This window comes from Leptonotus elevatus, chromosome 13 (genome assembly GCF_054856555.1).
Source record: "Leptonotus elevatus isolate MCC_2025b chromosome 13, RoL_Lele_1.0, whole genome shotgun sequence".
Classification (NCBI taxonomy): Eukaryota; Metazoa; Chordata; class Actinopteri; order Syngnathiformes; family Syngnathidae; genus Leptonotus; species Leptonotus elevatus.
This window is the reverse complement of record NC_141251.1, coordinates 15,437,174-15,581,352: the sequence shown is the minus strand read 5'-3', so window position 1 is coordinate 15,581,352 and position 144,179 is coordinate 15,437,174. Positions and strand designations below refer to the sequence as shown.

At 39.0% G+C, this 144,179-nt stretch overlaps 5 protein-coding genes across 11 annotated transcripts in view; 2 read left to right on the top strand and 3 right to left on the bottom strand.

Moving 5' to 3' along the window:
- thbs2a (thrombospondin 2a) overlaps positions 1-16,567 on the bottom strand; it is an 18,719-nt gene extending 2,152 nt beyond the window's left edge. For 3 of the 4 annotated variants that reach the window (XM_086093005.1, XM_086093008.1, XM_086093006.1), the window contains exons 1-21: positions 16,452-16,567; positions 16,270-16,332; positions 15,638-16,191; positions 14,390-14,474; positions 11,791-11,990; positions 10,784-10,924; positions 9,960-10,053; positions 9,591-9,761; positions 8,807-8,983; positions 7,446-7,619; positions 7,202-7,329; positions 6,947-7,099; positions 6,108-6,326; positions 5,517-5,624; positions 5,282-5,441; positions 5,078-5,196; positions 4,769-5,003; positions 2,313-2,540; positions 1,765-2,036; positions 690-787; positions 332-471 (exon numbers count right to left, since the gene is read on the bottom strand). In XM_086093005.1, coding sequence (XP_085949131.1) covers positions 332-471; positions 690-787; positions 1,765-2,036; positions 2,313-2,540; positions 4,769-5,003; positions 5,078-5,196; positions 5,282-5,441; positions 5,517-5,624; positions 6,108-6,326; positions 6,947-7,099; positions 7,202-7,329; positions 7,446-7,619; positions 8,807-8,983; positions 9,591-9,761; positions 9,960-10,053; positions 10,784-10,924; positions 11,791-11,990; positions 14,390-14,474; positions 15,638-16,191; positions 16,270-16,327 — 3,514 coding nt within the window. In that variant the 5' untranslated portion in view covers positions 16,328-16,332; positions 16,452-16,567. The remainder of the gene's footprint in view (positions 1-331; positions 472-689; positions 788-1,764; positions 2,037-2,312; positions 2,541-4,768; positions 5,004-5,077; positions 5,197-5,281; positions 5,442-5,516; positions 5,625-6,107; positions 6,327-6,946; positions 7,100-7,201; positions 7,330-7,445; positions 7,620-8,806; positions 8,984-9,590; positions 9,762-9,959; positions 10,054-10,783; positions 10,925-11,790; positions 11,991-14,389; positions 14,475-15,637; positions 16,192-16,269; positions 16,333-16,451) is intronic. The other variant, XM_086093007.1, reaches the window with a different exon arrangement.
- A 13,883-nt stretch (positions 16,568-30,450) lies between these two features.
- Positions 30,451-65,536, bottom strand: wdr27 (WD repeat domain 27). 2 transcript variants are annotated; one of them, XM_086092629.1, is made up of 24 exons: positions 65,183-65,536; positions 64,365-64,521; positions 64,024-64,148; positions 63,802-63,915; positions 63,691-63,742; positions 63,543-63,613; positions 63,360-63,447; positions 63,194-63,290; positions 62,226-62,317; positions 61,534-61,598; positions 60,101-60,213; positions 59,682-59,755; positions 57,524-57,593; positions 57,318-57,386; positions 57,122-57,225; positions 56,919-57,008; positions 56,198-56,319; positions 55,487-55,620; positions 55,196-55,293; positions 54,640-54,761; positions 50,349-50,446; positions 46,006-46,108; positions 43,048-43,146; positions 30,451-31,899 (listed from the first exon to the last, which is right to left on the bottom strand). In XM_086092629.1, the coding sequence occupies exons 1-24, from the start codon at positions 65,318-65,320 to the stop codon at positions 31,786-31,788; spliced, it is 2,409 nt and encodes an 802-aa protein (XP_085948755.1). In that variant the 5' UTR covers positions 65,321-65,536; the 3' UTR covers positions 30,451-31,785. The 2 variants fall into 2 exon arrangements, with proteins under 2 accessions (XP_085948755.1, XP_085948756.1); XM_086092630.1 differs by having other exon boundaries at positions 64,365-64,506.
- A 779-nt stretch (positions 65,537-66,315) lies between these two features.
- Positions 66,316-91,488, top strand: psme4a (proteasome activator subunit 4a). Of its 2 annotated transcripts, XM_086092627.1 has the most exons (48): positions 66,316-66,909; positions 67,788-67,928; positions 68,001-68,117; positions 70,817-70,873; positions 73,408-73,452; positions 74,574-74,723; positions 75,110-75,173; positions 75,260-75,334; positions 76,201-76,323; positions 76,408-76,500; positions 78,069-78,334; positions 78,485-78,671; positions 79,932-80,021; positions 80,120-80,184; positions 80,542-80,692; positions 80,781-80,879; positions 81,193-81,262; positions 81,369-81,436; positions 81,538-81,753; positions 82,303-82,460; positions 82,589-82,684; positions 82,904-82,962; positions 83,071-83,127; positions 83,211-83,266; positions 83,500-83,598; positions 83,704-83,766; positions 83,851-83,946; positions 84,078-84,209; positions 84,312-84,521; positions 84,629-84,765; positions 84,875-84,928; positions 85,005-85,134; positions 85,235-85,316; positions 85,405-85,561; positions 85,660-85,729; positions 85,805-85,930; positions 86,349-86,501; positions 86,599-86,703; positions 86,778-86,869; positions 86,964-87,095; positions 87,322-87,530; positions 87,595-87,680; positions 87,765-87,893; positions 89,067-89,222; positions 89,794-89,956; positions 90,090-90,223; positions 90,300-90,440; positions 90,554-91,488. In XM_086092627.1, exons 1-47 carry the CDS (start codon positions 66,713-66,715, stop codon positions 90,432-90,434), a joined length of 5,550 nt encoding a protein of 1,849 aa, XP_085948753.1. In that variant the 5' UTR covers positions 66,316-66,712; the 3' UTR covers positions 90,435-90,440; positions 90,554-91,488. The 2 variants fall into 2 exon arrangements, with proteins under 2 accessions (XP_085948753.1, XP_085948754.1); XM_086092628.1 differs by lacking the exons at positions 70,817-70,873; positions 90,554-91,488 and having other exon boundaries at positions 90,300-90,545.
- An 839-nt stretch (positions 91,489-92,327) lies between these two features.
- Positions 92,328-96,812, top strand: gpr75 (G protein-coupled receptor 75). The gene is made up of 2 exons (XM_086093898.1): positions 92,328-92,689; positions 92,849-96,812. The coding sequence occupies exon 2, from the start codon at positions 92,927-92,929 to the stop codon at positions 94,565-94,567; it is 1,641 nt and encodes a 546-aa protein (XP_085950024.1). The 5' UTR covers positions 92,328-92,689; positions 92,849-92,926; the 3' UTR covers positions 94,568-96,812.
- Positions 96,813-97,725: 913 nt separating this feature from the next.
- erlec1 (endoplasmic reticulum lectin 1) lies at positions 97,726-104,546 on the bottom strand. 2 transcript variants are annotated; one of them, XM_086093891.1, is made up of 14 exons: positions 104,227-104,546; positions 104,037-104,141; positions 102,926-103,006; positions 102,741-102,818; positions 102,592-102,655; positions 102,337-102,380; positions 102,034-102,257; positions 101,828-101,960; positions 99,515-99,673; positions 99,386-99,445; positions 99,192-99,316; positions 99,034-99,111; positions 98,878-98,953; positions 97,726-98,283 (listed from the first exon to the last, which is right to left on the bottom strand). In XM_086093891.1, the coding sequence occupies exons 1-14, from the start codon at positions 104,365-104,367 to the stop codon at positions 98,212-98,214; spliced, it is 1,440 nt and encodes a 479-aa protein (XP_085950017.1). In that variant the 5' UTR covers positions 104,368-104,546; the 3' UTR covers positions 97,726-98,211. The 2 variants fall into 2 exon arrangements, with proteins under 2 accessions (XP_085950017.1, XP_085950016.1); XM_086093890.1 differs by having other exon boundaries at positions 99,515-99,676; positions 104,227-104,545.
- Between the last annotated feature and the right edge of the window lie 39,633 nt (positions 104,547-144,179).

Below are 144,179 nucleotides of genomic sequence, written 5' to 3'. Positions count from 1 at the left end.
TAGATTTGTTTTAGAAGTTGCACAGCTATGACGGTGTCATTTAAATCAATGCTGCTCATTTCAAAGCTCAGAAACATTCTGTTAAAATGAAAAACAACTGCATTCCACACTCAAGACTTTCCCTGTAGTTATCAAGAAAGACACACAGTCCCCATTGCTCACACGCTCCCTCCCTTGAAATAAACACAATATATCCCAAAAGACCATGTTGGTATGGAGCCAGCCTGGGCTCTTTACAAACAGAAAGTGAATGCCTACAAGTTCGTGAAAATCACAAAAACATTTGTCCATTTGAGGATTAAATAAGATATTTCAAATAGTTTCAACTCACCTCTGCACTCATACTTGAGGTCCGAGAAGAAGACCAGCTCTTGTGAGAAGACAAACAATCCTAACCTTCCGCCAGCAAACGTCTTGTCATAAACTGGCCCCGAGTCAGCCATGATCTGTTTACCCTCGTACACAACAACCCTGGAAATTTGACAAACACATTATGTATATTCACAAATCTAATGACACACAATACAGAAGTTGCATCACAGAGGTATTAATTTAATGGCATGTTTAATGTTTACATTTTTTATTAATTTATTATTTACAAATTAATTCATCATTAGTTTTAATGTTTAACTTCTACTTGTATGTTTTTGTAAACATTACATATAAATAACTTGAAGTGAATATTCTACCTGATGAAACCAGTTTTTGGTCTGTGGATGAGGTGCCACCTGTAAGCTGTGTAGTCTTTCCAGCCAATATTTTTGGGGTCATGCCACAGAGTGCGTACCTATATGAAATACATAACATGAAAATCAACATCAAAGTTTTTAAAGTCAACTCACTATGTTCTATGCAGCCCCCCTAATCCATACACGGTATTCTAATTATTTTTGTTTGTGGAATATGAGTTAAGCAGCAAAATCCACCCGTTTTTATTCCATTTTAGGGGGGCAGCCATTTTGACACTTGTTGTCCACTTAAAATTGCATCACAGTTGCTCAGGGCTCTGCTAACGATCAATCACAGTTCACCCACTTTCTGAAACTGAGCCGTGATTGGTCATTGAGCAACTGTGATGTCATTTTCAGTTAAAAGATAGTGACAAAATGGCCGCCCTTTGAAATGGATAAAACCAGGTGGATTTTGCTGCTTAACAGAGATGGGGAAAAGTACTAAGATGTTTCTACTTGAGTAAAAGACAACTTTGGTAAAAGTACTCACTCAAATAATTAGAAAAGTAAAAAGTATTTACTACATCAGTTTGAGAGACATTAGCTAAAGGAGCAAAAATGGGTATACATCGGCCAATTGACTGACTTGCCCTGCGTCAAATCCACAGTGTTGAGTTGTTCTAATCTAGCCAATTGCACGTCATGTGATAGTATGTCATAGAGCCAATCACAAGCTGGGATGTAGGTGTGCAACACTTCATATGATTGGTGCAGCCAGGGGACATTGAGGTTAAGTATTTTGATTGTTTTTATGAATTTAAAAACAAAAGTAACGACCTTGTTTTTAAAATGTATCAAGTAAAACGTACAAATACTCATGTAAAAATGTAATGGATAAAAAATAAATACTCAGGAAAGTACAAAGTACTGAAAAAAACTACTCAAGTATTTGTACTTTGTTACTTCCCATCTCTGTTGTTTAACTCATATTAAGCAACCAATATTAATCAGAATGCTGTGTTTAGACTAGTGGGGGCACATACAACATATTATTGTAAAGAAAATATTTAGGTTGACTTAAAATGGCACCTACCTCTCCAGGAGTGTTGCCCGTGTGCCACAAAGCATTCCTAAGGTGTTCACCAGTGCCGGTGGTCGAGTTGACCACTTTGAGTGACACGCCAGAGATGCCGAAGGCCTTGGAGGGTTTGTCTTCCCAGTAGGTTTGTGTAATCTGCTTCCACATCACCACATAGAAGCGGGCACTCGACTGGTAGCCAAAAACAAAGCCTGCGTAGTCGTCGTCCCTGTCTGTGTTTACGTACATTGTGCCACTGAAGTCCACAGCGCTGAACTCATCGAAGCCTGCGGCACCAGACAAAAGATGACCTTCATTCATAATTCTGCTCATTGTAATTTGGAGAAGTGGCAAATCCAGGTCCAGAAAGTAAAAACGCTGCCACAGTTTGTCTTTAGCCCCTGATGCTAGCTAGCTAGATACCTAACAGGTAAACGAGCACCATGGGAGCTAGCTAGGGAGTAAGCTAGCTAGCGCCTGGGGCTAAAGCCAAACTATGGCAGGGCTTTTACTTTCTGGACCTGGATTTGCCGCCTCTGGCAGCTTTAACGAGTGATGCTCACCTACGGCAATGCCTGGGTCAGAGTTGGCAGTCTGTACGAGCTCTTTGCCCTGGTGCCTCACCACCCAGTTGGGGTCGATTTGAGTGGTTCCCTTCGGGTCCAAGTGGACCATCTGGAACTTCCTGAAGTCTGTGATGCTGATGGCGTTGTTTTCCGGACACACGTCGAGGATATCTGGAATACTGTCATTGTCAAAGTCGTCTTTGCAGGCATCACCTCTTCCATCACCTGGTAAAGAAAGACACAGAGAGACAGGCTCGATCTTATTTGCACTGGAAATTTGTATCATACTGCTAATATACAGATGGATACAAATCACATTCGTGAACGGTTCCTCGGCGCAGGTCTGTGTGCCAAAAATAAAAGGATAATTTTCTGAGTTGTACCTAATGAAGTGGGCAGTGAGAATAGTTAAGCACTTTTTCCAAATCACTGACGCTAAAGCAGCCATCTTTTGTCATGGCAGGATAACTATCACTGATGATATCCGACGTCCACTTGAGCCAGACAGCAGGCTTGGAGCTCCCTGTGGAAAGGTTGCCGTGAGTCATGAAGGCCGCCGCATGGAAGTAGCTCGCTGCTTTCTGTCATCATGTTTGTTATGGCACACGAGGCTACACTTCTGTCAAATAAACACTATCTGACAAGCTGTGAAGAGAGTGAACGCATCGGTGACCAGGGCCTTCCTCCGCAGCGGTCTGTTTCCAGTTACACACAGCTGTATAAACTCCAGGTAACCCTGCGCAATTTGGGCACGGCAAACTAATCAAGAGCAAAGCTAAAACAAATAAAAACTTAACAAGCTGGCGTGTGCCCTTTTGGGTTGCTTGCTGAAGTCATGTGGAATGACATCACTCATGCCAACGCCGCACTCACAATCTTTCCACTGTCGGATAATCATGCACGGCATCAGAAAAAGTTAACAAGGCAAACTTGAACACCAGATGAATGAGAGCGGCATCACATCACAGGTGCATTTGCTGCGTGCAGGCATATATGCACAATTATCAGAACTGACGTGTGTATTTACACCCAATGATACTTACATAGTCCTACCAACATCAATTTAATTGCTTTGGCAACCACTTTCTTTAACTGTTATTCTTAAGATGGATGTAAAAAAAACCTTTGAACACCCTAAATCACCTCAATAAACCTCAACTTGTGGTGACTGAACCTCAAGTGTGTTATTATTGAACACCCGACGACGCGAGCTTATAATTAGCTAGTGTCATGGTTAATGAACTGGAAATACAGTGGCCATGGACAATCAGATTGTATTCCACTTGTCAAATGTTGGAATGGATTTGTTAATTAGTATGGAAACTCTAGTTCCATGTCGATTTTTTCCTTCTGATGGCAACCAGTTTGTAATTCACTTTTAGCCACCTACGCTTGAGCTATCCCATTTGCTATTTGTTGTTGAACGCCAAAATGAAAGAGGAGATTTATGTTCCATGTCCCTCCTCTAGTCTCAACACAGTGTTCTGATTAATCTTGTTTTTGTGGAATATGAATTAAGCAACAAAGTCCACCTGCGTTTATCCATCTCAGGTGGCTGTCATTTTGCCACTTGCTCAGGTAACCAATCCCGGCTCATCTATTTTCAGAGTTTAGTCATGTGACAATCGCAAGCTGAGTGATTATTGGTTCGTTACCTAAGCCCAGAGCAACTGTGATGTCATTTTCAGTCAACAGCAAGTGTCAAAATGGCTGCCTCCTGAGATGGATAAAAACAGGTGGATTTTGCCGTTTCATTCATTTTCCACAAATGCAAGATTAAAGGGGACGTCAACCCCATGTTTTTCATTTTTATTAACAATAATTGTTCTATGCAGTCCCACTGGTCTAGATATGGTATTCTAGTTAATATTGCGTTAGTGGAAAATGAGTTAAGCAGCAAAATCCAGTCATTTTTATCCATCAACACCATACACCAACATCATGTCTCAGGTAACAACCAATCACAGTTCAGCTTCAGAAAACTAGTGAGCTGTGATTGGTCGTTGCCTGAGCCCTGAGCAACATTGATGTCTTCTTCAGTCGACAGCAAGTGGCAAAATGGCCGCCGTTGAGATGGCTGGATCTTGCTTCATAACTCTTATTCTACAAATGTAATGTTAATCAGAATGTCATGTTTAGACTAATGAGGTCACATATAACATATTATTGTCAAGAAATGTTGAAGGTTGACTTCCACTTTAATCAGAATACCATGTTTAGACTAGTAAGGTTGCATAAAATATATTACTGTTAAGACATTTTTTGGGTTGAATTCCCCTTTAAGAGCTAAAGTACAGCTCATTAGCTTGCTAACTATAATTGTGTTCTGAAAAAAAAGTATGGACAATACACTTTGATGTATTCCCTTCTGTATGATCAGTCATACTAAGCAATAAATCATCGACTATGTTGCAATTGCGTTGCGGATCGAAAGCGCAACTTCTGAACCTCACCGTCAGAGTCCAGCTGGTCTGCGTTGGGGGTCAGTCTGCAATTGTCCTTGTCATCAGGTATACCGTCATTATCATCATCAAAGTCACATGCGTCTCCTTTGCCGTCTTTGTCGTGGTCGGCCTGGTTGGCGTTGGCCATGTACGGACAGTTGTCCAGGTTGTTCTGATGGCCGTCTTCGTCAATATCCTGGCTGTTGTCACACTGGTCTCCCACCAAGTCGTTGTCTACGTCCATCTGTTGCGACAAGGCAAAGGGTGAGGAATATGGAGGCCTGCGCTAGCTTTGAGGTGCGGTGTGTTACACCGTACCTGCAGAGGATTGTGGAGCAGGGGACAATTATCACACTGGTCGCCAACTCCATCCATGTCTGTGTCCTTCTGGTCCGTATTATATACAAGAGGGCAGTTGTCATTCTCGTTCAGGATTTCTACAAAAAACAAAGGTGACTTCTGGTTTAAGAAGGGGACTACAGTGGCATGTCAATAATTATCACAGTTTGGGTGTTGTTTTACCATCTCCGTCAATGTCTACAGCACAGGCATCCCCTTCCCCGTTGTGGTCCGTGTCAATCTGGTTAGGATTGTGCTCATAAGGGCAATTATCACAACGGTCGCCTACTTCATCCTTGTCAAAGTCAGACTGGCGAGGGTTGAAAAGGAGGGCGCAATTGTCCTGAGGTTGAAAAAGCACACTGGTTAGAGGAAATCTGTGCAAACACTGTATGTAAAAAAACAAAACATCTCACACCCTTTCATCCAGGATTCCATCATTGTCGTCGTCTTTATCACAAGCGTCTCCTTGGCCATCTCTGTCAAAGTCTTCTTGTCCAGAGTTTGGCAGGCTGGGGCAGTTGTCCTGAAAAAGCGGAATTGGAGCTTGTAATTAACGACTCGTTGAAAAAAAAAGATGTATTAGAAGTAGGGCTGGGCATTAAATACAATTGATTTGATTAATTGCCATTTTAAATAAATATTGTCTTCTGGATTATTAAAAGCTGTTGTTCTTATGTTCTGTTACATCCAAATGTTATTGTGAGTTTTAATTTTGCACAAGTGGCAGAATGCTGGATGGCTGGTTTACAAGACATGTTTACAATAGTTAGAGCATTTTAAGCACAAACTATGAACGTTACGTTTATGTTAAAACTGATTTAGAATCAGTATACATTATTGTTGTCTGAACATTTTGCACAATAATTATTTTTGAATAAATGAAACCTTTAAATAAATGTTGGGTTTATTAAATTAAAATCGATAAAAATTGTAATCGTCCTGAATGACTGCATTTTTTTTTTTTTAGATTTGATTCAATTAATGACAATTAAATGACATAAGCTACCTTCTTGCAATGGTATGTAGCATTAGCTCCACACACAAGGTTCTGATTGGGCCAACCATCAAGGTCAGAGTCCTCCCCGCAGATATAGCCATCACCAGCGTAACCAGTGCGACACTCACACTTGTACATGGGATCACTGAAATGGCTGAGGTAAATACATTCAGCAGATCTATGACAGTTGTGTGTCTTGTCCTTGCACGGATTTTCTGGCTCGCACACCTGTGTGACCAAAAAAACAACAACAGAGTTCAATTTGGAATGGTCCGAGATTGTCGTCATCTGTCTGTCTGGAAAAAGCATTTCAAAATAACGTCCGCTCCAAATTGAGATGGTTAAGAAGACATTTTAGACAAAGTACTTGAGAGTGTTGCTGATTTGATAGAACCGCACTGAATGCATCCCACATCCCACTGTGGCTCACCACTGCCTCGTAAGGTACTCGCAGCTGCCACTCATTACCGGCGGACCAAAATAGGACTCTGCTTTGAAAGCCACTCCATGAGAGTGGCAATGAGAGCAAGCCTTTGATCACAAACCCTGAAATGGAATCATTCACTGCCAACGGTGAGACAATTCCAGTATCCCCAAATCAAATAACTGTGCAACTGGGGCATGGCGTTATAGACGAGCATCTGCAAAATCCAAAAGAGAGGCAAAAAGTAGCATAGCTAAAGGGTGCAGTGTATTATGTGTAGCTTTAGCTGTGGAAATTGTGAGCTTCAAAGATATTATTTTTCAAAGGCACCAATATATGTCATACATACTCAGATTTGCCGCTGATATAATGAAAAATAGCGGACAAGTGTTAAGTTTGGCCCGCAGAAAGCCCTATGCCTTACCTGCTTGTTCTTCTTAGCGGCCTCCACCCCCATCCCGAAAGGTTGGGTGCCCTTGTAGCGTTTAGGGCAGGGCAGACAGTGGAACCCTGGATCGGTGTTGACGCAGCGCTGCAGTCCACCCACGTTGAAGCAAATGTCAGACACCATGTCACACTGGAGGAGGAGGGAAAAAAATAAAAAAGCTGATCATGACATGGATCAGTCTTAAACATCCCTCTCGTTTACATTTGCCATAGGAGGAAAAAAAAACATTACCTCATTGATATCTTCACAGAGGGTACCGTTTCCACGGAAACCAGCTGGGCATGGCCCACAGTCCCAGGAGCCATCTGAAAAACTGCTGCAGTCCACTCCCGCAAAGCACGGGTTAGACAGACAACCATCTGTAAGGGATTCATACGGTAAGTTGGAAAAGTCATTTCAATAAATGGAATTTCAAATGTACATCAACAGAATCCTTATTTAAAAGGAGAATCTACAGTCTATAACCAGAGCTTACCAACAGGACAATCTTTTTTGTTGCAGCTGTCACTGTCGTTGACCTCTCCGATGCACTTCCTGCCGCCGTACTGAGGATGAGGACTGTTGCATTCACGTTTGCGACTTTTGATCCCACCGCCGCATGTTGCTGAGCAGGTTGCCCACGGAGACCAAGGCCCCCAACCTCCATCGACTGATAAAACAGACATTTTGCGTCAGCAGCACAGTAGTAAGCACTGTTTGCATGTTCTGACACATTACAAAATAATGCTAATAAAAACGGTTTATTTCAAGATATCAGGGGGGTCTAGTGTGTGCAAGCATATTTGCAAGTTGACCTCAAGACCCCAATTTTTTTGCAGTACCTGTCATGTAGAAAAGCGACAGGGGGAAATAGCTTGGAAAAGACCAGCTTTAATCGCTGCTGGAGAATTAAGTCAACATCTTGACACTAATACTAATAACTTTTCTGCAGTCAATTGTGTGTATTTGAGACTTGTATCTGAAGAGGACGTTTACATCGAAAAGAAACACATGCAATCAATCAATGACATCTTTGATTGGATCGCGAAATGAGACATTACAGCAAAAACAACCTCATTCATTCTGTGCTGCCTTAGTGTATACGTGTATACGTGAGTGCGAAAGCTAATCTCGCTCTCTCTCTCTCTTATTGTTGTTGTTGACTGGTAAAAAGTCAGAAATAAAAGAACTAGCTCCAATATGTGTGCTATTTAATTCTAACATCTCTTTAATTCAAAATGGCTTTCATGGACTACACTCGTTCATCCAATCACAGATGCAACCAGCAGGCAGGTGTGTTGTTTGAACTAACACGGAAATACAGATGTACTAAACTTTTTCCGAACGAGGATATGAGCTAAATTGCAGTCATACCGAATAAGAGTTGAGCTATTCTTGCGACGCAATTACTTAGAATGTCAACACAGTTTGTGTAGATAGGGGCTAATCCTGTGCAGATAAAAAGTGGACAATCAATGTAACACAACCAGCTTCCAATATAAGCCAAAAAGGAGCAGGCAGCAGGATCAGAATGTGGAGCCAGGAAGTTGGCGTAAGTGGTAAGTGTATGGTCTTATCGTTATTTTTTTAACTTGCTGATCGGCCCCAAAAATCCTGATTGTGTAAAGCTATTGTGTAGGCCTATATAACCTGAAAAATATGGACAAAAATGTAAAAAAAACAAAAAAAAACAAGGTCCAGTTTCTGAGTAGCCAGTGAGTCAGACGCCGGGGATTTAACACTACAATAAACATATTGAGATTTAGGTCAACATTTCCTGGTGGAGGCTGGTCCAAAACACATGTTGCCTGAGGCGAGCTGCGAGGCCCAAGGAAGTAGCGCTGCTGTGATACTCACTCGGACATGGCTCGGCAGTGCAGCGCTGGGTCTCTCGGCCGTTCCCTTCGCAGTCTTCCCCCCCCAGCTGAGGCATGGGGGCATTACAGTGTCGTATCCTGGTGATCTGGCCGTCTCCGCAGCTCACCGAGCAGGACGACCATGGTGACCACAAGCTCCATCCTCCATCCTGGCGAACTGAAACATCACGTGTCATGAGACGTGAGCAGCACAAATGCAAATGATCTTCCACTGAGTAAAACAGAAAAAAAGCAGTCTAATTCGCCAAGATTAAAAAAAAATGGCAACCACGTTTTCTACAAGTAAATATTATGTGATCCCTGGAGGCCATGGCTCACTTTCAAAGATGCTCCAAGGTTCTCTCGCCAGTGTTTACATCACGCTGTGTAAGCTATCATCCAGCGGTTGGACTGATTTAACCACTCACACAGATGCACTGTAATGTTAGCCTCAACCAATTACAGGACAACCTCTCAAGAAGCCAATATGTTCATTTCATCCAACAATATGTAACAAAAATCCCCAAACTCTTATATTTTACATTAAATGACCAGAGCCATTAACATTGCATGACAACCAAAAGTGAGTCACTGGTCTTTTTATTTGGAAATAACTTCTACTGGGCACACCCTGCAAACCGACCATGCAGTCCAACCTCATTCATATTCAACAACACTTTGGAATGTTGCACTGCAGCAGATCTCGTTGGTGGTCTTTGGAGGTGACATTTCTCCAAATGATTTTGAAAATAACAATAGATCATAAAGATGATTCATATTCTCACCGCGACTGTCACATTTTCTCGGGCTGCACTTGCGAGTCTGTATGGAAGGTCCTGTGCAGGGGTTGCTGGTTGCGTCACATGACCTTCCCCTCTGTTGAGTTCCCGTCCCGCAGGTGACTGTGCACTCTGTCCACTCGGACCACGGGGACCAGCCATGCTCACTGCCTTCTGCTAGACATATTAAAACCACAAATGTAATAAACAAAAGAGCAGCTTCAATTGACCTACATGAATTTATAAACATTTACTTGTTATACATTAATGAAAGATAAAATTTGCATATCAGCAAATCAAGTGGGATTGAATGCATATTACAATGCTGGTATGCTTGAGGAGTTTTCAGGCCAATGGTTACTGTCGAATACTTACGCAGACACACAGGACAACACTCGCCATCGACGAATGTAGGGCTGGCACAGGCCACTGCGGGGCAGGTAATTTGGTGACACACTACCTTGGATTCCTGTCATCAAGAAAAAATCAGTTTTAATCAGGGCAATTTATCAATCAATCTTGTTAGATTAGGCCTCTTAATAGTTCGATAGGTGATTTGAGCTAGGTTGTTGTGTCGCTGTCCTCCTGGCTCGGCATCTTCCTATGCACATAGGCAAGGCAGAGCCGCCTCCCATCCGGGTCACGGCACCAATTAATAGGTTCCGAGGGAATGCTACTGTTAGCAAAATTAAGCTAACAGTAATTACCAGAAGATTGTATATTCTCAGTTGAGCTCTTTAGTGAAATGCCAAAAAGATTGAGTAGGCTACACAGCTGTGGAGCCTTTTTCTCTTAAGGCGGAAGGTCTAAAATCCGTCTAAAATGGTTCCTTCTCTTATACTGTCTTGGCCGTCCACCCACAACATAGCTTAATGTCACAAAAATACCATGAGTCATCACCAAAATTCACATGCACTCATGTCAAATTCAACATCTGAAAATATCAAAACAATTGCTACAGTATCTTAAATTTTCTTACCATACATAACCCTCTATGCAATTTTTGTGTGAGAGTGTGGATTCAATATAATTAGCATATCAACGCGAAGGCCTTGTATGTATTGGACCTCACACAGGCAGCCATTCTCATGTTTCCAGAATAATAATCCATCTTCAGATCAATATCGTGTTTCATTTTTCGAATCACTATGGACTATTATTCTTGTGAAATGAATTTGTCCCATTCGAGTCAGCTCTACCTGGCAGGTACATTTGGTGCAACTGTCTACAACCCAGTCTTCCTTGTCGTCAAACAGGCGGCCATCCTGCCAACACATGTTCTTCTCCTTGGTGTTCTTCATCTTTCCAAGCGCCTCCTTCATGACGGTGTTCTCCATCGTCTGATGTACAACAAACACAGGTAAGTTTGAATTTAGAGATGTCACAAGCATGGTAAATGGCTTCCTGTGTTGCATTAAGGTAGGCGCCTATGCTAAGCATGGGATAATAATCACAAGTGGAAAAATATTAAGAGAGAAATTTATCGATCGCCGTCATAGGCTCAGACTAAATGCAAATAGATAACAAAAAGGAATGATTGATGAGAAAATGTGAATACTTGTAAATGTGGTTCGAATTAGTATAAATAGCAAACAGTGAAATAATTCCGAAATTTGCATTGTAACCTCCAACCCAATTGGAGAGCGGCAAGTCTGTGGCTGGACTCCTGCACACTTGGCAAGTGTCAGTCGATAAACTGCTGCCAACATTTTGTGTCTGTGTGCTGAAGAAGGGAGGCAGCAGTGTGTGCCGTTAGAATCTAAGACACCACTCGGTCTGGAAGAGCCTCAGGGACCCTTCTCATCGCAGCCATTTTTTTTCCAAACTTCGTGCCCAGACTCTCTTATTGCTGGGAGGCTCCCAGAGGAAACACACGGGCTGTTTAAACACAGCCAGACGTTAGATTGGACCCCAACGCTACCAGGGGAACACTTCCTATAGCCACATGTCGCATGTCATAAAAAGTGTCCGACAAACATCAAAGGAGTCATATGGGTTGAGTGACCTCAGGTAGCTATAAACAGCCTTGAGGCCACTCGCTGTTTGCTTTTAAACTAATTTTCTGCTACCACGTAACCACTAACCTAACATGGCAGGACTATGTCCTCTTTCTTTGTTTACTCAAAGATATCTTCCTGCTATAATACTCATCCATATATCATCCAGAACAGGATCTGGCTACGACATTCCAACCGTTGCTACTTACCACTTTTTGCAAGCCATCAATGAGGTTACTGACAACCACTCGGAGGCCTTTGAGCTCCTGAAACATGGTGGTCAGCTCGTCGCAGGAGCGGTCACACATCTCAGAGCCCACGTCATCTCTCTTCTGGCCAATGATGTTGGTGGTGATGGAAGGACTCACATCAATGATCTCAGTGCTCTCGCTCACTATATTGGCATCATCTGGAAGAGAAGAGACATCAGAGGGGTGGAAAATGATCAGGCAAGGCAGGGATTTCCCAGTTCTTCTAGGCCAAGCACGACAATGTGAGGATTATAGTGTTTATTGTGTTCCCAAAAACAGATGCTCCGTCAGCAGTGAAACAGACGGTTAATCTTACCATGGTTAGCTGAGGGAGAGCGGGGGATTGGGTGGGTGGGGGCGGGGGGGGGGGGGGGGGTACAAGGGAGTGGGCAGCAGTAGAGAAATGTGGGTGTTCTCCTCTGCGATGAGAAAACCGTGTTTGTCATAAATGTCTGTGACCCGTTGGATAAGTGGATACACACAATATGAACTGACCACACAGATGAATTTACGTATAGGCGGATTATTTTGAAGTTCCAGTGAGATCACAAAGCAATGAGAATACAACGATTGATCTGGATGAACACACAATAGAATCACTCTTCTTAAAGTGGAATTGGTGTGTTCTGGCCTTCAAAGGGAAGTCAATCTCATTTTTTTCTTTACAATAATATGTTATATGCATTTGTGGAATATGAATTAAGCATCAAAATCCACTCTCTCTCTCTTTTTTTTTTATCCATATGAGAGGGTGGCCATTTTGCCACTTCCTGTCAACTGAAAATGACATCAGAGTTGCTCAGGGCTCGTCACATGACCAAACTCAGAAAACAGGTGACCCGTGATTGGTCATTGCCTTGAGCAACTATGATGTCATTTTCAGTCGACAGCAAGTGGCAAAATGGCCGCCACCTGGGTGGGATCAAAACAAGTAGATTATTATATTCCCCAAACGTAATGTTAATCAAAATATGGTGTTTAGACTAGTTTGGCTGCATAGGGCTTATTATTGTTAAGAACATTCTTTGGTTGACTTCCTCTTTCAATCAAGCCACATTTACACCAAGCTGTAGAGTTCGGTAAACTCGGACTTAGCTTAAATAGCAAGTTAGCAATGTTACATCAAAGTGTAAAAATATTGCAAACTGCCAACAAAAGTCAACTGAACCGTACTTCTTGGATCCATCCATTCATCCAAAGAAATGAGCAACTGTTGCCAGTAGCTAGCTGTGATCTCAGTAGCACAAAGTAGAAAGACCACAGATGCCATACATGCGTATGACATCTTTACGGCGCAATGAACCACATGACATTTTAAGCTTTTGCTTCCACCCAGTTTAGGATTGTTTTTCTTCCTGAAGCCACAAAACGGGAGTTATGACAAGATGACTTAAGTGAATGCATGACAGATAAAGTAAATCTGCAAAAGTTTTGGATCAAGCGTTATAAATAGACCAAAATTTATGGCAGACCAGGGCACTCTAAATCAAGAAGTCACCCAAAATTGCACGACAATAAACCAGCTTGAGCTAAAAAAAAAGTGTTTTCTTTCCTGCTTTGTCTGCTGGATTCATTCAAACCTCTGGAGGGCTTCATGGTGCGTGCGCATGACGAGTATGAAAGGATTCACACTCACATAGAAACACACACTGCATTTTTTCTCTCTCAAAAAGCCACAAATAATGAGTTAAAACAAACACTGGAATTTCAACAATTCATGCAAAGCGCACTTCCTACTGTATCTAGATCAGGCAACCAGTGTGTAAGATGGTTAGATTAGATACATATTCAGTCCTTTTGGGCACAGCGGAGGATCAGCAGCTTTGATTTCTCATGAGAGCGTTGATTGAGTTGAGAAAAGCAACCTAATCAGCCAACAATGTGACTTAACAGTGTGTACTTGCGTGTATATGTGCAGCTGCATGTCGACGCTCACTCCGCAGTGTGCTATTCCCTTTCCCTTTCGTATTTTATTTCCCAGGGCTTCAATCGAGGTCCTGTGCAGTGAAAATAATAGTGTGTGCGCGTATTTTTGCGGTCCACACCACCTTCACATCCAACTGACTCCTTTTTTTTCCTTGGTGGTAATGCTTGGAAATCTTGCCACACATCTAATCTGCAATTTCTTTGACCCACTTTAGAAACAAAGTTAAAATTGTGAGTCAACTGAGTGCACGCATACATTCCAAAGACATGCATGGCAGGTTTATTAAACACTCTAAATCGTCCAAAGGTGTGATTGTGAGTGTGGACGGTTGTTTGTCTCTGTGTGCCCTGCAATTGGCTGGCAACCAGTTCAGGGTGTACCCCGCTCACTGCCTGAAGCCAGCGAGGATAGGCTTCAGCGCCCTCCGTGACCCTTGTGAGGACAAGTGGTTAAGAAAATGGATGGAAGGATGGATTGACAACCTTTGGCATCTGAGGTCCAACCAAATAGAAACCACTCTGATTGAACGCATCGGAGAACTGCTGTTTTAAGTACCAAAGGACATATACTGTACAGCAATTTAAAAGGGGTAAAAAAAACAAAAAGCAAAAAAGGTGAACTGCACTTTACCTTGTTTGGAAACTTCACAGTCTCTACTCAGCAGGATGTCCTCAATTGTGGTATCAAAGATGAAATGCACATTTTGCAGGAGACCCTGTTTGGTAACAAACACAAAATTATCATTATCTATCTATCTATCTATCTATCTATCTATCTATCTATCTATCTATCTATCTATCTATCTATCTATCTATCTATCTATCTATCTATCTATCTATCTATCTATCTATCTATCTATCTATCTATCTATCTATCTATCTATCTATCTATCTATCTATCTATCTATCTATCTATCTATCTATCTATCTAAATCAGTGATCAATAAGCTTCTACAGGGAAACTGGGGGTTTATGGATTTGAACATTTTATGAACTTGAAGGCCACTTTGTCTAAATTCAAAACTGTATTTACAATAACAAAATGAGAGCTGGATTCATTGTGCATAATCAAAACCTTAATTTTGAAAAATAAAGTTCAAGACTTCTTAAGGATTTAAGGACTGAACACGCTGTTCTATCAGACACTTAATCTGGAATTAAATGCTGGTATATAAACACATTACAATGATTTTATTTTTTTCTTTGATTGCTTGGCCATGCAGAATGGTAGATGTGGATTTTTGATATGCCGTAACAGTTTTTTCCTTGTATTGTTATAAAAAATTTTTTTATTATTATTATAATTTTTACATTTTAAGGTTTGGAAATTTACACCGCATCTGGTGAAACTGGGGTTTACACAATTTCATATTTCAATGCTTTTTTTTATATACAATTTTCAGTCCGCTGATTTTTTTTTTTCATTGCATGGTGAATGTAGTAATGAGTTACAACACCTTCAAATTCATACATACTTGCATGAGTGAGACATTGAGGGAGGGGACACCTCAAAGGTGAGATTTTTGTGGCTTTAACAATTCGCTTCAGGGCACTTCAACAGCGCGCTTCCAACCGCATGCATGAATTGAGCTACTGAGACTTCAAGTTCTGGGGAGGAGGCCACGAAAAATACAACAGGGATTGTTGAAATTTTTGATTTAGATTTAAGATTAAATTCTCACTCATGCTTGCAGATTCATTCTTGCACTTTCACTTTACACACACACATTTACTCATTGCTAGATGGAAAGTTGCAATTTAGAGTCTAAATGTGGAACAATGAGTTGCTGTGGAATGTACAAACTTTAACTTAACCCATAATTCAAAATGAAAACAGCAAACTTTTACCCAGCACTCGTTCATGGGAGTCCTGACTCACCCTAAAGTGGTTCTCCCGGATGGATCCTTTGGCCACATACATGCGGCTGCCCTCAGCCTGCAGGTGCTCATAGAAAGGCTCGTCCAGGATGACGCTGTCCACCAGGTTGCAGCCCACGTACAGGTTGGCGTTCTCTCCGTGGACCTGCAGCGTTAGGTTCTTCCACTGAGAGTCGGACAGGTCCACGTCCTCGAACGAAACGATATTCTGGGTTCCTTCCAGCCAGTAGACCAAGTCCAGAGAGTTCGCGCGTCCGTTGGACACGATCTCAAACTGGCGCTGGCCATCGGCATCCTCGAAGCCCAGCAGGGTTCCCCGAGAGCTGCGATCCTGGCGGATGCTGGCCACGAACACGAAGCCCTCGTTGTTTTGGATCTGCCGCAGTATTTGCCCGAGGATGGCGGGCCTCACCGGGGGCAGGTGGTCGAAACGGATGAAGCGGTACGCGGGGGCATCGGAGTTCTGTCCCCGGAACTGTTTGGCCCCCAGTGTCTTGCGGCTGATTTGACTAACTTCGAACAAGTCGAAGGAGGTTTCGTCCTCCTGCTCGCCATCTACAAATTGAACACATAATTACAATTAGAATGCCTGACTTTGAACGAGTTATTTAATTAAGAGCAAATTCTAATTACCTTGAGCGAGCGTGTGGAGGAAGAGGAATGATAATGGTAGCAAGTATCTCAGTATCATATTGCCTTCAAACACAACAAAAAATAGATGTATTAGTTTGCAGAATTAATTAAACTAGAATTCTTTTTTTTTAAGGAATGCAATAAAACAACCTCAATTATTTAGCAAAAGCCCCACGACTTACCTAAATTTTTTTAATCCAGCAATAAAGTTGAAAAATTTGGCAAAACAACTTTAGGCTATCTGAAAAAGCCGCACCTCCAGTACCGGAGCAGGAGAATCCCACTCCGAGTGACTACATCCACCGACTGGAGGATAGAGCCACTCCTCCCGCCTCTTATAGGGGGGCCCTCGGGGAGGGGGGGTGCTGTCAATCAAATGTAGCCACTGTGAACCGCTTCGCTTGTGATGGGCTGCTAGGAGTCACAGTTACATAATTACCTTCTGATGGCGTCATTTGCTTAACACGCGCGCGCGCGCACACAAAAACAGCCATGCTGGGCACGTGACATCATTTTTTTGTTTAGTATTGAACAAATATACAATTACAAACAAGGCATTTGACAAATCAAACCAAGTCAAACATCTCCATACACAGAGCCATGCAGCATTTACACGACAGAATAAAATTAAATGACAAAAAAATAAATAAATAATAAAGGGCATAAAACATAAGAGCATTAAAACAACTTCCATTTCTTCAGCAATGAAAGCAATTCCATGGCTTTCTTAGTCTTTACAAAAAATCAAAGATTCGTACCACAAGCGTAACGGAGCACGTGACATCGTTCCCATGCCAAATCTTCCCTTAATTGGCATTGACTCCCTCATTCATATGAATTTACTTTTACAGGGGAAAAGTGTTTGTATGGTGCACTTTATCATCTATGTTGAATTAAAAATATTGCTCCTGGGCCCTGTTGGAAAAAGGAAACCTGCTCTTATGTCAAAGTCGGCTCATTACTTTACATTACACTTGATTGACTAATTGATATTTTGAGGACTCAAAGAATAAAATAAAATAAAAAGCAAGGAAAAAAGCAACATGGAGGATTTTGAACCAGCGAGTATTAACGATAATGGCAAGATATTCATTTAAGCAAATTCTTTGATGGTTTCATGAGGAAGAACATGCATCTTGTATGAGAGTGCACTTGAAGATGTTTCAACTGAAAAGCTATTCAAAACCCATACATAAAAAAAGAATGCTTGCTATGTCTGCAATGTGAAACTGGACAAAAGAAAAAAAAATCAAATACAATAGATACTTTGGATGTTTCCACTTTACTTGCAAGCAGCATCTTGCGTCTGGAGCTCGTCAGGGTTTTGCCAAGGCTTCCCTCTGTGGTGTCAGAGAAAGAAAAGCTGATATTGCATCTCATTCTTGGAGCCCCGCAGAGGGGCCACGAGGGCTAGACATGGATCTGTGTGGTGGGTTTTACATCTCAAGAACGGTGAACGCCTCTGCCAATGGACATTCCATTTCAGGAACAAAAGAAAGCACGGACAGTTTCTTATTCGTCTTTGAACAAGTTGGATTGACTACAGTGACACAAATTCAAAGCAGTAGTGAATAATTAGATGTAGAAGAATGTAACTGGTCTCATGAATGATGAAAAAAAATTCACAACAAAGAGTGGGAAAACTTCAAAAAGGGATTTGAAATGAAAAGTAGTATCACAAATGTCAGTTATACTTTAAAACTCTGAACTCTTAGATGTATTAAATGCTTCATAACCGGTGGCTTGGTGGATTAGCGGTTGGCACTCAGTTTGCTTGTATTTTCCCATGTAGGCCTACTGTACATGAGCTTCCGCCTACACTCTAAACAGAGGTGGGCCTCGAGGGCCGGAGTCCTGCAGATTTTGCATGTTGCCCTTCTCCAACACAGCTGACATATGATCAGCTCATCAGCAAGCTCTGCATAAGCCTGATGACGATCCTGTTGATTGGAATCAGCTTGCGTTGGAAGTGAGAAACCTCCAAAACCTGCAGGACTCCGGCCCTTGAGGACCGGGATTGCCCACCTAAAACATGGGTGTCAAAATCCGGAGGTTTCCCTCTTCCAACACAAGCTGATTCCAATCAACAGAATCGTTATCAGGCTTACTATTATTATTATTATTATTATTATTTAACTGCTACCTGAACAGCTTTCTATATGGCAAATAGAGACACCAAGCATAAACCGATGGAAACAATTTTTGCTTGTAAAAATGAATTATCTTTATTCACCACAGTGAGAAATGTTGTTATTGGTTAAGTGAAAATAGTTCATTTGCATACATAGAAAAGCTCTACAGTTATATAAAACAAATTTATTAGCAGGAAATGTCACTTTTACTATAAGCCCGCTTAAGAATGTATGGCGGCCCAAAAATTGCCCCCGGGTCATAGTTTGGACACCATTGTCCTAATGAGGATGAGCGGCATAAAACATGGATGGATTCATAATAACAACAAGAATGCTTGACACTTGATTATACACTCGCAGGGCACTTAATTGGGTGTACTTGCACATTTAATAATTGACGTTCTGTTAAAGAATGCTCCATTTTGACCCTGTTCAATGTTCAGTCTATGTTCTTGTTGGTTGATTCTGTTCAGGGTCACAGCCTGGTGAGATAAGGTGAACCTATCCCAGCTAACTTGAAAGTGAGCCACCATCTTGGATAGATGCCTGTCAATCTCAGGGCACATATGATGGAAGTGAACCCCCACTGCCACAAGTCAGTGACACCACAGAAAGCATAGCACGAGAAATAAACACCAGTAAATTCATGAATAAAGCTGTCGAGAAAAGTGACAGATCTTTACAATTATTGTAAAGTAACCCTAAAACATATTTATGATTTCATAGAAAAGATGATCAAAAATGGCGTGTTAATCTTAAGTACTACTTAAAATAATTTCCATTACTATTCATCTCTGTTTCCATAAGACCGTTTAGCAAATGTTGAACGTGAACCACCAAGCAGAGATCAACAGACACACAAGCTCCAGAGATGCAGAGTGGTGTCACTTAGGTTGATAAACAACTGCAGATTCCGAGTGTCTTCTCCAAAGTGTGACCTCACCATTGAGGTTTTTAACATTTAAAACACACACACACACACACACACACACAGAACATTTCGGTACGACTAAAGAACACACGTCTGGCTCCTGAGAGATTTGAAATATTGCAAGCAGGTGAGAGACACACGCGTGTGATGTGAGAGGCTAAAATATAATCATTCGGGAAATGATGAGAATCACTTCTTTCATGAGGATTTACTTCAAACAGGCTTTGGATGAAGATCCTGCCAAATACTGAGCAATACCAATGAACCACATTTGGCTCAAAGGGCTGGCATTTTAAAATATTCTTGCACAATCTCCCAAGTGGATTTTCGGCTCTTGGTGCATTTGAAGTCAAATGTTAAATATGTAAACATGAATAAAAGCAGTCATCAATATGAAGGCTTCAGTCATGAAAGCTAAGAATAATTGCTCTTGAGGTCATGTGTGATCTAAACAACCATAATGTTATTGGGCCTTAAGCATTTATCTTGGTATGTAAATTCAAACAGATCTACATTATAATATTTTGTTAATGTAAGTTCACGTTTTTGTTTTATAAATAATTACATAATAATTTCTGATACCAATCGGTGAATATTTGTTAAACATACAAGTAAAAATTATTATTATTATTTCTAAAAGCATTCTCACCACTAAACTGTAATGGAGTGGCACACTGTGCTGCATGGCGCGCAGTCTAAATCTGCATGGAGGAGTGTTAGACTGGGTGTTGGTAATTTTGCAGATGTGCACAAATTAGTGCAAAAAATTGAGATTTTCACCGTAAACACAGCCAACTCCATTGGCCACAAAACAAAGCGGCTCCTTTTATCCCTTTTTAAATGTGCTCTCACATCTAGTATGAAGGCATCTCTGTGCGGAAAAGGTTGCAGCGACCCATCTGACCGGAGCATTGCCACTGCATTTTGCTGATGTGTCAACAGACAACGGAAGAATGGACCTTCATTAAATGCAGAACGAGCAACTATTATTCATGTTCATGGTCAGAAAAGATCTGCTGAAAAAAATCGAAATTATGCTAATCAAAAGTTGGTGTGGATGTACTGTAAAAGCCACAATAATAGATTATTTCTGTCCGAATATTGGGACACTGCTTTCTCTGGCCAAACATGCTTCAGATGTTGTTAGTTTTTGCTTCTTGCCTAACTTTTAAACACTTTGTGTGCTTCGGTTTATGTATTTATTTTCAGCAAACACTGGTCAGGATTTATCTTCCTCCTTTGTTCCCGCCTTTGACCTGATGTCACAGTTTATTGTTCATAGCCACACCAGCATGACTTGAAATCTTCAGAGACCAAGATAGTACACAACCAGCGAGTGCAAATTGTTCCAGTTTTCAAGACAAGCCACTGAATGTGTTTATCTTCTGGCACCATTCAAAACAAATTACATATGCACCAAACATCTTGGCTCTCTGGGGGGGGGGGGGGGGGGTGGGGGGGTGCTTGAATGTTCATCCCAAAACATCCTGGCAAAATAAGGGCCAATTTAGCACATCTAGAAAGTTGGGAGTTTACAACATTACAATATTTCCTTTAAAAAAATAGAATCATGGGTGAGCTGAAACATACACTGTATGTCCCTATAGCCTATGACATACATTATACACAAAGACTAACAAAATTGAAAAATGTTATTAAAACTTGCACTGTGAGAAATCATTATGTGCGGTATTAAAACCTCAACAACTGTCAGAACAATAATCACTGTAACTTTGAACTAATGTACTTTTTAGGGGAGGAAGCTAGTGTAAATCGATTCAAACCCAGAACCTTGCGACTATCAAATGAGCAGATTACAGGCATCACTGTACCACCTTGGATCGCAATCTTTATTGATACACTGCAATATCCTTCTCCAGACTTTGTTGTCGTCATAGTAACCTTGTAGTGCTGTCCATCAAATGCATGTTACTATGTAAAATGTGTGTGTGTGTGAGAGGGGGGGGGGGGGCAGGTTGACGCATGCGTACCTAAATTCAGGTTTACATACTGTATATGTTGGAGATTGCAGCCGAACAATCACCATTTCACTTCTTCTACTCACCCCCATCCCAAATGCATTTTCATTTGTGAGATGCAATCATCCCATAATGACTTCCAGACTTCACATTTCCCTGCTTGCGCTGATGGGCTGCGTGCGTTTACTGTAAGGCAGAGTAGTAAGATAAATTGTACGACGACTCATTCCATACATGAAAGCTGGAAAATAACTTTCAACAATTATTATTATTATTATTATTATTATTATTATTATTATTATTATTATTATTATTATTATTATTATTATTATTATTATTATTATTATTTGTGGATGAGAAGAGACTGGAACATTATGTGAGAGAGAAGAAAGTAAGAGTGGTGATCTCCTTATGCGGCAGAGGAAGAGGAGGTGGATGAAGAGGAGGAGGAGGAGCTTTGGCCTTGGGTCCCTGGGCACAGGAGGTGCTGCAGCCGAACCGACGCTCAGATGCTTCATAAAATCGTCATACTGTATGTGGTCACGGCATATGGAGGTGAATGGAGGTGAATGATAAAGCTGTGTGCACAATTATAACCATTACACACACACACACACACCCCCACACACACATATATACATATATATATATATATATATATATATATATATATATATATATATATGGGATAGATACTTTTTTCAGACCAATACCAGATCGAGTACTCAACTGTTGAGTAGTCAGCATTACCGACAACACTAGTACTTTTGATGCAAGGAAAACAAACCCCAGATACATTTAAAGAAATTTTTCCTTAAAATTGCATTAAATTAATGGCAATTTACCATGATCTTTTCCATTTCTTCATAAAATCCGCTTTTTGTAGAAAAATAAATATATATATTGAAAACATTTTTTGATTAATAATCCAGTGGCCAGAAAAAAAGTCCCAATCAAACGATGAGGTTGTACATCAGAATGGACATCTGTCAGATACAGTATGTATGAATTTAGTTATCGTAAAAAATTACAACAATAGGGCAAAGGATTATGAGAAACGATACCTTGAAATATGGCCTGGTATCGGCATGATAAGATGATTGATTGATTGTTTTTTATTTGGTGATGACAGAGAACACAATGAAACTTCCAATCACTCAGTCTGGTATCACCGAGGATAAAAACACAATAAAGGCAGAGGGCTTATTTCCATTGTGGTCCTTGACACAAAGCAGGACAAAAACAAAGACATAAAAGGGCAACTGGTACCTCTGGTATCGGTAGTCACCCATCCCAAATAGCGAGAAAAGTTATAGTCAAGCCAAAAATAGCACCTTTTGCAAATTTTCATCTCAGGTGTCTTCAAACGGTGAGCAGTTTTCTTTCATTTATATATACAAATGTTAAAATATTGAAATAACCACCTGTAAAGTTGACAAAGGAGACAGTTTGAGCCTAGCATGAACTTCAGCACATACATGAACATTATTGTTTACATCCTCGGGAAAACTGTGTTCAGTCATTGGCAGTATAATGATTTTCTTGCCTGACTTGTGAGCAGGCAGCTTGGATTCAGAGTGAATGTGTGAATTTAAATCAAGCTTAAACCAGCTATAGGAGCCAAAAATGATAAGAGCTGATAATATAATCAATATTGATAGAATAATCACATATCCCATCATACACTAATGTGAATTTTTTTTTTCCCATTGCAGTTTTAATTGCTCGTTTCCTACACACCACGAAGGTTCATTTAGGTTCAGTTAGGAGGAATCATACATTGAATACAGAATGTTCTGAGTGAAGAAATTCCTGCTTGTTATTGACTCCAGGTTTTGCTGTTGGCTTCTGCTGGTTCACTCAATGTTTTAAACATTCAAGGTAAATGAGTGTGTGAGTCACATTTGTCATTTGGAGAAATGAGCACAGTGGGAGCTGAAGAAGATTTTCCTTACTTAAGAATTGGAGCTAATTTGAAGGAATTTAAAAGCTGGCGCCAAAAAGAAATAGAGCATCGCCACAACCTTAACTTGTCAAGTAGGTGATAGTAACCACGCGACCTGAAAAGAGAAGTTCAAGTACGGAATGTGAGACTGAGAAATGCTACTCAATAAGATTAAATTACACCTTTGCTCTATGGCTTCTAGGTGGTCCGTCAATTAAATCAGAAGCGATTCTGTGTCCCAATTCTGGGGACGCGACCGTCAGAACCTGGAATTGAGACAAAGTGAGTCATAAAGTTGTTAAAAAGCCGTCCCATTTTACAGACTGGTGGAAGAGCTTCATCCTTCTTGGGCCAAAGTATCTTAACACAGGGTTTTTTTCTTCCCAAAAAGGAAATATATCAGTATTTTAAAGACGCAATCAAATACCAAAGGATAAGACTAATCAAAAACGTAACTTTTTTATTAATAGGCTTAGCCGTCTGATGCTAACCATCAATGGCTGTCAAGGTTTCCCAGTAGTTGTAAATACACACGCAGTTAATCCTTCCAAATACATGCTGATGAAGCGTTTGGCAAGAGCGAGAAGAAATAACTAATAGTCGGAGGAGCAAACGTTCATTGAGGGTCACCATCAGATTGACAGATGGGAAGAAAGGAAAGCAAGATCAGGAAGAAGGGAGAACTTTTAAAAACGGGGTTGTGTAGACTATTTAATTCTCCATCGTCATTAATTGTGATTAAATTGAAAAAATCTTGTAGTTTGCGTGAGTCTTTCCCTCATGTTCCAACAACATCCACGTTAGCCTAATTCAATCAAGCTAACATGCATGTTAGTCTAATTGAAGAATATTGTGAAAAATGTCTCTCTTTAAAGTTCAAATTTTAGAACCTCATCAAATGACCAACTCCTTCGGTGTTATGTTTGAGATTGTCACTCATTGATATGAAGAATGGGTGTTTCATTGTTTTTAAGTTTTATTCAAAGTTGTTAAAACTTATGTCTTCACTCATATGACAGATACGATCACCAACATTTTACTGTAGAGTTATAGGATGCGTTCATGATTTGTTAGCCTAATGCTGCAAATCATCACAAACTTTAATCTTAAATGTTGTACTAAATGTCATTCTTAACTCATTCACTGCCATTGACGGCTATAGACGTCAAAAATTCATTTGAACTATTTCTATTAGTTTAACATTTTTTTTTCCCACTTTTGTTAACAAGAGTATGAAAACCTAGAAACAAATAATAATAATCGCCTGATACCCCTAATTTTTAATAATCTTTTCTTTTTGTCAAATCGCGCCAGGCGATTCAAATCTTTAATTGTAATTAATCGCATGATTTCAATAGTTAAATCACGATTAATCACAAATTTTATATCTGTTCTAAATGTACAATAAAAAAAATTCTAGGTTTTCATACTCTTGTTAACAAAAGTGGAAAAAATGTTAAACTAATAGAAATAGTTAAAATGACGTTTTGACGTCTATAACCGTCAATGGCAGTGAATGAGTTAAAGATATACAGGGTTCTCCAACTCAGCAGTCAGTCACTTGTTGTAAAAAAAAGTTTCGCTTCCATGAAGGTGTTCTACTAATTTATGTAACTGTTCCTTACTTGTATGCTCGTGTGTCCACATTACAGGACACCATCTGCTACTAATCTTGTGTTTCTCTCGACTCTCGAGAAGTCCAAAACTCTTAAAAATGTACGTTACAAAGGATGATTTCACCTTTACAAATGTTCCAATCCATGCTCTTCCTTGTTGAGTAGTAGTAATGCTCAATTATAATTCTGTCCATTCAAAATGTTGACCAGTGGCAAAGCATTCAACTCATAGTTACTTCCTTATGACTCCATAATAATAAATCCAGCATTGATAGAGGCTTATGTTTTTACTATTTTATCAAGTATTTTTGTCAAACAGGCCAATTCCATTCAATATAAATAAAGACATGCTCTCTGTATTACAGAAACTCAACATACAGTACTAAAGGTGCTTATTCACTAGCAAAAAGGATAAATGTTTAGTACGTGCGGAGGGAAAGAGAATACTGCACATAAAAATAATGCAGTATCAAATGTATTAGGGTTCCACTATTCGTGGGGCATATAGCGTGACCCCTGCCACAATAGTTAAAATCTGCCAGTGACATTTCAAAAAGGTTTGTAGTCGCTTATTGATGCCAGAAGATGATGGCAAAACATTAGTCATTGCTAAGGCCGGACTCAATTTAGTTCCTTCCCTCACCACAACACATTTCCTTGGCACCAAAATGCCACAAGATGGAATCAAAGAAATCCAAAAAAACGTTTCACATTTCATATTCTCTATATGTTGTGGGTATCGGCAGCAGAAGTTGAAGCTCATTAAGTCCAGCCAGGTAAAAGCGAACCCCTTGCTGGCTTGGGGAGTTACTTCATATCATAGGATGGTTTTGATGGCTGTGAGTGTGATCAAAAACAATCTGCGGGTTCAGTGGCAAGTCAGCGACATGACATACAACCAGAGGAGATGAGATTCCTCGGTGTCTACGCTTCAGAGCTGAGGTCACAAATGGACCCGCTCTCATTTTAAGATGGAAGCTTCGAACAAAGCGAAGACTCCCAAGAAACGTGACATGTTTTATGGTAGGACAATGTGACACATCCCAAGTGAATAAACATGCAGTCAAAAGTGATACTTGTTAATTGTATTCATCCATTAGGCTAAATGACAATTGGAAAGCTTTGTGTGAGAACAGAATGAGTCACAGTTGTATGACACTGTGTTGCAAATATTCTCCCACCCTTCATTTGGACTTTTAGTCCAAACACTTGAAATGTGAACAATCTGAGTTTGAAGGGTGACAATAATCACTTCACAGGCCTCTACGCTGATTTTCTACTCATGGGATGAAAGAAAAGTAGAACCCCAAAATAAGTTAACTGAACTGCACCTATTGCTGTACAAACTTCTAATTTGACAACCATTATGTAAAAACTTGCACAAAAACCTTACAAGAGCTCAAGACTGACTGACGTGTTCTGTCTCAAATTAAAATCAGTGAGACTCCAGCGTCACATTGTTGCATTTTATTAGGTTAGGTCCAGTGTTTTACCTTTAACAATAGTTTGCTTCTTTTTTAAACTTGTGTGACAATTACAGGGGAAATCAACAGCAACATTTTCTTTACAATTTCTTGTATGCACCCCCACTGGTCTTAACATGGCATTTTGATTAATATTACATTTGTGATATATGAATTAGGCAGCAAAATCCACCAGTTTTTCACCATCTCGGTGGGCGGCCATTTTATCACTTGCTGTCAACTGAAAATGACATCACAGTTGCTCAGTATCGACCAATCATGGCTCCACTTGCAAACGTCACATGATCAAAACAGGTGGATTTTGCTGATTTATTCATATTCCATAAAAGCAATCGTAATCAGAATACCGTGTTTAGACGAGCAAAAACCTAATAAAAATATTTTCGTCATTTTTCACATTTTTCACATGACAAAAACTTGACTATACAAGACTAAAAACCCCATTAATAAACAATAATTGGGACTGAATCAGTACACATTTCCGTCGACTAATAAAGACGAGACGAAATAGCTCACTTAATAAAGACATGGGCATTTGTATTACTATTTTAGTTCATGAGACGAAAATTATGATTTTGTAAAATCCTGTCTCTGCTAATTTGTCACTTAGCACACAGTGACACACCCCCTTTCATAACTGCAGCTAGCGAATGTAATGTAATATTAACTCATTTGCTCCCAAAAACTTATAAATACGTTCTATTTTAAATATTACCATTCTCCCAAAGATATATTTATGTTTTTTTTTAATGTAAAAAAAAAATGCTATAGCATACAGAAGGCTTTGATGCAGCCTCTGAACTGAAGAGAATGCTTGAAGCAATGGTAGTTATTACAAAAAACGGCCAGCAGGCGGCAGCAGATTATAAGAGATCAACCAGGGCCATGTTGCAAAAAGCTCTTTCCCCCATTGTTTTAAACTGATTTGTGAATAATGATGAAACTAAGCTATATTCTAATGCTAATTGCTGCAAAACGGAAACAGATAGAAATATACTTTTTTCCTGATGAAAGAAGAGACTTTAATCTTTATTTTGGTAGGTTCCCCGTTTTTATAGCAATAGAACACAATATTCTGTAGGCCTTACAAAATCCGTCAAAATCCAGTAAAACAGACGCGAGTGAAGGGGGTTGCTTCAGTGAAAATGGCTGGGATGGAAGGAGTTAATCCTATAGCTATAACGTTCAAACAATGTCAATCCCGCTAACTAATGCTAGTTAACTTACTATCTTGTAGCATGGAGTCACAATAGTCACTTGTTGATATACTGTAATTGAGTGTGAAGTTATTTTAAATCAAAAAGATGAGAGAACATTTTATGTGAAGTAGTTTTAGATTAGATGGAAATGTTCAAAATTATCTGCTGACAAAAAAAACATGTAAAAGGGTAAAATGATTGACTAAAACTAGACTAAAATGTTGACAGTTGCGGTTGGTTAAAATTAGATGAAAAAATTAATGTTTTATTGGACTAAAACAAAGGCTAAAAAGCTCGACTTATAGTCGACTATAAGTTGACTATAAAAATGGGATGAGGATGTCCAACTATGATAAAAACTAACGAGTGTGATTGAAGTTGGACTAAAACCGAGACTAAATTTTAAAATGGCTGATAAAATTAACACTACTAGCGAGACTGCATAGAAAAGAAGAAAACAAGTATTTGTATTATTTCCTAAGAAAAACGCTGCTTCGCTGAGTCGCACAGTGGATTGAGTTCAACATTGGAGGTGTATTACTGGGATGCAAGACTACAAACCAGAGTGGTAGTAAACAACCCAAAAGCATCACCACATTGCATTGATTGTTTATGTCTCCAAATGTGACCGCCCCATTTTCTATATCTGTCATAGAGCATATCTGTAGGTCCTATTATTTAGAAAATTGGAGGCAAACAAGAATTGTCATTTCAATGAAAAGATCGATGTCGGAGATCACACTTTGGACCAGATGTTAGGATGTTCGGGTGTGGCGGAAGGATAAACACATAATTCTTTTCTGATGACATCAATGGAGAGTTCACCCACAATGACCTCAAACAGACAAGGAATGCTCTCGTGCACGCTAATGCAACGTAAATATCAGCACGAGCGTACTGAATCGCCACGTACCATGTTAATTCCTCCAGAAGAAAATGGTGACTAACACATGCACATTCCAGCACAATGAAACGGAGAAAAGACCTTGCCACATAAATGGAGTCCAAAGACAATTTATGAGTGTTTGTCTCGGCAGAAAGCTGCTGCTGCTGTATGCAGGAACACTAAAGCTCACTATGACAGGGCAAAGTCAACTTTGCCAGATCATCTAGTGGCATAAACACACATACACATTTGCGCACACACATACATTAGACAAACCAACCGACCTCCTCACCCAATAAATCTAAGTCCTACTCTCTTATTTTGGTCACTCGCTCAAATAGCATAACATCTGCATGCCTTGCTATTAATTATGCACTTATCACTGGATAAGGCAGACGGGAGCAGTTTTCTCAAAAAGAGAGACAAGTAAATGACTTATCACTGTGTAATTAGATTCAAGATCAGATAACGAGCCAAATCAAATAGAGTATGTCTAATTTATGGACAGTGGATAAGTGCTGCTTGATTTTTGGTTGATGAGCCTTTAGCGCTGCTCCTATTTAGCGTCTATAAATAGTTTGCTGTTATGGCTGGGGATTAGTGTGGTAAGACACCATTTAATCTTGCTTAAAATACAATTGTAAAATGAACTGGTTGTCATTAAAACGAGTATTAATTATTGACATTTTTCTTTTTGTGCTTTAGTATTTGTTAAAAGTAGGTCATTGTCACAGACAAAGCGACATTATGGAAAATTGGGATTGTTAGAGCCCTGACCAGACTGGGTTGCATTTGACTACGCTATATTGTGTTTTATTTTCCTAGTCGCGTGTTGAGTGTGGATGGGCGGAGCCTCTTGCACACACCTGTATTCAGTAACAGTCAGCCAGCTTGTTAAGTGCAGAAAGGAAGACACCGGGCTATTATTTACTTGCTACCATTGCCTGTTGTTGTTTGCTCCGACTAGTCCAAATTCTGGCTCGGAACTTTCTGAATGTATTTACGTCTTGTTTCCCAGTGTATGTGTTTACGTGTAGTTATTATCATTATTACTTAAAGATTTCATTGACAAATTCATGAAAATGTCTGTTACCATTTAGCACATGCCTGACACTTTGTGCAACAAAGGCGTGTTGTATCGGCGTATGTGACCTATAACGTCAATATAACGTGCGTGACGTGAGCTGAGGACCCTCAAAAGGAAACAGGGTGCTGGGCTGCCACTTAAGTTTCGGCGTCTAATAAAGGTGCCAGTCGGAGATCTCAATGTTCATATGCACACATAAATATGCTGTACAAGGAGAGAACTGACATTTCTTTTGTATGTTAAATTAGAAGAAAAATGTGAGGCTATTGTTTTATTATTGACATTCTTACACTGAAAATAAATATTTTGTTAAAGCTGGATTTTCTACAGAAGGTTATTATTAAGAACGGGAGCGCCCAGTCGATCGCAGCCTGCTCCCAAGTCGATCGTGTGGGTTTTTGTTTTTATTGAAGTTGGTGTATTGTTATATATTAAAAAAGTATTTTAGTCACCTATTTTAGTAACTTCCTGAGCATTCAAATATTGTGTTGATTATCAGCTGTCCAGAGGTTTAGCTCACTGGAAGTGCTCTGCACTCCCAAACAGGAGATGTGGTGAGGGTTTCAATCCCGAGTTAACCAGACCTGATTTAGCACATGGCATTGTCATTATTTGTTCATTTGTCAAATAAGACTTCAAAAGAGTCATGTTTTTTGTTTTATTTTCTATCATAGTAGCATACGTTAAAATAGATATACAGTAATACCAATTCTACTTTTGACATGTCATTGTCAGTCAAAATGAATTCACAGGCTTGTTGCTTGGCAATTAAAAACAATAGTTCATAAACGGATCCGACACAAATCTGATGTAGTCCCAAGATGAAAAAAAACAAACACATTTGTAGCATGGTGAATTTTGTTTAGTTGTGAAGTTGAAAGTCATAGCAAGAACTGTAAAATATTCGAGGGAAAAAAAGGAATCATCATCAGGCAATGTTTTATTTGTATCCATCCGAAACCATAGCAACACGCAGCATGTTAACTCAACATTGTGGACCCTTGCAGGCAGGTGCGACATTTTAGTTTGGCCTGAGAGAATTTTTTTTTAGCCCAAAGTGACGAGCAGTAGTAGCAGCATCTGCAGGGCCTGGCAGCCTTGCAGGTTGCACCCAGTTGACGTCATGGACCTCGTGTGCTAAGTGGTGATCACAGCCAACCATGCACTACTACATCTGTTCTACATCATTTTGATCCTTGACCTGCCCCGATGCTCTGCGTGGGTAAACGGATGGGAGCAACTTGATGGGATTGTTTTGGGCTAATGTAGCTATAATTACCTCTAATTGAGGAAATATTATATCAAGACATCAGAGGCTGGTGAAAGCCACAAATAGTCAATCAAAGTGTAGATTTAAAAAAAATACAAATTGGGGCAATTTTAGTGGGTATTTTTTTGACAACCTTTCATATGCCATGTTTTTGTGACATAAAATACCAATTTAAATAATTTCAAAAGTTGTTGCACCATGAATGTGATCTATAACCTACACAACGCAAGAGGAAAAAAGAAAATGTTCAAGTGGCAGTGTTAAAAAGTCACACCAACTTAACACCTGCTACCATTCAAAGGGCCTTTGATTGGCCCTTGATGTTCAAGTAGGCTTTTCCTGACATTGTTTTGCTTTCTATAAGTAGCCTGTTCGTTTTGTGTTAACTAGCATTTGCAACTGTTCATAATTCCGTCCACCTTGACTAACATCCCAGTTCCAGTGGAAGGAAAATAGATCCAAAGCATGAGGCTTCCACCACCATGACTGTAGAGCACTGTTGTGTTTGCACCAAACAAAGTTCAACCTCGGTTTTAAACTTGTGCAAAAATGCACTTGAAATCTACCAACCACATGTGGGAAAATGTGTTATCGTCTGATGATAATTCCAAAAGGTCTGTTTGGTGCAATAAACAGTGCTCATCACCATCATCAAGCATAGCTGCAATGTGAAGGGAATTATGAACAGTTCTAAAGAGCAGTCTTCTACTAGATAGCAAAAAAAAAGTAAAAAAAAAAAGTTAAAACAAAAAGTTAAAACAAAAAGTAAAAAAATAAAAAAGCCTACTCGAACATCTAAAACGGAAAGGTCACATTTATAGCGAAACAATACATGACATTTTTTGTGTGGTGTCATTTGAACATGGGTGTTAAGATTATTTATATCCACTGTACAGGGGACCACATTAAAATGAACACAACAAGATATCATCATTCTTAAAAATGGCCAGGTTGGACTTCTACGGCCTCTGAAGAAGCATCTTCCGATTATAAGGCCATGTTGGAGATGTTATGTGCAGCAGAGTGGGTGTCGCAGGACAGACGAAGCCCGCTGCTGGGATCAAACAGGCTTATCTTCCCATCCAGAGTCCCGGTCAGCAGCTACAGAGAAAAATAACAAACAACAGAAAATGTCATTTCATTGATTTCGAGGTAGAATAGCAGGTTGCATATATGGCCTGAGACTACGAGCACTACAGAGGTAAAACGACATTTTGGCAATGCATCCTGCATGGAGAGTATTGACTTGATTTTACATAATTCAGCCTGTGCGTTGTATAATTTAGCAAAATTACTGGTTTATACCCTATAATAAGCCTCAAATATGCTCTGGATAGTTCTAATGCAACCATTTCAAGAACCCTTCAATGTACACAGTAAATTTGACTCTAAATAGATTTGGTCTTCCTCTAAACAGAAAATAATAATACTGTATAATATAATAACAACATAATATTATACTCTCTTCCAAGTGTAAGTTTTACTCTGTTTAGTGGGACCAAATAGACTCTGTTTATTGTACAAAATTGACTGTGTATGCTACATTATGAGCAAAAAGTAGTGGCACCGTAATGGAGGCTGACAGCACTAACAACTGCCTCATACCACTGTACTACAGGCACCGTATTCAAAATAGTGGCAATGCTATTTTAAATTTACATGGCAGAGAATGATTCAATGGTCAATAATTAAAATGGAGCAACAAACAAACAAGTGCTTTAGATGCAGAAAAAAATGAGGCTGTAACATTTTCCATTCAACAACTTGCAGTACATCGTCACAAGATACTAGTTGAAAATCTTCCGTTTTCCTAGAAGCTTGCACACGTGTAAACACACACACGCGCGAAGATGTGGATGCAGCGCAGCACACACACGCACACATAAGCACATGTTTATGCAATCACTGCTATATTTCTTCGTAAAAGGAAGCATTACCTCATCAGTCAGCAGAGCAGCTCTCATCTCAATCCTGAGTGAAAGCAGCACTTTGACATGAGCATTATATAGCCTACTGTTATTATATTTTCTATAGAACTTAATTATAGCAAGCCAGTAGGAAAAACAAATGCAAATAGCCTGTACTTATGTAATGTCCTAAAAAGGAATACGTTGGTATGAATATTATAGTGCACTCATTAACACATCCTGATAATCATTGCAGTCAATTATGATACTTATTTTCCAATTTTCATCACATTTCATCATAATTCCCTTCATATTTGAGACTTATGGGGCCATTATGAATACAAATATTGCTACCAAATATCATTATTTATCCAATTAACGGTTAAAGTCTCCATTTAGATAAATGTCAAGGTCTGCTGTGGAGCATCATTTTAAAACATACAAAGAGCAGGAATCTCGGGGGGGGGGGGGACTGCAGTATCTGCCAATTAGTGATACGAAACACATTTTGCTCAACAACAGACCACCATCATTCTCATGCACATTCTAATGCTTTTCGATGCACACAAATCTTCAGCGAGAAAAGCAGATGCTTTAGTCAGCAGCAATCTGAGGAGGGTTCAAACTTTTGACCCTTCTGTAATTCGGTGCTGACCACACAACCAGGTAGTAGTGGACCAGGTTGTGGACGCTAAGGATACAGTCAGGTGCATAAATATTGAGACACACTTATAATAGTTTGTATATATGCATCACATGTAAGGGACCAAAATTAATGGGATTAACTAACAATTAACTGTAATAAATAAAATTTGTGCGTTTATTTTGAGTTAATTTGAAGTTCCTTTAACGGCACTAATTTGCCTTACTGGGAAAGCCTGTACTGGGGGAATTCCATTTGCAGCGCAGCAGACACGTGTGTCCACGTCATAAATTGAATAATGCATATATTTGTGGAGACTGGGGTCAAGTTGTATTTTACAATTTTAAAAACGTGCAGAATTTCACAAGTTACTTCATGATAAAGATTAGATAGCTCTTAACTCATTCACTGCCATTGACGGCTATAGACGTAAAAAAATCATTTTAACTATTTCTATTAGTTTAACATTTTTCCCCACTTTTCTTAACAAGAGTATGAAAACCTAGATTTTTTTTATTGTAGTAGAACAGATATAAAATTTGTGATTAATCGTGACTTAACTAGTGAAGTCATGCGATTAATCGATTAATTACAATTAAAGATTGTAAGCGCCTGACGCCCCTAATTTTTAATAATCTTTTCTTAAATAAATAAAAAAAGATTATTAGAAATTAAAAAATATATATATTTATGTTTAAAAAAAAAGAAAAGATTATTAAAAATTAGGGGCGATTACAATTTGTAATCGTGATTAATCGCATGACTTCCCTAGTTAACTCACGATTAATCACAAATTTTATATCTGTTCTAAGTGTACAAAAAATAATTTCTAGGTTTTCATACTGTTGTTAACAAAAATGGAAAGAAAAAGTTAAACTAATAAAAATATTTCAAATTAAATTTTGACGTCTATAGCTGTCAATGGCAGTGAATGAGTTAATAAGAACCTGAACACAAATCAATATCACACTTGTTATTAATTTTATGAATTATTATGAAATTATTGTATCATTGACTAAAAGATGCAGCCATATTTCAATTAGTTTAACATTTGTTTCCACTTTTATGTTAACAAGAGTATGATTTTTTTTTTTTATTGTACATTTTATTGGACGTTTAGAACAGATAACTATTGAAGTCATGCACTTAATTACGATTAAAATCTTAATCGCCTGACACCCCTAATTAAAAACAACCTAATCAAGCTTAATGACATTTCACTCATTTTTCAGCCTTCTTTTCACCATGTTCATTGACCTTAAATCCAGAATTGCGTCTCTGCCCCTGGCTGCTGCAGTATGTGCTTAGGAGTTAAAAAGGTCAGCAAGCAACTTCATTACCGAGAACCGCAACAAGCTTGACATGCCTCTCATTGTGTTGAAGTACAAACTAAAGTGTTGGGATCATTTTACCATCATACACTAGAAGCAAGCATCTGTAATCCGGCGCATTCCACCTCAGCGACCTTCAACCTTTGTTCACTGAGGCTAGCTGAAGCGAAGCTGACGACGACGGGCTTTTAAGGGTCACAGATCAGAGACATTTTTAGCACTGTTTTAATGTAGATGTGGAGGTCATGTGGGGCTCCCAGCTGTGCGGCTTGCCTTCATTTTGAACTTCAAAAAACAACAACAACACTGTGAGCATAGGTTGCCGCTCGCATGAAAGTAATAAGAAATAAGTCAAGCCAGCGCTTGATCCAAAAGATTTTAAAGTTATGGTGTCTTATGAAATTTGTTTTTCCCATGAGAGCTTTACAAGACATGGTCTTTTATATTGTCAAGACATGGCCTCGTCCATGAGGGGAAGTTTCAACGTTTTTAATAGTTATGCTGAAGTCTCTCTCCAAGACATAAATCAAAGTAAAAAGCTGCATGACGTGTCATCTACATTACACAATCTAAGTTATTGTTGGGCTAACTTCCTGGTTACCACAGAAAAATTACAACATATGCATAGTTCAAAGTAGTAAAAAAAAAAAAAATGTGGGTTCAATTTTCTGATGGATTCTATCCAAATATTGCCAAATGTGTCAGCAAATACTATTCAATGCTGTCAATGTGAATCGTACACAGGGTCCGTCGAGTCAGGTTTTGACTAAAATGCAATGTTTATCGCACATGATTTAAATGATCACACAAAGAGCAAAGACTACGACCAAAATAACAGACGGAAAGTAACATGCACACGAGAGTTGGGAGATGGCACCTTAAGTCATCTATGAGACATGTGCTATAGCACAGAAAGACATGGGAAGTATTGTAGCATCTATGCATTATGTACATAGGTTAAGCAACGCCATTCGTTGAATGTGGGTATTTTAATGGTTAACCTTGAAATTGGCACAACGTCAGACTGAGTGTCACTTCAGACACATTGCATTCACATTAATAAAAGCCCCACATCGCTGGCATCGGGCCGAAACCTCTTAAGGCACAATTTGGCAAATTTCATATTTTTTTCATAAATCTATTTTTGGTCAGTCCACACTTGTGGGTGTCATTTTTATGAATTATTGACAAAAGTCTTGAAAATGGCTTGATGGCTTGACAAGGTTTTGGCCTGACGCAAGCTATATGTTTTTGTAATGTGAACAACTACATACTAAAAAAGATTGCATTTAACCAAAAATCCAAATTGGGCATTCACTGCCATTGACGGCTTTAGACGTCAAAAAATCATTTTAACTATTTCTATTGGTTTACCATATTTTTTCCACTTTTGTTAACACGAGTGTGAAAACCTAGATTTTTTTATTGTACATTTAGAACAGATATAACATTTGTGATGAATCTTGAGTTAACTAGTGAAGTCATGCGATTAATTACAATTTTAAAAAATTATCGCCTGATGCCCCTAATTTGTAATAATATATATATATTTTTAAAGGCGATTACAATTTTTTATTGTAATTTATCACATGACTTCAATAATTAATTCACAATTAATCACAAATTTTATATCTGTTCTAAATGTTAAATGTTGTAAAGGTTTTCATACTCTTAATAACAAAAGTGGAAAAAGTGGAAAACTAATAGAAATAGTTAAAATGATTTTTTGACGTCTATAGCCATCAATGGCAGTGAATGAGTTAATGTAGCCTTGGTAAATTATATGGATCAAGGTAGTAAAAAACAAAGAAACTGATTCTTTCTCCTGGAGCTAAATTCTTCATCTTACCAAGAAAATGTGGACAATTCTATTCGTATAACTTTATCGGTATCCTTTGGAAAATGATTATTTCTGTTGGGCAATGTCCATAAAAACATCCCTGGTTTGGAAGAACCTCAGGGAACCCAATCTCTCAACCCATTCAAACACCTTTGGGATGAACTAGGGGTGCGTCTGGGAATACAATTCGAACGTGCACTGGTCCACTCAGAAACTCTGAGCGTTTTTGGAATGTGCCGTTTGGTTATTCAGAGTAATAGAAAGTAGGAGTGCCAGAGCGTGCATGCTCTTGCCGCTCCGACTGGGGAAATTATTTGTGTACTGTGAATACAGATCAGGTTGATAGGTTATTAACCTTTTATGCACTTAGTAGCAGTTAAGCAGCACTAGTTCTCGAGCTTTTCTGAGGCTGGTGGTCGTTAAGAGATATTACTGAAAGAGCTGTAGCTAATATTTACAGTAGTCTTGCTAGCTACAAAAAAACACAGGTGCGTTCATTAATTCATGGAAGAGGAGCGCACTCTTTGCCTCTTGGAAATCTCCCACTGTCAGACTCGTGGTAGGGTGTCAGACTGAATTTCCTAACGCACCCGAGAACAAACAGTGAGCCCTCAATCTGGTCCATAATAAGTGACCTGCTACTGAACTCAATTTTCAGTTCCTGTAGATATCGCAATACTTTTACTCACATAGTTTATCTGCTTAGATAGACTCAGGGCTTCCTGTTTAATGCTGTTCCACATCTATTGAACATGTGCCTGCTGCTGCTTTCAGAGAGCTCCGTCTGAGTCTCACTTGAATGTGACATTTTGGAGCAGACGGCTCTGTGTTTGCTGTCTGGCCATCAAGTGTAGAGCTTCCTGGGGGCAGGAAAATGTTTTTTTTTTTTTTTTTTTTTTTTTTTAAATAAGGGCAAAGCAGAGTTTCAAATGCCAACCAGCCACAAATGAAATACAGTGAAGAAAGTCAAGTAGGACGCCAGCTGCATTTTTTTCCAGGCTGGAAAGAGCAAAGATGATACATGTGGACCCTTGGAGACAAGAGCCAATGGGATGATTCACTTGGTCTTCCAAGTTGGGGAGGTAGGGAAGGGGGGCTGACAGAACAGCTGCTGGTGTCAGTAAGCGGTCACAGCTCTGCAGTCCTGAAGCTAACTATGTGCAAATGAGGTCCCAAGTAATTGAAGCACAACAGGCCATAATATTTATTCTCTGAATAATTAAGTGTGAGTTTGCTATTTCATTTGAGCAATTTCATTAGTTCACTGTGAACTTTTTGAAAATTCCATTGTTCTGCTGTGATAAGACATACCGGTACGAAGCTCATGTGTGTGTGTGCATGTGTGCGTGCGTGCGTGTGAGTGTGTACTTATTAGTTCACCTAAAACCTATTAAAAATCCCATACCGTTCACCTAAACCGAATACTTCAGAATCCAGCTAGAGTCGTGAGGTTGTCAGGAGACCCGAGGAAGGATCAAAGAAAAGAAAGGAAAGTGAAATCCAGCACCGACCAGACATTACCTACTACCCACCGGGTTACCAACCAGAGTCTTTCACCAACCCCAGAAACATCAAAATTCCAACAAATTAGGGAGACCTCAAGAGACCAAAGGAGAGACTGAGGAAAGGAAGGAAGGACAGATGAAGCAGAGTGAGATCCACAGACATCAGCCTCCACCGATTCAACGACCAGAGGAAGAAGCAGATTGTGTTTGAATTTCGATAAGATGCTGGTGTGGTGGATCTGGCATGCATGAAAACCTCCACCAAAGAGGGGAGCACAACCCCCCAGGGCCCCCCAGGCCACGGTAGCGCAGGGGCTACCGGCCGGAGAGCAAACCCAGGAGCCAGGAGCGCCCCCCCAACACAGCCCACGCCCCCAACCCAACGCAGCAGGTTGGGGCACGGCAGGCCCGGCCAGGCACCCCACCGGCCCACCGCCCCCGCTCCCCCCACGCCTCCATCTGCATCATTGTTAAATTAGCAGGATTCAAATCCTCCTCCAACAAGTCCTCCAACAATAACGACCAAATTGGTCGTTTTACCATGCTCCAAAATACGACCAAGTGTTACATATTGTAGTTTAGCGACCTCTATCGGCCATGTCAAATAGCGAAAAAATACAAAACTGACACTTGAACCAGGATTGTCTGGTCGAAAGACTAATGTCTATTTTACTGAGGTAACAGTCCAGTAATGATCTTAGTTTTCATTTTTAGTGTTGACATGTACGTCAATTTGCTGCCACGGACTAACGGTTGTGGTTAGGATGAGGCTTTCGGTGAGGTTGTACAGTACCCGTTACGTCTTTACATGGGACACTAATGGTTGAGATTAGGAATAATGAGGTTGTAGACAGTTACAAAACATGTCGTCAACACTAAAACAATCACTGGACAAATAGGTCAGTCAGTCTTCCGACCAGACGGACCGGGTTCAAGACTCACTTTTGGATTTTGCGCTATTTAACATGGCCGATAGAGGTCACTAAAATATGTAACACTTGGTCGCAATATGGCACCTCTTCAAAACGACCTATGTGGTCGTCCAAAATGTAGCATCTTATAGTACACTCCAGAAACTATGGTCCATATCCCCATTGTTGTATTTTTTTGGGATGTATCTAATATCTGACTTGTAACCAAATGTAACCAATGCATCATCTAGCCTAGTCCTGGGAACTAGTATGTGTATGAGACATGTCTACTGAAGTCTGCCAATACGTAAAAACACACTTCATTTTGTATCGCTCATTTTTTACATTATGTAGCTAATATAAAAAACAGATTACCACATTGGCTCGTTGTGTGCATTTATTTCCCACCCTGATGTGTTAACCTTTTATTTAGCCAATTTTTTTTTTCTTAGTTGAATCTGGGAACATATCACAAAAGCTCTTTCCACTCGACCAAGGAGACAGCTGATTATTTAAGGAAATAAGTGTGTCATTTGACAAGAGTGTTCGCATGATTGAAAGCTTTGAGCTCGGACTAGCTCAGGCTTGTCCAGAATCATCCCTCAGTAATGCTGCTGTAGGCCTAAAATTTCTGATTTCCCACAATACACTATGCTCCTTTCTCCTGCTCTGTTCACATTCATATCTTATTATTCGATAGCTGCATCTTGCGAATGCAGACGTTTTTCTGCTTTATCCATCCCATAGAGCGGTATTTCAAAGTTTCCAAAGTTATGGACATTTATGCACGAGATGTACAAAATTTACTGTGCAATTTAGAGTATTTTTCTTTTCTTTTTTTATCACAATCTAAAGCACACATTTGCAGTCAATGGCAAAGAAAGAAAATTGGGACAAAGACGAATAAAAACAGACGGCAACGATTTTCACATTTTTACCGGCTTATGGTATAGATTTTTAATGTGATGAAGATGTTTTCCATCTCTGGTGTGGAATAACATGAGAGGAGCTATCAACGGCTTCAGATTAGAAAACACAGCTATCACGGTAACCCAAATAATGCACAGGCTCCCTGAGCCTATTTCCCTTGTTTGACCCACTAACCTGTTTCTCAGAGCTGGCTGTTCTAGCCTGGGGCTAGCTGGAACATTTCGCTTTGCCTTTATGTATGATACTGAAGCACGTAAATTCCATACGAGGGAGTGAATGCAGGAACAGCATTAAAATTGCATTGACTTTCAGGAAACTTGATAGATTGGAAAGCTGCCTCTCAAGCAACAAAACAAAACAAATGAGAAGCTAACAAAAATTTACAGTAGAATCAATTTACAGATGTATCATATGTCACCTGAAAATCCTTACATTGCGAAAGTAAACAAAGTGACAGCAACATTTTGGCATTCTAACAAGAGCGTTAAGCAGCAGGATAAACCTGGAGGAATGAACCACAGTCGCGCATCGGCCCGTCTTGAAGGTCTTTTAAATATTAGGGTGGAAAACATTAGCGGTAAATGAGTGGAAAATATGCATTGCATTATCTGTCTGGGACTTGCGGTGGAGAGTTCTCACAGCAGTAAATATGGACAACATCTGGCCTAGAGATATGGCCTTAAAAAAAAACCAAGATGAGCACAATGTTTTGATGTTGTTGTGTTTCCGTGTACAAAAGTACCATTAAGTTACCTGAGACAATTCTCAGGACTGAGTCATAAAATAACATTAATTGTCAGGTATTGTATGTTACTCGTAGGCTTATTTATCAAGGAACTACTTCATTATCGTAAAACAAACTTCCCTGGTATGATGCAACACCACTGGATACCACTACAATATAATGTTAAATGTATTTTCATTCACTGCCATTGACGGCTATAAGCGTCAAAAATTCATTTTAACTATTACTATTAGTTTACATTTTTTTAAATTTTTGTTAACAAGAATAAGAAAACCTAGAATTTGTTTATTGCACATTTAGAACAGATACAAAAATTTGTGATTAATCGCGAGTTAACTAGTGAAGTCATGCGATTAATTACAATTTAAAAAATGTATCGCCTCTTGCCCCTCATTTTTAATAATCTTTATTTTATTTTATTTTTTAATGAATTTATGGCAGTGAATGAGTTAATACTGTGTGAGCCCACCATCCCCTGGCCACTAAAAAATGTACTTACTTTTCTGGCGCAGGATTAAAATATAGTAAACAATGTAATTTTCCCCATTTCCTTGAAAATAACTAAATGCTGTATGTTAGTGAAACACATGTTCGAATTTTCTTTGAAGTGCAACAAGGTAAAAGGAAAAAAAAAGGCCTTCACCATCCATCATGTGCTGCTATTTCTTATAGTACATACATTAATGTATATGGAAAAAAAACATAGTGTATATGGGATGAAGTAACTGTCCCTCCAGGGTACTCACATAAATTACCTACTGTATACTGATTAGTATGAGAGATAGTAACAAGACATACTGTATGTTGACCAATTATAGAGTAAGCAAATCTAATAAAATAACTATGCAAGTGTAACATAAATAATGTCTGTCAATTCAAAGGAAGAAAAATGTACGGTATGCGTTGACAGGATTTTATGGAGATATGATATGTGTGTGTGTGTGTGTGTGCACGTGCGTACATCTCTATTTGTACTAGTTAGGCTGGTCTTGACTGAATAAATGTTGCAGTAATGTATGTTGAAATGAAAGACTTTAGCTGCCTGATGTAAATTTCAGTGAGCATTTTATTGCTTAAATACAGTCAAATTAAAAAGCTATTAAAAACACCAATACAGAAAACGCATTATAGCCTACATCTGTTGATTTTCTGCTAGTGCTGCAAAATAAAAAATGCAGGCGCTCTGACAAAGAGCGAGCAAGCACTGATTGATGAAGTGCGTCTCCCAACTGTGCAGATTTCTGTAATTCAGCCAGCCAGTCGCCATGGATCAAACTTTCCACTTGGGAATTTGAATGAAGCATTGTGTTGCAAAAGTAGCATTATACACAATGACTTGTAGATTTAAAATAGGCGACCTTGATTCCATATGACAACACATCTCATGGAATAGCGAGAAGCATTCAAAGTAAATAAACGATTTGACTAGACCAGGGGTCTGCAACATGCGGCTCTGGCGCCACAAATTTAGTCTCTGTGGATCTCTAAAAAAAATGTTTGTATGTTTGCAGATTTATTTTTATTTTTTAGATAAAATATTCTTCAAATGAATAAATAAATAAAATAAATTAAGTATTCAAAAACGGAGTTAAAATTTTTAACTTGTCAGACAGAGAAACGAATGGTATATGAAAACGTTTTTTTTTTTTTTTTATGAGACAGTCCTCCAATAAATACGACCTATAGGTTGTTTTGAAAAGGTGCCATATTACGACCAAGTGTTACATATTTCAGTTTAGCAACCTCTATCGGCCAAGCGCAAAAATACAAAAGTGAGTCTCGAACCAGGTCCGTCGGGTCGGAAGACGAATGTTTATCTGACTGAGCTATTTGTCCAATGATTGTTTTAGTGTTGACTACATATTTTCGGTCTCCAATCTCAGTGTGCGTTTTCCTAATCTCAACCATTAGTGTCCCATGTAAAGACGTAACGTGTACTGTGCAACTTCAAAAATGTATCTTAAAGTATTGGTTGCTGCATATTTTCTATTATGGTGCAGCTCTAATTAGCTCTTGGGCTCTCTGCAGTCAGCACATTAGACTAACACTAACACATTGTTTCGTTCATCACAATATTCAAATGTTTTGCGGCTCCAGACCGATTTTTGGTTATTTATTTGGCCTATAATGGCTCTTTTGACAGTAAAGTTTGCCGACTCCTAGACTTGACAGCAAAACCTTGCTCAAGTTCCCCTGCAATAAATCTGAATTATGCCATTCATTTTGACACTATGGTTGCCAAGATAACGATACTGATTAGCTTCAACCACCATTTACCTTCCATAATTTGTGCTAGTGAATACGCAATTCCCTTCCTTTTTACATGGTCAATGTAACTCGCAATACATCATGATTTACAGTATCTCATTTGGCACTCTTCAAATGTTTGATGCTGTGTATGTGCCACATGGCTAGTCAACTCATCACCTCATCTTACCTGTGGCGTAGCAGGGTTGAAGGCCACACTGAGCACCGTCTCAGAGTGTCTCTGGAGCTTGTGAAGGTAGCAGCTGCTTCGTATGTCATATACATAAGCCTGAAAGGAAGATGGACTAAATGAACACACATAACTGAAGCCTTTTATTGATCACAGAATATGAAGAAGAGAATATGAATTTGCATAACATTTTTGAAAACCTGCTACGAACCTGCTCGGCCCAGCATCTGCACATAATTCAACATCACATGTTCTATTGTCAGCATGTTTAAACTGTAGCCGAGATTGCATCGTAACAACAGTAAAGCTGATTTTACTTTTTTTCCAAAGGTCGTGCTTTATAGCCTATAAGTTATAGGAGGCTGACATGTTTTGCCGCCATCTTTCTGCTACAGGTACCCGAAGCAGAAGAACTTTACGAACGTAGTAATTAGTGGTAGGTTTGTGAAGTGTGGTCTCTCTGAGGCAATCGTGCATTTTGAAGCACACGCTTCGAACTTAGCTCATTGCATTCTATTAGTTCACCACTAGATGGCACTAAATTCTACACACTGTCTTGCTAAGATTTTGAGATAAGCACTGATATTTAAAGTAGAATCAATAGTGAAAATAGACTGCTTGATTCATGTTAACTGTAATGATTTAAATGAATCGGTTTTGTTATTTATCATAAATGTATATGTCTATATTATCGTCAGACACCACACATTTAAATGCATTTACATCCTTGGGGAGGAGCTACGTTTCTAATTTGAGTTGTGAGATCTTAATCTTAAGAGACGACGACCATGATGTTCCCCTATTGTTCCAGTGTAAAATTAGAATACAAAATGCCCTTAAGGTCGAGTACAGCTCATTAGGAACTCTTACATTGACTATGCGATGATGACTCTCAAGAGACGTGAATGTGTGTTATCAGTTGCCCAACTTTTTTTCCCCCTGGCTGCAATCATCAAATTTTAAGAGCCATTTGTTTGCTTGAGTGCCACAAGCAGATAAAACCAGATGTGGATATAGATGTTCGTTACCAGACGACGACTCATCAGATTTCTACAGCTGTTTTGTATTGGGATTTTCTGAAAAAGGCACAAGGAAAACCATCCATGGGTAGAGTGTTTCCGTTCCAAGGCATGTGATGCGTGCGGTGTCTAACAGGGCAGTTCTTGGCTGGGGGGACATTTTGTCAATTCAATGAAGAAAAGCAGCAATTCAGCTTTGGCGTATTTATTATTTACCTTACTATTGTTGACTTTTGGGCGCCAGCCTGACATTCTAATTATTACTTTTAAAAATGTAAATGTGTAAATTCTGCTTAGCTTAGTTTTAGTCTAAAGATAATTAAGCGCCTAATGGGAGAAAAACACTATTTCACCATTGTATATTCCTCCCAGCAATGCACATTTGGCTACAGTGTTCTCAAATCTTTGCGCATTGTCCAAATAAATGTTAATAAGGACATATTTCCTTCCACTGCTTTTTACTCATACAAACCGTGTAAGGAGAAACTGGACATTTTCCAAGACACTTTGAAGGCAAGTAAAAGTCACTGTCTGGAAAAGCAATTTAAAAACACTATTTCAACATGATGTAGAGTTGGACTTTGGAAAAAGGTCTGAGTCCGATTAAAAGTGTCTGAGTCAAGTGCAAACAAATAAAATAAAAAAATGCTTGGTGTTAAAATAGACCCCTGAGCACCTCACTGTGAAGGGGTTGAATCTCATGATTTTTCTCAGCCAATCAGTGAAGAAAAATTAAAACATGGGAAAAAATCTATTGTGAGATATAACTAGTGGTACATTAATATCACTATATAAATAAATTGGGACAAAAGTAAAAAACAACTTTTGCAATGTATGTATTGTAATTAGGGTTTAGAGCAGTGGTGGGCAAACTCGTTCCTCAAGGGTTGGAGTCCTGCAGGTTTTGGAGGTTTCCCCTGCTGCAACGCAGATGATTATAATCAATAGGATCGTTACCAGGCTTATGCAGACCTTGCTGATGAGCTGATCATATATCAGCTGTGTTGGAGAAGGGAAACATCCAAAACCTGCAGGACCGAGTGTGCCCACCCCTGGTTTAGAGTTTCCAAATATTTCAAGGATTAAGTATCGTACATGTAAAGGATTCGTGTTTTTTGCTCGAAACAAATCCTGAATTTACTTTAACTATAACTATATACAGTGGAATCTCGGAGTTTGAACGTCTCTTGAACAACGCATGCAAGGACGGTGAAGGACCCCTTAGTAGTCTAACAATATGCCCAATGTAAAATACACCAACTCGGCACTGAACTAAAGCAAGCATTAACATAGCATTTTTAATCCACTGATGCCATCACACCACAACACAAAAGGTAAGGTATTTTTTACTGTTTAAATATTGTACAGGTTGTAAATGTAAAATAGAAATTAAACTAGGAATTTTCAGTTTTTGGAGCTTGGAAACGGATTAATTGTAGATACATTATTTCCTATGGGGATAAATGTTTCGGAGGTTGAACAATTCGGACTTTGAACACTTCGTAGGAACGAATTATGTTCAAACTCAGAGGTACCACTGTACATCCATCCATCCATTTTTTTTTAACCGCTTATCCTCACAAGAGTCGCGGGGGGCGCTGGAGCCAATCCCAGCTGGCTTCGGGCAGTAGGCGGTATACACCCTGAGCTGGTTGCCAGCCAATCAAAAGAATAATGTCCTAAATACAGTCACATACCTCGAATTTATTTGGTCTTAATCTTTTGGTCATGATTCTGATCTAATTATGCATTAAATTACATGTTGTAAAAATCATAACCACACACTGATGACACAGGTCTTAATCGTCCAGTAAATCAACTTGTTCATCCAGAAGCTACAATGACATCATCGCCCCTGCCTACTTTGCTTTGTTAGCTTATTTTCATGCACAATTCATTTGTCACTTACGAGTTCGCAGTTCATGTATCTACAACTTACACATTTGTCCTCTGAGCCGCACGCTATGAATCGACCACACGGCGAAATGGCGGAAGAGCAGGAATGGCATCGGTTCACATGGTTGTCGTAGCGGCGTACACACCTGAGGAAATGCGTACAATGGTGAGGAATTCGGGAGAATTATACAAAGACTAAAGATACTAAATGTTTGCCTGAAAATAATATTGTTGCGTCGAGAATCAAGTAACAAAAATGTCGAAAATCAACTGGTTTGAAATGTGAAAAGTGAAAAGTGGAAGAAAATGTTAAACTAATAGAAATAGCTCACATTAATGTTTGACGTCTATAGTCGTCAATGGCAGTGAATAAGTTAAGTTAAAGTCTGTTAACATATTTAATATGTTGTGTGTTTCATTTAAAATAATTTTTCAAAAACAAGTCCAAGGTCCATTTTTGTTAATTCTCACTATAAACTGTGGGGAGCTGGTTTACTCTAGAAACATGCATAATGTCAATGCGTATGTTGAGGAGCTTTTGTATCAAAAAGAGTATCCTTCCCAAGAAATTAGGGTTGGGATATGTTTATATTTTAAAGTCCTTTTCTCCTTTGCATAACTTTTATTAGATTTGGTTTACTCACTGACTTACCGTGCAATTTTTGGAGCGGGAAGTAACCCAAACCACAACAAGCTAACAATGGCAGTGCACTACAGAAATCTGCTACCCGTGCCAATATTTTCTTTACTTTTCACAAAAATCGTGTTGGCGGTGGCTAAAACAAAACAGGAAAGAGGAGGTAGCGGATGACAAATGGCTGCCTCTCGCCACATACTGGGCTGCACATTTGCTTTGCAACAGCATGAAATGTCTTTAAAATGCCACTGACAGCTCGCTGAGCAAAGGTCTCGCTATATGCACTGAAATGTTGGCGGACCTAAACCTCAACCGGATCTGGTGAGAACATGCCTTTGACATTCATGTTGCAGTAATGGAGCTGAAAGTAGGTCAAAGACATATGCTACTGTATTTACAGTCAGAAATTGGGGGCACTGCATACTTTTTAAGAGACTAATGCAAACTCTTTGAAGATCATAGTGGGTAGGGTGACCATATTCCCATTTCCAAAAATAAGAGGAGACTTGCCCCGGCCTTGAAATTGTATTACCAGTCGCAGTTACACAGTGTACTTCACCTCCTATTAGTGATGCAATGTCAACCGGACATTTTCATGAATTTATAAAACCCATGGACGCCCAAACAGGACGTAAGAAAATAGTCTGTTCTCCTAAATGTTCTCCCAAAAGAGGACATTTGGTCACCCTAATAGTGGGGAAATGTTCTAGAAAGCTAGTGTTAACATTATTAAACATTGTTTTACTGTCACTAGCTAGCTAGCTAGCTCGTTCCCTAGCACAGTGGTCCTCAACCCTGGTCCTCGGGGACCGGTATCCAGCCTGTTTTCCATGTCTCCTACAGCCAACACAGGTGGGAATCGTTATCAGGCTTCTCCAGAGCTTGCTAATTAGCTGATGATATGAATCACTTGTGTTGGCTGCGAGAGACATGGAAAACAGGTTGGATACCGGTCCCCGAGGACCAGGGTTGAGGACCACTGCCCTAGCAGATAAACGAGCACCATGGGAGCTAGCTAGGGAGCTAGCTAGCTAGCACCTGGGGCTAAAGCTAAACTGTGGCAGAGTTTTTTACTTTCTGGACCTGGATTTGCTACCTCTGCCACCAAGTAATCACTATTAGCCATAAATGGGTTGAGAATTGAGACATGTGACCCATGAGTACCCGGTAATCTACGGATGTGACAAATGAAGTTATAATTAGAGTTTTAGACTCATTGCTTCATGCATATCATTTCTAGTTAACCTCTTTATGACAACAAAGTATATTTTGGCCCCAAGGTGTTCCCCATCTCTTGCTCAAAGTCCTTAGGGATAGGCTGCAGCTCATCCATAACCTTAAACATGATATATGGTTGAGATGCATGGATGAATGGATGGATGGACAGACACTTGTCAGCCAGTTTCACGTAATTGTATAAACACATTATGTGGAACTAGTTGATGGCTGAAAGAAAAAAAAAGAAAGAAAAAAAGGTTAACTGAAAAAACATCACTTTAGGGATCTCCCTAGGAACATCAAATACCACCGTCAACTTTGCTGGCATTAGGTCAAGCCCAGTTAGACAAAGGTATTTCCCAACACTGCGACCCAGTTAAACACAGTAAATGGAGAAAACAGACACTTCAAAGTAAAAATGGGAAGTACAGTGACATACTATAGCGGTGACAACATGTCAAGTAATTGGCAGCTAGTAAAACTTGGTGATATGGGGAAAACAGGAAGAGACTAAAACTATTGGGAGTAAAATCAAAATTGTGAAGTCTTTGACCTCACTGAATAGCTTTCCCATTTGGTCACATAACTAACATTTGCTAACGTTTATTCTTCACATATCCAATGTCAAATGTGACCCAGCTCTTTTTAATATTATTTATAATATTAATATTGGACTGTTGAATGGATAACATGTGTAGATGTGGTGAAAAGTGCTGACACAAGCTGCCAACATAAGATTGACAATAAGCAGTGTAACCAGTTCGAGTAGAAACACTTATTTAGGTCAGAATCAGTAAGAGGTGTTCTATTGGGGCTAGGGGCTATAGGCTCGCAAAATAAATTAAAATACATATGAATATAAATATATTGGCAAATAAGCCCCCCCCCCCCCCACGCACACACAAACACATGGACAAAGACAAAGTGTTGCATGCGTGATGACTGTTCACTGTTTGAGTGATGACTAGCAGACTGCACTGGCAGGCCTGATCCTCTTTGCGTGGTAACCCTCAGGGTACTTTCATGCACCTGAGTATTCAGTGTCAGGCATCTAGGTAATGTGTACTTCTGCCATTTAAATACTGAACATAGTGATTTAAGTAGATTGGTCACTATCCATTATTTTTTAAATCGATTAATCTATTGATTATTCAATCGACTAATTGGTTTCGTTTTAATTTTGCAATAAAGTGTATTACAAAAGCATTTTTTTTCCCCAATTACTGTTTATTAACCAGTGATTGGTGTTTATTTTGTACTTTGCATTCATATAGTGATTAAAAAAAAAAAAAGCGGGATTGATGTTGTACTATGTTACCGGTTCGGTCATTGTTTTCCAAACAGAAATCAGCAAATAATTACTGTTGATATGCTGAAATCAGAGGATTTGGGCTATTTTAAATTTTAAAAAAGATGGCTCCAAACGATTACTCGATTATTAAAATAGTTGTCTATTAATTTGATCCTCGATTAATTGATTAATTTTGACAGCTCTAGATTTAAGATAGCTTTTAAGTCATCACCTAAGCAAATACTGTGGGTAAGAGCTTTCCATTGGATAATTATTGCAGTGATTGATATGTTTGAACTTGTAACATGTTATTTAACCCAAACTGATGCAGCGCGTAGCTTTTCATTTCCTAAACAACCATGTCAAAAACAACTAAGAAGATTGCTGAAACTTCTAAAATTGGGTTAGAAATGTCAAATGAATTATTCAACAGTGGTGAACCATAATTTTCTGGGAAGATGTGTGGTTGGAAAATAATCTTAACAGATCATTTCGATGTTTGGTGAGATCAGATGGTACAAAACTCAAAAGTTATGTTTAATAGAGAAAGTAAGTGCATAATGCAAAGAGAACTTGAGGGTTTTTGTGCAAAAATGCTGTGTAGCCCTAAAAAACGGATGCAAATGGGTGAAATTGTGTAAGGTGCTCTAGTGAGGAAAAAGATTTCACTTTAATGGAAAAGTTACGTGGTCTATTAAGTTTTGACCTTATTGGTGATAGTGATGGGCATATAAAGTGATGCAGCCATCAACTGCTTACAGTGCAAACTTGCTAGAACTGATATCAAACTTTTAAATAGAACACCACCACAATGCATGTCCTTGCCTCTGTTACAAAAGGGCAAGGAGCGCTGGAGATCAGGTTGCAGAAAAAATACCATCAAAATGAGTTGTGGGATATTTCAAAATGTACGTACTGACGTTTTTGTTTTTTCTCAGTTAACCAGTTTTATCTGCATGATGTCATATCATTTTTCAGGAAATTCTTCTGAACATTCAGATGAATAATAAAACCGGGTATACTGTACACTTACTGCTCCCATTTGCTGTATGCAACATAACATCATTTACACATTTAGGTCACTGTAGCGCAGTAAAACATGATTTAAAATAATTTAGCAATTCACTATTAGTTTCAGCTTCATCTCTATGTATTGAATTGTGTTGCTACTGAGATATTCCGTATAAAAATCTGTATGTTTAACTGTAATTGTTTCAACAGCAAAGAATCATATACTAACCTAAGTGTGCGAAGGTCCCACAACTTCAAGCCATCCGTGACTGCACTGGTGAGGAAAAGGTTATAGTATTCTGGTGCCTGTGTGCTGAACATTGAGCCCTGCATGTGAAATATACACAAAAATGCCTCGTCAGGACACGCATGACTCAAATAGTTTGCGACTTAGCTTCTTAGAAGTGCTGGAAAATACTTTTGCAATATAGCCTGTATAAGCAAACGGCTTCCAAATATTTCCTTCCACTTCGCACAACAGTGTGCGGGGAGGTCGAATTAAAGCCAATGGTAGTGAAACTGGAATGTGAGATGTTTTCTTTTCAACAATTTGTTTTCCCTCCGTGATCCACCACAGTGAGATAGCACTCAGTTATACATACACTTTCCACAGCACACATACACCAATTCCATGTGACATCCCGACCAACTCATCAGACGATGCATAAAAGTGTGTGTGAAATAGGGGGAGGTTTTTGGGTTATGAGCATGAGAACGGGAGTCTGAGAGGGCATTTCCAGTTCAGTTTTCCGAGAAGTCCTTCTGCTGTGATGAGTTCCAGGTGAGTTTTTACTGAAGCGGCAATGGAAATTTCAACTGGGAAACGTTGCTTTCCCTGCTGCAGTTCCTCAGATTGGCCAACTTTGAGACTAGAAATCAAGGCAAAAGATAAGCGACTATATGAGTCCAGGCTGAGGCGGTCCCTGCGATCCGCTCTGGTATTATCCCGCCCGCACTCCTCAGGCCCTCGGGCACCCATTGACGCAATAGCTCAGCTGAAACAACACAGTCAACATTGATGGCGCACAATAGCTGACGTGACAGTAGAGAGGCGCCTGTGAGAGCGAGGCATGAAGTCAACTGTGTGCATCACACTTGAATGCGTGCATTTGATCCATGCCACTAGCTGCTGTTTATCCAGCTAAGTAGACACAACAGCATGGGGTCACTACACTGTAAAAAATGTTTTAAATAAAACTGTAATATAACAGAATTTGACTTTTTATTTGACTTTTTTGTTTTTTATATCATTTAATTTACAAAAAAAACTTATTTTTACATGTCAAATGAAATTATTTGTGAATTTATAAAAAAAATTTAAGTGAAAATACCTACAATTTTTGCAATGTCCTCGAAACTAGGACATTCATTGTAATAACAATAATTAATTGTATTAACATTTATTATGAAAGGACATCTAATGAGATATCGCAAAAGGGGAATAATACGCAAAGCAAAGAATTGGATTTACGGACGCTGCCTCTGCTGAGGCATCCACACTACCAAGTATACATTTCATGAGATCTAAAATCTAGTCGTCTGGTATGTCAGAGGTTGTGGGTTTGATCCCCTTGGTGAACATGTTGAAGTATCCTTGAGCAAAATGCTGAACTCCTAATGCTGTGTCATCAGAAGGTGAATGACTAGTCAAATTGTAAAGCGGATTGAGAGCCTTGTAAGGTGGAAAAATGCTGTATAAATAAATGACCCAAACAGTAAACTGTTGCAGTTTTAAACACAATATCTACTTTTTCAACAGTTATTGGCAATGTTTTGAAAGATTAATCACATCATTTTTTGCCATATACTGTTATATTACATGTTTTGTTAAAAATACAGTTCAAAACTGTACTTTAATAATGGAAACTACGGAAGCGTATTGCATTCACTTGAAAAAAAAGACTAATTTTGGGGGGGAGCTTTGGTTTTTTTTGAGTATTTTTTTCTGTTTTATTGAATACTTTTTTCCCTGTTTTTTTGAGTAATTTCTTTTCTGTTTACATTTTTTTTCCTGTTTTCTGAGTATGTTTCCCCTGTTTTCTAAAATATTTTTTTTCCTGTTTTTCTAAATATTTTTTTTCTGTTTTTCTGATTATTTTTTAAAGGGGCTTTCCCTCAGAGATTAGAGAACAAACCACAATACAGTATACACATTCATTCCTTTATTGAGAGCCAGTAAGTAAACATGACCATCTTATGGCATATGGAGGTATGCCTAAGTCTACAACAAGTCACTTGGAGTTCAGAGGTTAAAAAAAAATGACTCAGAAAAACAGAACAGCAGCTCTGTTTTTTGGAAGATTTTTTTTTCTGTTTTTTTTGAGTAATTTTTCCTTCTGTTTTTCTGAATAATTTTTTTCAGCCAGTTTTTTCTGAATAATTTTTGACAGAAGAAATATATATATATTCAGAAAAACAGAAATTTAAAAAAAAATACTCAAAAAAACTAAACTCCCTCAAAGAATTTGTCAGAAAAACAGGAGTTGTTGTTGTTTTTTTCAAGTGAATGCAATACGCTTCCGTAGGAAACAAACTGTTTTTACGAGAAATAAATGATTTGTTATTTCACAGTATTTTCTCTGGCGCCCCAGCTGACAGAAAATTACAGTTTTTTAAATGATTTTTTTTTTTACAGTGTAGGTACTCAAGTTCACATATGATCTTTCGTCAAAATCTTGAGAAATATGAGATTAAATGTCACACCTTTACTTGACAAGGTAGAGCACTCATTGTAAAATGTAAAACTCTTGCTTCGTCGAGTGTAAATCATCAGCAGACATGGCCAGTTGAAATTCATCACTAATATTTACAGTTTTCATTAATTCATGATTCACAATACTATTCTTCAGAGCACAATAATGGGCTATGGATGCAGGCCCAAACTGTCTACTTGTTAGACAACAGCAAATTAGGCCTGCACTGGTCCAAGACAGTAATGTGGGAGTTAGGCTGCAAAAACCAAAATTGGATCATGGAACAGTGTCGTTCCAAGGCCATCATTTTGTGTGGAATCTCCTCTTGCCATCTCATATGGCACTTTTAATCCCTAAAAACCAGGGGTTCAATCATGCAGCTAGATGAATGATAATGACCGTGAGTTTTTAGCCACTGATTTGCTTCATTCACACCACAAGCTAACACGTTTGCTGCCTCACAGATAATGTGCTCCTTATGTAACCAGCCTAACACTCATAGACGTCTTACGCAACATCATAACATCTGCCAAATAGTCGATCCTTCACGATGAAGATGGAACTCGCGCTACCTTTTGATGCCAAAACAAATAAAATTTCCTTTGTGTGGGTCTGATCTAGACATTGGTTTGCTTTGTCTCTTTCCAATCACAAAGCTCTTTATCGACTGCATATCGCTATGCGTACAAGTGAGAAAACTGTGCTAAACATTGTATTGACAGTTGGATGACTTTTAAGGAATTTAAATGGTTTAGTTCTTTAAACAATGGAAACATGTGAGTATAAATTAGATAAAGGGGATTAAATGTGTCAAAGCAGATTATTTGATGATATTTCATAAAGCAAAGGTTACTCCTTTCCATATTAAATTCAGCGTGCTGTCTTGTAAAAACAAAAACACATTAAGTTAAAAATGTGTGTATGTCGCTATTATCGGTTATTATATTGTTATATTTTATTATTTGATTTTTTTTTAGGTCCGCGTTTGGTGTGTGCATCGACTCTTGCTGTGCTGCGGCTTCATGCTGATGGCCTGCAGCTGCGGCCTATGACCCCTTCCTGGATCCCCGTGGGCTACTGGACGTGAGCAGAGTTGGTTTCACATACAGCACTTTGAGTTGCATTTTTTAATGTAAAGTGCTATATAGCGTATAATCAAGATTGATTGATTAATATTGTTATCTTTCTTCATTTTATTTTGTATTCAGTGTATAATTTCAGTCATCTTGAATAGATTTGTATTCTCATATTTTTACTTGAATAAATACATTGCCATATTAGTATTAGTTTAGCTATTTTCTTATGCTCATTAGGGTCGCGGGTGTGCTGGAGCCTATCCCAATTGACTTAGTCTAAGAGGCGAGGTACACCCCTCTGGACTGGTCGCTAGCCAACTGCAGAGCACATACTGTACAAAGTAAAGAACTTGACACTAACACACATGCTTTTGGAATGTCGAAAGAATCCAGAGTACCCAGAGAAATGCAAAAATTCAATTTCTACATGGAAGCAAGATTCGAAACCTGAATGTCACAACTGTGAGGCAGATGTCCTCACCTGTCTAATACTGTTTGTCTAATACTGTATTAGTTGTATGATTTTACAATTATTTATATTTTTTTTTATGTATATTTTCAACGCATCTAACAGTGCTGCTAACTTCATTTTATTAGACTGCAATTGTATTGACATGACAATATTTTGTTCTGAATTGAAGTACTCTGAAATGGGTTCCTGGCAATGACACTAGATAACATAATGCAGAGCGGTTCAATCGACATGGCCCATTACTTTTAAATAAGGACTGTAAAGTTTTGAGATGAGTACCTTGTTTTGTGTGATACAGTGGACGGCTCTGCTGTGAGCATCAGGCACCTCTGCAGCGACAATACCTTTGTTCATGTCAAACACTTGAATGGAGCGATTGGAAACACTTGCCAGTACAATGTCTGAGCCAGGAAAGTTATGGGAACTATTGTGGAGTCCAAGACAAACATCGAATTAAGTTGAAATAAATAAAAGGTTGCAAGATTTTAAAAAAGAAAAAAAAAGAGTAAATGTTATTATCTGCATTTTACTTTGCCCGTCGTGCATGTTACAAAGAACCAAGAAGCTCAAGACAGGATATCACACCACCAATTTGATGGATTCATTTTACAATATTGTTCAATTGGCAAGAAATCAGAAGACAAACATTCCTGAAAAATTGAAAGACAAAATAATCACAAGTAAAGCCAGCAGTGGGAGCTTCGGCGGCAGCTGTTTACGTGGCTCAGATTCAAGGGACAAGCTAACAAGTTGAGCAGCTAGATTCAATTTGTCCACCAAAACACTTGAGTCTGCGCTTCCTGTCATAAGAACGATAAGAGAAATGAAAGGATACATGCGAAGAAATCATTGATAGTAGACAAGTCTGTAATATCAGCTCCTGAGGATGTTGAAAAGCAGCTTGACAATTTGACAAAACTCCGTTGCTGATATCTGAAGATAAAAATAAAACAAACAAACAAAAACTGTTACACAGTACAGTACTCATATTTTTCCCCCCAAATGCATATATCATACGTCAGTTGTTTTTTCAAACAGTCATTACAGCTTCAATAATAATCTAACCTAAAGGTTACTTTATGTCAATACTGTAAATCACAAACAAAAAAACATCAGCCCACAGTACCTTTTGATGTCATCATGTGTGACATCCACATTATACAAATACATGTGCAGTGAGTCTCCAGACCCGAGAAGCAAAAACTTGTCCAAGTAATAAAACTGGGCAGCTTTGATATGTTTAGAGAACATATTTTTCCCCTGAAAGAAAACAATATACAACAGATATTCACAATCTCAAAATCTACATGCACTCATAATGGAACATATTTCACAAAAGGATTTTAATAAATAGCTGGGAATTTTTACTCTGTTTTGTTTGTGATGGAAAGGATAGTGCTGTAAAATTAAATATTTTTTTATTTGCTCAGTTTCTTGTGCAAATGCAGTATCCAATATGTAGCGTAATATAATGAATCTTGAATGTTTGCTTAATTTAAACACATCTGCATTGAATCTCTTAATTTGAACATAACTACGCAAGATTTTGTTGAGCAAAACGGGCCATTTTGGAAAAAAAAGTTATTTATTAGTGGTTCCGTCAGTCTTTTACAACATGGCAATTATGGAAAGAGTCTATTCCACCAAAAAACAGAGTCAGGTTTCTGTTCATGTCTATCGTTGCTTCAATGTGAATGATGACTTGTCAGCACATGAGGCTTGTTTGCATTATGTGCTAAGAACATGTGAGCGGTCAGGTCTAAATGGAGGTGGCTATTGGAGAGAAATGACATAAAAGAACACAACTATCAGTGTAGGATGGAAATGAGACATTTACCATGATAACAGCAGGCTCTGGGATGTCATGAGTCCAAAGTCGCAGAGTCTGGTCATGTGATGCACTTAACCAACACTGCCTGTTGAGGCTCCAGCTCACACTGCTCACAGGCTTGTCGTGTCCTGCAAACAAAGACAATCTTTCATAACAACCTGGAAATGCCGTGTGTATTTGCAACATTTACTTTTATGGAACTCGTCTGAGACGTGGACAGAGTGATGATTACAGCATCACTTCGTCATCTGGTGTTGGTCATTGTATCTATGCTGCCCCCTTTTGGTGCTTTTGGTAGAGGATAAACATTGCAAAAAAAATCCCACTTAAGAAATAGCACTAAGCATCTCTAGTAAAAAAGAAAAAGAAAAAAAAAGTCTTTATCTAAAAGATTGACAGTTATAGTTGAGGCAGTAAATGTCTGTGAAGTGTTTCATCTCATGCCAAAGATCCATTTCAAAGTTATTACAGTAGCCCATATAAGGCTTTTCTCTTGCTTCTCTTTTTGTATCAAATCAAAATCTTCATTCTCTTCATCTCATAAAATGATTACAACTTAGAAAAAGTTGAACTACGCTGGAATGCGTGCACTCTCTTGAGTCCATTTGTGCAAAAGAAAACAAAAAAAGAACCCCAATCATTATTGCCTACCATGAGATAAAGCTTTTGTAAAACAGCAGAATTTGATTGGTGGTAATGTGGGGGTGATTGTCAAGGCACCGTGTACCTGTATAGACCGCCGGATGGCCAGTTAGGGAAGACTTGTACATTAACACAGAGTTGTCACCAAGACCACACAGGATTTGCTTCCCGTCACCTGCGGGAAATGCAAGACATAGGCCTACATGACGATCAATTATCATGGGAAGGTAAGAGTCCGATTTTATTTAAATGTGTACATCATTACATTTGACAGATTTTAATACTCACCTGAATACTGGATGCAATAGACTGGCTTGTTTGTAATACTTAGATGGGCACGAACAACTGAAGGTGCTGCAGTGTCTTCTGGGTAATCTTTGAGGAGTAAACCTCTAATTGAAATGTGAAGATTAGAAACAAATTAAAAACTACTGTAATTTCAATACTGTTTTTTTGAAAGGATAATGCTACACTTAGCACTTACTTCTTCTTATTTGTTTTCATTGAAGACTGACTTTTCTGAGCAGTTGTTTTTGGTGTAAATAGAAGCTTTCTAAAATAAAAGCAGAAATGTTGTTGCTGTAGAAGTAGCCCAATGAGGTGCCACAATAAACAGGTGGCATTGTGAAGTAACGCATTTTAAATTTACAAGCATACTTTTTTTCAAATTCATTATCTTTATTATGCTACCTTGGAGTGCTTGTGTATCCAGATGATTTCACTTTTGAGTGGAAGACAAGCGGCTGCTCCTTTATACCACCTATGGAAAAAAACAACCAAAAAAAGATATTAGAAAAGTGTGTCTGTATTTATGTGTGGTTTATGAGAATAGTCTACAAGCCAGTGATTTTTTTATTTTGTTTGTTTACATTGCGGTCTATACACAGAATACCACTCTCTCAACCAAACTGCAAACCGGATAATCACTTCCTCCATATTGTTTAAATGTCATAATTAGGTTTAAAACATGTTTTTTCCTCGAAAAAAATGAAAGCTCACAGATCTTTATCCTGATCTGCACCAATAAATTCATACTTTCCTGTGCCCGACCTCACCACAGAGTTTGGAGGAAATGTCTTACGCCAACAAAAAGGTCATGCTTAATTCTCACTGGACAGTAGAAGGGTGCCATTGATTATACAAAGTTACAGAAAGGAATAATTATGAGCCACAAATTGAGGGCTGGGGTATTTGAACCCTGTCAGCAACCGAAATATTTGATTAAAAGACAACTATAGACATTTTTGCAGATTAAATGGAAAAAAAAATTTGAGATGTAAAAAAAGGCCACAGCATTAGACTTTAAATTTACAAGGGTTGTAAAGAGGACTGGAATAGAAAATAAATAAATCTATCAGTGTTATTTCAAAGAAGGTTCTTTCCTGGAAAGCTCACTCAGTTACGCCAACAATCTACAGCATCTGTGGGACTAAATCATGAGTCATTAAACGCTTTGGATGCACAGACGGGGATTCTGGGATTTTGAAGAAGTGACCATGATTGATTTAACGGTGACTCTGGCTATCTCTGGAGACATTTTCTCAGCAAAGCCCAAGAGGAAAATTACATGGTGAAAGAAGTCCACACAAAATATAAAGATAATAATTCAGGCTTTTCAAAAAGTATACATTGCCTCTTCTCTATGTCCTAAAGTGACCATTGTTTACAAAAAGTAATGGGTGTAAATGTAACAGACTGACATTTTTGGATTATGGTATATAGATTACAGTAGGATTAAATTATGAAACGTTTTATTGTGTGATGAATACACAAGCTATTAAATGGAGAAATTCCCTTCGCTTGTCTGTTTGCCTGTGTTGACGCATCTCTCTTTTCGCTTCGCAATATGAAGCAACAGCCACCTACCCCCCATTTCTTAATTAATGAAAGGAAATTACATAATAGATCAAATGAATTGGAATTTAAAAAAATGCAAATACAAATACAAGTTTAACGTTCCTCCAATAAACCAACTATTTAAACAAAATGAAGAATTAATTTCAAATCATAACATCAGACTAAAGTTATGAGTCATCCTTAGCCATCAGGTTTACATCATAATGTTAAAGTAGGCTTTCGCATCCTTTCTCACGCAGCTCTTTAAAAAAAAAAGCTCCTGTAGACTCATTCCAGACTTACAATGGAATAATGTTTTATTTTCCAAGAGCCTGAGAGGTTTTTATAGTTTAACATGCTTAATTTCTGCACATACTGTCTACTTAATAACATAGCGTGATTAAGGCCGCATTAGTCAGTAAATGCTTGTGGCTTTGGGTCTGACATAGCAGTCATGCAGTACATCTCGACTACATCTCCACAGTGTGGCTTAGCAGCTCTCCTCCATGCAGCTGTGGGGAGTCAGGACTGGATAATGTTGCCCTTTTACACTGCTACCTCACTGTGAGAGCAACACGAAAACCACAAAGAACCCCTAGAAAACCGGATTAAACTGCCGCCAGAGCCTAATTATACACCGGGTCACAAATAGGCTTATTTGACCATGGAAGCCATGACTGCACAGAGCAACCCCACTTGGATAATTAACACGCATATATAGTAATGTGTTGGTGTCTGCTGTTATATATCAAGTACCTGTAAAAAGTACTCAAATGGAAGTGAGTTAAATAACTAATTAGCATCCCCTGCTGTGCGAAGACAGTAATGTTTTCCATTCTCTCATACACATATTTCTTCAGAGAATTTCCTATACACTTGTGAATTATAATTCACTTTTAAGGCAGTGCACCATAAAGTTGAGTTTGAAGCCCTGTTGCTTTAACAACAGGCAACCATTTTGTGACCATGAGGGAGGCAATAATTTTGGATTCATAAGATGACATATCATGACCTTTTTTCTTCAAATGATTGGGCTCCTTCTTCTTCAACTCAGCATTGAGAGGAGACTCCAGCATTGGGGGGGAACTGGAAACAAGGGAGGGGTGAGCCGGGGAAAAGAGTTACTGGAATTGAATGCTTATAAGCTTTTCCATTGCTAGATTATTAGTTCCTCTATCATGGCGTTGTTGACTCATCAAAAATCTAACTCTCTGTAATTTTCCATTATGTGAAAACGTCATAGGTTAAACATCAATCCATCCATTTTCTACATTTTAAACTATACATTTTTTATTCATTAGGGTTGCGGATGTGCCGTAGCCGATCTCAGCAGATTTCAGGTGAGAGGCGGCGTACACGTATGTCTGGTCTTCTATGTACAGTACATGTATGAAACGTAAAAGGACATTGCTTGGTTAATTTCAAGACTACCTTGGAAATATTGAAAAGCCTCGACTTCCAGCCTCGATTCTCACTGCGTCATCCAAAAAGAACTCCAAAAGGCCCACACATGGAGTAAACAAAGAGCTCACTAAAAACAGCATCTGTGCGGCAAGAATTCAACAATTGTCAAGGTAATGCTGATCATCTGTTATGTTAGAATGTGAAATTAGACAGATTTATTTTATGAGTTTAGACACATCATTACTTTCCTCTGGGCAGGAATAAAATGGAAAATCCCAAACAAAACTAACGTGCATCAGTGGATTGCAAACACATAACGCTGTACTTGTAAAGTTACTGAAATGCCATTTTTAAGTGGCCCATTAACACATTCAAATGTATCCGACAAAACTAAATAAAAAAACATCCCTCATTCAGTTTGACAGTCTTTAATTTGGAAAGCAGTAAAGCACACATTTAAAGTTTATACGAACGCTTTTATGTGATTGAAGCCACATTTTATTTTTTAGAAAAGGTCTAACTCAAACAATCTGTAGCGTGAGAAATCAAGGAAAATGCAGGGGACGTGTGCGGTGTGTTGTCTACACAATTACTGCAATAATGAGGACAAGTTTTAATAATACCACAATGTGGATATACGAATATGAACATGATCCAACCACATGAAGCCTTTTTGTTTTATCGTACATGGGCCAGTAATCTTGGCAAATTCATCTGAAAGTGGCAAGCGTCAGAATCCATTCATCCATCCATTCATCCATTCATCCATCCATCCATCCATCTTCTACCACTTATCCTCTTCAGTCATGACGTCTATCCGAGCTAACTTTGGGTGACAAGTTCAGAGTACAGATATATGCTGTGCTGTTTGTGAGTCAATCGCAGGGCACATATGGACAAACAATTCACGCTCACGTCAAATCACACATATGGATGATTTAGTGTGATCCCAGGATACATGCTTTGGAACGTGGAAAAAGCAAGCAAACACACAAACAAGTGAGTACCAAGAGAAACACCACAGAAGCTTGACTTGCAAACTCTTCACAGAAAAAAATATTTTAATACAAAATAATCGTTAAAGAAAAGAAATTTGGTTAAAGATGGACAAAAATATATATACTGTATTCTTATTTATCTTTGGGCTACCAATGGTATATTTCATATACTGTTAAAAAAAATCTGTAGGTTTCTTGCTTTGACAAATTAACTGATGGCTAAAGGCTGATAAATCGGTTCTACTTGCTTCACAAGGTAGCAAGGGATCAAAACCACAAGCTGAAAGTTGAGGGACCAATCTACTATGCAGGCATTCCACATCAAATCGAATCATAATTTGTCATATCACTTAGGAAATCAAATCTCAAAGGGTATTAACAAAGATGAGATACAAAAAAAAATGTGACTACAGTATATGGAAAAATGCAGCAATGTCTTTTGGTTGTTTAAAGTATACTCACAGACTTGATATGTTTGTCAGAGAAGACCCAAGACCCAGCCATTGCGACGCTCAAATCGGGGTTGTCTAGGATGAGTTGAAATACAGTTTGATTGGGCCAAATGCATCATAATCATTCATATTAATTTTAATATTTTTACAATGGTTTGACATAAAATAGCTGATGGTTGTTAACATGAGACATCAGAAGCAACGTTTCTTGTCCCATTTTTAACTCATTCACTGCCATTGACGGCTATAAACATCCCAAATTAATTTGAACTATTTATTTTGTTAACAAGAGTATGAAAACCTAGAAAAAGAATTGTTATTGTACATTTAGAACAGATATCAAATTTGTGATTAATCGTGAGTTAACTATTGAAGTCATGCGATTATTTACAATTACACAATTGTAATTGCCTGACGATGATTATTAAAAATTAGGGGCGTCAGGCGATTCAAATTTAAAATCGCATGACTTCAATAGTAAACTCATGATTAATCACAAATTTTATATCAGTTCTAAATGTACAATAAAAAATATCTAGATTTTCATACTCTTGTTAAGAAAAGTAGGAAAAAAATGTTAAACTAATAGAAATGGTTAAAATGATTTTTTGACGTTTATAATCCTCAATGGCAGTGAATGAGTTAATGTCATGTTTTCTACAAAATACTGAGTTGTTTTTTGGGTTTCTGGCAGTATAATACCTTTGAAATGTAGAACCGTTACCAGATCTGATGTAGCCAGATTGACTACATACAAACCATCAGTGCTTCCGACACATAACCAGCTCTCGTCCCTAGAAAGGTAGCAAACACGAGTGCATACGAGTGAGAGCGTGGCATCGTTGCATGAGATGTTATATGTTAGTGATATCATTACTATTACGCTGAGCACATTTTCTTCTATATACACGTGAAAAAAAGTAGACAGTTAAAAATGTAATTGTGTTTAACTCATTCACTGCCATAAATTTATTTAAAAAAAAGATTATTCAAAATTTGGGGCAAGAGACAATTACTTTTTTTAAATTGTAATTAATTGCATCACTTCACTAGTTAACTCACGATTAATCACAAATTTCATATCGGTTCTAAATGTACAATAAAAAAAATTAGGCTTTCATACTCTTGTTAACAGAAGTGGGGAAAAAATAGAAATAGTTAAGATAAATTTTTGACGTCAATGGCAGCGAATTATATATATATTTTTTTAAAGATTACAAATTTGGGGCGTCAGGCGATCAAATTTTTTTAGCGTAATTAATCGCATGACTTCACTAGTTAACTTGCGATGAATCACAAATTTCATATCTGTTCTAAATGTACAATAAAAACAATTTTTATTTTTCATACTCTTAACAAAAGTGGAAAAAATATTAAACTAATAGAAATAGTTCCAATGAATTTTTGACGTTTATAGCCGTCAATGGCAGTGAATGAGTTAATTATGTTATTTAATTATTATTTTTCAGAATAACGATAAGTCAAATGATGAGGTCTATTACTCATGCCATCTGGGAAAGGATGTTAACACTAAAACGGTCTAAAGATCAGTGTAATCGAAGAAATATGGCCCGACAATCACACAATAAATTTACACAATAATTTACATGGCCCACAAACATAAGTAAAGCATGACAGGTAAGGTGGAGATGATGGATTTTCCCACTTACCCTTTTTCTGCATCAGTGCTGTCATTACATGATTTGAAAGAAGCTATTTTGAGAACAGGTTTTGAAATATCCACTTCGGATGACTTTTCTGCCACTCCTAAAAAGTTCATGAATAGCAGCGTTAAAGTCTTATCAATCTACCTGTACTCCATGTCTAGGTTGTCACCTGCTTGATGTCTTTGTTCACTCTTGTGAAGGTCTATTTTGGTCACTAGCTGACAAGAAAAGTCAGCTTGGAGAGAAAAGCACCAAACCTAAAGCAGACAGAAAATAATTGTTTGCCCACGGCATGAAATTACTCATTCCTTTTTGTGAAGGTTTTGATGCTGTTCGGGCTGAATGTAGCAACCTGTCCATCTGCGGAGCCAGTGATTATGTGCCCATTTTCCTTCATGAAGAACACACTGAGCAGTGGAGAAGCTTAAAAATGAGAGTATCGTATTAAATACATTAAACAATTACAAAGCTCTGATCTTTTTAATTCTTCAATGTCATACCTGACATTACAAAAGAGTGGTAGAAAACTGATTCAGTTTGTAGATCCCATACCTGAAAGATAGTATATAGTTCTGGCAACAATCACAATCATCAGAATGTTAATTCAGTACCGTGAATGTTCGGTCCTCGGATGTGGTGACTAGAATGTGTTTATTCCACGTGCAAAACTCTGCTGATGTTACAGGTCCCAAATGGCCAGTTAATGTCGAGATTGTTTCCCGTTTCTGATGAGGAAAACAATCCTAATGACTTGCCATCTGTATTTCATGTACATTAACATTTGCACCTCCAGAGTTCAAATCCTCAAAATGCATTTGATGTTGTCAAAGTACCTGTGAGCTGAGAATATATGCAGTGGCTCCACAGCACGCAGCCACTCTCTCATCAGACGAACAGAAGGAAAGATGGACCACTGGACCCGGTAAAGTTCCAATAATTGTCCCAGCTGCAACCTGACCTTGGGTCAGATTCAGTTAGCTACATGAGACCATTAAGACGTGGTACTGTTGTACACCATTGCAAAGTAAAATCACAATAAATGCGGGCTATTGACAATATCAATCACAACTCAGCATTATTATCATTGTAGAGGCAAATTAATTCATTTCACCTGTCACTTGACTTGATGTCTAGTTTGTAAAGATTTGCACTAAGCAGATATCTCTTTCTGTACCTTCGCTCACTCTTCTCTGGCACACTTCCACATTCCAGATGATAACGTAATCAGCAGATGCAGAACAGAGAAGGACAGGTGAGTTCCTTTTCCCAAAAGTCATGGAGGTGATTTCACCATGATGCCCCGTGAGCTGCAAGGGCTGTGGAGACCAGGGCTGTGCAAAATTCAGAATTCCATTCAATTCAATGGATACAGTTGAATTTGAATTGCAGATATAGTGGGATTGTATTTGAATGCAATTCAGAGAAACTCGTTCTCGTCACATTACAGTGAGAATAAGACAGCGTATTTCACTACTGTGCTTCAACCAAAATGTCCAAAATGTTTAGGCAGCCATTTTAAAGACTTAGATAAAGCAATGTATTCTGGGAAGTGAAGTGCTGTTCTACCATCATATCAAACAATTTCCACGTTTTTTCATCTACTATTTAGCATAATTAAGTATTGAGTACATAGTCTTTATAAAAATGTTTGTATGTAATTCATGTTGTAAACAGGCTTACTGTAACTACTGTAGTGTAAAGCTTCATTGTTAAATACACTTCTTTGAATTTCATGATATTTAAACTTCTAAGCCCTAACCTTTATACCATAGTGTAGTCTTGCAACATCCTGACTGGAGTTTTAAATACAATATAAAAATGCATTATAATGCCATTACATTTGATATATAAACAGTTGTCAGCTGGCTTTCACATGAAAAAGTACCAAACATAATACACTATGAATTACTATATACACCCCATTTTCGACATAACATTACTCAAGTCAATAAATGATGTCACGTCACAAACTTGCAAAATGGGTTAACAAACCTTACGCTCAAGGTCCCCATTACTGTAAATGAGAATGTCCTTGCCACGAAGAGAGATGCCAGTGTAATCACAACAAGAAGCCAGCTGCTGGTACGATATAAGTCTGTCACAAGTCAATTTGAGTCTTTCAATGATCATTTTCTTCTCCCGACAAACCACAAACGCTGAGCTTTCGCTTGTTAACAAAACATGATAGCAACTCAAATAGTTGTCCGTTATTCCGTAGCTTTCATTAATCTAAAAACTAAGTTTTCTTAAAAATAATACGTTGGGTAAAACTTAATCAGTATTTTCCACATTACAACGCCTCGCGTGGACAAACGTTTTGCGGTTGCTAGGAGACCTGCGGATATGCTTGTCTGTTTCATTATGACGAAAGCGCTACTGAAATTCGTGTGAGTCGTCTTCTTGTTCGTATGTTCTAGAATGTATAGTTGTGTTGAATTGTGTTAATAAATGCATTTAAAAAAAAGTGAGTGGTCTTCTTTGCAATTTTTTTCAAAAAATAAATAAATAATAGATAGATAGATCTGATAGATGGTATTTTTTTGTATCTCTGGACATTCTTTGTTATGTACCACCAACTTTTTACCACCAGATGGCAGTCAATATTTAATTTCTGAAATGATTGCGGAAGCTACACAGTGTAGACGCTAATCATGAATCAAAAACATTTTTAGTAACAACAAAACAACATTTGTGATTGCCAAAACAAACAATTGAAAACGCATATAAAGGCAAACAGAAATAGCCAAATAAAATAATGAAATGTAAAAAAAAAAGGGCCTGGTAAAATACTCTGATTCAGATTATTAGTGCAACATAATTAGCAGATATGATAGTAGATATATTTAAAGAATTTAAATTGGAGATTAGCAGGCACATTTTCATTATTTGAATTAACACAGTTATGGAGGGGGGGGGGCGTAAAAAGGAAATGACTATACTGGGACACGTGTTGTTTAAAAAAGAAGAAGAAGAAGATTTCAAGTAATTACACATTTTTAAAAAATGGCACAAGTCTGCGAAAAGAATATCTGCCGATTGAAACCTTGGGAAATGTAGTCAATCAGAGACGACCGGATATGACGACAACCATGCGTCTGGTGGCAGGGTGTCGTCTGCCCTTGTGCTCGACTCTAGTTGGATGAATCAGTCGACGTTGAACGGTCTTTGGGAAATGACTGAGCTTTTGTAGTATAACGCTAACTTTAGCTAGGTTGCTAGCTGGTTGCCATAATTAAGGATTCCGTTTGCTGAAGAGAAGTGTTCGAGTGCCAACGTTTATACTGAAAAATATTTTTGTTTTCCCTGATTAGCCTAAACATTTAGGATCGTATCTTGCTAACGTTTACTGTGGAGAGAGGCTATCTTAACTTGGGATAAATGATTACCGAACGTGTCATCAACTTGTGACTCTCTATTTAGTCACAGAGTGGGCCAACAACGGGGCAAGGCAACACAGAAATTGTTATATTTATTGTTACTTTATACTACAACAACGAAGCCGAACGAAGTAAAATCGCACATATGAACGAGGCACCGTCGGATGGATTAGGATTCGTTCCTCAAAAAGACATCGTCTATAACAAACTCCTGCCTTATGCGGATAGACTCGATGAAGAATCCAATGATATTTTGAGTAAAATTAAGGGGAACTTGGCCCGGGCTGTTCAGTTCAGAGAAATATGGCCTGGTGTGCTGTTTTGGACGAGGAAACTTTCCACGTAAGTATATAAAAAAATAATGTATGTCAACGGCCTCCAATTTTGCATCCCCTTTCTTTATTTGTGAGACTGTATTCAAGTGAGCTAGAAACAGCTGCTAACCTGTTTTTCTTCTCATACGTCAACAAATGCAGTTACGAAAGTTATGCTAATACGTTGAGGTTCTTAGCCAAGGCTTGAGAATGTGTAAAACAAACATATCACATGAATGAATATGTGTCATTATGATCGTTTGGCTTGTGTGTTTGCAGTATCTGTATAATTTATGCAATTTTCTAATAAACGTTTTAGTGGATTTAATTAATAATAATTAGTGCCAAAAGTATCAAGCTACAGAAACCACAGCACATTTAATCAAAACGAACTAATCTTAACGTTAAGTAATGTAAATGTACATTTTCCCCTGACAATGTCATTAACCCAAGACGATTTGTGATTGTGTGTGTGTTTGTAATGGATGGTCTCCACTTTTTTTCACTTTGTGTTATTTGTTTACTTAGTGATGAATCACATGGTGGCATCTGTCAACATGACATTGGATTACTTAGTGCTGTTTCAATTTGTACTTTGTTGCTGGTCTGATTAATCCGTTTCTGTCCCCATGTTGGCACATTGCAGTGTCCCAGAGTGAGGCACTACCGGCTCAGAGAGATGGAAAGTTCACTATGGGGTTTGACCCAGATTTTGCTCACTGCTATTATGGCATACAAGTGGTGACACAACCCTTTCAAAACAGTCAATTTCACAGCTCCGCCGGCTCATGGGGCTAAAAGACAGATGGATGAAACATGGCTGTCTGTGAAATGTCATGATTTAATATAAGCCACTTGACACTGGAAGTGGCAAGAACAATACCTTAATGATTTTCTCTCTGATAGGTATTTACGTCTATATGGCCGGAAGTTCAGCAAAGAAGACCATGTGCTATTCATCAAGTTGCTGTACGAGCTAGTTACCATCCCTCATCTAGAGATCAGCATGATGCAAGGCCTGGCTCGCCTCCTCATCAACCTGCTCAAGTATGAGCCGCACGGTCTGAAGCAGCAAACCTGTTTACACATTAGCCTGACTCTTTGTCTTGTCCTTCTAAGGAAAAGAGAGCTTCTATCAAGGGAGGACCTGGAATTGCCTTGGAGGCCTCTTTATGAACTGTACGACAGGATACTTTTCTCCAAGACGGAGCACCTGGGCCTCAATTGGTTTCCCAAGTAGGCTTTTGTTATTGCTTATGCTGTGATGTAAACTAAAACACACACACTCCTGACTGATTTCACCTTCTTTTTTTACACACTTAAGGCTATCCCTCACCTGCCATCTAGTGCTTGAATGATACAGTGTAACCTCTAAACATGAACACTCTTTGACCTCTGATTTCGTTTGTGGTATATCCAAACAATTTTCATATGAGAAATAATGGCACTTGAATTAAGAGGGTCAAACTGTCACCATCAGTAAATCCTTATTAATCGTGCAGCCCATGTTTTGTCTTTTTTTTTAACATTACCATTTGTCATACAGATACATATAAAGACGTTAGCTCTTTTGTTAAAATAAGATAATAACTTACACATGAAAAGAATAAAAGTAGTGCATTGTCTTTGAGTCTCAAGAAACCTGCTTACCAACAAGCAGAGGGACTTTGCAGCATTTTCCTTGTATAATTATTGTATATATCATTATTATAGCCATAGTCTACTTAGCAGCCTGGACTGAGATGTACTGTATGTATAAAATGTGCCATGTGGCCAACCATGCGGCTCTGTTGCTTTACTGAGAGAAAACAAACTTGTGTGTCCACTCCAGAGAGCGTCCGTTTAAAAATAAGAAGAGCCGTTGCCTTATACATGACCGACAGCAGTCCTACAAGTATAGCTGTCATCACATTCTGTGTCTTTGCCATTCCGAGAAAATACTGCATACTCATAAAAGTTAACACAATTGTGAAGCTAAGCCTGTATCACTAGATTCACTGATGATGGTTTGACCTCCCATGTTTCTTTGTGACTTGGGCAGGATAATTTGAGTAAATACATTGGTTGTACGGTTCCAAATTGCACGACCTTTGTCTGTGGTGTTCATATTTGGAGGTGCCACTGTGTAATGTATGTCCTTTTTCTGTGTACCTCTGCCTACATTCCCCAGAAAACGTCTTGCTGTGTAGCCTACTCTAAATGACGCCATACAACTGCATAACTGTTGTTTTTAACTCGGCTGTATTCTTACCTGGCCTAATTTGTAAAAGTTTGCATGTGCAAAAATTAGCACAAACTTGATCGCTCACTCAGATGTAGAAGCTGCTCTACTAAAACGGGTCCAGGATTGCATCTGCCAAATGAACAGTATTGCCGGGCAGGACATTTTTCACAAATAGATTGATTTTGCACACACAGTGTGATTCATCAAACCTCTGACGAAATTCGCTGGACAGATTTTGCGTGATTAAATGTTGTAGGCAAAATGAGTGGCAGCAGGGAGAACTTTTACACTTGTTTAAACATTTTTGAATTGCCATAAACAAAAAATATCGAGCGAGCTTCTGAATGATTGAAGCCTCGGATTGAATTGAAGGGGTTAACTTGGAGGCGGTACTTTCAACTATGCATTTCTCTGTGTCATGGTCATTTCAGCGTCAGTCAGTTGGTGCGGGCCTCTTCCAGAGCATTAAAAAAAATTGTGCTGTCCCAAGTTTTAAATGCAATGTTACACAGCATGTTTAGATACATCCAATTAACTAGGGCTGTTTATCAATTCTAATTTCCTCAATCAATTTGATTTCGATTCATAAGGGTTCAGTTCGATTTGATTTAGATTTTTCTGTATTCGATTCGATCCGCTTCAATTCAATCGATATTGATTAATTATGGAACATCAATTCTTCTTAAAAATCAAAGGCATGATTAAAAAACCAATAAATAAATTCCAAACAACATTTTGCGGAGGAAATAACTGGTTAAATAATTTAATAATTGTAAATAAAGATTCTGAATAGTCTTAAAGTGCAATAAGTCAGGTCTTTTATTAATGTAATGTAATACAACATATATATATATATATATATATATATATATATATATATATAAGCAAAATTGATTCGATATAGATATTTAATTTTTTAAACCCAGCCTTACAATTTACATGTACGTGATTGAAAAAAACCACACAAAAAACATGGCTTTTATACAGTTGATGGCTTCCCCAAAAGTATTGGACTTGCACATTTATTTTTTGTAACTCAATGTTTTCTCTTCCGCTTCCACTTATCACTTCATTTTGTGCATTCAGAGGTCTCCCAAATGTTCCATGGTGATAAGACCAAGGACCCCAGTGGAAATAAATCAATGACTTTATTGAGCCATCCTTGACATGTGAACTGATATGTAGAATAAATGAAACTAAACCACCTTTGAAATTCAGTGGTCTACTACACTACTTTTAAACCCGTTTACAACAAACAGCGTGCGCAATCCGTGAACATGCGATTTAGCGCTAGTTATTTGGAATCTTATTAATTCAGGCCCATGAAGTCGTACATCATTAATTGTACTTGTTTTTATTGGACAAATGGACTTACTGTACCCAAGAATATTTTAACTCCTTTTAAAATGACATGCAACTTTTGAGAGGCATGAAATGTTGCTCACCCATTGTGTTCTTAAAGCAAGCAGTGCGAGGTGCTCTTGTATGGTGCTATGAGAACATTGTACGTTTCTGATGCTTAATAAGCATATCTGTGATATTACCGCCAATATAAACAAGCTGCTTTGGCTGACAGCCAGCTCACCTTTTTCCAAACAACATAAATGCGCTTTAAAGCACAGTATCTGTCATATGTTCATATTCTGCTTGATTGACACTTTGCCTGGTGCTGAATGTGTTCTTTATGCCTTTGTCCCCCTTTCACATTCAGTTCTCCATGGCCCCGTTCATCCTCTAAACTCATTATGATAACAATGTTTCAGAGGTGGTAAGGACATCGTTCCTCTTTGTGTTTTCCTTATGAATTTATCTGTTGACACTTTTCTTTTGCCACATTGCATGTAAAAACATGGAGAGCTCATAGGCAGCTTGGGATCAAAAGATAAATCAATGTTAACATTTCACTCATACGTATTAGAGACTGTCGCACTGCAGCTAACATGTTTTCCCCTTTAACCAATCAGAGATTATTCTCGAAATGCCTATACCCATATACTGTAGGAATTAGGGGTGTTAAAAAAAATTGATTCGGCAATATATCGCAATCTTACAGTGCACAATTCTTGAATCAATTCTATATGCGGTCGAATAGATTTTTAAACATACATTTTTGGGTGGAAATATTCAACAAAATGTCTTACTTAGGGTTAGGGTTCACACTTTAAGCATGGGAAGAATGTTCTATTAATGGAACATTAAGCCTTAATATTTTATTTCAGGGCTGTTCAAACATGAAACAGACTGCAACCTGTTTGTTAAATACAGTAGCTCAGTTATAAGCCTACATTTTCAGATAAATACATTTTCATACAAATCTTACAGTGTACATGTACAAGTTTACTGATTAGTATTTTCCAAATTTGAGTGAAAAAAAGAAGAAAAAATCGCAATAATCAATTTTGAGATTTGTATCGGGATTAATCTGCATCGAATCGCGACCTATGAATCGTGATACGGATCGAATCGCCAGATACTACGCAATTCACACCCCTAGTAGGAACTATAATGAAGCTTTATATTAATGGCATATGGACTGCAATTTTTTGAAAAAAACAAGAACCATACAATTCTTCCACTAGTGTTAGAGCAACAGAAACTGCTGTCACGTTTCTTCCCGTTCTGGGATGTGTCTTTGATAACGTGAGGGTTCATTCCTAACCTATTTGGGAATCTTGATCACCCTCCTTGAGTGTCTGGGTCCGTTAAATGGGCCCCTTATTACTGGCTCTTGATTGACAGCTTTGCGACGCATGTGTCTCATTTATTTTGTGATCTGAGAGCGTTCTACATTGGCATTTTAAGTTGGCGAGTTTCACCTATGATTTGACATGGGAAAACTACTACAGTCCAAGTGTGTGAGCTCTAAAAAGCATTGAGCGACTGATCGACGTGGACATATGTTGTGCAGTTGCTGATTGAGTTTGGCGGGCCATTTCCAACAAGGCATGGCTTCAGCGTGCATGTAAGCACAGTTAGGTGGGATTGTGGGCAAGGCGCTCCAAAGCTGTGGTTATATCGGTCCTGAGATTTCAACACTCATATGTGACTCAGGTGCAGAGTATTCTGTTTGAACTTTTCATGCCAACATTTCCATGCCAGGAATTAGGGATGCACGATAATGCTATTTTCAACCGATACCGATAAACCAATAATTTAGAAAGTGCCATTGTTGATAACCGGTAAGTCGATAATTGTTTGCAAAATTAACTTGAATACAAATATACTTTTGAATCTTGCTATATGTCTAACATGTACAAATACATTGAAACATTGTGTAAAGCACCATAAAGCTGAATTTTAAGGATATCTTTGCTTCAAAGACAACCAGTAACTCATTTTGAGTTTGCTAAAACAAAAGTCACGTTTTAAAAATGCAACAAAAAACTGCGAGAGTAACATTTTGGGGAGTGTTGTGGAATTTTCAGTAGTTAGGTGAGATGAATAAAACAGTCTGGAAAACAATGTCTCTTAGGTTTCTTTATATTTGAAGCTTCAAATATACACAAGTCTTACAGAGCAGTCTACAAGAAGTTGATATGTGAGAGAGAGTGCAGTAAATTATCATGGGAAGATTTTTATGCAGTCTGGTTTGGTTTTGGGAGGAGAAATGGAGGTTCAGCGAGACAGGAAAGCAAGCAAGTTCCGAGCAGACTTATCAGTCAAGGTCACTTCGAGATTGCTTCATGTACAAGAAGTGAAAAGCCCATTGTTAAAGAAAGTAGAGGTGTCCACAAACAATACAGTATAAACTTATGTTATTTTCCATAAAAGGACAATAAAGAAAGCCCACACTGGCGACTGCAATGTCGTTATGATGCATCTGCCGTGAACACAAGGTCGCGCAAATTACGACGTCACAAATATAAATGTACAACACTACCATAGGAGAGGGGAGGGGTTGAGGAGTTGGGCACAATTTGAGCCACCACAACCACGACAGGTGGACCAACGTGGCATGTCTATTATTATCGGCGGATTTCTTTATTATCTGGTTTATCACTATGACGTCAAATTAGTCAATAATTGCAGATAATTATCGGCCACCGATATTATCGTGCATCCCTACCAGGAATGTGTAACGTTATCAATACAGCTACAGTACCACATCTTTCTTTGTGTGTGTGCATGTTTTTAGATTTTTATTACATTAGTATTCTCACACTGTTAATAAACCCTCAAACCTGTACAAGGTGTATGCATGGTGTCCGATTCAAACTGAATTGCTGTAAAGAAAAAACATTTTCTGTAAGATTCTGCATTCTGGGCATAACCATACAATTTTCGATGTTTTTGTTATTATAGCTCTGTGGAAGGTGTGCTGAAGACACTTGTGAAGAGCTGCAGACCGTAAGTACACCATGATATTCTGATCCATGCAACCATACATTCTGATCCAGTCATATCCGTAAATATATCCAAACGGACAATGCAGTTGTACAATTCAAAGGTTGCTAAATCTGAACATTCATTAATTGTATTTTTATGAATGTTCCTTTTCTATCTTGATAAGAGGCCTATAAACCATTTAAGGAACTTGCACTATAGAACCCTTTCCACAAAATCAATAAAGAAAAGTAATACACATAAAACGTAAGGATTAAAAGTAGCATAATAAATGACTGCTATAAAGGATCGGATCACGAAGAAACTGACGGAACGATTGTGCTAGTTTTGCCAACAGCAGAGGACGCACTTCCTTTAATGCCCTGGCACATTGCGGGTTTTGCATTTGCAGAAGACGAGCGAGCTGTATGATCCAGGTGGCCATAAATAAGCCGGTCCTTGACTTTGACCACCACAGTTATACTTACCGTACTCTATGTGCATGCATCTTAGGCAAGCACTAGGATGTCCCTCACTTCGCACTTAGTCAGATAATCCTATTATCTCATCTAATTCTGTCTTGTGTGAGAGTTTCCTGTCACTGGGACGAGAGTGTAATTTGTGGTCAGCTGGTACAGCAGCAGGAGGCAGGGCCAAGTGGCCTTTGCCTGCAAGTAGCAGCGGCTGCAGTTCCCCAAAGGAGGCTAGTGACCTGACATAGCCTGCTGAGTTTACACACGCATAATGAACCATAGAAAACCCCCAGTGGGATTATGAGTCCATTAGAACCACTGGATTGATGCTAACAGCCAGAATGTGCCAGGTGTGTGACTTATCATCTCCCCCCCTGCTGAACATACATTTGAGTGCTGCTAGCACTTGGGCCTGTTTATTACGACCGTTTGGCAGTACAGCATCCCCATTTTTAGAAACATGTAGTTTGTAGAAAAACAGACTTGTCATGTACAAATATGTAGCTGTATAAAAGTGGTAAATGTTACAGGTGGTGTGTGAGAATGTGATCTGTTAGACTTCTCTATGAGGCTTGTCCATCTTTGGTGGCTCTTTTAAAACTGCTTTGTTGATTTTAATAGTGAATGATGTCAATATGAATGACTTTAATGTGACTCTATCCTTTCATACAGATATTTTCCAGACTCCGCAACCCAGGAGATGCTGGATGAGTGGAGACCGCTATTTTGTCCGTTTGACATCACTATGCAGAGAGCAATCTGCTACTTTGAACTCTTTTTACCCACAACCTTACCACCGGAGCTGCATCATAAGGGCTTCAAGTAAGAGAGCCTTGAGACACATAACTTAGCTTTCTCTAGTGGCTTTGTAAACTTGGTCGGTTTCGTGTCTTTTTTTTGCACATAAAATCCAAAATGCGTCACAACAAACCACTTTTATTCATGCTACACTGTTATCGGGAGAACATTTGATACAGAGTAGCTATTAAACAAAAACTGGAGCTCTAAGTATTGAAGAAGTAAAAAAATAAATTTAGTCATGGCAATAACAAAACATCCTACGATCAGACGTACTAACTGCATATATCCTAAACTGCAGATGTTCAGTAACGTAAGTCTTTCCTTCACAATGCTATAACAGACCTCTATTCAAATGTGTTGCAATGGAATACCACGTGAATTTATGTACTAAATGGATTTTCTGGCAGGTTGTGGTTTGAAGAGCTGATCAACTTGTGGGAATCTGTACAGAATCTTCCAAGCTGGGAATTGGTGAGCACAGTAGATATTTGTTTTCCTGACCTGAAACGTTGTCTCGGTTTTAGTCTTGCTTATGTGTGTATGCGCTCTCTTTGTAGAATCTGGTGAATCTCTTTGCTCGCTTGTCCAACGACAACATTGGCTACATTGACTGGGATCCTTATATTCCAAAGGTACGTTTTAATTAATTACATCACAGCATATTACATGGATTGCGTTTTTTAGTCGTTTATTCATGTGCTCTCTCTCACATGGTGCGTGTTTCATAGCCAATGCTGTTTGTCAGAAACAAGCTATCATGTTTCTTTGTTGATCCGATTGGTCATACAGTTCAGGCCAAAAGTTAGGACACACCTTCTTATTCAATACTTGCTTTATTTTCATGACTATGTACATTATAGATTCTCACTGAAGGCATCAAAACTATGATAACAATTAACAAACACATTTGGAGTTGTGTACTTAACAAAAAATGGTGAAAATAATAAAATAAATACATAAATAAATAGCCACCCTTTTCTGATTACTTTTTTGCACATTCTTGGCATTCTCTCAATGAGCTTCAAAAAGTAGTCACCTGAAAGAGTTTTCCAACAGTCTTTAAGGAGTTCCCAGAGGTAAGAATGTCAATAGTATGCAAAAAAAATTAACCAGAGCAAAGGATGGCTATTTTGAAAAATCTATAATATAAAACATGTTTTCAGTTAGTCACCTTTTTTGTTTTGTTCAATACATAACTCGACATCAGTTCATACATAGTTTTGATGCCCTCGGTGAGAATCTCCAAAGTAACCAGTCATGAGAATAAAGTAAATGCATTGAATAAGAAAGTGTGTGCAAACTTATGGCTTGTACTGTATAAATAAAGTAACATGTTGTGTTATGTTCCAACTGTGTGATTCTTTTTTTGAGGAACACCAACATGTATTATCATTAAGTAAACTTCCTTCCAAATTTGCTTTTACTAAATCACAAGCACAATCAAAATGTGTCTTTTATATGCTGTTAATAAGTTAACTTTATTGTTACCACATTTCAGATTTTCACAAGAGTCTTGAGGAGTTTCAATCTTCCCGTGGGTACCAGCCAGATGATGTTCCCGCGATACTTGACCATTGCCTACGACATTAGCTATGTGGTGCTTTGGATAGCATCACTTCTGGTTTGTCCTATGTCCAGACATTGTCGCAACCTCAGTCAAATTATCCAAAAGAAATGTTTGTGTGACCACTTATGTCAATTTCAGGGTGGACCAAGTAAACAAACTCAAGCACAGCTCACTGGCCTTTTCAACAGCATTACATCTTTCTTCCACCCATCAAACCACGGTCGCTGGTTGGTGAGTTTCTCCTCCTCTATATCTGGCACATCATCTGGCAAATCTATGGCATTCCTGTAAATGGTAGTTTTGTTTCAGTGACACAGTGCATTCACTGTGTGTATAATCAACTTCCAGTCTTGATATTTTTGGCCGTGATTCTTTCCAACTCGTCAGCAATATGAACAGCGTCAGAGGGGCTAACGCATTTGTCATTGCTTCTTGAATCCACTTGGCTGTCTAGGTTTGTAGGTCTAGTGCAGAAATAACAAGAGAACACGTGAGTGAGATTGCTGCAATAGTATTAAATATCCCCATGAGCAAGCGCACATGCCATTCTGTTTGAAGAAGGTCCTCTTCCAGATTTGTCACGATGACACAGGCAGCGACGTGCAACTTTTATTTTTAGAGAAGGGATAAGTCGTGCGGCGCAGTGGGCCAGTGTGGCAGCATGTTGCAACAAGGTTCTTAGGTTCAAACTCTGACCTTGGTGTGCAGTTTGTTTTCCTGTTTTTCTCGAGCTTGCTCCCACAGTCCATAAATATGTATGTTAGGTAAATTGGAGCTGATAAGTTGCCTTTAACTGTGTCAATGCTAGTTCATCTCTGTGTCACATCTGTGAAAATACAAGATCATACAATAAAACCACAACTGATACCACTCGTATTTTTGCTATATAAAATTTCCCCCCAAAAAACAATGACCGAGAATTTTAAAGAAAGTCCCAATATAACATTTTTTTTCTTAAAATTGCATAAAATTAATGACCATTTTCTATTCTTCTCATTTCTAGTACCTGATCGTTAAACGGCCATAATGCCATCATGAGTACTGATGCCTTGAAATAAGGCCTGGTATCGGCCCCATACTGATAACCTGGTATCGTTACTCTAAATAAGTTGTGTATTTTAAAGTCATATAATGTACACTATCTGATCCTTATGTAATTTAATTCAGAGTGGCTGATAAAGCCTTTAAAAAAAATGCAACTCCAAATTAGATTTGTGTTTCAATTTCGTCCCTCTCGACCGCCAGGTGGCGGTGCTGAAACAGCACGGAAATCTCTACACGCACGCGTCAATCGAACACTGTCTATTTCACCTTCTCGCGTTGTCAACTCTCTTTGCTTACCGCTGTTCTTATTGTCCGTCACTGGTGGCCTGTGATTTTGTCGGTCAGGGCTGCGGGTGTCCTCCGCCCCCCTTGGCTGCGACGGCTCTGTGTATTTTCTTGTTTTTTGTTGTTGTTGATTTTAGTTAAAAAGTATTGCATAATCGTTAGCTTCTTCCTTTGAAAGTCTTTTAAATGCCTCATGCACATTATAAATGTCATTGCTATTTTGATGTTAGGAGTTTTTTCTTTATAGAATGTGAACAAGTTTTCCCTTTTTCCATCACTGCAATATTTTATATACAGTTGTATAAAAAATAACATAAAATGTCTTCTGATATGAGCCCATATTACCCACTCATGCAGTATTCATGTAGTAAATGAGAAGTGATCTAAGTGGCCTTAAAAAAGTATTGCATTTTAAGTTGCTTAAACCTGCAGATAACTTGTAACATGTCTCTCTGTCCTGTCCTATTCAGATGAAGCTCATGAAGTTGCTGCAGCGTCTGCCTGCCACTGTTGTTCGCCGGCTGCATCGAGAGCGCTACAGAAAGCCGTCTTGGTTGACGCCGATCCCAGACACTCACAAGCTCACAGAGGACGATATCACCCACTTTGTGGAGAGCATGATGCAGCCAGTTCTGCTGGCCATGTTCAGCAAAACAGGCAGCCTTGATGCCGCTCAGGCTTTGCAAAACCTCGCTCTGATGAGGCCCGAGTTGGTCATTCCTCCGGTTCTAGAGAGGTCAGTTTAATCATTTTTATTTTATAACCCAACTGGTGTGTTGTTAGAGTCTTGGGAGCTTGCTGCTAGTTTTCCGCTTTGATCGAGAAGCAAGCACGCTCATTGGAATAAGCACAAAGGGCTAATTGTTTTTTGTTTGTTTTTCTGTAGAACATACCCTGCACTGGAAACTCTAACAGAGCCCCACCAGCTGACAGCCACCCTAAGCTGCATGATCGGTGTTGCGCGGAGTTTAGTGTCTGGTGGGAAGTATCTTCCTGAGGGGCCGACTCACATGTTGCCCCTACTCATGAGGTCCCTGCCTGGAGTTGATCCAAATGACTTCAGCAAGTGCATGGTGGGATTCTTTATCCAGCACTTGTAAACCATTTCTGATATTAGTGTTAGTGCTGTCAGGCGATCTAATTAATTACAGGATTTTAAATTAATTAATCTATTTTAATCTCATATCTGCTAAAGGTCCCCCTGCATGACTAATCAATTTAATACACCAAGAAGAGAAGATTTGAAATCCCCATTTTTATTGTTGAAGTGTATTTCATAAATGAAATTCAAAAGAAAAAGTTTAAGCACATTAACAAACCAATTAGCCCAGGCATTATTTAAAAAAGATCTAAATTCAATTGTGTTAAAAAAAAATTGACAATAACAAGTGGACGCTTTGTGCTGCTTTGAACACCCCCTTTTTCTTTTATTAGTTTTTATTTAGTTCCTTAGACCACTATATTAGATTTTGTTAAATTACAGGTAGAATTCTTTAATAAAAATATACAAGTTTCCTCTTGTTAAGCATATCATTTATACATGTATTTAGTTGCAAGTTGTAACATGTCATCTTGTTTATGTTTAACAAATTTAAAACATCATAAATCATGCTGTTCTACTAAGTACTGTCTCAAATGCTATTTTTGGGAGTAGTAATATGGCGGCCTCGCGGCTTCAAAAGTCTTGGCCTATCGGCTATCCAGTAATGTATACAGATCTATGGAAGCTGGCTCACACTGACTGCATAACAGATGCAGAACCTAACGGCATCTGTACAGAGGCCGCAAGGAAAAGAAAGAAAATCATTTTAGTCTGTGTGTCAATTCCCACCAGCTGCAATGTTGTGCGTATGCGGAGCTGCAGAATAAATTACACAAGACAGACAGGAAGTCAGGCTTCAGCATCAAGGTAGAACCGGTATATTTCAAAATAAAACCTTTTGCAAACTTGTTTCAAGCTGACTACATAGCTTGACATGAGTCAGACATTTAAAAGACAAAAAACGAGCTCAAAATAAATTAAACATGACATAAGAACAATATTTAAACACAAAACGCACTCTGTGAATTTCAGTCTGTAATTCGTCATGCAGTCAGTGTTAACTTGGCGTCAAAGTTTGCTTCCTGTGCCGCATTTGTTGTTGTCTCTGCTTGTAGTGGCGCCCACTGCAACCTACGTATTGCTCAATGGGCCAAATTTCAAATGCTTGCGCATTGACTTGCCACTCATGATCAATTGCGTTATTTTTTTTAATGCACTAATAAAAACGTGATAAACTGACAGCCTTGATTATTATGAATGAATAAATATCCAAATATTTCTCTCCACACAGATCACTTTCCAGTTTATTGCTACATTTGTGACTCTTGTGCCTTTGGTGGACTGTTCGTCTGCGTTACACGAAAGAACAGACTTAACAGAGGTGAATTGCTGTTCACTCAAGTGTTCTCAATTTGAGTACCGGTAACATAAAATAAGCAACACATATTGATTCGTTTTAAACTTTGCCTAACTTTTAAGGTGGAAAGAGAAATGTGCTCGGCCTCTGCGGAATTTGAAGACTTTGTGCTTCAATTTATGGACAGGTATGCAAAAGAATGGTGATGATCATGTCATATTTGATTTGTACTATTGGTGAATGCGAATGATGGCTATAAAATTGCTGCATTCTTCAACTGGCGGGCACCTAACGATCAATTCTTATTAACATGTTAATGTAATATAAATTAAATATATTTGTGCATTTTTTCTGATCACATTATCACTATGTGTCAATAAATTTTAAAAACCAGGAAGATCTATTTGGTTGCTTATTAGTTTTAAGTTACATGACTACAAATAGAGTGAAGCACATACACATTTACATGTATTTTGCTTCTCTTAGCAATCTTCTTTATTCCACCATTATAATTGGGCATTTGTTTGTTTGATAATGTCTGCAGGTGCTTTGCCTTGATCGACAGCAGCACTTTGGAACAAACACGTGAGGAAACAGAAACTGAGAAAATGACCCATCTGGAGAGTTTGGTGGAGCTTGGCTTGTCTTCTACCTTCAGCACTATACTCACTCAGTGCTCCTTGGACATCTTCATGGTACATACACACTGAAGAACATTTTGATGTAAAAAAAACAACAACACAATACCACATTTGAATATGATCATGTTTGTTATTGTAACAGGTGGCTCTGGAAAAGGTTTTTAACTTTGCAACCACCAACATTTTTGAGACGCGTGTAGCTGGAAGGATGGTGGCGGACATGTGCCGGGCTTCTGCCAAGGTAAATCACAAATCATTAAAAATACAATTCCTAGTATCGTTTTTCCACAAATAGTGCCCTCCTTTTTAATAGTGCCGCAGTCTCCGTCATCCACTTCAACAAATATGCGCCATAAACATCTAAATGAGATCATTCACATATAATCTTGTTCCCTCTATTATGACTGATACCCCTCAAATAATGCTTTATCCTTAATAGACGCCTTATGCTCCCTACAGATGAATAAATAAACGCTATTAGCCGATTTATGAGGTTATGCAGTGGTTATATAATTGCAGCTTATTGCTCAGTTTGCACATTCTTGTTCTTTCAGTGTCACCCTGCAGAGTCTCTTAAAATGTTTGTGCCTCACTGCTGCAGTCAAATACACCAAATTGCTGCTAGTAAGTGCACTGCTGGCCAAAAAAGCCGTTTCTCACAAAGTTTCGTACTTGACTAATTTAGATCTTTATTAGTTCCATGGTATATACTTTGATTTTATTAAAACAGATGAGGAAGTGTTAAATGAAGAGGAACTTGACAAGGAGTTTTTATGGAATCTTCAGCTGCTATCTGAGGTGAGCTAAGCTTTTATGGTCTCAGAGCTACTCATTTTTTATTAATTTTTTTACTTCCTCCTTTCACCATCATTGGGTCTTCGCACCGTGTTCCCCGATAGGTTACTCGAGTGGATGGTCACAAGCTCCTGGCATATTCCTCTGACTTGGTCCAGATTTTGCAGTTGACCCTTCACCTCAAGTGTAAGCAAGGCTACATCCTATCGTGCAACTTGCTGCATCACATCCTCCGCTCCACTGCCCTCATCTATCCCACGGAGTACTGTAGTGTGCCAAGCGGCTTCCGCCAACCAATCACAGACTACCTACCCATCAAGGTGATGACTCTTTACTTCAACCATTGTATAGCTATATACAGCATGTAACGTCTACTGTATTATGTCACTGGAGAAATGAGTACAGCCCATTTGTCTTTAAACGCATAAGCTAAATGGCTTTCTGTAGTTTGACCCACATGCAGTTGGATTCATTGTTTTTTCCTCAATGTATAGAAGGCTCTACTGTGATTCCTGTTGGACTGGTCTTCACACATGGTTGTATTACTGTCCCCTGCACTTTATATATGAAGTCTCGCAAGTGGTTTTGACTCTTGCTAGGGGTACTGCGGCTCTGGATGAGTATTTTATGGATGAGTCAGTCTTGAGTAAATCCAGCCGAAAGTTTCTTTGAAATGTACTGCCCCACCCCCACACCCTTGCGAAAAGATAAAATGCTAAATAAGGATACGCGTGAAACATTGACTAGTGACACATTTTATTCTCACAGTTTGTATTATTTTTTTCATGTTTTTCACTTTGCCATTTATTATAATTTTTTATCACAGGTGGTAAAAATGTAGCTTGAACTTTAGCTTTTGCCCCGTGCAGGATTGGGGTCGTCCAGGTGACTTGTGGAATTTGAACATTCGATGGCATGTGCCCAGTGCTGATGAAACCACCTTTACCTTTCATTTACTTGACCTGATCCTTAAGCCAGAATTGAAGATGCTTCAAAGTTTTGCAGAGGGAGAACAAGAAATGAGCAGGTATAATGCAAAACAATATTGGAATGTTCAATACATTGTGTTGTGACGTCCATCTGAGCCACCCACTGTAGTTTTTTTTTACAGTAGTGATGTTATACTTTCTTTCTGTATTTTTTTCCCCTCGCCAGGGATGATGTCCTACAGAGTCTCACCATTGTTCAGCACTGCCTCTTGGGGGCCGGTGGTCTTATGCCTCCCCTGAAAGGAGAGCCTGTACCTGAACTGTGAGCAATTTTGCTATTTTTGTTGAAAAATACTTTACATTGGTTTCAGTTATGAAGTAATCCCCTTTGTTTGTATTATGTTTCCGAAAAATCATAAATAGACATAATTAACAATTCAAACTTGTTTTAATTATTGTAGTTTTTGTTTCATTTTCAGCGCTCATATTACGCAGTCATGATACAGAAATGCTATATAAATTTGTGTGTTTTTTGAAACAGGGTCCAATATAGTATGGTAAATCTCAATGAGACCACCCTCTATACTGGAACGAAGTATGGTATGTTCAACACTTTGATTTCAGATTAAATATATTCAGTACATATTTAAGGAGAAATTATGTTAAAGTGACTATTCTTTTAAAATGTAATGTAATCTTGGTTTGCAGATGAATCCAAAGAGAACTACAGAGATTCCATTTGTCTTGTGATGAGACAGTTGCTTCGTAAGTCTTGTGGCTACACCCCGACCGACCAAGTCACCCTTTCTCACTCTTCGTACTTGATGTCATTTTATCTCTTTTTGCAGATTATATACTGGAACACTCTGAGGATGACACAAAATCTCTCTTTTCCATCATCAAGGTAAAGACCAAAAGGCATATTAAAAAATTTATATATATTGTTTAAAGTGTACTTTTAGGTGAATGATTATCATAGTTGCTTTGAACAAAGTTGCTTTGTTGTATATTGAATCCTTGTGCATCACCTGACTCTAAAAATACAAGTGATCGTTTGAAAGCATTCCGAATTAATTTGTGACATTTATAAGTGTAACATCTCATCCAACACAGATGGTTGTCTTGAATGTCTTTCAGATTATCAGCGAATTGCTGCACTTTAAAGGTTCCCACAAACATGAGTTTGACTCTCGCCGGAAGAGCTTCAACCTTGTGAAAAAATCCATGGAAAACAGGGTGAGACTCTACATTGTTCTGCCATATGTAGTATTTAAATCCATAGGAATAAGCTTCCTTGAGGCTCACTTGAAACCATTAAACATTTTTTTTATTTTTTTTTAGCTTCACGGCAGAAAGCAGCATATCAGAGCTCTGCTCATAGACAGAGTCATGCTCCAGCACGAAGTAAGTTGATCATGGACAAAAATTCCAAGTCATGTCATCGTGTTAGAGCATTTTTTTAACCTTTGACACTTTGTGGATTATTAGCTGCGAAAGCTGACGGTGGAAGGGTGTCAGTACAGGAGCATACACCAGGAGATGATGAGGGATCTGCTGCGGCTGTCCACAAGCACCTACAGCCAAGTGAGGACACTGCAAAATCCACTGTCTGCATCCTATGAGTTGTTTTTGTTAATTGTTTTATTTTCATTTGTCAAAATGAGTTGGCTTCACCATACTCTTATACTGTATAAAATATTTTGTTTTCATTACAGGTACGGAGCAAAGCTCAAAATGTACTGTTCACTGCACTCGGCACATACAGTTTCTGCTGTAGAGATATGATCCCGCACATCCTTGAGTTTCTCAACCCAGACAACAGCAGTGTCACGCAGCAACAGTTCAAAGTATGACATTCTCCGTCTATTATGTTTCTCTATCATGTCTATTTATGATTTGTATCGGAGTAGGTGTTAAATGTCAGCACGTGATTGTCTCTGCCTTTCCAGGGTGCCTTGTATTGTCTCCTCGGCAATCACAGTGGAGTGTCCCTGGTCAATTTGCATGACTGGGAGTGCATTGCCATGATGTGGCCTGCTATTGTTCGATCTGGCCTCAGTTCAGCCATGTCTTTGGAGAAGCCCTCCATAGTGCGGCTCTTTGACGACCTTGCGGACAAAATCCACCGACAGTATGAGACTATTGGCATCGACTTCTCGGTAAGAAATACTACATTAAATGTTATTGATTAATAAAATTTAATAATGTTTGATGTGCTTTGCAAGATCATAACCGCTCAAACCAAATTTACCGTTTGGTCCTATAGATCCCTGAAGAGACCTGTGGCGTGGCCAAACAACTTCTGGTGACTGGAAATCCACTCCCGAAAGAACCCGTTCCTTCAGAAGAAGAAACATTAAGAGGTGTTACGAGGCAGGAACTGAAGAATTTAGAGTATAGCGAGTAAGTTATTTCGAATAATATATCTGTCATCGTCTCTCTATCATCCCTTGTGTATTATTTATTGGATGTCTTTATTAAGCTTGATGTATACTAATTTTAACTGTTTTAGGAAGTACCAGCAGCTTCTTGATGATCTACTGAACTGCCTTGGCAACAGCAACTTGTAGGTTGCTTTGTTGTTTACCACATTACATGTCAATGTGTTTGTTTGTCTAGAAACTTCAATTTTAATGTTACAGGCCTTGGAAATTTGAACATATCGCCATTGGCTTCTTGTCGTTGCTCCTGAGAGATGACCACCAACTCCCGCCAGCAGCTGTTTTGTTCTTCGTCAAAACCCTCAACCACGACTCCCTCTACGTCCGCAAGGTGAGTGGGCCTTGTCCACGTATCACAACCGTGCACAAATTATGGCTCGACATTAATGGATGAAGGCTTGAGCAATGACGTGTTTTATTTTGTCCAATAGGTGGCAATCTCAGCTGTTGCAGGGATCATGAAACAAATCAAAAGGCCCCATAAAAAAGTGCCAGTCAGCCCATCTGAGCTTTGTAAGCAGCACAAACATTTTGCCCATTCTTCTTGTAAAATATTTTATCAAACACATTTGAAAAACGTTTTCTGTTTTGTTGGAAAAAGGTGCACTTGAAGAGACGGGTGGTGGTATAGTGGCCGGTGACCGTCCAGACAACAAGTGGCTGCAGTATAACAGCAGCAGCCTGCCAAGGACTCAGCAGGACTGGGATCTCTGTGTTTTTGTGGAAAAAACTCATTGGGGTTATTACAGTTGGCCAAGGTTCACCTTTGAGACTTTTCCATTATATCGTTTTCTTGTTTGTGACTCTACTGCTGCTGTATTTAGCCGTTATGCTTTTTGGTCACATTGTTTTCTAGGAAACTGATGATGTACGCTCCTGAGAAAGAGCAGCCCAAACAGAACCTAACAAGAGAGGAAATGACAGAGGTTTGTGTAGATCAATGTGCACACAATATTGATCACTGTACAACTGTGTCAATTGTTTTCTTTCTTTTGTTGCAGCGGGAGCAGATCATCTACGATCATTTCTCAGACCCAGTATTTATCAATCAGTTCATTGAATATCTCTCTCTCGAGGATCGAAAAGGCAAAGACAAGTTTAGCACGCGCAGATTCTGTTTGTTTAAGGTGAGCACATTTCTTAAGAGTTCGTTCAGTTTTAAAGGGGAAGTCAACCTCAACATTTACTTTACAATGTTGTTTGTTTTGCTTTTCATCTCAGGGGGCGGCCATTTTGTCACTTGCTGTCAACTAAAAATGGCATCACAGTAGCTCAGGTAGCAACCAATCAGCTTCAGTAAACAGGTGACTCGTGATTGGTTGTTACCTGAGCCCTGGGAAGCTATGATGTAATTTTAAGTCGACAGTAAGTGGATATAAACATTTTGATTTTTCTGCTACTAAGACAATTTTAATCAAAATACCGTGTTTAGACTAGTGCTGCATAGATTAGAACGTATGATTGTGATAATTTTTGGGGGGTTGACTTCCCCTTTAAAGAAATGACTGGGGGAGAAAAAAAACATTTTTTCTTTTTTGTTTCCAGGGTTTGTTCCGTAATTTCAGCGACACCTTCCTGCCTCTGCTGCAGCCTCACATGGAGCGCTTGGTAGCAGACACCCATGAGAGTAAGCAGCGCTGTGTTGCAGAGATCATATCTGGCCTAATCAGAGGATGCAAACACTGGAGTTACTCTAAGGTGCAGTTTCACTCAGGACTCACACTTTTTCTTCTCTTGATCTTCTATTGCACAACATTGTTTGCATTTACCTTTATTTTGAATGATACATTTGCAGGTTGAGAGCCTTTGGCAAGTGTTGTGTCCACTCCTTCGTACAGCTTTGTCCAACATCACCGTAGAAACGTATGCAGACTGGGGCACCTGCATTGCAACAGCCTGTGTAAGCATTCATCTCATCTTGCCTTTTTTTTTTTTTTATGTGGAGTTCATGACCTTTTTCTTTCCCATCTACAGGAGAGTAGAGACCCTCGCAAACTGCATTGGCTGTTTGAGATGCTCATGGAGTCTCCGGTCAACGGGGAGGGAGGCTCATTTGTTGATGCTTGGTCAGTGGAAAACTTGCCTACTTTAGTCATAATGTTGATGCCACTGACAAAATGCAGATTTGACAAAAAACACATTTTATCCCCCATCCCCCAGCCGCCTCTATGTGCTGCAGGGAGGCCTTGCCCAGCAGGAGTGGCGTGTGCCAGAACTCCTCCATAGATTGCTGCAGTACCTAGAACCCAAACTGACTCAGGTTTACAAGAATGTACGGGAGCGGATTGGAAGGTGAAGATGAATTACCTTAAAATGGTTTCTTAATCTTATTCTTTCCAAGTTGACAAGTTGAAACCTAATTTGGTTTCCATGTTTCAAATTGATGATTAACCTGAAATAACATGTTTTGAGAGTAAGGATCAATATTTACCATGTGATCTCATCTGCCTTGAAGCTTACAAAATAAAACCTTGATTTGACCTTGAAAATTGTGTATTTTCTCCTCCCTTCCCTCCAGCGTGCTAACCTACATCTTCATGATAGATGTCAACCTGCCTTACACTCAGCCAACCACCTCACCTCGCATCTCGGACTTCACCGATAGAATTTTGCTACAGCTAAAGCCCCTGACCGAGGGTGACGAGGAGATCCAGAACCACGTGGTTGAGGAGAATGAAGTGGGGGAGCAGGATGAGAGGACACAAGCGATCAAACTTCTCAAAACAGGTGAGTTAGTGTTGAATGAACCCCCCAAAAAAATTTTTTTAATTACCCATTAACATGTTTTCAGTGTTAAAGTGGCTGATTGCAAGTGCCGGCCGCTCCTACTCAACCGCTGTTCCGGAGCATCTGCGCTTGCTGCCACTACTCTTCAAGGTAGCTCCTTCACATACGTATACAATATACTCACTTAAATTTACTCAAGCTGAGCAGTTGTGACATCTCCGTCTATGCTTCCAGATTGCTCCAGTAGAGAATGATGACAGTTATGATGAGCTGAAGAGGGATGCAAAGACCTGCCTGTCTCTCATGTCCCAGGGGCTCCTCTACACAGAGCAGATTCCCATGGTGCTCAATGCCCTGCAGGAGGTAAGCCATTGAGCAACAGTAGTTGAATTAACTAGATTTTTTTTCATTTTATTATTAATGACCACTATTAAATAGATGATTAATAGTAGTATATTCACTTTACTGGATCGTAGCTGTCGGGTGGAAACCCTGTCTGTCCAACTGTAAATGTAATATTTTCCCCAAAATGGATTGGTCTTTCCCCTAATTTTCTATAATTTACATAAGTATATAAATTAAATGTCCTCAAATTTGTAGAAAATTGTGCTGCAAGGCTATAAGATCATGCTGGTGCGTATTTAGTTTGCTGTATGTTTTATTAAGTGATTTACATGGTTGCCCCAAACCCTGTCTCATCCAATTTTCATGACTCCTTTTATCTAAAGCCGCAATTTCCAACCAAATTATTGTGCCATGAGTGGTCATCAAGTATATTGTGGGAAAATATCTAATTTCACACAATTAGTCGATTTTTTTTAGGACTAATAATGTATCTTTGTTCAACTGCATTTGCCAGCAATGAAGTGATTGATGAGCATAACAATGAAATTCTCTTCCACTAGATGGCAGAAGTACAATCTAACCTATGTGTCCCCTGTTGCCATTTTATACAAGAGAATAAGTCACTTTTTGTTTGGGGTAAAACATTTCTAATAAACGTTGGAAAACACTGATCTAATGAATTAAGTGGTTTTCGTTTTTTAAAATCCTAAACCTCTGACTTAAGGACAAACCAGAAATGGAAGAAAATAAAACCATTGAAAGGTCATAAAGACATTTATATTTCTTGTTTATCGATCGTCATCTTTGCTTATTTTACTGGTGATAACACACTGTCTTGTTTCTGATGTCGCACTATTGTGGTGGTGGAACCATTTGATTAGTTTTTCCCACCACCCAATAATAAAAGCTTAGTAAGCCAAACTACCTTTATTTTTTTCCCTGAGGGGCAGAAATGTGTGTCTTTGAAGAGAGGTGTTTAAGTAGACATTTGACCCAGCAGTTAATTAAGGAAGAACAGCATATAAACATATATTAGGCTCTCTGTCATATTTTATTAAAGCTTAACTCATCAGGTCCCCTTTGCGGGAATTGTTTAAATTCCCTAACAGCTAAATCGTGCACTTTGTTCCGCTGGCGCCACACAATCTCAGCCCATTATTGACATGCGATGACGCTGGCGTGTGTTGGCAGATTGCAGGCAGCAGTTCCTGGCACGCCCGCTACACGGTGTTGACATACCTCCAGATTATGGCGTTTTACAACCTGTTCACCTTCATGAGTGACCAGAAAGCTGTGAATGACGTGCGGGCGCTGGTTATAAGACTGCTGGAAGACGAGCAGCTGGAGGTAAAAAGAAAGCATTCATCCACACACTAGTTGTCATGTAAAACCAAAACATGACTTCGTGGGAGTCTCAACGTTGCAATAAATACGTGCTTGTTTGTGCTGGTGGCCTCTTGTCATCTTTTAGCTCCACAGTAGTGATTCAGCATTCACCTCCTGGCTCCCCACTCGCACACACCGCACACCCCTCCCTCTGGTTCTCTAACTGTTGCTATGGAAACCACAGGCTGCAGTAATCTGTTGCTATGGAGATAACTTTCAGATTGAAAGAGGAAGAGAGGGATGGAATAAAGACATCAAATAGTGGGGGATAGCTGGAAGTAGTCATTTTTGTTATATTGTACAACTACTAAAGTTAGCCCGTCCAAATCATCCTTCGTGAACAATTTTTTTTATAATATATATATATAATATATATATATTTTTTTAAGGTTGAGCATGTAAACACAATGACCACTCACTAATGTTTTAAATATCTTTTTCAGTTTGAATAAAGTATCCATCCATCTAGTTTCAGATGCCATTAGATTGTGCAAGTATATCCAGAGTTGTGCCCCATCTACTTCCTCTGCAGGTACGAGAAATGGCTGCCACCACACTCAGTGGCTTCCTCCAGTGCAATTTCCTGTGCATGGACGCCCCCATGCAGGCTCACATTGAGGCACTGTGCAAGACCCGCCTGCCTAAAAAGAGAAAGAGGGGCACCAGCTCAGTAGTGGACACTATACCTTCTGGAGGTGTGTTAATGTTAGTCTGGAATGGTTTAATGGCAATTCAGTTAATTTCAATAGGGAATATTGATTTAAAATCTGAGTAAATTGAGTTGGTAGCTTGGTGTATGGAGCTCACGTTGTTATTGTGTCGTCACAGACCTGGTGCGGCGCCATGCTGGCGTCCTCGGGCTGAGTGCTTGCATTCTCTCCAGCCCATATGATGTGCCCACCTGGATGCCCCAACTATTAATGGACCTCAGTGCCCACCTCAATGACACCCAACCTATTGAAGTACGTCTTACCAGAATCTTGTCAGCTTTCCCTTCCTTGTAAGTAAATGATGCGACCTGGATGTGTTTTCCTGCAGATGACTGTGAAGAAAACCCTGTCCAACTTTCGGCGGACGCATCACGATAACTGGCAGCAGCATAAGCAGCAGTTCACAGATGACCAGTTGTTGGTGCTTACTGACCTGCTGGTGTCCCCGTGCTACTATGCTTAAAACCTGGTAAAACATTCATACTAATATTTGTACTGAGATTTTCACGAGATGAGTGACTGAGTGAATGAAATGAGTACTTTCAGCTGCTTCACCCCCCCCCCCCCCCCCGATTCTCCCAGAACTTCATCCAGGCCTGCATTGAGGAAGTTGCTGCAGTGTTAAGACACCAAGAAGTGGCACACAAAATGATTTGAAATGTTGTGTATTATCTATGTAGCTCATTTACATTTCTTCTATACTTAATATTTAAGGATCAATCATGGCAGGGATGGATGACCTGCAGTGTGTAACATTTCTGTACAGTTTTTTTTTTCTGGTTGTTTGATCGCATGTGTGCACGCTTGAAAACGTGGAGTGTCGGACAAATTTCTCAGGATTACATCCCAAGAATCATTTCTGAGCCAACACAATGTCCCCAGTGTAGGACATGCTTTTCACCATTGTCTTTCTAAAGTAAAGCATTTGTTTTGACGCACAGAAAGTGGTTAACGGAACTCTTTGGATTACACTAACACAAAGTTTGTGTGGCTAATTAATCAAGATATGATTATATGCATTATGTACACGTGCGTGTGTTTGTATATATATATATATCATGGTTTTAGCAAATATGCACAGACATTATTTATTTATAATTTCTTGAAGTGCTGCATTTATATTTTCCTAGCGAGTGATTCTGCAGGTTTAGTAGTAGGTGGGTGTGATTTTTATTTTTGGAACGCACTAGAGCCTATTTTCATTTATTCCTGCAAAGAAAAGGGAGAGGGTGCACTCCCCCATGTGGTGCTGTCATGTTTTGTGAAGACCTGAACACTCTTCAAGGTTCTCCAGTGCAAAATACACCGATCTATCATTTCAATTCATCTTTGACCCCCTCACCCCAACCACCTCTTCTTCTATATTTCCTTGATGACTTGAAATGAGTCCAAACATTGAAGCATTTAGTACCTCACCCATGTATAGTGTAGTGCCAAACTTGCAGTGACTTTTTTTGGTAGATGTACTGTTTGCCTATTGTATGATATTATGTATGAATAAATTGTTTATAAAACTATTTCTGCCTCCATGTGTCATGAATATGAACTATAAAACATGGCTGTATACAGGGCTTGTAGAGAAAATGGACAAAGGCATAATAATAATAAATGAAGATTATGCTGTGTTTTGCATCCACTAATGTGAAAGCAAATGATTTATTAGGGGGAATGCATGATTCCAGAACTACATTTTGTGAAACGAAGCCTAATTGAAGTCAAGTTGAGTACAAATTAGTTCAATCATGTACAATATAGATTAGGGTCAATTATATTTGGTCACTAATGACCTTTACCAGAGCACAGAATGGGTTAAAAGGTAAAGTACAATCAATATTCAAGGTTACGCTAGATCAGGTGTGTCAAGCCCAATTAATTTCAGAGGTCAAGTTCATCCAAATTTGATCTCAAGTTGGCATTAGCATATGTCCCTGACCTAATAAAATATCAATAATGACAGATCAAAACATTTTGTTTGGGATTTTGTGTGCAAATATTCCCATTTATTATTGTATTGCGGAGTAATCTGAAATTAGTATAAATGAAAAGGTGCACAAATGAATTGCAACAAATCCTGAGTAACAACCGAATTTCAGAATGCCATTTATGTGGTTTGCAAGTGCGCTCTCCAGCAGCCTAAATTAGCAACAACAGTTAATTTTAGTGAAAAACTGGTTTGTGTTCTGTCCTCACCTACCGGATTGGACCTCGCGATGGGTCAGTTCTGGCCCGCAGTCAACATGTTTTACACCACTGCGCTAGCTGCGCTGCAAACGACAACCAAAATAATAATCCTATTTCTAAATTAATGCTATAAAAATTAAGCATGAAAATATTTTTCCAATACACGACTAGTTGAATGCAGTGCTTGCTGCTCTCGTTCGCATGCGTCGCTGTGACTTCATGTTTTTGTGTGTGCGTGTGTGCGTGTGTTTTTTTAACCAGCGCACGTCGGGTGGCTCCTGTGTAAAAAGAATGGAGACATCGTTAAGAACACGAGAAACCTCCCCGCAACTAACAAATGGTTGAATTTGCTCGGTGCACGCACGCCTCGGATTGCAACGAAGACGACGAGATGCATTTATTGTCTGTGTTTCGAAATGGCGTTTAAATGGATCTTTTTCCCTTCGAAGCTGCGGTGCGTTCACGGACCGCAGCTGCTTTCTAAAAGCGAAGATGGGCTTTGTTAAATAATGATCTGCGAAGGAATGACTAAAGACGGTAAGATTTGTATATATTTGAGCTCTCAAGAAAATGATACGTGCACGAAAATTTTACGTCACGTGTTTGTGCACGCGCATCGTTTTTCATCGCTCCACTAATCAGCATGAAATCAGATTTTTAGTGAGCAAACATTGCTAATTCGTTTGTCTCTTTTAGGAGGCAGCAATGGTGGCATCTGCGTCCTCCTTTTCAGAGGAATAATGTTTGCCACTTTAACGGTGGGCGGCTAATAATATGATGAACAGCACGGAGACGCCATCAGAGCTGGCGGGTGTGCCCAAGCAAGTGCACTTAAATGGCAGCCAGGCGTCACACAGCCCCCCAGTTTGGGCGGTCGTCCACACGGCCACCTTGACCTTTTGCTCCCTCCTCCTCGTCTTCATCTTCTGCCTGGGCTCCTACGGGAACCTGGTGGTGTTCCTGTCCTTCTTCGACCCGGCCTTCCGCAAGTTCCGCACCAACTTCGACTTCATGATCCTCAACCTGTCCTTCTGTGATTTGTTTATTTGCTGTGTGACGGCTCCAATGTTTGCCTTGGTGCTCTACCTGGATGCGGGCGGCGTGGACGGCGTGTCCAAGAGCTTCTGCTTCGCTTTCCACCTGACCAGCTCGGGCTTCATCATCATGTCGCTGGAGACAGTGGCGGTCATCGCCCTGCACCGGCTACGCATGGTCCTGGGCCAGCAGCCCAACCGCACCGCCTCGTTCCCCTGCACCCTGGCCCTCACCGCCCTGCTATGGACGTCCAGTTTCACCATGGCGGCCCTGCTCACCATGCGGGCGTACCCGCGCAGGGACGGACCCTGCTTACCCCACTTTGGTCTAGGAGGGGGGAGGGCCAGGTTGGTGCTGTACGCATACCTTGCAGACTTTGCTTTTTGCGTGGCCGTAGTATTCGTATCCTATCTGATGATCGCCCAGACCTTGAGGAAGAACGCGCAAGTCAGGAAGTGTCCCATTATCACCGTGGCGGCCACGTGCACCCCGCCCCCGCCACCTCTAGCAGCCACAGGCTTTGAGGGGGCGCAGTGTAGGGGTCAGAACCCCTTGTACCGTAATCAGATGTATAACAAGTTACAAAACGTTCAGACGCACTCTTACGCCAACAGGACCAAGCAAGCGGTGGTCCCGGGGGCAGCCCAGGGCGCCACCTGTTGCCAGCTGGTCTCCACAGTCAACTTGGCCACCGCCAAGGACTCCAAAGCTGTTGTCACCTGCGTGGTCATCGTGTTCTCAGTGCTGCTGTGCTGCCTGCCGATGGGGATCTCCTTGGCGCAGGACGTCCTGTCGCCAGAGAGCAACTTCGCACATTACCAGTTTGAACTGTGCGGCTTTGTCCTCATCTTCCTCAAGTCGGGCATCAATCCCTTCGTGTACTCGCGTAACAGTGCCGGCCTGCGCCGCCGCGTGCTCTGCTGCGTGCACTGGGTCGCGCTGGGACTGCTGTGCTGCAAGCACAAGACCCGCTTGCACGCCATGGGCAAGGGCAGCCTGGAAGTCAACCGGAATAAATCCTCGCACCACGAGACCAACTCGGCGTACGTGCTCTCGCCCAAGGCGCAGAGGAGGCTGGTGGACCAGGCGTGCGGGCCCAGTCAGTCCAGAGAGTGCGCCGCCGCCAGTCCCAGGGGCGCGCGGAGGCCTCGCCCCGCCAGCACGTCCACGCCCATCAACACGCGCATCGAGCCCTACTACAGTATTTACAACAGCAGTCCTTCTGCCGGGCCCAGCTCGCCCACCAGCCTCCAACCCGCCAGCTCGCAGACGTTCGCCTTCGCCAAGTCCTACGTGGCCATGCACTACCACACTCACCAGGACGCCCTGCAGGACTTTGAGAGCACCTCTGTGCAACAGATCCCCGTCCCCTCTGTCTGAACATATTTAGAATCAGTGCTACGTTTACATGCAGCCAATATTCGGGTTAAAGTCAAAATGACGGTTTCTGAAACATGTGAGCGGACAGAGTTTTCCTGATCTAAACAACGACGCACGGACGTCATTACGCAAATAGACGTCATTTCCGCTTTTAAGTCTCTACAGTCCATAAAATACATTATATTTATGTCACTCGCCACACAGATTAAGTACTCCGTTTCCTCCTCGCTCTAAAAATGTTCCGTGCTGCGTCACCATGTTTGTTTACCTCTATTTGTGTATTTCCGACGGTTTGCGCGCCTTATATTTACACGTATGTGTTTATAGCTACACACTGTGGCATTTTTTGCCATAGAAACAGAAGACGACGTCAAAACGCCACAGAGAAATCACTACAATCAAGTTAGGCTTGTTTCGTGAGTGGAAAGGTAAGATGGCCGCCGTACATACAAGTGGCGCGTTTGGAAATACACTCACTGGTTCACTCCGACCATTTGAAAACTCAGTGCAAATTTGCCGTTCGTAAATTCAGAGCGCACCAAAAGCGCTAGTACTAGGCGCTCCGACTGGCTACATGGTGCGCCAGTGCGTCGGGCAGTAGAAGATGGAAATGGTACTAGCAATATGCGAGGGTTATGGCTTGACCGGGGATAGAAACGGCTTGCTGAACTTAACTAGCTGTGTGGGGCGGACTAGCGAGTAAATTACTACTGAGCCGAGTTGTTGTATGTACTTTAACGTTAAGCTATTTGGTATAAGCTATTTACTAGCTATTATAGCTAATTTAACAGCTGTAGCTACAGTCGGAGAGCAAAAGCTGCATCATGGCTGTGTTGCTAACTTGCGTTTTTCAATAAATGGGATCACAGCACACTTTGACTCTGAAAATAGGCACTCTCAGTGTACTAGTCTATAGTGTACAGACTTCAGAGCATTTTTTACGTTTAACGGAAGTACAAGTACCCTGATCGCGTCTATATAACTAAATACTCATTTTAAAAAAGGGGTAACCCAGGGGTCTTATTCGAGCATACACTGGTTTTTGCACATTTCCATGCCAACATTCAGGTTTTGGAAGGGTTATTGACTACCATGTAAACATATTGTAAGTATCTTAAAACCATGCTAGAGCTGTGCGGTATTTTTTCACCTCTAGACTTTTTCATTTCGTTTTTTTTAATTAATTTTTTTAGACAATAATTACTGAAAATAGTTAGGTTCCATATATTTGAGCACATGTGCTTCACTAATGCTTCGGTGCAGAAAGAACTGGTCAGCCAGGAAAGTACGTGTGCAGATGTTTGTGGAAGATAATGTATACAGAGTGATTTTCTTTAGTGAAGTACTGTACTTGTTTTGAAGATTTTTAGTCTGGTTGGCACAGACTATAATAATTGGTGACGGCGAATTGTCTGATTTTAATCACATGACAATATAATTTTTTTTAGCAACATGAACACGATTTTAGGGTGGTGCTGTGTTTTTTTTTTGTTGATGGTAACTCAAGCAAGATGGCGTTTTTTTTCCCCCTTGAGAAATTATTTTGATTTTGGAGATGCAAGGATTCCGCCCAACAGCGACGATTTCTTAAAAAATGTGTCTAAATTTTCCTTTTGGCGAGGTGTCCACTGCATGCAGAACAAATACAGATTCACACAGTAATTGGATGGCTTGGTAATGAAGTGCCGTCTCCACGGTCGAAAATGCAATGCTTTTACTATCATTATGGGGGCTCACTTTTTTGCTTCACACTCTGGGCTGAATGGGTGAGAGAGACGAGGCAGCCAATCAATGTTGGCAAGGTGACCATTGCAAATCTGAAACCATATTGATCACTACTGCTTCTGCTACTACAATATATATGCAGTATTTGAAAAAAACAAAACTCTAATATAAGCACTATAGTAACTTGACTTTTGTCATTCATTTTATGAACCCCATTCCCAGAACAGAGTTGATTGAAGACTCTAAATTGGCTGTAAAAATGTGTGATTGTTTGGTCTGTGTCAGCCTGATTAACAGGCTACTCATCATAATGACAATGTATTTGACAAGTGGCATAGAAAATGAATGTAAAAACTTGGAATTGAAAGGTTTTTCACTGTTTATGACTTTTCGAGTACTTAGTAATGTTCCTAAAAATCTACCTGCTGTGTTGCACATGCACGTGCTGCTACAAGGATTTCGAGGATTTATTTGTAAACCCCATGCACACTTTTTAACCTAATAAATGTCTGGCAAATGCTGTGCGGCTTTGCTTTCGTAGTTCGAATTAATTTCATTGCATTTACTTGGGGAAAAAAAAGCCTTAATGTTTTTCTGACTTTTGTTTAATTTTAATGATATGTTTATGGAATAAACTTTCTATTTTATGAATATTTATCAGATTTTTTTCTGTCATTAAAAAATCTGAAAAAGTTCAAAACATTCAGTAAAACAAAACAATATTCAGAAAAACTGATCTAAAAAAAATCCATATATATTTATATATGAAAAACAGAAAACAAATCTGAAGAACCGAAAACAAATCCATAAAAGTACCCCCCCCCCCAAAAAAAAAAATATATATATATCAATGATTCCCCAAAAAATAAGAAAAAAAAGAAATAAGAAAAAAAACTTTTTTCCTCCCCAAAGGACCTTTTTTCACAAAACTTGGAAGCTAAGGGATCGTTGTGTATATCGACTTCCGGTCCATCCTTTCTACTGCTAGAAACACGATACCCCGCACACCTTTGCCGACGGAAAAAAGAAAGGGTACGCAGTTGTCCACGAGCAATTCATCGGTAAGTACGAAGGTAAAGTAAAGAATGTGCTAACTGTTAGCCTAATTCATAGTAGAGAGGACCTTGGTAAATGATATTGATTGTGACGTTTGTGGAAGGGCACACTTATGTACCATTCTGAAGCGGTTCGTGGAAGAAAATGAATGGATCAAAGTAAGACCTGTAGAAACGCGCAGTCTCCATTTGCTTGCGTTGTCTTGCTAGTAGGAGGGTTTTAAAAATGGGACTAGGGATCGTTTTACATACATACCAATGCAACTCAAAATGTTTCACACAAGCGTATTGGTTTTGTCCCTGTGATGACAAAGACCATCAAGTTCCTAGTGAGCTCCCATTTTAAAATACCCCTTAAACAAAATTCAGAATGCGCCATAAAGTTATAAAGAAAATTTTAATCAAACTTGCATTTGCATTTACTGATGCATAAGTTACACTCACCCTTAATAACATGAATAAAGCACACTTTCTCACTGTTGCAAAATTTAAGACAAAGTATCCACCAACCATTTGCGATCGCTTGCTCTCACACATACACACACAGTAAATCAGGATTTTATACATTATAAAATCTTTTCAGCAATAATATGAAATATGGAGAGTAAATCTCCATTCTTGAGTGATTAAAAAATAATAATTAAGCTACAAACCCAGCTAGGTGCGACAGTGACGTGGTTTGATCGATGAGGACATCTGGATCATCTCTTCAGCAACCTCAAGTCCAGCTCAAGATCACCACAGTTTGAACTTTTCTTGGTCTTAAGTTTTGCATCATGAGTCATGACCATTGGTCTGTCTCTCTGTCCTTTTTTCACTGCTGTCTCACTTGGGCTTCTCCGCTTGTACTCATCTTCGGGCCTTTTAGCTGGAGATAGACAGAAGTCCGTGTTCATCTGCCGAGTCGAGAATCCTGCATATGACTGAAGATTCAACCTGAGACAACAAAATGGATTTCATGTGGTTAAGGAAACTGTAATGTAATAATCCACAATACAATTTCCTGTCAAACGGACACATCAAGCGAAATGTTTTTTATTAACTCATTCACTGCCATTGACGGCTATAAACGTCAAAAATTCATTTGAACTATTCCCATTAGTTTAACATTTTTTTTCCACTTTTGTTAACAATAGTATGAAAATATACATTTAGAACAGATATAAAATTTGTGATTAATCGTGAGTTAACTAGTGAAGTCATGCGATTAATTACAATTTCAAATTTTAATCGCCTGACGAGATGATTATTAAAAATTAGGGGCGTCAGGCGATTAACATTTTTACTCTTAATTAATCGCATAACGTCAACACTCACGATTAATCACACATTTTATATCTGTTCTAAATGTACAATAAAAAAATCTTGGTTTTCATACTCTTTAACAAAAGTAGAAAAAAAAAAGTTCAACTAATAGAAATAGTTCAAATGATTTTTTGACGTCTATAACCGTCAATGGCAGTGAAGGAGTTAAGTAGCATAGAAAATGTACAAAGGCGATTAACGGCTTGATGAGTACGGTATACTTACTCCGAGGACGTATTGGCACGTCTGAGGTTCCAGCATATAGACAGTGACCGCATGTGGAGACTCGGACTCTTTACATCTGATGGAAGAGCAGGAAGAGGGAGTCACTACGGAAACTTCAGGTTCGTATTCAATCAACTGACACAACTGTTGACATACTTCAATTTGACAATAACTTGGCGGGGCTTTCCCGTCAGATCGCACACGTCTCCATGGCCGTAGAAATGGGAGACCAGCCTGCAGAGAGGCATGAAAAAGGTCGACATGGATAACAGGGCTTGCTATTGATTGAGGATCAGTGTGCATGGAGTACAGACTTGACTTTCTGCGCTCCGCTGTCTTTTAGCTGGTAAGATCGAGCCACGTTCTTGTTGGACCACTCGGTGTGCTCCTCGGCATTCCAGCTACCAACCACCACAATGTTCTTCGGTTGCTCCTTATCCTGAAACACCAAAGCGATATCAACTCAGTGCAAACTGGATCAGTCAAACGCGACCAGTTACATCCTCACCTCGTGGTACTGATGGACGTGTTTCCCGTAACAGAATTCATATTTCCACCATCCGACCCCCTGAAACACACATCGGAACATTTGGCGCCTCTGAATGAATCCCGTCGAGCTCGGCTGACGATGCCTCACCCCGTGCAAACAGTAGGAGCCGCTGAGGAACTCTTTGACGAGCTGCTCGTCCGTCAGGCGTGATATGTGGGTGGTGCCCACAGCCACCTGCGCCTGCCCGCCCACGGCGATGGGTTTGTGTGTGGAAGTGAAGGCTTCCTCTCTCGTTGGTGGCGTATCCTGCTGTAACCACAGCACAAAGCCGTCAATAAAGACATTTAAAAAAAATATATATAAATAAAATAAAAAAAAGACATTCCAATCATTGTTTGGTCTTTAGTTTGAATTCTGATAGGTTTCCCCTGATCATCTTCATTACTTCAAAATTCCAATTAGGGGTGGGAATCTTTTACTGCCTCACAATTTGATTCAATTTTGATTTTTGGATCTGATTCAGAACGATTTTCAATTCAACATGATTTGATTGAAAATGATTTCTGCTTCAACCTATACATGTGCAAAGAATCATGATTTACTCCAGTCTGCTTTGCAAGACGGGATGACAAATGGAGACATTAGTGTCACGTTTTTTTTTTTTTTTTTTTACATTAACTCATTCACTGCCATTGACGGCTATAGATGTAAACATTTTTAAATGTTTTCCACTTTTGTTAACAAGAGTATGAAAACCTAGGACATTTTTTTTATTGTACATTTATAACAGAAAATTTGTGATTAATCGTGAGTTAACTATTGGAGTTACTAAAAATTAGGGGTGTCAGTCGATTACATTTTTTAATCGTCATTAATCGCATAGATTAACTAGTTAACTCATGATTAATCAGACATTTTATATCTGTTCTAAATGTACAATAAAAAAATTCTAGGTTTTCATACTCTTGTTAACAAAAATGGGGAAAAATGTTAAACCAATAGAAATAGTTCAAATGAATCTATAGCCGTCAATGGCAGTGAATGAGTTAATTAAGTTTTTAATTGTAAGGAAAGTGCCTTTTTCTACAGTCCTGCTACTTGCGTCTCCTCTAACCTCATGATCCACGTGTGTGACGGCGAACTGATGTTACATGCGGTATATCTGGTCATGTTTTTATATATTTTCATTACATTTTCTTGAAATCTACTTGGGTGGTGGCCAGTTTACTTGGGTGGCCCGCCCAAGTATTAACATGGTGTGGGAAACACTGAAGTGTGTTCCGGTGTTGCCATTTCTGTTTAGCACTCTTATATCCAACTGTTAGTAAACGCAACACAGGTCTCGCAGAGGGGAGAGACGTTACGTGCGGGCTGGTTGCGTGTGTTCTTGGCTTTTTTCTGCTAGCCCCTCGTGATTTGTATTCTAATTTCCCGCCGGCGGCTACGGCCAACAGTAGCGCTTGTTAAGATCAATACAAGGGTGAAATCCCAACCAACGGCGTTACAGTATGAAAGCCCAACTATGGCATGACATGGGGACGCGACTGGATGTAGCAAGTAGGATTTACTTTTATATTTGAGAAGTATAGCAACTGTTTGTAATTAGTAAAAGTGACCGGTATGCATCGTTTGTGTTTTTATATCCCGCCCCCGTAAAGAGGTTTCCGGTTGCCTTTAGGAATAATGACAACCGCCGCCGATGGTATGGAGGGGAATTACTTCTCACGCATGCGCTGAAGGTGCGTAATAGTCTAGGTTGGTGCGGTGTGTATTTACGTCATTTTTTTACGCGATGTGCTAACGTCTGGGCCGACGCCACAGGGGGTAGGCGTCGGTTACATTTGGCCGACGTCGGATTGGTGTATCTTGTTAAAATGCCTAATATCATTTATCCCTAACACACGGGCATAGGCCCTTTCTACACTGAAAAACAAAACAAAAACCAAACAACTTGTATTGGCATGACTTGATCGTAACCTTTTAGGCCAACTCGGTTTCAGCAGGGTAACAAGATGGCGTCCATATGTCATGTGACCAATCACGCTGTGACGCCATCTTGTTAACATGCTGAAACAGAGTTGACCAAACTCTCTCCATATACGGCTCTGGAATGAGCGGAACAACATTGCCCCAAAGTGGCCAAGTAGTGTACAACACGCACAACGCTACCACTCAAGAGGGCAATACAGAATTAAATCAATTAATAAAATCAATTTGGGACATTTTATATTGATTCTGAATCCTAGTAAAAAAAGAATCGCGATTATTATGTGAATCGATTTTTTGGGGCACACCCCGAATTCCAATGCATGTAATATGAGCCAATTACTTTGAATACTCAAGGACAGTGAATGAGGAACATTCTACACAGTAGCTTTGACCTCAACCATTTATTTTCACTAGTACTTGACCCCAACCATTGCTTTCAGGCCCTTGATACAAGACTGGTGAACAGCTGACCTCTCTGTGCTCTGCAGTGGTGCTGAAAGGAGGCTTGAGCTGCTCCTCATCAAGCTGGGCGAGTCGCTGAGGCCGCAGCGGCGAGCCAGCCAGGGCTTGGCAGAAGATGGCGTTCACCGGGGACGACTTGAACCTGCGCATCACATAAATAATCTGCTGTACCCGCGTTGTGTGAGATGATGAATAGTAGTTTTGAGAGTTTCCACCTGTATTTCGGGTGCGCGCAGAGCAGGGGGGTCAGCACCACCGCTTCATATTCGCAGGTGGTGACCTCGGCGATGGACAGGATCTCATGTTTGGCCTCCGGGTGACACACGTACAGCACGGACGCGGAGCGGGGCTCGTTATGCTTCAGCAGGCAAGGTGTTCCGTTTCCCATCTTCAGTGAGTAATAAGGAGTCAGCTGACCTTCTATGTTCTTAGACAGCACCTACAAGACAACACGTACGATAGGAGTCACATTTATAGCGGCAAATGGAGGGACTGTTCAATTTGTCAATCTTACTTACGGTTTCAGGTGCTGACTGAGCCGCGTCTGTCTCTTCAACTTTAGCTGACATGAGAATTTTATATTAGCACAATGAAACAAATGATGCATACCAAGGCTTAAGCATTTGCAAAATATATAACATAGGGAGAAATGAATTTGCCTTCAGGGAGTAAAATTAGAACACATTATGATTAATACACCGTTCACATTTCTGGATTAGATTTTTTTCTAATCTCATTTTTAAATACTTTTAGAGAATGAAAATAAAACATACCCATTTCTTTACTTTTTCTTTTCCCTCCTAAATTTCCCAAGAAGTATTCCTGAACACGTATTTTCTGTTGATACACACATCATCAGTATTATTATTAAACTCTCAAAACAGTGTTAGCTTTACATTCAGGCTCTTCTGTGAACACCAACCTGACCCGTCTCCTTCTCTTCATGATACTGCCTTACATGTTTTCCATGACATACTTCATATGTCCAGTAGGATTCAATCTGCCAGCCAATGATGAAAAAAGCTTTTAGTTACACACTACCAACCTTGCATATACTCCGCTGGTGTAATCAGACAAAAGCAAAAGTGAGAGGATGATAAAGCTTACTCTATATGAGCAGCTGCTTCGTTTGAACAGAGGCTCCAGAAGTTGTGATGGATTTGGTCCGCTGTACTCCTTATCATAGTCCTAAAGTCAGGAAAGTCAAATGAGCCGAAATAAGACAAATGAATTCGCATGAGCTTACAATGGTAATCATTCTGACCTGTTAACATTTCACACAGGAGGCCTGAGCTGAGATTCAAACCCGCGGCCTGTGGAATGTGAGGAAGATGGAAGCACCAACCACTGTGCTGCAAGATTTATGCTATGCTGTACAGTACAGAGTACTGAGCCCTGACCCTAATAGTGAAAATCCACACGTCATCGACACCTTCCCAAAAAGGTGTATAAATGCCTAGAGACCACAAGATGGCAGTAATGCACTAGCACTATATTTTTACAAGACAGGGCCTGAGAAAATGAGGCTCCTCCCCTCACTTCAACATAGTTCTTTATTTAACAGCAAGATGGCACAAAATGGGGGCAGAGGGACTTTTTTAAAATCAGACTATGGCTTTGGCCTGTGCACATATGTTTAAAAAAAACTGAACAATTTTATTAAAATAAAAGTCAAATAAAATGAAGTGGATATTTTGCCCTGACTTGCCGCCCAGCGCTATTTAGCCGTGAATAATGTGACAACTACAAGTAACATTTCTGTGCCAAATGAAAAACCTTGTGGCCGAGTGATTAGCGCAGTCGCCCGGAAAGTACTGGGTCACGAGTTCAAATCCCACTCTGTACATTTTTTTCTACTACAATTTTTTTGACGCAAAGTGTGTCCTGCTGCCTGATAACCCTGCGCTGAGGTTAATGGTTAGGGTTCGGTGCATGACTGGTTTGGCAATTGACCAATCAGAGCCGTTCACGGCAAAACAGCACTAGCAGGTGAGTTGCAGGTCGCGGCAAAAGTATCCACTGCCTAAATAAAAATTGCACCTTTAAAAATGTTTGTAAATAAAGAGTTGTAAAAGACTAAATGAAAATATAATTGAATTAAACTTGAACTTATCTTCACTGTCGTTGTTAAAAAAAAAAAATCTAATTCTTGCGTACCACTAGAGTGAGCTGTGTAAGGTGTGTAATCAAGGAACAAAGTGATTAATGCAACCATTACCTCTTCTCCAGATGTCAACGAAGGTAGGAGGCATTTGTATTTCTCCTTCTCTAATGTTGTCATAATGACAAAGTTGTCTTCCTTGTAAAGTGCGCCTGTAGTGGGCTGACATACACAGATAGAGAGCTCAGGTTAAAGCACGCATTTTGTTAACAACAACGCTTGAAAAGCGACACCAAGTAAACCATACCAGTGTGAATTCAGCCCCGGGCCAGGCGATTTTGAAAGGAATTTCATCCGTGAAGGAGGGCTGACTGTCCCCGTGTCCTAAGACGCTAACGCAGATCTCCAGAAGCCCAACGACAATCATCAACACGAGCCCAGCCATCATCTCCCTGTCCGGCTGCTGAGCGCCAACTGGGCGCTCCTCATGTACAACTCCAACCTGCCAATTCAAAAGTGGTCCGAAAAGATCCGGGTTGATATCCGTTTAGGACTTACTTTTGATTATTTGTGATGTCAACACAGCAGCAAAATACAGGAAGTGAGCTGTTAATATGCCACGTCCTTTTCCGGCTGTTTTTTTCGGGATGAAATAAAAGCAGCGACATCCAGCGGCAGCATCTGGCCAAGACATTCAATTATTATTATTATTTCCCCCTGTAAATCAATCAAAGGGGGAAAAAGTTGAACAGTGTACGCTGGCTTGCATACATTTAACAATTGTTTACGACTTAAAAATGCTGCCAAAGCCTTTTATGTTTTTTTTGTTAGCGAGTTTATTGCAATGATGTACAAAGATGCCACTACCTCTACTACTGTACTCTTACTAGGCTCGGGCCTACTATTACTACTACTACTACTACTACTACTACTACTACTACTCACCGTCACCATCATGGTAATGATAATAACGATAATACATACTACTCAAATAACACATTGTAAACAAACAAATACAAAATTAAATGTAATTCCCTTATCTGCCCTTAAGGATAGACCCATTTAGTGTTCACATGTTGTGCCTTGATTTGCGTTGGTCCCGCAATTATTGGTTCATCTTCGTTTTATAACAGCAAATAATGTCTGTGACTTGAACACATTGTCGTCAGTTGAAGTGTCGACAACAAAATGTTACGTTTCGCCTGTAGGTGGCGCTGTTGATATAAGAATGAGCCACCCTTGAGTGGGACGTGATGATAACAGTACTGACTGTGATACAAAGAGAGAAGGATTAGGAGGAGGGATTCCAGCAAGACAAACGTCCCACAAGATCTTTCTACCTCTAACACCCCCACGTTTCTCTCATAGCTCTGACTCACCTCTGTACACAGTGTCGATATTACTTATTGATTAATGTCTGCATGCAACTTTCATGGATGAATTGACGACGAGATACCAGATGAATCAGCTTGTTTCCATGGAAACTATTGTATCATTAAAAAGGATATATCAGGGTCACTTCTGACAATTAAGTATTGATGTACAAGTTGAGTCTGTAAACTACACATTTTTGGAAAGCTTATAACTGAAACAGATAGTGTTGGTGGTTTTGATAAGATACATTTTCTTAGGCTATGCTGTTGTAACAGGTTACAATGTAGCTACTGTTAATTTCACCAAAAGCATATTATGTTACGAAGGTTGAATTATATTTGTATTATACCTGCACAATTATGACAACAATTGGTACTAATGGTATAGACGTCATGCATATGCCATAGTGGCCATTCAAGCTCCAAATGTGGCAGAGGTAAGAAGACATAATCACGATAATAAAATATAAAACACAATGTTACCGTTGAAGGGTGATTAATACATTGTTGGCGACTTCCTGTGTGATTTTGAGTCGTTGTTGTGGCCAAAAATTAAAACTTTGGAATCATGGTCCGTTAACGGCCCGAGCTACTATTGCTAACTCCAGTTAGCCTACTCATGTTATTTCTAGCATTCAGGAGAGCCCGTGAGAGCGTCGTAGTCGCATACCGCGCTCATTGCTTGTTCTATGCACACAGGTATGATTTTTTTTTAAATATTGACTTTAGGGAGTTTTAAATATTAGGGAGTTTTATTATTTAAAGCATTCTCGCTTTTAATGCGGCCGAGAAAAGCCAGTGAGGATGTCACAGTCGCACTCCGCGTTCGTTGCAGTACCAAAGTACACAAATCATGGTCTCAAGGTCATCAAACAATGTTGGTATGCACTTAAAAAAAAATTCTGTATGAATATGCACAAACCCCGCAACATAATATCAGATTGCAAGCGGGTCATCTGTGTCTTCATCTGTGATTCCATACAGCCCCTCCACCCCCCCTTTCCCGAACCTCATCTCAACACTCTAAAATGAGCTTTTCAATTCATTCCACTCTGCTATCCATGGAGTGAACCTGCTTTGCATTGATGCCTTTGGTACGTACCTCACGCTATGCATAATTGATACAACTGTCATTTCCCCAAGCGTATTAACATAATTCCGAGAGGAGAGGAGAAAAATGCATCTTGACACTTGATGGTCTCCAGCAAGATTAAGAGATCTTCTTGAGCTATCACCCAAAAATACACTTGGCTGTGTCAAATGACAGATCAATATTGTCACTTTCTGTATGGGTTCCTAATGACATTTGGTGTTGATTCATGTGCAGCCTCTCTACACGTGGCGGTTTGTATTATAATGCTTTCCTTGTCAAATAATGACAATATTTAAATACCATATTGATCATTCTTGACGGATCTGTCAATGTAAACTGCAGAAGGTAGTAAAGCAATTTATGATTTATCGTAGAGCTACAGCCTATCTGCTATTACCCATTTAATGGTAACAATATGAACTTGGATTGTCACTAATCATGTCCGTTTTAGGATTTATAAAGTACTATAGCTATTTACTGTAAAATCAACACAGGTCAATATATCTTGCAGAACCAGCCTATAAATTGAGGTTGATACATACATACACACTCAACAGCCACAACATTAAGACAACTTGCAGAATAATTGTGCTGTCAAGGCCTAGATGCTTTGACCTGCTCAAAAGGTATGAAGTCTTATTTTGAAATGACTCAGGACAAAAAAGGATAAGAAGCAGCAAACCAGGAAGTGAAATGAAATAGACAAGCTGCTGTGTGAGTCACTGGGTCAACAAAAAACCCAGAAGCAAATGATGGGCAGATGATATGGACCCAAACTGCCAAAATTGAAAATAAATAAATGACGGAATAAATAAATGACTAAAATTGAAAATAAAGACGGATATAAACAAACATAATTTGAAAATTAAATCCCCAAAAATGTATATAAATGGAAATAAAAACAACAAAAAAATATATACATAAATAAATACATTTGTATTAAAATGTTTAATTTAAATTTTTTAATATCCGTTTTTATTTTTCACTTTTAGCCATTTATTTATTTATTTAGTCATTTATTTATCTTTAATTTTGGCAGTTTTGGTCCTTACTGCCAGGACGACATGTTATTCAAATGAGAGGGCGGTCCTAAGCGTGTCTTGTGTTGGACTCCGTCGTTGCAAACTGCCTTTCACTGGTCGAGCGAGCGGGTCGGCGAACAAGGAAATCTCGCCGACTTGCATGGAGAGCTCCAGCAATGGACGACTATCTGGTCCACTGTCACCTCGACTTGTTGTCGAGCAACTCAAGAACCGCCCCTTCATTTGAATAACATTTCGTCCTGGCAGTATGGACCCAAACTGCCAAAATTAAAAGTAAATAAATAAATAAATAAATGTCTAAAAGTGGAAAAAAAGAGAAAAAGAATATGTATTATGTATGTATATGTGTATATATATATATATATATATATATATATATATATATATATATATATATATATATATATATATATATAACCTTTTGAGCTAATGGGGTAGATACCACGGACTTCCGACTTCCGGGTTTTACACATCAGCGTTGTTTCCGGCCACTGATGGCCGCGTTCCAACACTCGCACCCTGATCCCTCAACCCCCCACCCCGCCCCCACCCCCACGCCAAAAGAATGCTATTTGACTTGTCTTGTAAGCAAAGGTAAATCGCTGACGTAGGTGTGCAAGTTAACCATATAAAATATTGCGATGCCACATTGGGTAGGTCTAGGTCTGGCTATTGCGAAATGTAATTTAACCCAAGTTTAATTATAACTTGTGTATGTGCCCTACTACTTACTGCTTAAAAATGTCAAATGCCTCCTATGATTTTTGTTTTGTTTTAATAGTAGTTAGTGACAACTTTTGCACATGACAGGAATTTGCGGTGTTGACGATGTTTAATTAAAATCATCCTCGGCACAGATCTGCTAAGGTAAACACCCAGATGTGCTGTTAGGAAGAACTAATTTGAGCAGCATAGCTCTCCAATCTGCAGTAGAGCACCTGGCGTCTGGTCTCAAACCACTGCTGCAGCGTGATAATGATATGGAGATGGCTCAAAGCAGGCCCACAACGGCTGACGGGATTGGTTCCTCAGATACGAGTCGACACACGCACACAAAACCTTTGCTGGGATCTTCACACAGTCCTTTTAACAGCACAGCCATGATGCTGCTCTGATGCATTTTGCTACTCATAGATTTTGTTCCAGGGAGTAGGGGGGGAAAAAGCATGTTAGGAAAATGAGATTTTTACTGGCAGGGATCTTGAGGTATGGAAAGCAACTTGGGAATTCTTTGTGGTATTTACCAAATAGAAAACAGATTCAGGTAATATTTCCTTATACATATTTATTTGCACACCTACCTGAGAGACAGGATTTATTGCAAAAAAAAAAGCGAAGCAATGCCCAGCACACATACAGTATACAAAAACTATGAACTAAGTAAATATGCTAAGGTCTACTGTTCCGGTAAATCAATAGAGAAATGGTAATTCATTTAGGATAATAAGAAAAATGCTATATTGGTCAATATTCTTTCTTTAAAATGATCTGTCATTGTTTATTTATTTTTTTGAGAGATTTCATGTATCAAAAGTATTAGTGGTATCGATACTTGGTATCGGTGACTACTAAAGAGTTGAGTAACCGTATTGGTATCAGTTTTGGGGGAAAAAGTGCTATAGAACATCCCTACACAATAGTAAATAGTAAAGTGTTAACATTGAGCATCAACAATACAGATGTTAGCAATAAATAACACAAATATTAAACATTATAGATATCGATAATTTAAGCTGGGATGACTCTTCTCCTTATTAAACCTGAATTTTCTTACTCAGCCTCTCACATGATTCATGATCTGACCACTGCGAACTCTTTAGCAAACAAAGTGTGGTTTTAGCAAAGTGATGAAAAAGACAAGCTGGACGAATATTGGCAGCTCGGTATCACGCCACCTCTTTTCCAAATGGCACAAGGAGTCTGACCTTTTGGTGATTTGGGCGCTGTCAGCAGATGACCTTTGTGCACACTGGACGGGGCGTTCGCAGTTAGCGCCTTAAGACAAGGTGCAAGGCAACACACTTGTCAATTGGAACATCGTGAGCAAAATGAGAATAAAAATGATCTGTGGTAACTTTTGGTATCTTGTCATGTCAGTGCTCTAAATAGACATCTAAAATGATGGTAAACCACAACATACCACAAATACTGTACCATATATTGCTCTATTCACACTAAAGGTTGATTATGTATACATTTGGGTATAAAACGACAACAGGCCGTTTGACCATGACATGCAGAAATAGTCAAACTGTGTGCAATTGTCCTTTTGTGTTTAGGTGCGTTTCAAAACACGTTTTGAAAATTAAAAGACGCTTCTTTAGTATTGATGGGGGCAGTGACTGCACGTTGAAATAAAATTCAATTCGCTGTCACAGGTTGTGTTGGGGGTTGAGGACCTAAGCGCAGGAAAGCAGGGCGAGGAGGTAGAGGTGCTTATTTAATGTAACAAACAAAGACAAACAAGGTACTTGAAAAGCTCAAAAACACAAAATCAAAGTCCAAGAGCGTGAGTCAAAATAACAAATACACGGGGAACATGACAAGGCAAGGACATGGACATGACAATGAATCGCCAAGGACTGAAATAAAGCAGGGAATGACAACAAGCGACACCTGGACAAGACACACGTGGCTGAGGGAACTGATTGGATAACACAAGGCACTATAGTTAATTTTACCAACCTCTTTTTTTTATAGTCAACCTCATCCCGTGTTTATTTAGTCCATTTTAGTCTTTATTTTAGTCCAAGAAAACATCATTTTATTTGTCTAGTTTTAGTCAACAAAAACGGTCAACAGTTAGTCTAGTTTTAGTCAGGACAATAATTTTACCACTGTATATTTTTTGTCAGCAGATAATGTTGAACCTTTCTAAAACTATTTCACATAAAAAATGTTCATCTTTTTTTTTTGTGGATGAAAAACTTGACACAATTACAGTAGACTCTGTCAACAAGTGGCTACTATGGCTCCATGCTATGAGCTAGTAAGTTAGCCAGCATCAGTTAGCGGTCGGAATAACATTATTGGAACGTTATAGCAATTGGATTAATGTTACATTATAACTATAATTTATTCTTTTTTTCGTTCTTTTTTTTACCGTTCACCGTTACTCCACCTCCTGTCTGTCCCATGTGTTTGCGCATGTTGCACATGCTAGCTGCGGATTGAGTGTGTCACTGTGTGTCACATGACAGTGTCACAGTGACAGATTAGCAGACAAGATTTTACAAAATCATATAATTTTCATCTCGTTTTTGTTCATGAACTAAAATGTCCATAGATTTTAGTTCAGTGAAGGGAAGTACATTTTCATCTCTTCTTCATTAGTCAACGAAAATGCATACTGATTTAGTCCCAGTTATTGTTTATTAATGAGAGTTTTTGTCCAGTTTAGTTTAGTTTTAGTCCGGTAAAAATGTGTGTTGACAGAATTATTTTTGTTAAATTTTCGTTGACGAAATTAACACTACAAGGCACTGGGTTGACAAGCACAGGTGGACATGATAAAGCTTGACGAGACAGACAATAAAAGAAGCGACATAAAGAATAACGTGACAGCCAAAATCTAATTAAAACCAAATGCAACAAACGCCTACTTAAATTATAGCAAGACATAAAAAAGTAGAACACCAGTGAGGTTGTACAATTATGAATTCAACACCCGCTTTCTCAGCCGTGCATGAAACTCCGTAACTTTTGCTGACACTTCTGCCCAAAAAAACCTCAACAATGAATGTCTAGTTTAGTCTAGTTGGGTGTATTTGGGAATTGTGTAGACCATGCTATGCTTGGATAGACGTTCCGTCGGTATTCTACAGTATTTTACGCCCCTGGTGCATATGGCAAATTTTTGACCAAAAGTAGAGAAGGTTTTTCCAGCACATTCTTACATATTTGGACCTATTAGAAATCAGGATCTCAGTGATGCATAGCTAAACTTGCTTCTCACATTTGACCTGAGGTACTATGCGGCTTTCCTGCCCCAGCGGACACGAACAGTTGGGGTCTATATGGGCACTACTTGGTCTAGTTGGGCTTTGACTGGTCATTGGGCTTAGAGTGGGCTTCGTTGTTGGTCCTCACTTGGGCATTAAGTAGGCAGTACATGGGCGATAAGTATGGGCAATAAGTGGGCTCTGGCTGGGCTTCACTCCAAAACATTGAAATTTTGTACAGTAACAGCATGCATGATAGAGCTTACTACCTGACCTATATTTCTTTACAATTAAGTAAGATTTTCCTATTGAAAAAAAAATGCACACAAAAAATCTATATTTCAACTTAATATTGACCAATGACACCTTCTTAAAATAATCCCCTAAATCACGCCCCCCTCCATGATTTTTCAGGAATTATTATTATTTTTAACCATTTACATTTTTGCCTAAATCATCAAGATGATTTAGGCAAAATCAATTTTATTTTATTTTTGGCAGAAAAATGACTTAGGCAATTATTTATTTTAAGCGAGTTTGATAGCACAAGATTAATACTCAAACCTAGAAGAAAGCGCTGCACAGCATTCCAACAACAAAAGAATACGGGAAAACCCCTCTCCTTTCGAGCCAATTAAAAGGTAGTCTGCCAACTGGCAGCATTTCCCAACCTTTACAAGTATTTCAGGCTGACCATTTGTTGTAATTTTGCCGTTCAATAATCATAAAAAGGTAATTCATCGTATTATTGGTCTCCTTGTTATTCGTTTTCGTTTATTCCCACATAGACAAAAAGACAGTATAAAAACAGTTGTAACATTGAAGTGTGCAGGAGAGATCAGGAAACCCATATCGGATTTATAAAAAGATCTCACCTCATACATAATCTTCATATTCAATATTCATATTCAATACAGAAACAAATAGAAAACAGTATATATAAAATACACTTAAAATTTTAAAGTTTGTAACAAAATAACCCTTATGGGTACAATCAGGAACACCATAATCAGCCCAGTGGATCCCAGATGGGAGATAACTGGGTTGCCCATGTGGGTTTTGCTAGGGCCCATATGAGGGCAACTTGAGCCCATCTGCACAGCAAAAATTGGCTTAAAGTACATTGTGGTTTACAAAGAATACACCAAAATCATTACACGATATAAAAAAAAACAAACAAACATAGAAAACTCTATCTTGGACACATACGGTACCTTTAAGTTTTCGTTTCATGTTTTACAAGTGCTCAATGTGGCCACCACCGGTAGCACAGACAACATCAAGCCGATATGAGAATTCCTCCCAAACCTCAGGATGTCGCAGTCCCCCGTATTGTTGATTGCAGCTGTTAATTGATCTTTCATGTCATCGATATTTGCTGGAAGTGTTGGAACATCAACCATAACCAGCAGCCTGACCACCCCACCCCGGCCCCCAACAACATGAAATAAAAACTTGAAGGTATGTACAACACGTGTCCGAGTTTTCTATTGTTTTTAATTTTTTAAATATTGCATCAATTTGCATGACGATTTTGGTGTATTCTTTTTGAATCACCCTGTAAGTTAAAATTTAGGGATGAAATTTTTGCGAGCAGATTTCAACTCCTGAAGTGTAATTTTAATATTTTCAGAGTTAAATGGTGCCCAAACAAGGTGTTATTTGACAGAGTTGCAGATTAGAGATGTAATCAATTAAGCTCCACCTTCGCACAGGCACTTCTCAGCTTGACACGAGTTGTCGCCATTTTCATTTTCCTCGCCTGTCACAGGAAACACTGACATTCGAACAAAAGGAATTTGGGCACTGGAAGTCATTTTCACTTACACAAGAGATTTCCCCAAAAAACTGGACTGTTAAAATTAGGATCTAAGATCAGTGATAGGCCGATGTTACATTAAATGTATTTAACGGAATACAAGACTTGTGAAAAATCAACCAGCTATTCTGTGAAATGGTTCATTTCAACTCTTCCCTGAAAAAATTGTCAATTTATGTTCAGCGATTATGATTTTATAGCACTTTTTATGAATACTTTTGCATTAAGTACAGTATCGGCCATTTTGGACAGTCACGTGATCACCGGCGCTTATTGATGAATCCTTTAAAGATCTATGTGAGTCCGATTTAAAAATTGAAGAATTATATTATGTTTTTTTCAAGATGGGCAGCCTAGATGGGACCCATTCACCAGCCCATATCCAACCCACATGGGTGTGTTGACGGAGCTGAGTCAAGGTGAGTCCTGATGCCACCTGGACATGATCACAGAATAGCTATATGCCACGTGGTTCTGTACCAACTGGTCACCTTCATTACTGTTTGGCCTTTTTTTAATGCTGTTTCCTTTTGTTATTTTATTCTCATACTATCAGCTGTTTGGAGCCAAAGGCAAGACAGAAGACAAAACGTCCTCCCTGCTACTATTTAAACTTGCCTAAATTAATGACGCATCTGCAGTTTTGACTGAGCTTTCCTCACAGCAGACTGTTTGGCCTCTCGCCCTCAGCGCTGCTGGGATGCTGACGTACGCTGCCAAACGACTGCGCTAATTTCATTGTACACTCCATCCTCCCTGAGTGTCTCACTTTAGTTACTTGCCAGTGTTTTTATTTGGAAAGGGTGTACTCGTTATTCTTCCACTTCTTATCTTCAGGGGGAAAAAAATAATAGTAGTAAGGAGAGCTTATTGAAGGGAGGCACAAAGTTAATTGTCAGTTCTTCCACAAAGTGTCTCAGGGCAGGTAATTATCTTAGAAAATTAGCCTTGGTGTTAGAGCACCTAAATTGTCGCTCTCTACGAGGTACAGCATTTGGCCTTTATTCTTAAAAAGGGATAATTTTGACTTGATTTACAATGATTTCGGCCTACATTGTTTCTTGGTAACAAATGGCGAACTAGTTTGCACCGCTTTCAGTAGAAATGGCAGTGACTCACTATTTTTCGAACTGTCACTGAAAGCAACCACACCTCACAGTTTAATTGCTAGATAGCTAGCTAGCTAGATAGCTAGATAGATAGATAATGTTAACATTGTTAAAAATTTTTACTGTTTCAATTTACATCTTAACCGTTTTGAATTTAGTTATAGCTGTGTAGTAATAAGAAAACAGTTAATTCAATTTTACTCGATGTATAAGTGTTCTTATCATAAAAAGGGGTATATGTTTAGAAGAGTGCAAGACTGTTCATAAATCATCAGGTAAAGGGGTCAAGAAAGGGCCGGGACTAATTATTTTCCTACATCTGGAGTGGACTAAGATACGAGCTGAAGATTTATTATCTGTTTTTGTATTTCACTCTTCCCACAAGGACAGGAGACAGGAGGGGGAGACTATTTTCTGTAAACACTGTTTTTGTATAAGTTGAGATGAGTCCAGAAGGAGGGCACATTTAGGCACCACTTCTGATTCAGTAAGGGTCCTTTATGACTTCAGAAATTTCTGAATAAAATCTCTTGCAAGAAAACCTCTTCACAGATCTCAACTTTGAGTTTGATTTCAACACGCAAGAAAACAGAGAACGTTTTCTATCAATAGATAGATAGATAGATAGAAAGAGCCAATGACGATGATGATGCGTGACATCAACAGCAAAATAAACTTTTATCCCAGTCACAGGTTAAGCTGTGTATATGTTGCGCATGATGTTTAAATAGTGAATTGGTGGGAGGAAGATTTGTTTGGAAGGTGTAACTCACATTATGGTTGCAGGCTAGCGGGCTAGCTAGCAAGAAGCTACAGCGCGTAGCATGCCGCTGGACTCTTAGCTCAAACTTTTGTTCCGAGTAAGTTCCAGTGAATACCGGTCGCCATTTCCTCCTCCCGTCCGTGAAGCTTTTTAAAACTGCCCGCGTGTGGAGGACACACTAGTCAGTTTGTTCGTTCCCACCTCCCCGACATGTAGCAACGGTCCCACTCGCGCGGGGGTGCACGCGCTCTCTCTCACTCTGTCCCTCTCTCTCTCTCTCACTCTGTCCTTCTCTCTCTCTCTCACTCTCTTAATACTAATAACTAATTTACTCCAACCATATCCACTTTAACACCATAATTTACAGTATCATAAGCGTATTCAAAGGATACAATTGTTACAATTCCTGAGCCTTGCTGCTCTTGCATGATCATTGATGATCATTTAAACTTAGAAGGCTTAACAAATCTTTCATCGTCACACCCCAACAATGGCTCAAACGCCCAGGCGTGACAAGAAAAAAGGCCGCACGCAGTGACAAGAAAAGGGTCGTACGCTGCACGCGGTGACTAATTATCATCTGACTGTGGAGTTCTTCGTCTTTAGGCTCAATATTTTCATTTTACAGCCTGCGGCTTTACTGCTTTGGTTCACTGCTCTCATCAACTTCATTTATAATTGAGCTAAAGGAGCTTGGATGAGGCCCATGTACACAACTCAGCAAGCAAGTGTGGCATTTGGAAGCTAGAAAGAGATAAAGGCAGCCCTCAACAGGGACAATACAAATCTTAGTGTTACAGTGCTTATTATCTCTAACAGACGATTCTTTAGAAAACAAGAATCATCATCCTCTTCCTCCCTTTAATGCTTTAACAACTGTAAAATATTGTGCTATGTGTAGCACTTGAACACCTTTAAACCACGTCTCTGTTACTTCCTCCTTGACCCATTTTGAACCCGGGACCCTCAGTCATGTTTGTGAATAGCTTCAAGGGCGACCTGCTCCTCCTCTCCTTCTGTTGCTGTTTTTCCCCTTTTCTCGTATCCATCCTGCTATTATTGTGTTGTCCTGTGGGGCCAGCACAAAACCGCAAGAGGCTTGGCTCTATATTCAGGCGCTGTTCTAGAAAAGGGAACCATGGCTGCAGGAGGCGCACCCTCTAACCTGCCCGTACCCCTGGCAAACAGAACGAAGCAGCTGGTACTGTCAGCCACCCTGACAGATGACCTGCTGCGTGGATACTTTTAGCTCGTGATTCACCTATCGTGATGCTAGCAGAAACATACTGTAATGTACTGGAACTCAGCTTTCTTGTCGCATTTTGTTGCATGTGATTCAGACTATAACAATGATGCTGATTTTCTTACCAATCTTGCTTTTTTGAACCCCTCGACTTTACGGTGATATGCGAACACCGGGTTGCTTTCTTGTCTCAAATCTAATTTAAGACTTTTTCATTCACAATATAAACATTATATGGGCTGATTAAATGTTAGCTTGAAGGTAAGATTTATCAATGTAAGCTACCTAAAGCTATCTTGATTTAATGAATATTTCCTTCTTTGTTTTACACAATTGTATTTTGCTAGCTGAATACAAATAGGCTAATGTATGACGCTAACAGTGGCTCCAATCTGCTATGCTAAAATCTCTGGATCTAAAACACTGTTGTCATGTGAGTGAGAATAGACTGCATCTCAGTTGTTGTTTAGCTGTATATTATGAAGATGAATGAAAAAAAAAAAAAACGTTATGTGTGTTGCCAGCATTTATATAATTCACACATGGAGGAGAAGCAAAGGTCAATCAGCAACCATATAAAAAACAACAACATGAAAACGAAGTCGATTTGTGTTTAAATTAAGGGCTCAGTTCTTTGTCTTCATCATCACCATCACCACCTACACTGATAACCTACAAAGCACATTGACCTGCTTAAATGGAGCTCAAAGGCATGAGAAAAGCTTTTCTCCTGACTAATTCTGATAATATTGACCACGTCACTGTCTGTACAGGAGATTTATTTGAGTAATTTAACAACCTTTAATGCTAAACTGCGATTAAGTAACCAGCAATAAACAATTTGGCACTTCTTTTTTTTGGGGGGGGGGGGGGGGCTTCAGGGCTCTGCCGCCTACAGTTGTGCAGTATAATTTTATCTTGGGCCATACATCAATAGCATTAAAAAAATGTTTAGCAACAAAGACATGTTTAGAAACTGAAGTGGTCAATGTACACTTTAACACAAATTAAACATGACTGTATTTTTACACCATGTACCACCTAAAGAGGGGATCCAGCATGGCCATTGTAATGCTATATACAGTGCGTGGCTATACTGTGGCTCAGAAATACAGCCAGATTAAACATATAAAAAACACTACAGATAATGTAATGATATGTTTAACTATTGAAATACTTATATCGTTCCCAAGGTGAACTAAATGACCTGAACATTTTGAATGTAGAATGAGCACAAATGTGTTATTGGAAATCAATTGGGGATTTTTGGGTCAAAAAATATAGAATTTGGAGTGATACGAGTCCTCCTAACACAGACCCTTACCCACAGAAGTGAGTGGGAAATGTTGTTGGTGAAACATATGCAATAGATAGGTGAAAAATTTGGAATTTCGGCAACGTTTAAAATTGGTCCCAAGGTTAATTAATTGAGCTGAACATTTTGAATTTTGACTGGGAGTAAATTGTTAAATGTCTCGTTGGAAATGTATGGGGATTTTTGGAGTGAAACATTGAATGGTGGTAATAATAATAATAATAATTCATCGGATGTATGTAGCACTTTTCTAGACACTCAAAGATGCTTTACAATGGAATGGCAACATTATTCATGCACTCACATATTCACACTGTGGTGGCGGTAAGCTACTTAAGTAGCCAAAGCTGCCCTGGTGCAGGCTGATGGAAGCGTGGCTGCCAGTGTGCACCTACGCCCCCCCCCCCCCGACCACCAACATACATTCGCACATTCCATACACCAATGTAAGTAGCTGAATGTTTGGAATAAGAAAATTAATAGCTCGCGAAATGTGAATTTTTGGAAAATGTTGAATTTGGAATGGATTGAATCGATCGAGAATGTAGAACTAGTTCAAGAACAAAAAGCGGCACAATAGAAAAAGTAACATGTGAATACTTTACGCATACATACAATTAGAAGTTGTATTGTAGGAAAACCAGGATCATGACTTAGTTGACAATTTGAATGAAAAGTAAGCTGCCATGCTTTTCTAAATTATTTTATTCATGAGGATAAGTGGTACAGATAATGAATGAAAGAATTAATTATTGTAGTTCTCGAGGATGTTTGAGATTTCGTTTTTCTTGGGGCCTTGAATAAACTTCAGCAAGGTTGTAATTTCCCTTGCTGAGGCTTGTTTTTGTAATGATGAAGCCTCACAGCAGTCCTTTTTGGTTAGCTTCAGAATGTTGTTACCAGCGAGTGTTATAGCCCCGTCAGAAATCTATGTAGCACCAGTTAAGCCCCTCCAGCGTTTTATTTCACATTATAAAATATATTTATACATAATTTTTTTAGCCATTCTATGTATCGGTCAAGCCCCCTGTCAAGCCTCTGGAGAAGAAAAAAAAATCCTGGAACCGTGCCTGAGTTTACAAAGCATAACAGAAAGCAGATACATTTTATTGTCAAAATTGAGGCAAATCGAACAGAGAACCAAAATAGTTGCACTTCAATGCAGTAGAGGCTTTTTATTAATTTCGTATTCCTATTTCCTCCATTATGTCTAAGCCTTAAACAGAGAACATCTGGATGGAGGAGTGAGTGGATTACAGCTGCTTCCTTCAAGGCTGCCAACAGTATTTTCAAGTTAATTTGCTTTAAGCTATGTGGCACCAAGCCTTTTTCTTCTTAGTGAACGAACCAGTCTTTATGAATGGTGGTGAAAGAGACCCAAATTGCATTTACAGCTTCTGTGGTGAACAACACTCAATCTGAATATTGGATGCTAACTGAGAGCAATGACTCACATGGACTGGCTGAGGCAGAACACTGACAAGATTGTAATTTGCCAAAATGGATGTCCTCTGGACAGATGAGACAAAAGTAAAGCATTTTAGCAAGCATGAGTTCGGTGTTTACAAACCTAGAAAATGAAACATACAAAGAGAAGACCAATGTACCAGCTAATTGTCGAACAGGAGGATGTTTGCTTATGCAATGAGTCTGCTTTGTTGCATTCATTACAGCGTGGCGTTTAGTTTCGCAATTAAATCTCAAAACTATCAAATAATTTGGAAATTAAATGTGCTGCGTAGTGGAACCACTTTGATTTCGCGAATCAAGCTGGCACAACAGGAAAATAGATTTATTGGTGTCAAATTGGTTGACGTCCAGTTGAATGGCCTAGTGCAGGGGTAGGCAAGTTCGGTCCTCGAGAGCTGCAGTCCTGCATGTTTTTGGTGTCTCCTGCCTCCAACCCAGGTGTTTCAAATCATCAGCTCATAATTACGTTCTGCAGGGGCCTCTCAGCTGTGTTCGAGAAGGGAGACATCAAAAACATGCTGGACTGCGGCTCTCTAGGACCGAACTTGCCTACCCCTGGCCTAGTGCAAGTATGCTGAATATTGAGTATACAACATCTTTACAAAAAAAAAAAAAAAGTGATTTCAATCCAAAGGCTCCACCGAAGAAACATGAATTATTTATTCTGTGGAATACACACAGAAAGAAATTACCTCCTTTGAAACGTGCAAAAATGGCAAACGGTTACCTTGAAAAACCGAAGCCAAGACTGGATAAGAGAATTATTAAACATACTCAGGGATGGTTCTTTGAGCTTGCCAACACCCTGAGGAACATTTCTGAAGTGCTAATTTGATCACAGTTCTGCAGAACCCAAGTGAATGTCAGCAACATGAAAGCAACTGTCGGGGGGGAAAAGACGGTGCATTGAGGCTTGGGGCATACAGTTTATCAGTGTGGACGTGCTTCTCTATAGATGTGCTACCCATGGTGGTAATATCTTTTAACAATAACATTAAGATAGATTAGTTGTTTGACAATGTTATCAATGCAAATCAATCAACACATACTCAATCAACACTTTGTCTTGTCATCAGAAATGAGACGTATGCACGTGCAAGACAAACCGGGTCAGACAGTGTTACTTATAGATGCAATTTAAATAAGAGTTTGAAAATAATCACACAGCTCTTTAACAATGTCGTTTTGCATTCCAAAAGAATGATACCATTCGTGGGTGGGGCGTGCCTCCCGCTTGGAGTACAAATAGTTGGAGGTTTCCACATCAACTCAGGTTAATGCTGCCCTAACTAACCTTGTTGAATGAACTGATGAAGCCTGCTCAGATGAGAGGTGACACATCTTTCAAGATAGAACAGTCCACTTGCGATTTATTCAATGCCTTGAGAATGTTCAGGAATATAAACGGAACGTTGTCATTAAAGAGACAATGTGTATTAGTTAGCGCCATCTAGTGTTTAACTAATTAAGAAAAAAACTATTAATTTCCATAATATGTAAAAAAAAAAAAATTCTATCACATCAGCATAATTTTTTTATAGATAAAGATAGGTTGTGCCTTACAGGAGGCTGATATTTTTCATCGCCATCTTTCAGCTATCCGAAGGAGATGAACTTTGCAAACATAGTTAGCCTCTGCTGGTAGTTGCAGCTTTTGTCATTCCCAATTGGTTGACCGCCGCTTACCTTCCACAGCTGGGGCCTGCAGGTGATCGTCGTTGAGTCCCTTGATTCGGGCTCCCAAAGCTTGTCTCCCTCTGCTTTGCCCTCGCTAGCGTTTGCTAGCTTCTCTCACTAGCTGCTCGTTAGCCACAGCAACTTGTTCTTGGTAGCTGCTCCAGTGAGTTCTTGCTTGCCACTCTTGCTCGCCGCTCACGCTAGCTTCTGCTTGCCGGGTTGCTCACTCGCTCACCTCAAATACTAATTGGTAGCAATTGGTAGGCTTGCGAATTGTGTTCTGGCTGAGGCATCGAAGTGTGTGTGCTTCAAAATAATTTAATTTGATTAGTTTACCACTAGATGGCACTAAATTCCACACACTGTAGCTTCAAGAGTTATTCATCAGTGCCATAAAAACAGTGTCAAATATAAATGCACCACATTTCAAACTGCCTTCTACAAAAAACATCAGATAAGAATAATAAAGATGAGATAAATGCAAATACAAACACATACACAAAAATTTATTGTTATATTCATCCGTATAAATAACACAATAACAATAAGTACACCGACGGCAGATATACCAAACATAATTCTATGAATTATCAAATACTATCAAAGGCAACTGATTTAGCAGGAAATAATAAAGCTGAATGGCAAAAGAAAACATAAAATGAAGAAAGATATTAAATAAATGAGCTATACCAGTGAAGAATCACTGGTCAGACACCCACACCCTTTATTGGTGCTTGTTTCTGACATTAAAGGAAGAATACATAATAAATCAAATTTGCAGAGTAGTGTAAATTCTAGCAATTTGGCTGTATTTGTCTTCAATGCCTGGAGACCGTAATTATCAGATAAGAATAATAAAGTTGAGATGGAATTATTGGCTGTATGAATACAAATACAAATACATACAGTGAATACAAATTGATTATATGTGACATAAGCACAAATAACACGATAACACCAAGTATAGCAACAATAGGTAATGTAATAAAAAACATATTTGATGCTTTATATATGAATTATAAAATATTATTAGTTCAGAACATAAGAACAACATGGGAAACATTTTTTGGGGTTGTCTCATGTTTTTATTTGTTATAGTGGACGACAGGATAGTATGGCTGTAACATTTTGTAAACTTACCAAGCGTATATGTAACATTTTTAACATGAACATCATGCAAATCAACTTGTGATTGTGATTGGTTAGCTACAATCCAATCATGAACCAGAAGTATCGACATCATCCGGTTTGTGTTTTTATTAGTTTAGGCAATATGTCATGTCCACTGCAATCATCTATGGGTTCGAAGAGGTTTCAATAGGAACGAATAAAGGATCACTTGTCAGAAAAACACACACCCTCTATCGGTGCTCGTTTCTGACATTACAGGAAGAATAAATAATAAATCATATTTGAAGAACAGTGTAAATTCCAGAAACACGGCTGTGTTTGCTCTCAGTGCTCCATCTCGGTTGACGATTGCTCTCCACTTTGCTTCAGCTGGAAGGATCCCAATCACCCCCCCCCCCCCCCCCAACGTTCCATGACCCACCGTGATAGATTCATTACTGAAAAGTAGAGGTTGACTTGTTTTTTTGGTTTTGATTTACACATCCAGACCATTACAATCCCACCTCACCTCCACACACACGGTTAGGGTTGCCTGCGCGCTGACAATAGTTAATCCCAAATTTTAGACCTGACACAATAATCAAATATTCATATATATCCTGATCGCACAGCAATCCCACATTAACCTGCTTGGAACTATATCAGAATTTCAGGCAAAAGGAAAAAATAATAAAACATTTTGTTTACAAGACAGTGGGGAGTCAAATTGCCTCTTCAAAAGCAAAAACAAATACTATTGAATCCGCCACACCTGTTGTTTGTTTATACTAGAAATGCATTGAGATTGGACCTCATAAGCGCCAAGTGGGATATATTCCTTATTTCCCAGCAGTCCTGAATGCAGCAACCCAGGCATTGGGAAGAAAAATAAGGAGTTTTATTTATACAGTATTTCCTGGTGATGGTATTGACAGAATGTCAGGCTTCCAAATAAGTTCGCATGAAATTAGTTGTGCATATCTCAGGCAACATTTTCAATACTTAATAAGGGTGCAAACATAATATACATTATTGTATGTGTTTATTAGGGTTAAGATAAACAGATCAAACATAATCTGACTGATTTTTGAAAAAAATATCTGAATTTATTTTAACTTGATATTCTTTAGCATTGCTGCCTTCGGTTAGCTTTCACAGAGGATGCAGATCCCTAAAAAAAACACGGTGAACTAACATTTTCAATTCTCTGTAGTTTGTACAGTAAGTGTACAAGCACTTAAGAATACAATGAATGCTGGATTGTAAAATTTTAACAAGAATATTCTGATGTGAAGTGCAGCAGCATACAGATTGGGATGCTTTGAATCTGTAAAAATATGTTTACCAGTTCTCCCTGCAGGGCTGCTGCTGTGCAGAGAATATCAAATGACAACATACATTTCTTGAGACATGCTTCATCACCTTAAGCAGGTTGGGCAATCCTATTTGATGTAGAGTTACAGCCCTACTTAAAAAGCACTGTCGCAAACAGCTTTCACAAGTTTCTGTCTCACTTATTTTGAGCTTTATCACTTTCTGACTAAAGTTCAGATCAACAGTGATGCTGCTAAATCCTTTGTCGTCTTCAGGATGCTTCTTGTATCCAATGGCAGCAGATCGGAAATTCTCCCAAACGGGTGCCTTCAAGCAAAAAGCTCCTCATGCCTGTTTATCATTATTCATATCTATCTAGCTAGCTATCCTGATTGGGCCACTTTTGGAAGCGGTGAAAGCGGCCAGCACACCACTTGGTCTTTTGTTAACATTACAAAAATACATCTGTTAACAGTTTAAATGAAAAAAGCCCCTTTTATACACTTGATGGGAGTGAAAAGAGCATCCTCCTCATTGCCGCTTTTTTGAGTTGCCAGGTTGGCTCCAACGGAGTTGAAAGCCTAGCTGAATTAATTGACGGAGACCATCCAGAATCAATGAGGCTTGCAAAGCAGGGCAACCCCTCTCTTTACAAAACAGCAGGCCATCCGCGGGGGAGGCGGCCGAGGTCTGCGTGTGATGTTCAGGCGTGACCGTGGACTGTCAAAGAAATGGTGTGTGTCTGCCCGGGTGCCACACCACATAAACTTACAAGACATTCCATCTAAAATGCTTATCTGTTACTGCATTGCCGTAACACTTAACAATCATTACGGTACTGGAAGCCTAACCCTCCGTAGAAACCTTGACTGGTTAGGAATCAGGTGTCTACATGGTTTAGTGGGTAGGACCCTGACTTCAGACATGGGGCTTGGGATCAAATCCTGTTTAGAGACATTCCCAGACCTGAATTTTTCAACTAAAATTTGTAACAACTGTTACAAATCTTGACCCTAAATGAAAGTCAAACCCTCCTTTGAAACTTTGCTTTGAAAACCTGACTCCTTTAAAACCCGAGGTCACATATTTTGACAACTAAATTTTTCAACTCAGTTTTGTAACAAATGTTAATAAGAAGTTTGGAAAATGGATGGATAGATATTAAAAATCTTGACCCTGCATGGAAGCCAAATCCTACTTTGAAGCCTTACTTTGAAAACTCGATTCCTTTAAAAACCCGAGGTCACACATTTTGACAGCTGAATTTTTCCAACTCAATTTTGTAACAACTGTTAAAAATTGTGACCCTGACACTCAATTTGGTATTAACTGTTAATCTGTGGTTCGGAAAAGGGATGGATGGATGTTAACAATCTTGACTCTGCATGCAAGCCAAACCCACACTTTGAAACCTTATTTTGACACCTTGACTCATTTTAAACCCGATGTCACTCATTTTGACAGCTGAATTTTTCCAACTCAATTTTCTAACAACTGTTAAAAATTTTGGCCCTGATGAAAGCGTGTTAAACCACTTTGAAGGTACATTCATTCCTTAGGAGAAATACTTGCTACAATATCTGCTGAACTGCAATCACACACAACACTACACATTCAGTGTCAGAATCGTGAAACTCCCGGAATAAGGAAAAATTGGTTTGAAAATTAGTTAAGCAGCAATTGTTGAAGCTGGGGAAAAAGTTGTGGTTTATAGTCTGGACTTTATGGTTGCCTTCCTACCAACCAATCAAACCAAACAAAACAATTCCAACCATATCTCATTGTGAGTATAAATAAATAAATAAATAAACCAACAGATACATGTCCTTCATTCTCATTCACTAGCTCATATGAATTACATTTACATAAACCTGTAATGTCTGAAAGCTTCCATGACCTCTGAGTGGGTAAACAAATACTTGTATACAGTACCAAGCCTCTGGATTGCCAGAGGGGCTGCTCAGGTTGATCTTAATGTATAAAGATGGGGTAATGCGGACAGCATGTAGGAAGAGAGGTTCCTGTGCTGTACACAGCACATAAATAAGGGAGCAGCACAAAGCTATCCCCCAGGAGTGCTGTCAGTTGGCATTTTCACATTCAGGAGCCTAATGAGAAACAGTGCTGCATCACGCACCTTATGCAACATGCAACGCAAATGGATCCATTTATTTATTTATTTTTAACCGGCTTAAAGTAATATGAAGGTCTGCATGAAGTTTTTAACATGCTTGGAGCTCGAGCAAAGCATTGGTAGAGGTCAGTCGCCCGCCTTTATATTATGTGAAAATATGCAACAAGAACGCAACAAAAGAAAGAAATATCTCAGAATATATTTGCAAAACAATCAGACGTATCCTTTGTTTACTTATTATAACATGACATTAGTTGGCCTGAGACGCGCATTGCATTTCTGACTCTTTAATGTTAATTGAGGTTCTTGAGAATATTACATATAAACGGCCACGTAACCATTTCATTCACAATATTTGTTTGTCTATATTTTAGTTGCGGCAAACAATGCAACAAAACCACACAAATGCCTAGACAATATATCCTAATAATAAATACAAATACTATCCAATTTTGACTGTATAGACACTGTAGCATTTAATGGAATTCCACAATGACCACTGTGAGGTACATAAGTATTACTCTCAGGAATATATGCTTCATTACTGCCATAAAAAAAAAAAAATGTTTTCTTAATTTCAGAAAATCATAAGCAAGTGTTCATTGAGAGAACACCCAGCAATATTCAAAATAAGAGATTTTGCTGATTTGCAGTAGTCACGGACAAAAGTGAGCTAAGTGACCCCAGACTGACTCTGAGTCTGTCTAATGCATCAACACTGGCGTGACATATTTGCTCTGACCAGAAGCCGACAGCGGTGGCAGCAGACGCCCACTTAATAGAACTTTCTGGTCCCCGTCGCAGTGGTTTCCTGCAGTCAGCTAACTTGTACTAGTAAGTAAATGACACAGCAATTAGGAGGGCACATGATCAAAAAGAGTGTCTCAAACCTTCAGCGGTGTAAAGTTCCAATGGGAACTTTCACTGGTTCTTATATCTTAATGCTTGCTTCTGGATGCCAGAAAGATTGAGTACACAGCTGCGAAGCCCTCTTCTCTTAATATGCGGAAGAAGGTCTAATCTTTGAAAAATGGTCTCTACTCTTGAGCCTACCCCATGTGAAAATGTGTGACCTGATGGCCTTAACAGGTTTCAACTGGATAGGTGCGTCAGACAAAAAAAAAACATAATCAAATGATCCACAAAAAGTCATCCACTAGCTAAGAAAAGCTGTTCTTGCCTCGGCATTCTCTACAAAAAAAGATGAATATGGCTCAAAAAATGGGAACTTTTGGTGTAATATTTGATCCTATAGGAGCACTTTTGGGGTACAAAAGGATGTCAAAGGCACAAGATACCTTAGAACTGTTGTATGTGAAAGCAAAAGTACAATGTGTCTCCTTAGCTCCATATTTGAGAGAGCGCAGATGTGGTTGAGCATAAAAACTGGTGCGTCTTGATTTTCATGCCGGTGCAAGCCTCGATTAGTGTGCTCGGGAATTTGGCACACGGCGCTGTGCCATGCTGAGTGCTCTGGTGGACTGAGTGCGATTTCTTTGACATGATCCCGGCGCACCTGATAATTTGGTAGCTGAAAGTATACTGAACTTTACGACTGCTTTAACCAGGTCTAAGTTTTGGCGCAGGTGTAGTAATGCAATATGATTGAGATGCATGCAGACAGATTCTGAGCTCTGCGGATATGTGTGGTGAATGTCATCGTATTTCATTCATAAATATGTCAACAGCGTGCATTGAACCCTTTAAATCATCGCAGGAATCAATTCATTGAATGCCTTTTTAGTGTAGGAAATAAATAAAGGTATGTAGCACACATTTTGGTCGGACACTTTCAAAGTGCTAACCTTTATGTCTTTAAAGCGTGGTTGCACACAGAAATGGACCCAGTGGCAAAGACCAGCCTTTGCAGACGGAGTGTACGGCAGTGTGAGCTGCAGAGAAGGAACACCAAGGCTACATGTGCGCCGATGCGTAATAAAGACGTGTCAGAATAAATTACCAGTCACATCATGCGATCATCGCCCACTGACACTGATGTTGTTTTACAAATTGCACATTTCCTTTCCAGGATGTTAGAGGGTTTATAGGATACACCAAACAGACGTTTTAATGTTACATCCACCAGAATGATCAAAATCAACTGTAATGATTGGAACTGCATCAGCAATCCATTGAAGCCACGACATTTTTTTTTTTTAACCAACACAGCTTTCATGAACGTATCGTTGTTTGCACAAATGAAAGCAATGATGGCTGGTGGAGCGCAGGGGGGTTGGACTAAAAGTATATACCCATATATAAATATATACCCATAGGATACCCAATATGTAACAAGAGATAAATCAATTTTACTTTTGAATAACTTTACTACTTATATTGCTGTAAAGACAGATACATATATTTGGAAGTATTTTTGTTATATGTCATTGTCATTATTATTTTTTCCCTTTCAAGGTAACTCAGGTCGGCAGGAGGGCAGTGCCCTAGCACACTCTATTGCTAGTGCTCTCTCTGTGGTCATCTCGAGTACACTAAACAGAAAACACACACTTGTGAAAAGTTCAAATGTTATCTAAAATTGCCTGTGTGTGAGATAAGTCATAGCTCAGTGTTTGAATGGATTGTGTTCGAACTTAGAGCTTCCACTGTATAGGACCTATGATATCAAATCAGTGCCCTATGACAGAATGGCGAGCAGAAATAGAATACGATATGATATTTATATATTCATACCCTGGGCTTAAACCCACGCTGAAAGAATGTGCTCACCGTGCCGGAACAGAACTACATAAACCTGCCCTCAGTGCAGTGATCGGCTGTGTATTTTTTGTTACGCGCTCTCATTTTAAATTCAATATAGATGTGCCATCAAGTAAGACAATTGTGAAAATCCATCACCTCGGTGCCCCATTTTGATTTGACCAAGAAAAGCATCAAGATGTGACTATCTTACAAGACAAAACAATTGAAGAGTGTATTTATGCTCCGCAAAAATATACTCTTCAATTGTATTTCAAGCTGGAGTTTGAATCATTTTAACTGGACTGTTTCAGTTCATTACTCATTCATTTATTCAGGCATGGTGTTTTCCTTCTAAGAATAGACAGACAGTACATTTTAAAAAGCCAAACTAATCACATACTAGAACAGGAATGAGCTCTAATGCTGATGTGCTGAGATTCCGATGCATTATATCTATTTTATGTTGACATCATGTTGATATTGATGTGACTATCCAACTCATTTTACACTTGAATTGTTACTCTGGCAGTATGGTATGCTGGACAATGATACATCGTAGAAGTCCCCCATATTAACCCCACCCTGATGAAATAATCATGGCTCTTCCTGATCAGTAGTCAGCGTATACCACACAGCAAACGAAGATGTGACACCTGTCAGTAGCAATGCTCGACATGAGGTCTTATGTGGGCAGCTGAAGCGCCACGTTCTCGAGGTCTTTGATCAGTCCGCATCCCCAGCCAGTCAGATGAGCAGACGCCAAGGCAGAACAGTCTTTGAAGACTTCAATCATCTGTTACTGATAAGATTATTATGTTGCTGCTCTTTGACGTCAAGGCCCTAATCAATTGTGACAGAGGCTGGCCTGCTGCTGCTGCTCCCACAGGGAGGCAATGAGGTGGAGCAATTTTAAATAGCTCATGGTGGGGACATCCATGGAATTATTAGACCTTTTCAGCTTGGTGGCAAAAATGGGGCAACTTGCCGAAGTGATAGTAGTCGCAAGCGATAATGCCAGAGTCAGCAGGCAAAAAGGGAAATTTCAACACACACATCTGGGTTAATCTACATTGACCATAACTGGGATCTACAATCTATATATCCAGGGTGACACAGACACTGGAACCTAAAGCAGAAGATTTAGTGAGGGAAATATTCCTTCATACACTTGCCCAAACCTCTGTAGTAGTTTTTATTTATGTTGCCCAGAAAACATGCTAACGACAGTTTGACCAACAAATAAGCAGCTGTCTATTTCAATAGCTTCAGGAACATTGTAGTACTCTGCTGAACTACCCCCTGGACGGATTTCAATCAGGTTTCAGGCAACACCAGTGAAGAGGGGGAAAAAAGGTTTGGCAGGATTCTCACGTTATTCTCAGAATTCTGACTTTAATCTCAGAATTCTGTCTTTAATCTCAGAATTCTGACTTTAATCTCAGAATTCAGAATCTTAAAAGTGAGAATTCTGACTTTACTCTCAGAATTCTGACTTTATAGTGAGAGTTCTCAGAATTCTGACAAAAATAGTCGGAATTTTCACTTTAAATTCAGAATTCATTCAGAGATTAAAGTCAGAATTCTCACTTTAAAGTCAGAATTCTCACTTTAAAGTCAGAATTCTGAGAATAAAGTGAACATTTTTACTTTATTCTCAGAATTCTGACTTGGCCAATTTCTTACTTGCTGAGAGACAAGTATCCACACGAATGGCTCTCCAGTCGAAGTTGTGCCCTTACTATAATTACATTATATGTTTTAATGTTGAACAAAATAATATTTGATTCTTAAAACAACATTTAACCACAAATTGATTGATATTTTGGGCAAATTTGAGTTACATTTGGTGAATTTGAATTTGAACTGACACAAGAAAGAAGCAGAAGACCCACAAAGAATGGTGTTAAGAGATTCACGTATTTACCATTTTCATTGTAGTTTTTATCTTTTAACAAAATTCATACACTTTCTCAGTACTGGAATATCCAATGTCTGACTACTGAATGTTTAGTTGATTAGAATGCCTGCAAGATTTTGATGAAAGTTACAATAATTTAGTTTGTTTTCTGAAAATGTTTCAATAAAATCAGTAAATAATCAAATGCACAGGTAAATGAATTTTGGTCACTATTTTTCATCAGTATCTTGAGCATTACTTCTTATTGTTGCTTTACTGTGTAAATGCCAGAAGGCTAGCTCATAAAAATAAAAGAGAAAATTAGTTAAACTCAAAACAGCTCTAGAATGAATCATTTTATGTCATTTATTTTTCTGAAATCCCAGTGGTTTTCGGGTCAAGAATATTAAACACAGAGAAGATTGAAGAAATTAAGAACCAGTTTTACTACTAATCTTCCCTATCACTGACCTAAAAGCCAATGGATTAGGGCCAGCTCATCTGAGCTCACTATCATAGGATAGTGGAGGCCACTGGAGCATGAATGATCACTTATCACCTTGATTTATTTTCTAGCACTTGTGGAAAGCTCTTTTTGATAATGAAATGAGTGAATCAGGGCCTAAATAAAACGAAGAAAGAGAGAAAGAAACAAAACAAGTCAAGCTTCATAGCTAGCATCTTTTGTTATTTTTTAATTTAATTTAATTTTAATTTTATTTTTTTTTCTTTGAGAGTTCAGTATTGTTCATTCGGTAATTTTACCGATTTGACATGTCATCATCATTGCTCCCTTTTTTATTTTTTTCATTTTATATTTTGTATGTGCGTGAGTATGTGCATGTGCATGTGCATGTGTGTGTGTGCATGTGTGCGTGCGTGTGAGTGTGTACTCATCAGTTCACCTAAAACCTATTAAAAATCCCATACCGTTCACCTAAACCGAATACTTCAGAATCCAGCTAGCGTCGTGAGGTTGTCAGGAGACCCGAGGAAGGATCAAAGGAAAGGAAAGTGAAATCCAGCACCGACCAGACATTACCTACTACCCACCGGGTTCAAGAGACCAAAGAAGAGACTGAGGAAAGGAAGGAAGGATAGATGAAGCAGAGTGAGATCCACAGACATCAGCCTCCACCGATTCAACGATCAGAGGAAGAAGCAGATTGCGTTTGAATTTCGATAGATGCTAGTGTGGTGGATCTGGCATGCATGAAAACCTCCACCAAAGAGGGGAGCCATCGACCGACAGACAGACCAAGCACAACCCCCCAGGCCACGGTAGCGCCAAGGGACAATCCCCGGGCCCCGGCCGGAGAGCAAACCCAGACCACTACAACCCAGCCTCAACCACCCCCAGGCCCCCAAACCCCCAAACAGTTGTAGGGCGAAGACGGTGTCTCAACCCCCCCCCCCCCAACGTGTGTTATGTGCCCTATGTGTCTATAAACAAAGTGTATTGTGCAAAACTAGTGCAGTGAGTTAAGAGGAGCGACCAGCGGGGCCCCTCCCAACCGGGCGGGGGCAGGACGTGCACCCGCCCACCAACACCCCCACCCACCCCACCGGGACCCCGGCGGGCATATGGGACCAGTTTTGGCGGGGCGATAGGGCTCGCCCTCCGGATACTGGGGCCCGCCCGAGGTGCCAGAAGGCGGGGCAGGCACAACATTTTTTTCATTAAAATGTGATTCATGAGGAGGTTAGACCGTTGGTCGATATTCAGAGTTTGTTTATTTTTCCAGTTCACAAAAATTGTTTTTTTCGCGATAGTAAGGGCTACAAGTGTAGATTGAAATTGTTTACGTGGTAAGTCAGTTGTTGTTAGGTCACCTAGCAAACACAAGTTTGGAGATAAAGGTATCCTACAGTCCAAGATAGCAGAAAGTTTAGACTTTAGTCCAGAAATACATAACCGGAGTGCATAACCATAAAGCATGAAAATAAGTGTCTGTAGTGTTTTGTAAACACTGGAGACAAATGTCGGAGTCTGAGAGTCCAATTTTCTTCATCATATATTGAGTAATGTATGTTCTATGAATAATTTTATATTGGATAAGTTGTAAATTTGTGTGTTTTGTCATTTTAAAAACGTTTTCACAAACTTGAATCCAAAAGTCAGATTCCGGAGCTATAGACAAGTCTGTCTCCCATTTTGAGATGGGTAAAGACATTTTATCAATATACGAAAGTAACTTATATATTTTTGAGAGGTTTTTGTTGTTGTCGGAGAAAGCTTGGTAATATCTTTAACTAAAACAGGAGGTTGGAACGTACCCCGAAGTGTTGGAATTTGTTTCTTTATCATACTTTTAACTTGCAGATAATGTAAAAAAATTCCATTTTTTATTTTGTATTTTTGGAGCAAGGATGTATATGATATAAACATATTATCTGAGAAGAGATGGTGGAGATGTGTAATTCCTTTCTGCTCCCACACACCTAAATACAACGATTGGTTCCACTTGGGCTTTTGTAATTTCTAGTGCCTTCCACCAGGCAGTCAGGGTGGCGGAAATCATTGGGGTTTTAAAACAATTGTGTCGCTTAATCGATGTTGTAATAAAGAGTAAATCTCGAAGTCTGAGATTATTACAATCCTTCTGTTCTAGTTCCAGTCAACAGTTAGTATCTCTGTTGGGTTGTGCACATAAAATAATATATTGTAGCTGGTTAGCTATATAGTAGTGCATACAATTTGGTGCCTCTAGACCTCCTTTGGATTTACTTTTCTGAAGAGTAGATAGACTAATCTTTGCTTTTTTTTTTTATTCCAGTAAAATTTTGTAAAGGCCGAGTCCGTAGCTAGTCATAGCTAGCATCTCTACTGTACACTGTACACGAACAACAGGAATGTGAGAAAAGCCCTCTCGTAGAAGTTTACCAACTCAGTGATCATCAATCATTTGGTGGTTAATGGAAAAGAAAAGACCAATAAAACAAGGAATCAAGGGATTTGAGTCTGGTATAATAATCAATTTGGCTCACTTAAAGTTGCAATATCAACCAGATCTAGCATTCATTATACCTGTAGGGCGCCTCGCTTCAGTCAGACTGAAAATAGATATAAACACTATAGATAAACTATAGATATTCCCTTTTTATTTGAACTCAAAGATCTCACACTTTTTAAATATACTGTACACAGAATGCTAATTTCTCTCAAATAATGTTTACAAATGTGTCAAGTTATATGTTTTTGAGCACTTCTCCTTCGCCGTTGATCTCAACTCAGTTCTTCTGTGCATTCAAAACACCATCAATAAAACACACCCCTGTTCATTTTCTACAACATATTTCTGCCCATACCATAACTCCACTATGGGCCACACAATATCACTCCACTCAGCATTGACAGTAAACAATTTACCCACAACATAAAAGTCTCCCTTCTGCCCTGTACAGGGAAACCTAGAATTAATTTAACACTCTCCACAGTTCCAGTTCCAGTTCCAGTTCCAAAGTATCAGATTTCTTCATGCAGTGGGAACGGTACAATTCAGATTTTTTCACACCCGACCTGGGCCTCTTTCGTATGTGGATATAAATCGGATATGTATGCGATGCGTCCGCACTGTGAACGCTCATCCGCACGCATCCGATTCATACGTCATCAAAAGCCTGATATGCGCTGTGCGCGGGCGGGAGAGGGTGCTTAAAAGGGAGACTCCTGACACGTCTGTGAATATATACAAAGCTGTTTTGAGTAACAGTGTTCCATTTTTATATGTCTTTAATTGAATCACACTTGAAACATGAAGCATAAAATTGACATGCGTGGCGATAGTAGAAATTCAGCCCTGCAGACGGTTCATCACGAACGGCGATGACGCGACGTCATCTTCGGTAGACTTCTTAATGAAAGGAGTGGGTCGAGGAGTGTCCCCTCATTTTCCCCAAATTACCTCTACCAACCTTGCTACTCTGGCGATATGAGATGAAAAAATAAGTCAGACGGGTTTCTGTTGCTGTTTGTAAACAGCACATTCAAAACTGACGCACGAGGAAGTCGAGGATAGTAGCCAACCAGGAGCGAGCGTGAAAACAGTCCACCAACCAGGAGCGCGGATAGATTATCTCGGCAAATAAATAGTGGTCGCTATCACAGATTTTGATTTGTGAACAATATGTGAAAGAAAAAGGCCTTTTGTGTACATTGAAAAAGTGTTAGATCTGTGAGTTACGTTCATGAAAAAACGGGAACATAAGCAAAAGTGTTGCATTTATATTTTCGTTCATTATATTTCAGGCCTGTCCCCCTCCCTCCCTTGTGTCTTACTGCTCCTGGAGGCAATGACCTTTGCTGTAATATTTCCATAGACATGCTGTTAATAGACAGCACTGACCTATAAGTGTGGTAACGGCTGACATCAAGAATTATATAACAATCACCATCACTGACTGTGTGGAAAACAAGAACAATTCTTGTTTCTTTAACACATTTTGGTTCCAGGGCGGTTATACGGAAAAAAAAAAAAAAAAAAAAAATATATATATATATATATATATATATATATATACTGTATATACATACATACTGTATATATTTATATTTATTACTAACATACTATTATATATTATACTAACAAATTATTTTCAAAATAGTTCAAGTAATTTTTAAAATATTTAATTGGATTAATCAAAACTTGCTCCACACCCTCAATGATTAATGGCTAATCAATACTAGCAGTGACCATTAATAGGGCTCATTAACTGTAATCCCATATTGGTTTGGCTGAATGAGCAGCCCAAATTGCAGTTACCCTCTACAGCATTTTCTCCAACAATTCTCAGTTTATATTGCACACTTTAACAAGAATGCACTTCAAGCATTATACATTCAGGTGTTTTTATTGATCTATTTTTACCCTTGAGTGCAGGTTCTCCAAACTTAGGGTTGGCTCAAAAATGGGTCAGTTTTGATTATGTTCTACTCGTCAGACTAAATAACTGGCAGCTATTTATTGGTCATCAAGCAGACATATTTTTGGGGGGAGTAAATTGTATTTCATTTATGTTCTTTTTCAAATTAATACAGGTTATGTTCCTTAGTCTTGGCTGACATGTATCATTTAACGTTATAGAATTACGTCTGTTGGGGTGCGTGGGAACAATATAATTTGGGTCTTGAGCTAAAATATTGGTGGAATTAAATGAGTCAAAAGGTTTCCAACATCATCTCTATGAGGATGCATGACTTCCATTAGCCATGAACGTCTGATCACAAAAACATGGAAACTTAATGGTGCTCATTGTTATGCACTGTCACTTCACCCAACATGCTGCTGAATATCAAGAAGGTCCAGATGAATCACATGTGTGCTAAACTCTCGGATGATAGCAAAGACAATTCCTCAATGTCGCACCAAGGTTACTAAAATATAAATCCCTTTAGGCTCTATCGTGTTTAATTAAAAAAATAAAGTGGATCTTTAATCAGATCTGGTTACAAATTATTATTATTTTTTACGTATCTTTGCCAAGATTGTCTTGTTTAATGCTAAAAACTAAAAAGTAACTTCACTTTTGTTTTTTACTCTAAATCTGTCTTCTGCACCCTCCTCTGTAGCGTCAACACTTTCCTCTGAATGTGTCAAAACCCTCAGTCTGGTCTGTCTAAAGGCCTCTAAAACCAATCCGCCGTTGGCTAATGTGACTGACCGACGCCTACCGCCGTCTTCTGTTCAGACAGACATCATCGTTCTATCGTTTACTGTTTATCTGCATTCATCACTTCCTGGACTTGCCCTGTGCGCTGATTCGCTAGCTAACAGCCAATCAGAGTGGTCAAATGTCTCGACGGTCTGACACGTTACGATGATGCTTTCTACATGAATTAGGTGGCACATACCGATGCTTGGCCTCTTCCTGATTCTCAAAGTCGGATTGGTGTATAGAGGCCTTAACTTTGTCCCCAAAATATCTAACTTTGGCTGTGCCTCTGATGCGATCATTTCTAATCCTGTCCAACCTGGTCACTCGTAGAGTATAGGCCTACCTCAACATCTTCATTTCCGGCACCTCCAACTCTGCCCACTGTTGTCTCTTCAATGGCACTGTCTCTCATTCAGTTTTTCCAAGAAAGAAAAACTGCATGCAACCATAACTGTTGAACAAACCCTGATGAAAACCTTTTTCGCTCAGTGGGATACGGGCTTTATGTACAAAGGCCACGAAAAGACCAAAAAAAAAGGAGAAAAAAGTCCAAGTGATGCCATGTGGGATGGCGGATAACACAGCCAGGATTTGTATACTTTTCAATGTATATCTTGCGGTATATTGGATTTACTTTAACGACAAACACACACAAATGTGAAATATTATCAGTGGTGTCCTTCCTACTTGGTGCCACTGCATAGTCCACTTGGTGAAAATATATCAGGGATAATGCAGACCATCAGAGAAGCCATTAGGTCTCCGGGCCAATGGTCCATGAGCTCTTTAATGAGGACTTCTCCCTCTGCAGCTCAAAGGGCCATCTGGCTAACAGCAGCTGCCCGCTATGGCGGCTGATAGTATGTGGCACTGCTCGCTCAGGGCAATTGTAAGTGTAGCGCCACTTTATGCTAGCTATACGATTAAACTCTCCCAGGATATGCAATGTAGTCACATTAGGAAGTCTCAGCCCAATTCACCCAACTTTCTCCTTCTTCATCTCATACTGTGGCTCTTATGTTCATCATGTCTTCAGAATGTATTACTGCACTTTTTAAATGGGGATAGAAATAATTAATGACACATAAGATATTCCATGTCGTGCTGTTATGGGATTTCCTGCTACTTGTTTTGTGCAAAACATGCATCATGTTTTTGAAATATAATTTAATATTTTACAGAAGGTTGTAGCAGTTAACATTTGTTCCTGTGTGTCAATACACATGATAAAAATAATGCTATCATGGATCTACACAACGTTAAACCGTGATCTAATTTACCGTTGGGTAGGTGGGATAGCAATTGTTGCATTGCAAATTATTTAAATCACCTTCCTATTATAATGTATTGTATATTTTTTATATATATATTTTTTAGATTTACCATTTTAGCCTCAAGAGAAAATAGAAATAGAAGGAAAAAAAACAAGCCTGGGGTCAAACTCTTGCCATCATAAAACTTTTAAAAACTGGACAGTATTTTTCGAACTAAGATTTCACAGTACAAAGATTATAAAGATGTTAACCAGAAAAAGAAAACCTTAAGGCTTTGTGTTGGAGATGAACATCTCGCACTTCTTAATTCTTGCAAGTACATATGTTAAAAAACATACATAAAACAACAAAAACATTTGATACAATTAGAAACGTTGATAACATGTAGCTCTAGGGTGACAGTTATATACGTACATGGTGAAGCTTCTTGTCAACCCACATTATTGATCAACCATTTTGAATTATTTAATGCTTGTTTTTTACTGGGGATGGCAAAGTATCGATACCAGGTTTCACTACTCATGACAGCCTTCTTGAAATGAGAAATTAGAAGAATAGAAAAGGGTCATTATTATCTAAAATATTCTATAATGGGAAATAGATCTGTCTTTAAAATGAGTTGTTATTGTTTTTTTGGGGGTGGAGGGTGGGGGGGGGGGTTAGGTCTTAAAACTACCACTGGTATTGGTACTTGGCATCAATATTGGTAACTACTCAATAGTTGAGTACAAAGTGCTCAATATAGGAAGCTGAGTTGAGAAGTGTTTCAAAAATAGTCATAAGAAGAAAACATCCAGAATTAATGGTTTGATTCTCACATGAACTGAGATTTTATGAGGTGTGATGATGTCTCACATGATAAAAAGCACTCTCAACTTTTGTACAACTTCAGAGCCACATTTTTTCTCTTAATTGTGGTCAAATTCAAAGTAGTATATCTTCAGGAATGTTATTATTATTATTATTATTTAGAGGGTCTTCTGTATTCTCTTTCCACTAACCACCATTCAGCAACGTGTCTAGTGCCACTTTACTACTTTTAGTGCACTGCCATGGTCAGTATCCCAATTGCTCTGTTCAAATCTTAAAGTTAAGTAACTTTTGTATCCTTCCAAACTTTTGACAACGTTGATATGAAAGAAAATCTGTAACACATTGAACTAAAGGCACATAATGGTAAATGTCACATAATAGACGAAGCAGGGCAGGCTGCTCTACAGTCCAATATGGGAATGTCAAGACACAAAAAGAGCAAAGTGCCCCAATTTCTTTCAACACATCAATTGCAAGATATGAAGTGAAAAGCCCTGCATCAATATACTGTAATTACGGCCGATAGTTGTTTTTCCTGCAACTAGGCAATCCATACTTCGCTCAAATGCAATCAAAGACACAAAGGAGATTACTAGATATCCGTATGGACTTTGTGTGTTTAACAAGGAAAAACACACACAATTTCCATTTCAGGATCTGGTGTCTTGGCGAACCACAAGAAATACTCAGAATTTCTTCATCTATTTTTTTAAGCATAATGTTTCATGCCGGAAAGAAAATAAGGCATGAACAGTCTCCTTTTTTCACGGCTTTGTAGAAACTAGACACCAGAGTGTGCTGAAGTTGAGAGTTGATCAACATTTGCCTGAGTGTGAAATGGAGCAGAGCTAAGCATCTGGAAAGAGCAAAGAATGGTTCCCTCAAGGTGGATCAGCAGAACCACTGGAGAGCCGGGCCAGTTTGCTCAGCGCCTCTTCGAGATCGTAACTGTGATTAATGTACACTATTTCAGTAAGTGTTTGTTTTCACACAAGAGGACACCGGTACGACTACACAAGTCTTTCCACAAGCACTTATTTATTTAATCTCTATAGCTGTACTTCTAACATTTATACAGGTATTTAGTGTATTATATAACCTCATCCTCTTTTACTCCACTCTGCAATGGATAATTAATCGCGGATGATTACTTATTTATTTAACTCTGTGATTTACCTGGGAAATTCAAGTGAAGAAAGTGATGTGGTTCTCATTTCCGTCTAAATGAATAATGGTGTCAAGAGGTTGAATGCTTAGTACAGCTTTGATTTCTCATGACTGGACATGAGCTCAAGCCCTGCTTTAATCCAGAATTCCCTCAAATCGGACACCTATTTCAAATTATTATATTAACTCTTGTTAGAGTTTAAAGATCCTTCATTGCTATTTAATTATTGTTGGAATTGTGCAAAACATCCGTTTAAAATATTGCAGTGCATTGTAGTAAAGTAGCTTTGTTTTCTCAAACTTCCACATGTACAGCACATCCATTTATTTACTTCACACTCTAAAAACAGTTGGGTCAACAACAAAACATTTAATCAAAAAGCGACCAACTCAACTTTTTGGGTTATTCAATTAGCTCAAAAATTTGGGTTAAATACCCACAAAACAACCCCAAATTTGGGTTGCTTTACGTGTTAATTTAATTTCCCCCAACTTTTTGGTTTAAACAGTTCAAAAAGTTGGGTCAGTTAAATTTTTTCCCAATTCAATTGGGTTATTCAATTGACCCATAACTTGGGTCAAATGAATAACACAAACAACTCAACAAATTGGGTTGCTTTGTATGTCATTTAATTTAACCCAACGTTTTGGATTATATAAATCAAAAAGATGGGTCGGTTCATTTTTGACCAAATTCAGTTGGGTTATTCAATTAACGCAACAAGTCAGGTCAAACGAAAAGGTTGCTATGTGGATTATTAATTTAATTTGTTTAATAACTCAAAACTTAGGTCAGACTATTTTTGACCCAATTCGGGTTATTCAAAATGCAGCACAATAAAATATAATAATAATAATAATAGTAGTAATTATTATTATAAATGGGTTACCTGAAATACTGCATACTTGAGCAGACAATAAAATGACAACTACAAATGTATTAACCACAATATCAAATTTGCCTCCATATTTCTTCTACCGTTCTTCTACCAAAGTCAGCAGGCATGTGATCTACCTTACCTGTGACCCTGAAGAATTTAAAGAACGTGGATGGAAAGATGAATGTGTGGATATTTTATTCAGAGTAGGTATCAAATTCATATCAGCTCACTAAGCTGACTAAGCAGTAATCAGGTTTTCATAATTTTTTTTGTATCAAAACTCCTGGCTATGGCTTTAAATAACTTCAACATCACACACTATTTTTCAAGAAAGAAAAGCATATTTCTGTCAGAATAGTTTGTTCTGTTGATGGCAGATCATGTGAATAAAAGAAGAAGCAGAGTATTGAGGGTGAACTTTGCAAACAGTTGAAAGTAGGTCTGGTGCGAGACAAGTGTCTGGCAGTAGCAGCAAAGAACAGAATTGCCTCCATAAAAACTGGGGGAAATGCCTGCAGAAGAGCAGATTATGAGGTCATAACACAAGTGCATTTAAGTGTTAATTATTCATTTTTCGTCTGACATGAATTTTAACTGCTAGTCTTTGTGATTAAGACAAAATATCTCCATTAGAATATCCTTTGGGAGCTGGCATCCTTTAAGCCCTTTAAAGAATTGTGAATAATGATGATGCTCTCATAAAAACAATCCCTAAAGGACTGGAGGATCCTGTCTATTTTTACCCTTGCCTGCCTTTCTCAGATGAGCTGTTGTGTTCTTAAGCGGAGGCCATTTGAGTCCAGCAAGAGCCAACAACAACAATGAGCAGCTGTGAGAAATAAACAGCCGTAAAATATGTTACAGCCTCCCGGCGCTATAATTGCCTGATGTTCAAGTTAATGTACATTATGCGCTCTTTATGAGGTGCTGGTGTATAGACAGGAGCTGATGGTTATTTACATCAACTGCTCTTTCACACAGTTTGTCTCTAAACATCCTGGATGACTTGAAAGAAACATGCAAGACTTAATCAAGGACAATGCATCATTCTACTTTATTCACTTATACTTAATCTGCCTTTGATGGCATTGGACATCTGCTGACTGGAGACGCCAGGTAGTTTGTTACATTAATCAATCTGGAAAAAAGCCACATTTGCTTTATTTGAAAAATATACTCGCAACACCTTATTTGTCATATCTATTCACTAGCAGAGGTCAAAAGACAGAACCAATGACAAGTGACAAACAACAGGAAAAAACCTTCTGTGCTGTTTATGACTGTGTTTTGGGTTGGGTCATTGTGTTAAGATGTTGATGTTATTAGTTGCTATTCAGTTACTATGCCCCTTGTGATAATTGTACAAAGTAGTTGCTATGTCCCTTGTGATGATGATGATTAAGTTGTCAGTTGCTATGTCCTTTGTGATAAAAAAGTTGTCAGTTGCTATGTCCCTTGTAATGACGATGTTGTCAGTTCCTATGCACTTGTTGTATTCTTCCATGTCACCATTTGTTGCTTCCATGCATCCAGCCCTACTTTCTAAATCGAGATTTCTACGACAAGAGTTTTCTTTGAGACCATCTGAATCCAGCCCTGCTCTCTGTTGTTACTTTGTATTTTTGTATATAAAGACACCCTGTTTCTCAATTTCCGTTTCTTGTCTGCGTTTGGGCCCTAACACCAACTCCTCTATGACAGTATTCCTTTCATGAAGAAATTTTGACCTACGATGATAAAACTGCTTTGTAGAATCCATATTAATCAATTTAACTCATCCAATTCTTTGGGGTTCATGTCAAAGGATGCTGATTGGTCGAATCTGTATTGACTGATCACAACAATATTAATTGATTGTAAGATGGTAGTGAGATTCACATCCCCGAAGACAGAATGAATTTGACAAGTGACAACAGGAAAAAACCTTCTGTGCTGTTTATGTCTGTGTTTTGGGTTGGGTCGGGATTAGTTGCTATGCAGTTACTCTGTCCCTTGTGATAATTGTACAAAGTAGTTGTTATGCAGTTGCTATGTCCCTTGATGACGATGGACTCGTCAGTTGCTATGCCCATTTGAATGATGAAGTTGTCAGTTACTATGCAGTTGCTATGCCATATTTTGCTTCCATGCATCCAGCTCTACTCTCTCAATCAAGGTTTCTACATCAAGTGTTTTCATTGAGACCAACTGAATCCAGCCCTACGCTCTGTTGTTACTTTGTATTTTTGTATATAAAGACAGTGACACCCTGTATCTTAATTCCCGTTTTTTTGTCTGCGTTTGGGCCCTAATGCCCACTCCCCTATGACAGTATCCCTTTCATGAAGAAATTGTGACCTACTTGGATAAAACTGCTCTATGGAAGAATCCATATCAATCCGTTTAACTCATCCAATTCTTTGGGGGTTCATTCCTGTGTTAATCAACCTTATCTGTAAAATATTTGCACTGTTACATATACTAAAATAGAAACAGACAGGTCGGTACTGGTAAATTGAAAAAAAAAAAACCCACATTAGACAGTATGAGTATACTTTATTTGCTTCTGTTATGTAGTCAACTAAAGCAGTACTGTGCAAATTAAGCCTGTTTCAAGCCCAATTTCAAGCTGGCAGACTCGCGTTTGATCTTGGGCCAGTTTCAAGTGTCGTTGGACCCAGTTATTCATGCAGTGTTCTGGGAGGAACGGGATGCAGTTGGCAGCTCCCGACAGGTCGTACGACCATCAGACAAATTTCTGGCATGTCAGAAATTTGGTTGGCCCTGACACCAATCTCTGAGTTTATGACTTGATTTTCTAAACTCCAGCCCTTTTCCCTATTTACATTTGCGCAAAGTGGATAAAATGCCAGCTAAAACCGAATTATGAATGATACTGTCGTGCTTATATGTGCATATGTTTCTAACAGTTAATTTTTTCTAAACATTAGCATTCAGATTTTATACTTTTAAACTCATATCAGATTATGAGATTAGTGTCCATCCATTTTCTATACTTTGCGGCTGCCAACTAGTTTTTCAAGTACATGCTTCTCGTGGATTGGCAACCATGAAAAAAAAAGCATATTTACTGCCCAATTTTGAAGATGCCTTTGAAGTTCTTGCCGGATCCAGGTTTTTCAGTTATAGATTTAAATTCTGGCCTCCTAGTATGTAAGAATGTAATATGCCTAAAACTGCTGCCGTGGGTCCTTTTGGGTTTTACAAAGTCAATTGTAAGGCCCAAGGCCTTACAAATGCTTTCAGTACTTTCCAATGATTTGACCGAAGGGGTCATGGGTAGAATCAGTCAGAAAGAAGTGCTGGTGTTTCTGGCTGACATTGTGCTCCCTAAAATATAAGAAGGCCATGAAACCAGGCTGAAATATGTTATCCAGTAGCTGAGAGAGAATGGCCTCAAACTCTCACTGACCAAAAGCAATTGCTTTCAAAGCTCAGTGTGATATCAAGGCCACATTGTTTGACAGTGGTGGAGACTAACCTTGAAAAGGTTAGTGCTCCCCATATCTGCCGTAGACTCCAAACCTTTGCCAAGATTAAGTCATTAGGTTTTGCAGGGTCTTTCCACCACTTTGTTTGCGATTTTTTGAAAATAGTCAAACCTTTTGAACGATGTCAGCAGGGGCCATCCAAGATGGACCCCAAGACATCTCGCAATTTATTGATTGGTAAACGTCTGAATGCCAAGATACGTTTGATGTAATGATTGACGCATGTCTGTACCACCAAGGATATTTTATGACATAATGACTAAAACTTAAATTGAAGGAAAATGGATGGATGTATGGATTTACATTTTCGAAATAAAAAGAAGAAGAAAAACAAACTGAAACTACAATTTTTGTTTGCACAACTAACTAATAATCTAATATCTATTGTATTAACCTTCAATTAATTTAATACATGAGCCTTTGGGGTTGATTTTTAAATACTGTATGGTCAAACAGTCGTCTAAGAGTTCTTTTAATGTGTGTTGCCTCGAAGCGACATCATCTCACGGCAGCTAATAATTAAAAAATAAAGCACACAGTACAACCGGGTTTAGAAAGAAATTCAAGCACAAATCCACTTCAAAAGTTGGCAATTTGGTAAACAAGGTGTTTATAATTAAGTCATTAGGGTTGTGATGTATTTAACTTTATAAGCAGCTTTACAGCTGTTATAAAGCACCCGTTTTTGATGTGCGTTATTAAAATAATAATAATAATAATGTTTTTACTACACAATACTTACTGTGGTGTTCTTTCAATCTTGCACACAATACTCAAAACTAACACTAAAATAAATAAAAACTAAAATGACGCATTTTCGGGGGTATAGCGGGGGAATTAAAACACTCATACCCAAAACATACATATAGTGCAGATACAATAAATTGTTCAATGAATATATATCACTTTGTATATCTCCAGTAGGCTTACACCACTCACTACAAGTAGTAAGCACACTCACACCCATTCCAATTT

Coding starts and splice junctions, on each gene's coding strand:
- wdr27 (XM_086092629.1), bottom strand. CDS start 65,320: ATGATCATTGAAAGACTCAAATTGACTTGTGACAGACTTATATCGTAC. Junction 64,522..65,182: donor ATGGGGACCTTGAGCGTAAG/GTTTGTTAACCC, acceptor AATTTTGCACAG/CCCTGGTCTCCACAGCCCTT. Junction 63,291..63,359: donor TGAACAAAGACATCAAGCAG/GTGACAACCTAG, acceptor TGAACTTTTTAG/GAGTGGCAGAAAAGTCATCC.
- psme4a (XM_086092627.1), top strand. CDS start 66,713: ATGAACGAGGCACCGTCGGATGGATTAGGATTCGTTCCTCAAAAAGAC. Junction 67,929..68,000: donor CTCCTCATCAACCTGCTCAA/GTATGAGCCGCA, acceptor TGTCCTTCTAAG/GAAAAGAGAGCTTCTATCAA. Junction 87,096..87,321: donor GTACGGGAGCGGATTGGAAG/GTGAAGATGAAT, acceptor CCTTCCCTCCAG/CGTGCTAACCTACATCTTCA.
- gpr75 (XM_086093898.1), top strand. CDS start 92,927: ATGATGAACAGCACGGAGACGCCATCAGAGCTGGCGGGTGTGCCCAAG.
- erlec1 (XM_086093890.1), bottom strand. CDS start 104,367: ATGATGGCTGGGCTCGTGTTGATGATTGTCGTTGGGCTTCTGGAGATC. Junction 102,656..102,740: donor AAGAGAAGGAGACGGGTCAG/GTTGGTGTTCAC, acceptor GTGTATCAACAG/AAAATACGTGTTCAGGAATA. Junction 99,112..99,191: donor AGCGGAGCGCAGAAAGTCAA/GTCTGTACTCCA, acceptor GCCTCTCTGCAG/GCTGGTCTCCCATTTCTACG.